The 144179-nt window shown below is 41.7% G+C and overlaps 1 protein-coding gene across 1 annotated transcript; it reads right to left on the bottom strand.

The window, feature by feature from the left end:
- Window positions 1-61492: 61492 nt before the first annotated feature.
- Window positions 61493-137341, bottom strand: LOC144507480 (mucin-19-like). Its single transcript, XM_078234605.1, has 33 exons — window positions 137293-137341; window positions 136333-136362; window positions 131545-131694; window positions 126614-126679; window positions 126269-126494; window positions 124455-124572; window positions 119224-119308; window positions 118977-119062; window positions 117936-118140; window positions 111687-111807; window positions 111451-111589; window positions 111246-111338; window positions 111079-111151; window positions 110858-110995; window positions 102904-103059; window positions 101536-101630; window positions 95274-95400; window positions 93369-93615; window positions 93229-93287; window positions 93049-93137; window positions 90676-90824; window positions 90437-90575; window positions 86703-86804; window positions 84731-84892; window positions 84504-84641; window positions 81455-81502; window positions 81126-81365; window positions 80847-81003; window positions 76419-76547; window positions 70380-70521; window positions 63199-63263; window positions 62373-62432; window positions 61493-61875 (listed from the first exon to the last, which is right to left on the bottom strand). Exons 1-33 carry the CDS (start codon window positions 137339-137341, stop codon window positions 61493-61495), a joined length of 4266 nt encoding a protein of 1421 aa, XP_078090731.1.
- Window positions 137342-144179: the final 6838 nt, after the last annotated feature.

The raw sequence follows: 144179 nt of genomic DNA, 5'->3' as shown, positions 1-144179 counted from the left end.
CAGATTTTTATCTCATTCCTCTACTCTGTCTCGTCATTGTTTGAGATCCGACCCACTACAGTGGTTTCATCAGCAAACTTGAAAATCGAATTGGAGGGGAATTTGGCCACATAGTCATAGGTGTATGAGGAGTATAATAGGGGGCTGAGAACACAGCCTTGTGGGGCACCAGTGTTGAGGATGATCATGGAGGAGGGGTTGTTGCCCATCCCTACTGATTGTGGTCTGCAATAATGCACCAACAACATGTCCTTTAGCTGGGTCACCTTGACAGCGCAAACATCGTATGACACTGAGAATATATTCAATCATTGTTAATCCCAGATTCGGGAACAATCGGAGTGACTGGTGTCCAATGTAACCGCAGACATATGGAAGAGTTAAAAATCACAAAGAGCAGAAGATTAACAGCATTTTATAGCATGAAGAAGCTCTGCTCACCAGTAATTCTGCTCTCAGAAACAGGAAGTGTACCTGTCACAGTCATTGCCATTGGCCCTAGGGAGCAGAGATAAGATGAAACAAGATTACTCCACGAAGCAGACAAATTAATTTGATGTGGCAAGTACAACAAAACCAAAACTCACCACTGACGGTGGTCTCTGAAGTTGTTGGTCTTCCAGTTCCTGCAGTTGTTGTTGGCCCTAAACAGCACAGAAATTTGGACAGAGTATTTATTCACTACTACTGTAATTCATTTCCAAGGAAATGTTTAGTTATAAGCATCATTATCTCAGTCAAATTCTTAACAAGGAATTGCTTGCATCTGAGTAAAAAATAAACAAGATCCATAACCAATCTAGAATATCAGCAACAATTCCCTCACATAAAATTCTGATGAGTCCCTTCAGAGCAGTTCCTCAGACATGTTCCCTGCAGGAATAACAATATAATTGACCTGTTGTCAGTAAACACAAGTCAGTTTCTCGACAAGTTTGAGATGTTGTTTGCTGATGATAGCTCATTGTTAAAGGCTAAAAAAAAATTATTCTTCAAAACAATTAAATGTGTTTTTAAATTCTCACCAATAAAAATCGCATTTCAGAACAATAACATATAAATCTCCCGATAATCTGCACTTTCCTTTCATTTGTGTTGAAGGAATTATTTGGTCTGTATTTCAGTAATGAAATTTCATATTTAAGGATGATAATATTCCAGTATCAAAACAAAAGACTACATTGACCGCTGTATTCTACAAATTGGATACTTTTGAGCCTGACCCTTCACTCTCAGAATGAACAAACATTATTGTGCTCCTTAAAGCAGCAGTTGCCTTACCCATCATCATCCATGCAAATAAATGGATATAGCTTCCAAACTGAATGGTAGCAATTTCCTAAGTCTTCAAAATTCAAATGCATGATTCAAATTATTTACTTTAAATTTCAATAAACGCTTCCAAAACACAAATTCAGAACGTCAACACTAGGATTTTCCATTGCTCATTACAGGTTGGACAGTTTTGCTCATTACTATTCATTTGAATACAAATATGCTGCCATTCATATTCACAAGATGGCAACAGGGACAAGGCGGGCAGCTGGCATTATAATCAATAATCTTATTCAATAACACTGTCCTCTTCTAAAATGTTTCATTGGATGATGTCAAACATCTATTTTATCAGCAAACATTTAATCTTCCTGTTTCTGTTCGATGAAAATCTCTTTCAATCTCAACATAAATATGCATCATTTCGCAGTTTTGTAAGTAAAACACCAATATGATTGTGCTCACAGCTTTTGAACTGAGAAGTAAAAGTCTACAAAATAACTGAAGGAAAGCATTCACCAATTCCTATCTGTTGACCATATTACCATCAGTACAAAGCAGAAAAGACACATTCAAACAAGAAGATGCTTACCAAAAGCAATATGGAACAATTCAACTGGTACACATTCAAACCCTTCCATCTGAATGGACTGAAAATACAGTGAACTGCAATGACGCACCAACAACATGTCCCTTGGCCGGGACACCTTGGCAGCACAAACATCGTTTGACACTGAGAATACATTCAATCATTGTTAATCACAGTTTTGGAAACTATCTTGAGTGTCTGCCTTGCTACCTGATACAGGAACAAAGGTTCTGCTCAGGGACTATGAACAGGTAGGAGTTAAACTGAAAAGCAGAACCAAAAAGGTAATAATCTCTGGATTACTACCTGAGCCATGAGCTAATTGGCACAGGGTCAATAAGATTAAAAAGGTAAATGCATGGCTCAAAGATTGATGTGGGAGGAATGGGTTTGAATTCATGGGACATTGGCACCAGTATTGGGGAAGAGGGGACCTGTTCCAATGGGACGGTCTTCATCTGAATCATGCTGGGACCAGAGTCCTGGCGAATCGTATACCTAGGGCTCTAGATAACTCCTTAAACTAAATAGTGGGGGGGAGGGTTCAGTTGTATAGAGAATTAGAAAATCAAAAGTTAAAGGAGAGGATAGAAGTGCAGGTTAATGATGAGGACTTTCAACTAGTTAAAGGAGCCACGGGCTCAGGCGAGCTTCATAAAGTTTCAAGACCATGTAATAGAGCAGAGAGTATAGAAGGTGGCAGGAATCTAACCTTAGGCAGAGCAAAAAAGATGACAAGTATGAGACGGGAGGTGGTCAATGCAGGACTGAGGGAGTTGTACCTAAATGTACGCAGTATACGGAACAAGGTAAATGACCGTCCATTGGAACAGGTCCCCTCTTCCCCAATACTGGTGCCAATGTCCCATGAATTCAACCTGATTCCTCCCACACCAATCTTTGAGCCGCGCATTTACCTCTTGCTGCGCACATTGAAGTTGGCCAGTAAGATGCTATGGATATCACAGAGAACGTGGCTGCAAGGGGATCAGGGCTGGGATCTAAATATCCAAGCATATGAGTCCCATCGAAAGGACAGGCAGAATACACCCCAGGGTTCTAAAAGAGATAGCTGAGGAAATTGCAGAGGCATTGGTGGTGATCTTTCAGCAACCACTGGAGGCAGGGAGGGTCCCAGAGGATTGGAAAGTAGCTAACGTAAGACCGCTTGTTTAAGAAGGGAGGGAGGCAGCAGACGGCAAATTATAGGCCGGTTAGCCTGACTTCAGTCAATGGCGGGATTTTAGAGTTCATTATTAAAGATGAGATCGCGGAGTACTTGGAAGTGCATGATAAAATAGGACTGAGTCAGCACGGCTTCGTCAAGGGGAGGCCAAATCTGTTACAGTTCTTTGAGGAGGTAACAAGGAAGTTAGGTGCAGGAGAACCAGTGGATGTGATTTATTTAGATTTCCAAAAGGCTTTTGACAAGGTGCGCATAGGAGGCTGTTAAATAAGTTACGAGCCCATGGTGTTAATGGTAAGATCCTGGCATGGGTAGAGGATTGGCTGACTGGCAGAAGGCAGAGAGCAGGGAGAAAGGGGTCTTTTTCACGATGGTAGCCAGTCACTTGTGGTGTGTCTCAGGCGTCGGTGCTGGAAACACAACTTTTCAGAATATACATTAACAATCTGGAGGAAGGAACTGAAGGCACTGTTGCTAACTTTGCAGATGATACAAAGATATGTGGAGGGACAGGTAGTATTGAGGAAGCAGGGGGCTGCAGAAGGGTTTGGACAGGTTAGGAGAGTGGGCAAAAAAGTGGCAGATGGAATACAATGTGGAAAAGTGTGAGGTTATGCACTTTGGAAGGAGAAATGGAGGCATGGACTACTTTCTAAATGGGGAAATGGTTAGGAAATCAGAAACACAAAGGGACTTGGGAGTCCTTGTCCAAGATTCTCTTCAGGTTAACATGCAGGTTCAGTCAGCAGTTAGGAAGGCAAATGCAATGTTAGCATCCATGGCGAGAAGGCTGGAATACAAGAGCAGGAATGTACTTCTGAGGCTTTATAAGACTCTGGTCAGACCTCATTTGGAGTATTGTGAGCAGTTTTGGGCTCCGTATCTAAGGAAGGATGGACTGGCCTTGGAAAGGTCCAGAGGAGGTTCACAAGAATGATCCCTGGAATGAAGAGCTTGTAGTATGAGGAACGGTTGACGACTCTGGATCTGTACTCGGAGTTCAGAAGGATGAGGGGGGGGATCTTATTGAAACGTACAGGATACTGTGAGGCCTGGATAGAGTGGATGTGGAAAGGATGTTTCCAGTAGTGGGAAAAACTAGAACCAGAGGGCACAAGCTCAGGCTAAAGAGACGATCCTTTAAAACAGAGATGAGGAGGAATTTCTTCAGCCAGTGTGGTGAATCTGTGGAACTCGTTGCCGCAGAAGGCTGTGGAGGCCAGATCATTGAGTGTCTTTAAGGCAGAGATAGATAGGTTCTAGATTAATAAGGGGATCAGGGGTTATAGGAAAAGGCAGCAGAACTGGGATGAGAAAAATATCAGCCATGATTGAATGGCGGAGCAGATTCGATGAGCCAAGTGGCCTAATTCTGCCCCTATGTCTTATGGTCTTATGGTGCAGTTGCAACGTGACAGCAGAACTATGGTAGAGTTAAAAATCACAAATAGCACAAAACTAACAGCAGCTTATAACATGAAAGAAGCTCTGCTCACCAGTAATTCTGCTCTCAGAAACTGGAAGTGTACCTGTCACAGTCATTGCCATTGGCCCTAGGGAGCAGAGATAATATGAAACAATACCAATTCACGAAGCGTGAATATCAATACCAATTCATGTGGCGAGTACAATAAACTGAAACTCACCACTGATGGTGGTCTCTGAAGTTGTTGGTCCTCCAGTTCCTGCAGTTGTTGTTGACCCTAAACAGCACAGAAATTGGTACAGAGTATTTATTCACTACTACTGCAATTCATTTCCAAGGAAATGTTTAGTTACAAGCATCATTATCTTAGTCAAATTGTTAACCAGGAATTCCTTGCATCTCAGTAAGGATCAAACATGACCCATAAACTATCTCGCAGATCAGCAATAATTCCCTCACTCAAATTCTGAGGTTTCCCTTCAGAACAGTTCCTCAGCCACGTTGCCTGAAGGAATAACAATATCATTGACCTGCTCTCAGCAACACAATGTTAAATTTCACAAGTTTCAAATGTTGTTTCCTTGTGAAAGCTAATTATTAAAGGTTCTGAAATATTATTGTGACAATGTAAATGAATACACCCATCATTACTCCTCGTTCCAGAAACAACGGGAGTTACTATCATCCGATTTGTTGCTGGTCCAAGGTAACAGAAAAAATCATAGAATCATAGAATCATAGAATCCTACAGTGCAGAAAGAGGCCATTCGGCCCATCGAGTCTGCACCAACCACAATCCCACCCAGGTCCTATCCACATGTCTCTACATATTTACCCACTAACCCCTCTAACCTATGCATCCCGGGATACTAAGGGGCAATTTAGAATGGACAATCAGCCTAGCCCGCACATCTTTGGACTGTGGAAGGAAACTGGAGCACCCAGAGGAAACCCACGCAGACACAGGGAGAATGTGCAAACTCCACACAGACAGCGACCCGAGCCGGGATTCGAACCCAGGTCCCTGGAGCTGTGAAGCAGCAGTGCTAACCTGCTGCAGAGTATTAAATTACAAATAGCTCAACATTAATATCAGGTTATAATGTGTAAGGAGATCTACTCACCGGTAATTGCTGTCTCGGGAACAGTTGGTACACCTGATGGAGTCATTCCTGTTGGCCCTATGTAGTGGAGCAAATTTGAAACAATATTAATATACCCTTCAAATAAATTAATTTCAGGTGACGAGGATGCTAAAAACAACACTCACCACTGACGGTAGTCTCTGAAGTTGTAGGTCTTCCAGTTCCTGTGATTGGTGTCGGCCCTAAAGAAAAGCGGAATTTGTACAGAATATTTATTCATTACTGCTGCAATCGTTTCCCAAGATTTTTTGTTCATCTTAGCATCATTATGTCAGTCAAGGCCTCAAGTGGCAAATGGTTCCACCTTGGAAAGGAAAAAGGAAAATATCCATATGCAAACTATACAATTAATCATTCCCGTCCACAACTGCAGCGCTTACCATTCAGAACAGTTCCTCGACAAAGTTGCCTTCAAACACCAGCCACTTTTCAGGCTATTACAAAATATTCAACATGGAGTCCGCAAATATGGCATTAAATTTTCTCAAAATGATTTGGACGCTTTGCCAGTAAAAGTTAAATTTTAAACCTGACCAAATAATTTATTTCCCAAAGAGTAAAGTGTGTCATTCAAAAATCCCATTGAACAAGTGGAATCTCCGATCAGGAATTCATTATGATATTGAAATTTACTGCTTTGAATTTATTCTGTTGGAAGGAATAATTATGTCTGTCTGTCTGCATATAAATTTCACCAGCAAGGTCTATCATACTGTCGAACCAAAATAAAACACTCTGTCAATTCTGCAAGTCTACAAATGAGGTGCTTTCCAGTAGCCTTTGTCCACAGACAAACCATGTGTTGTTGTACATCTCAAATCTCCTGTTGCCTTACCTATCATCATTCATGCGAATAAATGCATTTAATGATCTAAAATCAATGGCACCAAAATCCAAGCTCTTCAAAATGCAAATGCAAATATGTCAAATTCCAAAACAGCAATGCAGAATGTCAAAATCAGGATCTTCCAGTGCTCATTTAAGTTTGGACAGTCTGCCTTATTACTATCTTTTTAAATTTAGAAATGCTGCCATTCATGGTCTCAAGCTGACTTCAGGGACACGGCGCACAACCTGCATTATGATCCATAATCATATGCAATAACACTGTCCTTTTCTGAACGTTATAATTGATAATGCAAGAGATCTACTGTATCAGGTTGCATTTACTATTCCAATTTCTGTTCAATGAAAAGCTCCTTCATGAAGATGAATATGCATCAATTAGCAGTGAGGCAAGTAAACAACAACATGCATGTGTTTACGGTTCCCGCACTGAGATGGAAATGTGGACAGAAATTGAAATAAAACAATCACTAATTCCTATCTGTTGACCATTTTCCCATCAGAACCTATGATCAGTACAAAACAAAAACAAACACACTCAACCAATAAGATGCTTCCTAAAGCAATGTGGAACAGCTAAATGGGTACACATTTATACCCTTCCATCTGCATGGAATGAAAATACAGTGAACTGCAATGATGCATCAACAACATGTCCCTTAGCTGGGTCACCTTGGCAGTGCAAACATCGTATGACACTAAGAATACATTCACTCATTGTGAATCCCAGATTCGGAAACAAGCTGAGTGACTGTCCTCCAGCTGGTGTAGGTCCAATGTAACTGCACACATATGGAAGAGTTAAAAATCACAAATAGCAGTAGATTAACAGCATCTTCTAGCATGAAGAAGCTCTGCTCACCAGTAATTCCGCTCTCAGAAACAGGAAGTGTACCTGTCACAGTCATTGCCATTGGCCCTAGGGAGCAGAGATAAGATGAAACAAGATTACTCCACGAAGCATACAGATTAATTTAATATGGTGAGTACAATAAAACCAAAACTCACCACTGACGGTGGTCTCTGAAGTTGTTGGTCCTCCAGTTCCTGCAGTTGTTGTTGGCCCTAAACAGCATGGAAATTTGGACAGAGTATTTATTCACTGCTACTGCAATTCATTTCCAAGGAAATGTTTCGTTATAAGCATCAACATGTTAATCAAATTCTTAACAAGGAATTCCTTGTACCTTAGAAAGAAACAAACAAGATCCATAACCAATCTAGAATATCAGCAATAATTCCCTCACATAAAATTCTGAGGAGTCCCTTCAGAGCAGCTCCTCAGACATGTTGCCTGCAGGAATAACAATATAATTGACCTGCTGTCAGCAAACACATTATGTTCCTCCACAAGTTTGGGATGTTGTTTGCTGATGATAGCTCAGCTTTGAAGTGAAAAAAAAGATTCATCTTCGAAACAATTAAATGTGTTTTTATATTACTAAAAAAAAAATCGCATTTCAGAATAATATCATATAAATCTCCCGATATTCTGCACTTTGCTTTCATTTGTGTGGAAGGAATTATTTGGTCAGTATTTACGAAATAAATTTCATATTTAAGGATGATAATAGTCCAGTGTCAAAACAAAAGACTACATTTATTGCTGCATTCTACAAATTGGATACTTTTGAGCCTGACTCTTCATTCTCAGAATGAACAAGCATTATTGTACTCCTCAGAGCGCCAGTTGCCTTACCCATCATCATCCATGCAAATAAATGGATAAAGGGGGTGATTTTACCATTGCGTTGTGCCCGATTTCAGGTGAGAAAATGTGGGAAAGTCGGGCGAATAGCGCGATCCGAGCCCGCATCCGCGCAGATCCCCACTTCACCAAGGCCCGAAAATGGCAATTGGAACCGTACCCAAAACGGGCGTGATGTCAATTTAAATGTATTTGCATGCATTTAAATTGACTTAATGAGCTGGACGCCCAATCTTACCTGCATTTGCCCCTTTACCATTGCGTTCGCCCATCCAGATTCAGCACAAAACAGACATGCTTGGCAAAGATCTGTTTTAGGCACTCCAGCTTCTGAAGAAGTAAGTTCAGAGCTTACAATGGCTCTCTGACTCAGATCGGTGGTGGGGAGGGGGGAAGGAGGCGGGCCAGATCATTCTCTGGTGGGGGGGATGGAGGGGGAGGTGGGTCAGGTGTATCTCTGTTGGGGGGGGGGGCAGAGGGAGGGCCAGATTGTTCTCTGGTGGGCGGGAAGGATGGGACGAGGAGGGCCAGATCGCTCTCTGGTCGGGGGGGGGGGAGGAGGGTGGCCTGCTCATTCTTTGGTAGTCGGTGGGGTGGGGGGGGGGGGGGTGGGTGGTCAGATGGTTCTCTGGTTGGAGGGAGGGGGGGAGGATGGAGGGCCAGACCATTCTTTGGTGGGGGGGGAAGAGGGAGGCCCGATCATTTCCTGGTGGGGGGAGGAAGAGGACCAGACTGCTCCCTGGTGGCGGCGGGGGGAGAGGAGGGAGGCCCGATCATTCTCTGGTTGGGGGGCTTGGGAGGCCAGAAGGTTCTCGGGTTGTTGGGGGGAGGAGGGAGGGCCAGATCATTCTCTGGTTGGGGAGGAGGAAGAGGAAGGCCCGATCATTCTCTAGTAGGGGGGGGAGGGAGGCCAGAAAGTTCTCTGGTGCTGGGGGGGGAGGAGGGAGGCCTGATCATTCTCTGGCGATGAGGGGAGGGAGGGCCAGATCGTTCTCTGGTGGAGGGGAAGGAGGAGAAGGCCAGATCATTCTCTGGTAGGGGGGGAGGACGGCAGGGGGGGCAGGAGTAGGGGTGTCCGCTGCCACTCTACGGGCGCTCGGTGGGGGGGAATGGGGGCAGGGGATTGCAATCAGTCTGGGTAGTGGGTGGGGGGGGGCGGTGGGTGGATAAGGGGGACAGTTCTGCTGTGGGAGTGGGGCAATATCTGTGGGGGCGATCGTTCCCGGGCCACTTACTCCGCATTTTGCGGCCCAGGAGTGTTGTGACAGGGGAGCGTTTCTCAAATTTCTTTTTACTGCGAATGCACAGTTGAAGACTCTGATCGGAGCAGCAGCGTTTCGAGCGCATTAAGCCACGCGCACAGCGCAAATCAGATTCGCGATTTTTTTCAGGCTAAGTGCGTATCGGGGCGCCTGAGAACAGGTTTCCAAGTTGGATCTGAATTGCCCCCACATTCAGCATTTAGAATCAAAATGGTAAAATTGCCCCCATAGTTTCCAAACTGAACAACAGCAATTTCTTAGGTCTTCAAAATTCAAATGCATGATTCAAATAGACAGACTTTAAATTTCAATATTCGCTTCCAAAACACAAATTCAGAATGTCAATACCAGGATTTTCCATTGCTCATTACAGGTTGAACAGTTTTGCTTATTACTATCCATTTGAACACAAATATGCTGCCATTCATATTCACAAGATCGCAATAGGGACACATCGGGCAGATGGCATTATAATCAATAATCGTATTCAATACACTGTCCTCTTCTAAAAAGCTTCAATTGATAATGTCAGACATGTATTTTATCAGAAAGCAATTAATCTTCCTGTTTCTGTTCGATGAACAGCTCCTTCAGTCTCAACATAAATATGCACCAATTAGCAGTTATATAAGTAAAACACCAACATGATTGTGCTCACAGTTTTTGAACTGAGAAGTAAAAGTCCACAAAATAACTGAAATAAAGCATTCACTAATTCCTACCTGTTGACCATTTTACCATCAGGACAAAGCAAAAACAGGCACATTCAAACAAGAAGATGCTGACCAAAAGCAATATGGAACAACTCAACTGGTACACATTCAAACCCTTCCATCTGAATGGACTGAAAACACAGTGAACTGCAATGACGCACCAACAGCATGTCCCTTGTCTGGGACACCCTGGCAGCACAAACATCATATGACACTGAGAATACATTCACTCATTGTTAATTTCAGTTTCGGGAACTATCTGAGTGACTGCCCTGCTACCTGGTGCAGGTCCAATGTAACTGGAGACCTATGGTAGAGTTAAAAGTCACAAATAGCACAAAACTAACAGCAGGTTATAACATGAAAGAAGCTCTGCTCACCAGTAATTCTGCTCTCAGAAACAGGAAGTGTACCTGTCACAGTCATTGACATTGGCCCTAGGGAGCAGAGATAATATGAAACAACATTAGCCCACGAAGCACACAAATTAGTTTCATGTGGCAAGTACAATAAAACCAAAACTCACCACTGACAGTGGAAGTTGTTGGTCCTCCAGTTCCTGCAGTTGTTGTTGGCCCTAAACAGCACAGAAATTTGGACACAGTATTTATTCACTACTACTGCAATTCATTTCCAAGGAAATGTTTAGATATAAGCACCATTATGTTAGTCAAATTCTTAACAAGGAATTGCTTGCACCTCAGTAAGAAACAAACAAGATCCATAATCAACCTGGAATATCAGCAACAATTCCCTCGCATAAAATTCTGAGGATTCCCTTCAGAGCAGTTCCTCAGACATGTTGCATGCAGGAATAACACTTGAAGTTTCTCCGCAAGTTTGAGATGTTGTTAGCTGATGATAGCTCAATTTTAAAGATTAAAAAAAAGATTATTCTTTGAAACAATTAAATGTGTTTTTAAATTCTCACTAAAAAAATCGCATTTCAGAACAATAACATATAAATCTCCCGTGAATCTGCACTTTCCTTTCATTTGTGTCGAAGGAATTATTTGGTCTGTATTTCTGTAAAGAAATTTCATGTTAAAGGATGATAATATTCCAGTATCAAAACAAAAGACTACATTGATTTCCGCATTCTACAAATTGGATACTTTTGAGCCTGACTCTTCACTTTCAGAATGAACAAGCATGATTGTGCTCCTCAAAGCACCAGTTGCCTTACCCATCATCATCCATGCAAATAAATGGACATAGCTTCCAAACTGAATGGCAGCTATTTCCTAGGTCTTCAAAATTCAAATGCATGATTCAAATGGACAGACTTTCAATTTCAATATACGCTTCCAAAACACAAATTTAGAACGTCAACACCAGGATTTTCCATTGCTCATTACAGGTTGGACAGTTTTGCTCATTACTATCCATTTGAATACAAACATGCTGCCATTCATATTCACAAGTTGGCAACAGGGACACGTCAGGCAACTGGCATTATAATCAATAATCTTATTCAATAACACTGTCCTCTTCTAAAAAGCTTCAATTGATAATGTCAGACATGTATTTTATCAGGAAGCAATTAACCTTCCTGTTTCTGTTCAATGAAAATCTCTATCAGTCTCAACATAAATATGCTTTATTTAGCAGTTTTGTAAGTAAAACACCAACATGATTGTGCTCACAGTTTTTGGATTGAGAAGTAAAAGTCTACAAAATAACAGAAATAAAGCATTCACTAATTCCTATCTGTTGACCATTTTATCATCGGTACAAAGCAGAAAAGGCACATTCAAAAAAGATGTTTACCAAAAGCAATACGGAACAACTCAACTGGTGCACATTCAGACCCTTCCATTTCAATGGACTGAAAATACAGTGAACTGTAATGACGCACCAACAACATGTCCCTTGTCTGGGACACCTTGGCAGCACAAACATCGTATGTCACTGAGCATATATTCATTCATTGTTAATCACAGTTTCGGAAACTATCTCAGTAACTGCCCTGCTTCCTGGTGCAGGTCCAACGTAACTGTAGACCTATGATCGAGATAAAAATCACAAATAGCACAAAACTAACAGCAGCTTATAACATGAAAGAAGCTCTGCTCACCAGTAATTCTGCTCTCAGAAACAGGCAGTGTACCTGTCACAGTCATTGCCATTGGCCCGAGGGAGCAGAGATAATATAAAACAAGATTAGTCCACGAAGCACACAGTTTAATTTGATGTGGCAAGTACGATAAAACCGAAACTCACCACTGACGGTGGTCTCTGAAGTTGTTGGTCCTCCAGTTCCTGCAGCTGTTGTTGGCCCTAAACAACACAGAAATTTGGACAGTGTGTTGATTCACTACTGCTGCAATTCATTTTCAAGGAAATGTTTAATTATAAACATCATTATCTTAGTCAAATTCTTAACTCGGCTTGCATCTTAGTAAGGAACAAACAAGATTCATAACCTATCTAGAATATAAGCAATAATTCTCTGATGACTTCAGCCAGGCTAATGAGGTTGGCTTGCTGGAGTATGAACTATCTGAAGAATCCTAATCGATGGTTAAATCAGGGAGCCTCATGCTCCATATTTAAAGCAGGTGTGTCAGACTCCCAGTCTGCATTCAGCAGGGAACAACTGCAGAGCTGGCTGTGTACAGATGTATGGTGTAAATAAAGTAACTTGGTGATGGGACTTCTGCCTCCATGGAGTTATTAAAGTGGCGATGAGGAAAAAGGAGTGACCTGAAGGAACTTGCTGAACCACCGCACATACTGAGAGTAAGCCATTGTTGAGAAAACATGCCGCTGTTTGGAAAGATGGACTCTTTTGATCCCGCGGTGGAGGACTGGGCCCTATATGTGGAAAGGATGAAGTATTTCTTCAGGGAAAATGACATAACCTCAGATAAGAAGCAAAGGGTTATCCTGCTGACTGCGTGTGGACCAGCAGCTTTTGCGATTATGCGCAGTTTAACTTTCCCGGAGGCACCGGACACAAAGTCCTTCCAAGAGTTGTCAAACTTAGTTCAAGAATATGATGACCCCAAGAAGGAATTGGTACTCACCTGTGATGCGTCCCACATGGAATGGGCACAGCCCTGGCACACAGGTGGCAGAACGGACAAGAGCGGCCAATAGCGTATACCTCCAGGACCCTGGCAATGGCAGAGCGAAGATATGCCCAGATTCAAAAGGAAGAACTGGCGGTAATCTTCGCAGTCAAAAAGTTTCACCAGTATTTATATGGGCAAAAATTTATGACCATGACAGATCATAAACCCTTGCTGGGCCTACTGAAGGAAGACAAAGCAGTGCTGCCGATAGCGTCAGCCTGGATCCAGCGTTGGGCATTATTGCTGGCGGCATATCAGTATCGATTGGAGCACCAACAAGGGACTAGAGTGGCAAATGCCGATGTGTTAAGCTGGCTACCGTTACCGGACACCCCACCATTGGTACCCAGAATGGAGGAGACCGTGATGACGTTAAACTTTATGGATATCCTCCCGGTGGATGCAGATAATATAGGCCAGTGGACGCAGAAAGACCTTGCATTGGCGAAGGTAAAGCACCTGGTGCAACAGGGCAGCTGGAAAGACCGGACCATCCACAGTTCCACCCATACTGGAGCAGGAGGGAGCAGATCACGGTGGAAGACGGGATCCTATTGTGGGGAGCATAGGTCATCGTACTAAGGCAGGGCCGTCGGGCCATACTGGCCAAACGACACCACAGGCACCCAGGAGTATCAAAAATGAAGATGCTGGCCAGGATCTACGTCTGGTGGCCTGGTCTGGACGCAGACATAGTGAAACTGGTAGGACAGTGTCAGAAGTGCCAACAGGGGCAGAAGGCACCACCGGCAGCCCCGCTGCACCCGTGGGAATGGCCAGGCAGACCATGGTCACGACTCCATGTCGATTTTGCAGGCCCGTTTATGGGGTCCATGTTTCTGGTGATAATAGATGTCCATTCCAAGTGGTTAGACGTCTAAAAGCTAAACTCGGCAAACACGACGGCAACCGTTGAGAAACTGCGCATCTCAGTCGCAACGCACGGGATCCCAGAGGATTAGTTTCCGATAATGGTTCAATGTTCACCAGCCTAGAGTTCACAAAATTTATGAAATCAAATGGGAATCAGCACATCAAGACGGCACCTTATCACCCGGCATCAAATGGGCCAGCGGAGAGAGCAGTCCAGACGTTAAAGGCCGGGTTGAAAAAACAGCCAGCGGCCTCATGAGAGACGAAACTCTCAAGGTGGTTATTTGACTATAGGACCACTCCACACGCCACCACGGGAACTGTGCCAGCAGAGTTACTGATGGGCAGACGGCCCCGCACCAGACTGAGCCTGTTGTTGCCAAACCTGGCAGGAAAGATGGAAAGACACCAGGAAGCACAATGCCAGGGCCATAACAACACTCGCCAAGAGAGGCACTTTGAAGTGGGGGAGAGAGTTTGGGTCAGAAATTATGCAAATGGACCCATCTCGGTAACAGGAACAGGTGTGTCCAGGACCGGACCGGTATCCTACCGAGTACACGTAGGCGACGCAGTGATAAGGAAACACCCGGACCAGGTCCGGGCCTCAGGCTCTCCACCCGTTCCGGTGCCGATTCCACCCTATAGCCCTAGGGATGAGCAGAGTTCCCCTCGACAAGCCAGTACTGCCTCTCCTGCACCCTTGATGAGGATCTCAGGGTCCAAAATGGACACAGGGACAAAGCTACAGCGATTCCCCTACCATCTGAAGTGGACAAGGAACCAGACCTCCGGCGTTCGCTGCGGAAGAGATGGGCGCCCAACCGTTACACACCGCTGACATCAGAGGCAGAGTTGGAGGATCGTGACCCGGCGCTCAAGCAGAGGAAAAGGCCCCTGAGGGAAGCAAACCGAGGGGATTCCTCGGACTTTGGGAGGGGAGGAGTGTGATGACTTCAACCAGGCTAATGAAGTTGGCTCGATACAGTATGAACTATCTGAAGAGTCCTAATTGATGGTTCCATCAGGGAGCATCATGCTCCCTATTTAAAGCAGGTGTGTCAGACTCCCAGCCTGTATTCAGCAGGGAGCAACTGGTGAGCTGGTGTAAATAGAGTAATTTGGTGACAGGATTTCGGCCTCCGTGGAGTTATTACAAATTCCCTCACTCAAATTCTGAGGTTTCCCTTCAGAACAGTTCCTCAGCCATGTTGCCGGAAGGAACAACAATATCATTGACCTGCTCTCAGTAAACAGAACGATAAATTTCACAAGTTTCAAATGTTGTTTGCTTGTGAAAGCTAATTATTAGAGGTTCTGAAATATTATTGTGACAATGCGAATGAATACACCCATCATTACTCCCAGTTTCAGAAACAATGGGAGTTACTATCATCCGAGTTGTTGCTGGTCCAAGGTAACAGAAAAAATGCTGCAGAGTATTAAATTACAAATTGCTCAACATTAGTATCAGGTTACAATGTGTAAGGAGATCTACTCACCAGTAATTGCTGTCTCGGGAACAGTTGGTACACCTGATGGAGTCATTGCTGTTGGCCCTATGTAGTGGAGCAAATTGGAAACAATATTAATCTATCAATCAAATAAATTAATTTCAGGTGACGAGGATGCGAAAACCAATACTCACCACTGACGGTAGTCTCTGAAGTTGTCGGTCTTCCAGTTCCTGTGATTGGTGTCGGCCCTAAAGAAAAGTGAAATTTATACAGAATATTTATTCATTACTGCTGCAATTGTTTCCCAAGATTTTCTGTTTATCTTAGCATCATTATATGAGTCAACGCCTCAAGTGGCAAATGGTTCCACATTGGGAAGGAAAAAGGAAAATATCCATATGCAAACTACCATTCAGAACATGTCCTCAACCAAGTTGCCTGCAAAAACCAGCTATTTTTCAGGCAATTACAAAAAATTCAGCATGGGGTCAGCAAATGTGGCATTAGATTTTCTCAAAATGATTTGGATGTTATTTGCCAGTAGAAGTTAAATTTTAAAGCTGACTAAATCATTTATTTTCCAAAGAATAAAATATGTCATCCAAAAATCCCACTGAACAAATGGCATTTATGGTCAAGAATTCATTATGATATAGAAATTTACTGCTTTGAATTTACTCTGTTGGAAGGAATATGCTGTCTGTCTGCATATAAATTTCACCAACAAGGTCTATTATAGTGCTGAATCAAAATACAAAACTCTGTCGTTCTGCAAGTCTACAAATGAGATGCTTTCCAGTAAGCCTTTCGGTCACAGACAAACAATGCATTATTGTACATCTGAAATCGCCTGTTGCCTTACCAATCATCATTCATGCGATTACATGCATTTAGCGGTCTAAAATCAATAGCACCAAAATCCTGGCTCTTCAAAATGCAAATATGTCAAATTTTAAATTTCAATATACGCTTCCAAAACAGCAATGCAGAATGCCAAAACCAGGATCTTCCAGTGCTCATTAAAGTTTGGAGACTTTTCCTTTTTACTATCTTTTTCAATTCAGAAATGCTGCCATTCATAATCTCAAGCTGACTTCAGGGACATGTCGCACAACCTACGTTATGATTAATAATCATATTCAATAACACTGTCCTCTTCTGAACGTTATAATTGATAATGCAAGACATCTACTGTATCAGGTTGCATTTACTATTCCAATATCTGTTCAATGAAAAACTCTTTCAATCTGAACATGAATATGCATCAATTAGCAGTGAGGCAAGTAAAACACCAACATGCATGTGTTTACAGTTTCTGCACTGAGAAGGAAATGTGGACAAAAACTGAAATAAAGCATTCATTTATTCCTATCTGTTGACCATTTTACCATCAGGACAAAGCAAAAACAGGCACATTCAAACAAGAAGATGCTTACCAAAAGCAATATGGAACAACTCAACTGGTACACATTCAAACCTTCCATCTGAATGGACTGAAAATGCAGTGAACTGCAATGACGCAAAAACAACATGTCCCTTGCCTGGGACACCTTGGCAGCACAAACATCGTATGTCACTGAGCATATATTCATTCATTGTTAATCACAGTTTCGGAAACTATCTCAGTAACTGCCCTGCTTCCTGGTGCACGTCCAACGTAACTGTAGACCTATGATCGAGATAAAAATCACAAATAGCACAAAACTAACAGCAGCTTATAACATGAAAGAAGCTCTGCTCACCAGTAATTCTGCTCTCAGAAACAGGAAGTGTACCTGTCACAGTCATTGCCATTGGCCCTAGGGAGCAGAGGTAATGTGAAACAAGATTATTCCACGAAGCACACAAATTAATTTCATGTGGTGAATGCGATAATACCGAATCTCACCACTGACGGTGGTCTCTGAAGTTGTTGGTCCTCCAGTTCCTGCAGTTGTTGGCCCTAAACAGCACAGAAATTTGGATAGAGTATTTATTCACTACTACTGCAATTCATTTACAAGGATATGTTTAGTTATAAGTATCATTATGTGAGTCAAATTCTTAACCAGGAATTGCTTGCACCTGAGTAAGAAACAAAACAAGATCCATAATCAATCTAGAATATCAGCAATAATTCCCACACATAAAATTCTGAGGAGTCATTCAGAGCAGTTCCTCAAACATGTTGCCTGCAGAAATAACACGTTAAATTTCTCCACAACTTTGAGATGTTGTTTGCTGATGATAGCTCAATTTTAAAGGTTAAAAAAAATGATTATTCTTCGAAAGAATGAAATGTGTTTTTAAATTCTCATTTTAGAAAATCGCATTTCAGAACAATAACATATAAATCTCCCGAGAATCTGCACTTTCCTTTCATGTGTCGAAGGAATTATTTGGTCTGTATTTCCGGAAAGAAATTTTATATTTAAGGATGATAATATTCCAGTGTCAAAACAAAAGACTACATTGATTGCTGCATTCTACAAATTGGATACTTTTGAGCCTGACTCTTCACTCTCAGAATGAACAAGCATTATTGTGCTCCTCAAAGCACCAGTTGCCTGACCCATCATCATCCATGCAAATAAATGGATATAGCTTCCAAACAGAATGGTAGCAATTTCCTAGGTCTTCACAATTCAAATGCATGATTTAAATAGACAAACTGTAAATTTCAATATACGCTTCCAAAACACAGATTCAGAACGTCAACACTAGGATTTTCCATTGCTCATTACAGGTTGGACAGTTTTGCTTATTACGATCCATTTGAATACAAATATGCTGCCATTCATATTCACAAGATGGCAACAGGGACACGTCGGGCAGCTGGCATTATAATCAATAATCTTATTCAATAACACTGTCCTCTTCTAAAAAGTTTTAATTGATAATATCAGACATTTATTTTATCAGGAAGCATTTTATCTTCCTGTTTCTGTTCAATGAAAGTCTCTTTCAATCTCAACATAAATATGCATCATTTAACAGTTTTGTAAGTAAAACACCAACATGATTGTGCTCACAGTTTTTGAACTGAGAAGTAGAAAAAGTCTATAAAATAACTGAAATAAAGCATTCACTAATTCCTATCTGTTGACCATTTTACCATCAGTACAAAGCAGGAAAGGCACATTCAAACCAAAAGATGCTGACCAAAAGCAATATGGAACAACTCAACTGGTACACATTCAAACCCTTCCATCTGAATGGACTGAAAATACAGAGAACTGCAGTCATGAACCAACAACATGTCCCTTGCCTGGGACACCTTGGCAGCGCAAACATCGTATGACACTGAGAATACATTCAATCATTGTTAATCACATTTTTGGAAACTATCTGAGTGACTGCCCTGTTGCCTGGTACAGGAACGAAGGTTCTGCTCAGGGAGCATGAACAGCTCGGAGATAAACTAAAAAGCAGAACCAAAAAGGTAATAATCTCTGAATTACTACCTGAGCCCTGAGCTAATTGGCACAGGGTCAATAAGATTAAAGAGGTAAATGTGTGGCTCAAAGATTGGTGTGGGAGGAATGGGTTTGAATTCATGGGACATTGGCACCAGTATTGGGGAAGAGGGGATCTGTTCCGATGGGTCAGTCTTTATCTGAATCATGCTGGGACCAGGGTCCTGGCGAATCATATAACTAGGACTGTAGATAGGTCTTTAAACTAAATAGTGGGAGGGAAGGTTCAGTTGTATGGAGAATTAGAAAATCAAAGTTAAAGGAGAGGGTAGAAGTGCAGGTTAATAATGAGGACTTTCAACTAGTTAAAGGGCTCAGGAGAGGTTCGTAAAGTTTCAAGACCACGTGATAGAGCAGAGAGCATAGAAGGTGGCAGGAATCTAACCTCAGGCAGAGCAAAAAAGGTGACAAGTATGAGATGGGAGGTGGTCAATGCAGGACTGAGGGTGTTGTACCTAAATGCGTGCAGTATACGAAACAAGGTAAATGAGCTTGTTGTGCACATTGAAATTGGCCGGTACGATGTTGTGGGTATTACAGAGACGTGGCTACAAGGGGATCAGGGCTGGGATCTAAATATCCAAGCATATGTGTCCTATCGAAAAGACAGGCAGATGGGCGAAGGAGGCGGGGTTGCATTGAGGAATGAAGTTAAATCAATAGCAAGAAGTGATATAGGATCAGAAAGCATAGAATCTCTGTGGGTAGAGTTGAGGAATCGCAAGGGTAAAAAGACCCTGATAGGAGTTGTGTACAGGTCCCCTAGCAGTAGTCAGGATGTGGGGCAGAAAATCAGGAGGTAGAAAAGGCATAAAAAAAAGGCAATATTACAATAATCATGGGGGACTTCAATATGCAGGTTGACTGGGAAAATCAGGTAGGTAGTGGATCCCAAGAAAAGGAATTTGTAGAATGTCTATGAGATGGTTTTTTTGGAGCAGCTTGTGACAGAGCCTACTAGTGAACAGGTAATTCTGGATGATTTCTAATGAGGCAGACTTGATTAGGGAATTGAGGGTGAAGGAACCCTTAGGGAACAGTGAACACAATATGATAGAATTTACCCTGCAGTTTGAGAGGGAGAAGCTGGAATCAGATGTAACGGTATTACAATTTCATAAAGATAACAACAAAGACATGAGGGAGGAGCTGGCCAGAGTTGAATGGCATGGGAGCCTAGCAGGGAAGACAGTGGAACAGCAATGGCAGGAGTATTTGGGGGTTACTCGGGAGGCACAACAGAAATTCAACCCAAGGAGGAGGAAACATGCTAAGGGGAGGACAAGACATCCATGGCTGATGAGCAAAGTCAAGGACAGCATAAAACCAAAAGAAAAAGCAGACAAAGTGGCGAGGATTAATGGGAAGCCAGAGGATTGGGAAGCCTTTAAAAGCAATAGAGGACAAGTAAAAAAGCAATAAGGGGGGAGAAGATGAAATATGAGTGTAAGCTAACTAATAATATAAATGAAGATAGGAAGAGTTTTTTTTCAATATATACAAGGTAAGAGAGAGGCAAAAATAGCCATTGGACCACTGGAAAATGAGGCTGGAGAAGTAATAATAGGAAACAAAGAAATGGCAGAGGAACTGAATAGTTATTTTGCAGTAGTCTTCACTGTGGAAGACACCAGTGGGATGACAGAACTCCAGGAGAATCAGGGGGCACAGGAAAGTGTATTGGCCATCACTAAGGGGAAGGTTCTGAGGAAACTGAACAGTCTGAAGGTGGATAAGTCACCTCGACAAGATGGAATACACCCCAGGGTTCTGAAAGAGATAGCTGAGGAAATTGCAGAGGCATTGGTGGTGATCTTTCAGCAATCACTGGAGGCAGGGAGGGTCCCAGAGGATTGGAAAGTAGCTAATGTAACACCGCTGCATCGATGGAGGGAGGCAGCATCCGGCAAATTATAGGCCGCTTAGCCTGACTTCAGTCATTGGCAGAATTTTAGAGTTAATTATTAAAGATGAGGTCGCGGAGTACTTGGAAGCGCATGATGAAATAGGACTGAGTCAGCATGGCTTCCTCAAGGGGAGGCCACGTCTGACAAATCTGTTACAGTTCTTTAAGGAGGTAACAAGGAAGTTAGATGCAGGAGAACCAGTGGATGTGATTTATTTAGATTTCCAAAAGGCCTTTGACAAGGTGCTGCAAAGGAGATTGTTAAATAAGTTAAGAACCCATGGTGTTAATGGTAAGATCTTGGCATGGGTAGAGGATTGGCTGACTGGCAGAAGGCAGAGAGTGGGGAGAAAGGAGTCTTTTTCAGGATGGCAGCCGGTGACTAGTGGTGTGCCTCAGGAGTTGGTGCTGGGACCACAACTTTTCAGAATATACATTAACAATCTGGAGGAAGGAACTGAAGGCACTGTTGATAACTTTGCAGATGATACAAGTATATGTGGAGGGACAGGCAGTATTGAGGATGCGGGGGAGGGGGGGGCGGCTGCAGAAGGACTTGGACAGGTTAGGAGAGTGGGCAAAAAAATGGCAGATGGAATACAATGTGGAAAAGTGTAAGGTTATGCACTTTGGAAGGAGAAATGGAGGCGTGGACTATTTTCTAAATGGGGAAATGGTTAGGAAATCAGAAACACAAAGGGCTTTGGGAGTCCTTGTTCAAGACTCTCTTCAGGTTAACGTGCAGATTCAGTCAGCAGTTAGGAAGGCAAATGCAATGTTAGCATTCATGGCGAGAGGGCTAGAATACAAGAGCAGGGATGTGCTTCTGAGGCCGTGTAAGGCTCTGGTCAAACCTCATTTGGAGGATTGTGAGCAGTTTTGAGCTCTGTATCTAAGGCAGGATGGACTGGCCTTAGAAAGGGTCCAGAGGGGGTTCACAAGAATGATCCCGAGAATGAAAAGTTTGTAGTATGAGGAACAGTTGAGGACTCTGAATCTGTACTCGTTGGAGTTCAGAAGGATGAAGGGGGGATCTTATTGAAACGTACAGGATACTGTGAGGCCTGGATAGATTGGACGTGGAAAGGATGATTCCACTAGTGGGAAAAACTAGAACCAGAGAGCACAAGCTCAGGCTAAAGAGACGATCTTTTAAAACAGAGATGAGGAGGAATTTCTTCAGCCACAGAGTGGTGAATCTGTGGAACTCGTTGCCGCAGAAGGCTGTGGAAGCCAGATCATTGAGTGTCTTTAAGACAGAGATAGATAGGTTCTTGATTAATAAGGGAATCAGGGGTTATGGGAAAAGGCAGCAGAACTGGGATGAGAAATGGATATATCAGCTATAACTTAATGGCGGAGCAGACTCGATCGACCGAGTGGCATAATTCTGCTCCTATGTCTTTTGGTCTTGTGGTGTAGGTGCAACGTAACGGCAGACCTATGATAGAGTTAAAAATCACAAATAGCACAAAACTAACAGCAGCTTATTACAAGAAAGAAGCTCTGCTCACCAGTAATTCTGCTCTCAGAAACAGGAAGTGCACCTGTTACAGTCATTGCCGTTGGCCCTTGGGAGCAGAGATAATATGAAACAATTAGTCCATGAAGCACACAAATTAATTTGATGTGGTGAGTACAATAAAACCAAAACTCACCACTGATGGTAGTCTCTGTAGTTGTTGGTCCTCCAGTTCCTGCAGTTGTTGTTGGCCCTAATCAGCATAGAAATTTGGACAGAGTATTTATTCACTACAACTGCAATTCATTTCCAAGGAAATGTTTAGTTATAAGCATCATTATCTTAGTCAAATATTTAACCAGGGATTGCTTGCATCTCAGTAAGGATCAAACATGACCCATAAACTACCTCGCGGATCAGCAATAATTCCCTCACTCAAATTCTGAGGTTTCCCTTCAGAACAGTTCCTCAGCCATGTTGCCGGAAGGAACAACAATATCATTGTCCTGCTCTCAGCAACACAACGTTAAATTTCACAAGTTTCAAATGTTGTTTGCTTGTGAAAGCTAATTATTCAAGGTTCTGAAATATTATTGTGACAATGTGAATAAATACTCCTCGTTTCAGAAACAATGGGAGTTACTATCATCCGAGTTGTTGCTGGTCCAAGGTAACAGAGAAAATGCTGCAGAGTATTAAATTACAAATTGCTCAACATTAATATCAGGTTATAATGTGTAAGGAGATTTTCTCACCAGTAATTGCTGTCTTGGGAACAGTTGGTACACCTGATGGAGTCATTGCTGTTGGCCCTATGTAGTCGAGCAAATTTTAAACAATATTAATCTATCAATAAAATCAATTAATTTCAGGTGACGAGGATGCTAAAAACAATACTCACCACTGACGGTAGTCTCTGAAGTTGTAGGTCTTCCAGTTCCTGTGAATGGTGTCGGCCCTAAAGAAAAGCGGAATTTGTACAGAATATTTATTCATTACTACTGAAATTATTTCCCAAGATTTTTTGTTCATCTTAGCATCATTATATCAGTCAAAGCCTCAAGTGGCAAATGGTTCCACATTGCGAAGGAAAAAGGAAAATATCCATATGCAAACTATAAAATTAATCATTCCCTTCCACAAACACAGCGCTTACCATTCAGAACAGTTCCTCCACCAAGTTGCCTGCAAAAACCAGCTACATTTCAGGCAATGACAAAAAATTAAACATGGGGTCAGCAAATGTGGCATTAAATTTTCTCAAAATGATTTGGATGTTATTTGCCAGTAAAAGACCAATTTTAAATCAATAAATGACTAAACCATTTATTTTCCAAAGGATAAAGTGTGTCATTCAAAAATCCCAATGAACAAGTGGCATTTCCGATCAGGAATCCATTATGATATTGAAATTTACTGCTTTGAATTTATTCTGTTGGAAGGAATAATTATGTCTGTCTGTCTGCATATAAATTTCACCAGCAAGGTCTATCACACTGCCGAACCAAAATAAAAGACTCTGTTATTCTGCAAGTCTACAAACAAGGTGCTTTCCAGGAGGCCTTTCGGTCACAGACAAACCATGTGTTATTGTACATCTTAAATCTCCTGTTGCCTTCCCTATCATCATTCATGCAAATAAATGGATTTAGCGATCTAAAATCAATAGCACCAAAATCAAAGCTCTTCAAAATGCAAATGCAAATATGTCAAATTTTAAATTTCAATATACGCTTCCAAAACAGAAATGCAGAATGTCAAAACCAGGATCATGCAGTGCTCATTAAAGTTTCGACAGTCTTCCTTATTACTATCTTTTTAAATTCAGAAATGCTGCCATTCATGGTCTCAAGCGGACTTCAGGGACATGTCGCACAACTCACATTATGATCAATTATCATATTCAATAACACTGTCCTCTTCTGAACATTATAATTGATAATGCAAGACATCTACTGTATCAGGTTGCATTTATGATTCCGATTTCTGTTCACTGTAAAGTTCTTTCAGTCTCAAAATGAATATACATCAGTTAGCAGTGAGGCAAGTAAAATACCAACATGCATGTGTTTACAGTTTCTGTACTGAGAAGTAAATGTGTACAAAAACTGAAATAAAGCAATCACTAAATCCTATCTGTTGACCATTTTCCCATCAGAAACTATCAGTACAAAGTAGAAACAAGCGCATTCAACCAGTAAGGTGCTTACCTAAAGCAATGTGGAACAATTCAACTGCTACACATTAATACCCTTCTATCTGAATTGACTGAAAATACAGTGAACTGCAATATTGCAACAACAACATGTCCCTTGCCTGGGACACCTTGGCAGCGCAAACATCATATGACACTGAGAATACATTCAATCATTGTTAATCCCAGTTTCAGAAACAATCTGAGTGACTGTCCTGCAGCTGGTATTGGTCCAATGTAACCGCAGACATATGGAAGAGTTAAAAATCACAAATAGCAGAAAATTAACAGCATTTTATAGCATGAAGAAGCTGTGCTCACCAGTAATTCTGCTCTCAGAAACAGGAAGTGTACCTGTCACAGTCATTGCCATTGGCCCTAGGGAACAGAGATAAGATGAAACAAGATTAGTCCACGAAGCATACAGATTAATTTGAAGTGGTGAGTACGATAAAACCGAAACTCACCACGGACAGTGGTCTCTGAAGTTGTTGGTCCTCCAGTTCCTGCAGTTGTTGTTGGTCCTAAACAGCACATAAATTTGGACAGAGTATTTATTCACTACTGCTGCAATTAAATTCCAAGGAAATGTTTAGTTATAAGAACCATTATGTTAGTCAAATTCTTAACAAAGAATTGCTTGCATTTGGGTCAGAAACAAACAAGATCCATGATCAATCTAGAATGTCAACAATAATTCCCACACATAAAATTCTGAGGAGTCATTCAGAGCAGTTCCTCAGACATGTTGCCTGCAGGAATAACATGTCAAGTTTCTGCACAAGTTTGAAATGTTGTTTGCTGATGATAGCTCATTTTTAAAGGTAAAAAAAAGATTATTCTTCAAAACAATTAAATGTGTTTTTAACTTCTCACAAAAAAATCGCATTTCAGAACAATAACATACAACTCTCCCGATAATCTGCACTTTGTTTTCACTTGTGTCGAAGGAATTATTTGGTCTGTAGTTTCGTGTAGAAATTTTATTTTTAAGGATGATAATATTCCAGTATCAAAACAAAAGACGACATTGATTTCCGCATTCTACAAGTTGGATACTTTTGAGCCTGGCTCTTCACTCTCAGAATGAACAAGCATTATTGTGCTCCTCAAAGCACCAGTTGCCTTACCCATCATCATCCATGCAAATAAATGGATATCGCTTCCAAACTGAATGGCAGCAATTTCCTAGGTCTTCAAAATTCAAATGCATGCATCAAATGGACAGACTTTAAATTTCAATATACGCTTCCAAAACACAAATTCAGAATGTCAACACCAGGATTTTCCATTGCTCATTACAGGTTGGACAGTTTTGCTCATTACGAGACATTTGAAGAAAAATATATTGCCATTCATATTCACAAGTTGGCAACAGGGACACGTCAGGCAGCCGGCCTTATAATCAATAATCTTATTCAATAACACTGTCCTCTTCTAAAATGTTTTAATTGATAATGGCAGGCATTTATTTTATCAGCAAGCATTTAATTCTCCTGTTTCTGTTCGATGAAAATCTCTTTCAGTCTCAACATAAATATGCTTCATTTAGCAGTTTTGAGAGTAAAACACCAACATGATTGTGCTCACAGTTTTTGAACTGAGAAGTAGAAAAAGTCTATAAAATAACTGAAATAAAGCAATCACTAATTCCTATCTGTTGATCATTTTACCGTCAGTACAAAGCAGAAAAGGAGCATTCCAACAAGAAGATGCTTACCAAAAGCAATATAGAACAACTGAACTGGTACACATTCAAACCCTTCCATCTCAATGGACTGAAAATACAGTGAACTGCAATGACACACCAACAACATGTCCCTTGCCTGGGACACCTTGGCAGCACAAACATCGTATGACTCTGAGAATACATTCAATCATTGTTAATCACAGTTTCGGAAACTATCTGACTGACTGCCCTGCTACCTGGTGCAGGTCCAACGTAACTGTAGACCTATGGTAGAGTTAAAAATCACAAATAGCACAAAACTAACAGCAGCTTATAACATGAAAGAAGCACACCAGTAATTCTGCTCTCAGAAACAGGAAGTGTACCTGTCACAGTCATTGCCATTGGCCCTAGAGAGCAGAGGTAATATGAAAAATACCAGTATACGAAGCACATAAATTAATTTGATGTGGCAAGTACGATAAACCGAAACTCACCACTGACGGTGGTCTCTGAAGTTGTTGGTCCTCCAGTTCCTGCAGTTGTTGTTGGTCCTAAACAGCATGGAAATTAGTAAAGAGTATTTATTCACAACTACTGCAATTCATTTCCAAAGAAATGTTTAGTTATAAGCATCATTAACTTTGTCAAATTCTTAACTGGGAATTGCTTGCACCTCAGTAAGGAACAAACATGACCCATAAACTATCTTGCAGTTCAGCAATAATGCCCTCACTCAAATTCTGAGGTTTCCCTTCAGAACAGTTCCCCAGCCATGTTGCTGGAAGGAATAACAATATTATTGACCTGCTCTCATTAACACAACGTTAAATTTCACAAGTTTCAAATGTTGTTTGCTTGTGAAAGCTAATTATTAAAGGTTCTGAAATATTATTGTGACAATGTGAAAATATCCCCATCATTACTCTTTGTTTCAGAAACAATGGGAGTTACTATCATCCGAGTTGGTGCTGGTCCAAGGTAACAGAAAAAATGCTGCATAGTATTAAATTACAAATTGCTCAACATTAATATCAGGTTACAATGTGTAAGGAGATCTACTCACCAGTAATTGCTGTCACGGGAACAGTTGGTAAACCTGATGGAGTCTTTGCTGTTGGCCCTATGTAGTCGAGCAAATTTGAAACAATATTAATCTACCAATCAAATAAATTAATTTCAGGTAAAAAGGATGTTAAAAACAACACTCACCACTGACGGTAGTCTCTGAAGTTGGAGGTCTTCCAGTTCCTGTGATTGGTGTCGACCCTAAAGAAAAGCGGAATTTGTACAGAATATTTATTCATTACAGCTGCAATTGTTTCCCAAGATTTTTTATTCATCTTAGCATCATTATGTCAGTCAAAGCCACAAGTGGCAAATGGTTCCACATTGGGAAGGAAAAAGGAAAATATCCATACGCAAACTCCAAAATTAATCATTCCATTCCACAAATGCAGCATTTACCATTCAGAACAGTTACTTGCAAAAACCAGCTACTTTTCAGGCAATAACAAAAAATTCAACCTGGGGTTTGCAAATGTGTCACTAAATTTTCTCAAAATGATTTGGATGTTATTTGCCGGTAAAAGATCAATTTTAAAGGTGACAAAACATTTGTTTTCCAAAGAATAAAGTGTGTCATTCAAAAATCTCACTGAACAAGTGGCATTTCCGATCAGGAATTCATTATGATATTGAAATTTACAGCTTTGAATGTATTCTGTTGGAAGGAATAATTATGTCTGTCTGTCTGCATATAAATTTCACCAGCAAGGTCTATCACACTGCCGAACCAAAATAATACACTCTGTTTTTCTGCAAATCTACAAATGAGGTGCTTTCCAGTAGGCCTAGCGGTCACAGACAAACCATGCATTTTTGTCCATCTCAAATCTCCTGATGCCTTACCTATCATCATTCATGCCAATAAATGCATTTAGCAAAATAAAATCAATAGCACCAAAACCCTAGCTCTTCAAAATGCAAATGCAAATATGTCAAATTTTAAATTTCAATATATGCTTCCAAAACAGCAATGCAGAATGTCAAAATCAGGATCTACCAGTGCTCATTAAAGTTTGGATAGTCTTTCTTATTACTATCTTTTTAAATTCAGAAATGTTGCCATTCACAGTCTCAAGCTGAGTTCAGAGGCACGTCGCACAACCTGCATTATGATCAATAGTCATATTCAATAACACTGTCCTCTTCTGAACATTATAATTGATAATGCAAGACATCTACTGTATCTGGTAGCATTTATTATTTCAATTTCTGTTCAATGAAAAGCTCTTTCAGTCTCAACATACATATGCATCAATTAGCAGTGAGACAAGTAAACACCAACATGCATGTGTTTACAGTTTCTGCACTGAGAAGGAAATGTGTACAACAACAGAAATAAAGCAGTCACTCATTCCTATCCATTGACCATTTTACCATCAGGACAAAGAAAAACAAGCACATTCAAACAAGAAGATGCTTACCGAAAGCAATATGAAACGACTCAACTGGTACACATTCAAACCCTTCCATCTGAATGGACTGAAAATACAGTGAACTGCAATGACGCACCAGACCACATGTCCCTGAGCTGGGTCAACTTGGCAGCGCCAACATCGTATGACATGAAGAATACATTCACTCATTGTTAATCCCAGTTTCGGAAACCATCTGAGTGACTGTCCTGCTAGCTGGTGTATGTCCCATGTAACCGCAGATATATGGAAGAGTTAAAAATCACAAATAGCAGAAGATTAACAGCAGCTTATAGCATGACGAAGCTCTGCTCACCAGTAATTCTGCTCTCAGAAACAGGAGGTGTACCTGTCACAGTCATTGCCATTGGCCCTAGAGAGCAGAAATAATATGAAACAAGATTAGTTCACGAAGCACACAGATTAATTTGATGTGGCAAGTACGATAAAACCAAAACTCACCAGTGACGGTGGTCTCTGAAGTTGTTGGTCCTCCAGTTCCTGCAGTGATCGTTGGCCCTAAACAGCACAGAAATTTGGACAGAGTATTTATTCACTACTATGGCAATTCATCTCCAAGTAAATGTTTAGTTATAAGCATCATCACGTTAGTCATATTCTTGATAAGGAATTCCTTGCACCTCAGTAAGAAACAAACAAGATCCATAACCAATCCAGAACATCAGCAATAATTCCCTCACATAAAATTCTGAGGAGTCCCTTCAGAGCAGTTCCTCAGACATGTTGCCTGCAGGAATAACAATATAATTGACCTGCTATCAGCAAACACGTTAGGTTTCTCCACAAGTTTGTGATGTTGTTTGCTGATGATAGCTCAGTTTTAATGGTAAAAGAAAAGATTCGTCTTCAAAACAATCAAATGTGTTTTTAAATTCTCACCAAAAAAAATCGCATTTCAGAACAATAACATATAAATCTCCCGAATACCTGCACTTTGCTTTCACTTGTGTGGAAGGAATTATTTGGTCTGTATTTCCGTAAATAAATGTTATTTTTAAGGATGATAATATTCCAATGTCAAAACAAAAGACGACATTGTTTGCTGCATTCTACAAATTGGATACTTTTGAGCCTGACTCTTCACTCTCAGAATGAACAAGCATTATTGCTCCTCAAAGTACCAGTTGCCTTACCCATCATCATCCATGCAAATAAATGGATATAGCTTCCAAACAGAATGGCAGCTATTTCCTAGGTCTTCAAAATTCAAATGCATGATTCAAATGGACAGACTCTAAATTTCAATATACGCTTCCAAAACACAAATTCAGAAGGTCAACACCAGGATTTTCCATTGCTCCTACAGGTTGGACAGTTTTGCTCATTACTATCCATTTGAATACAAATATTTTGCCATTCATATTCACAAGATCACGTCAGCCGGCATTATGATCAATAAACATATTCAAAGCAATGTCCTCTTCTAAACGTTATAATTGATCATTCAAGATGTCTACTTTATCAGGTAGCATTTACGATTCCAATTTCTGTTCAATGAAAAGCTCTTTCACTCTCAACATGAATATGTATCACTTAGCAGTGAGCCAAGTGAAACACCAACATGCATGTGTATACAGTTTCTGCACTGAGAAGGAAATGTGTACAAAAACTAAAATAAAGGAATCATTCCTTCCTATCTGTTGATCATTTTCCCATCAGAAATTATTATCAGTACAAAGCAGAAACAAGCACATTCAACCAATAAGATGTTTACCTAAAGCAATATGGAACAACTCAACTGGTACACATTCATACTCTTCTGTCTGAATGGACTGAAAATACAGTGAACTGCAATCGTGCACCAACAACATGTCCCTTAGCTGGGTCACCTTGGCAGCACAAACATCGTATGACATGAAGAATACATTCACTCATTGTTAATCCCAGTTTCGGAAACAATCTGAGTGACTGTCCTGCAGCTGGTGTAGGTCCAATGTAACCGCAGACATATGGAAGAGTTAAAAATCACAAGTAGCAGAAGATTAACTGCATTGCCAAGCATGAAGAAGCTCTGCTCACCAGTAATCCTGCTCTCAGAAACAGGAAGTGTACCTGTCACTGTCATTGCTGTTGGCCCTAGGGAGCAGAGATAAGATGAAACAAGATTACTCCACGAAGCACACAAATTAATTTGATGTGGCAAGTACGATAAAACCAAAACTCACCACTGACGGTGGTCTCTGAAGTTGTTGGTCCTCCAGTTCCTGCAGTTGTTGTTGGCCCTAAACAGCACAGAAATTTGGACAGAGTATTTATTCACTACTATGGCAATTCATTTCCAAGGAAATGCTTAGTTATAAGCATCATCATGTTAGTCAAATTCTAAACAGGAATTGCTTGTATCTCTGTAAGGAACAAGCAAGATCTATAACCAATCTAGAATATCAGCAATAATTCCCTCACATAAAATTCCGAGGAGTTCCTTCAGAGCAGTTCCTCAGACATGTTGCCTGCAGGAATAACAATATAATTGACCTGCTGTCAGCAAACACGTTAAGCTTCTCCACAAATTTGAGATGTTGTTTGCTGATGATAACTCGTTTTTAAAGGTTAAAAAAAAGATTCGCCTTTGAAACAATTACATGTGTTTTTAAATTCTCACTAAAAAAAAATCGCTTTTCAGAACAATAACATAAAAAGCTCCCAAATATCTGCACTTTCCTTTCATTTGTGCTGAATGAATTATTTGGTCTGTATTTCCGTTTAAAAAATTCATATTTAAGGATGATAATATTCCAGTAGGAAAACAAAAGACTACATTGACCACTGCATTTGGATGCTTTTGAGCCTGACTCTTCACTCTCAGAATGAACAAGCATTATTGTGCTCCTCAAAGCACCAGTTGCCTTACCCATCATCATCCATGCAAATAAATGGATCTGGCTTCCAAACTGAATGGCAGCAATTTCCTAGGTCTTCAAAATTCAAATGCATGATTCAAATAGACAGACATTATACTTCATGTGTGGCAGGGTAGCACAGTGGTTAGCACTGCTGCTTCACAGCAGGGACCTGGGTTTGATTCCTGGTTCAAGAATATTATGACCTAAGCCACCTCTGATCCTGCGAACATACCATTTTTACTCCACATTTAAAGAAGAGGGGGAGTCAATCACCAGTTTCCTAACAAAGCGATGACATCTGGTGAAAGCTTGCAAATTCGGGGGGGACACTAAATGAGATGATCCGAGACCGATTGGTGTGCGGAATTAACAATACGACTATACAGAAACGCCTGTTGGTGGAGGCCCAGCTGGATTGTAAACATGCATTACAGCTGGCCTTGTTGTTAGAAAAAGTGGCAAGCGGCATGGATGAGCTCCAAGGTATCCCAATGGCGGTAGAGGCCAACACCAGGGAGACTGGGTTAGGGGACTACCACTACTGGGCAGGCCACTATATAGCGGCCCTCCGGAAGGATTCGGATGCGAGGGAGCCCAAGTCTGCCTATAGAACCACACCTAGACAAGGTCAGATTAGGCCCAGAGTGACAGCAGTTCCTGTAGAGCTCCGCCCGACATGACATTGCTATGGTTGCCAGTGTCAGGATGTACAGAGGAAAAGCAAGTCCCTAAACCAACGTGGCTGAAAATAACATGTCGGCCGAGGGACAGGAGAATGCACAACCTGGAAGCTCCCCCTACCTCTGACGAGGAACAGCTACTGTGTGAAGCGATGACAAAATCAGAATCCATCAAATTGTCAGTGAGTCTGAATGGACGTCCAATTTTAATGGAGGTCGACACAGGTGCAACCAAATCGGTCATAGGGAAGATAGTGTTTAACAAGATACGCACTGGACTCCAACCCTTAGTCCTGACCAAAACTTCAGCAAGGCTGAGGACCTATACGGGGGAACAACTGAAAGTGATGGGTACAACCCATGTGCCAATTGCTTATGGGAAACAATTAGTTAGGCTCCCATTAATGGTAGTGGAAGGTTCGGGACCGAGCCTATTCGGGCGAAATTGGCTAAAAGAGATCCAGGTAGATTGGACAAATATCTTCCAGCTGGAAAATGGTCACCTGAGTGAAGCCCTGAGCAAATATCCGGAGGTTTGTGCGGAAGGCCTAGGAACAATCAAAGGAGTCAAGGCAAAATTGCACTTCGACCCGGAGGCTGTCCCAAAGTTTGGCAAAGCCCAGTCAGCACCATTTGCGTTAAGGGAAAAGGCCGATGCTGAAATCAAAAGATTACTGCACGAAGGAATAATAAAACAGGTCCAGTTCGCGGAATGGGCAGCACCCATGGTTCCTATCTTAAAGCCAGATGGCACGGTGCGTCTTTGCGGCAATTTCAAACAGACGATAAATTGTTACTCTCAGCTAGACAAATACCCAATTCCCAGGATTGAGGACCTGTACGCAAAGTTGGCAGGAGGACTCCTATTCACAAAACTGGACATGAGCCACGCATACCGGCAACTACGGCTGGATGAGGATTCGCAAAAATTCACCACAATAAATACGCTGAAAGGCCTCTTCCAGTATAAAAGATTGCCTTTCGGGGTTTGGTCAGCTTGTGCCATATTCCAAAGGACCATGGAGAGCATCCAACAGGGGTTACCACAGGTTGCAATTTACCGAGATGATGTCCTCATTACGGGTAAAACAATCCGCAGAACCTGGAGGAAGTTCTCAGGAGATTTGCAGCTGCGGGAGTGCATTTGAAAAGGGAGAAGTGTGTCTTTTTAGCACCACAAGTAACCTACCTCGGGTACAAAGTGGATAAGTCGGGCTTACATCCTCTGGAGGATCGGGTGCGAGCAATAAAAGACTCCCACAACCATCCAGGAGCTACAGTCGTTTTTAGGACTGGTAATATACTATGGGAAATTCATACAGAATAGGGCCTCCATTCTGGATCCCCTCCACCAGTTGCTAAAAAAGGGACAAACTTGGGAATGGTCGGCACACCAGGACAGGGCCTTCAAGAAAATTAAACAGCAATTCTCATCCGAAAATGTATTGGTTCATTATGACCCCAAGATGGAATTGGTGCTCAACTGTGATGCAACCCCATATGGAGTGGGCGGAGTCCTCGCACAGGTGGAAGAACGGACAAGAGTGGCCAATAGCGTATGCCTCCAGGACCCTGGCAATTGAGAGCGAAGATATGCCCAGATTGAAAAGGAAGGACTGGCGGTAATCTTCGCAGTCAAAAAATTTCACCAGTATTTATATGGACAAAAATTTATGATCGTAACAGATCATAAACCCTTGCTGGGCCTATTGAAGGAAGACAAAGCAGTGCCACCAATAGCGTCAGCCCGGATCCAGCGTTGGGCATTATTGCTGGCGGCATATCAGTATCGATTGGAGCACCGACAAGGGACTAGACTGGCAAATGCCGGCTACCGTTACCGGACTCCCCACCATTGGTACCCAGAATGGAGGACTCCGTGATGACGTTAAACTTTATGGATACTCTCCGATGGATGCACACAATATACGCCAGTGGACGCAGAAAGACCCTGCATTGGTGAAGGTAAAGCACCTGGTGTTAACTGGGCAGCTGGAAAGACCAGCCCATCCAAAGTTCCACCCATACTGGAGCAGGAGGGAGCAGATCACGGTGGAAGACAGGATACTACTGTGGGGAGCACGGGTCATCGTCCCAAGGCAGGGCCGTCGGGACATACTGGCCGAACTACACCATGGGCACCCTGGAGTATCAAAAATGAAGATGCTGGCCAGGAGCTACATCTGGTGGCCTGGTCTGGACGCAGACATGGCAAAACTGGTCGGACAGTGTCAGAAGTGCCAACAGAGGCAGAAGGCACCACCAGCAGCCCTGCTGCACCCGTGGGAATGGCCAGGCAGAGCATGGTCACGACTCCATGTTGATTTTGCAGGCCCATTCATGGGGTCCACGTTTCTGGTGATAATAGATGTCCATCCCAAGTGGTTAGACTTCTATAAACTAAACTCGGCAAACGTGATGGCAACCGTTGAGAAACTGCGCACCTCTTACGCAACGCATGCGATCCCACAGGTATTAATTTCCGATAATGGTTCAGTGTTCACCAACCTAGAGTTTGGTGAACGGCACCTTACCACCCAACATCAAATGGGCTAGCGGAGAGAGCAATCCAGACGTTAAAGGCAAGGTTGAAAAAACAGCCAGCGGCCTCATTAGAGACGTGTGATGACTTCAGCTCGGCTAATGAAGTTGGCTTGCGAGAGTATGAACTACCTGATGAGTCCTTTTATTTGGTTGGTGTGAAAAGACATACCTGATGAGTCCTAATTGATCGTCTAATCAGGGAGTCTCATGCTCCCTATTTAAAGCAGGTGTGTCAGTCTTCCAGCCTACATTCAGCAGGGAGCAACTGGAGAGCTAGCTGTGGACAGATGTATGGTGTAAATAAAGTAACTTGGTGACGGGACATTCACCTCCGTAGAGTTATGACAATTATCTTAATCAAATTCTTAACGAGGAATTGCTTGCACCTCAGTAATGAACAAACAAGATCCATAAACTATCTAGAATATCAGCAATAATTCCCTCACTCAAATTCTGAGGTTGCCCTTCAGGACAGTTCCTCAGCGATGTTGTCTGAAGGAATAACAATATCATTAACATGCTCTCACCAAACAACTTCAAATTTCACAAGATTAAAATTTGTTTGCTCGTCAAGGTTCTGAAATATTATTGTGACAAATTCTTGACAAGAAATTCCTTGCACCTTAGTAAGAAACAAACAAGATCCATAACCAATCTAGAATATCAGCAATAATTCCCTCACATAAAATTCTGAGACGCTCCTTCAGAGCAGTTCCTCAGACATGTTGCCTGCAGGAATAACAATATAATTGACCTGCTGTCAGCAAACACAATACGTTTCTCCACACTTTGAGATGTTGTTTGCTGACGATAGCTCAGTTTTAAAGGTTAAAAAAAAGATTATTCTTTGAAACAATTAAATGTGTTTTTAAATTCTCACTTTAAAAAAATCGCATTTCAGAACAATAACATATAAGTCTTCCGATAATCTGCACTTTGCTTTCACTTGTATTGAAGGAATTATTCGGTCTGTATTTCCGGAAAACATTTTCATATTTAAGGATGACAATATTCCAGTCGCAAAACAAAAGACGACATTGATTGCTGCATTCTACAAATTGGATACTTTCGAGCCTGACTCTTCACTCTCAGAATGAACAAGCATTATTGTGCTCCTCAAAGCACCAGTTGCCTTACCCATCATCATCCATGCAAATAAATGGATATAGCTTCCAAACTGAATGGCAGCAATCTCCTAGGTCTTCAAAATTCAAATGCATGATTCAAATAGACAGACTTTATACTTCATGGGTGGCAGGGTAGCACAGTGGTTAGCAGTGCTGCTTCACAGCGCCAGGATCCCAGGTTTGATTCCCAGCTTGGATCACTGTCTGTGTGGAGTTCGCACATTCTGCCCATATCTGCGTGGGTTTCCTCCGGGTGCTCCGGTTTCCACCCACATTCTGAAAGGCGTGGTGGTCAGGTGCATTGTCCATGCTAAATTCTCCCTCAGTGTACACGAACAGACACCAGACTGTGGTGACGAGGGGAATTACACAGTAACTTCATTGCACTGTTAAGGTAAGTCTACTTGTGACCAATAAATAAACTTTACTTTACCTTTTAAATTTCAATATATGCTTCCAAAACACACATTCAGAACGTCAACACCAGGATTTTCCATTGCTCATTACAGGTTGGACAGTTTTGCTTATTACGATCTATTTGAATACAAATATGCTGCCATTCATATTCACAAGATGGTAACAGGGACACGGCGGGCAGCCGGCATTATAATCAATAATCTTATTCAATAACACTGTCCTCTTCTAAAAGGATTTAATTGAGAATGTCAGACATTTATTTTATCAGCAAGCATTTAATCGTCCTGTTTCTGTTCGATGAACAGCTCTTTCAGTCTCAACATAAATATGCATCATTTTGCAGTTTTGTAAATAAAACACCAACATGAATGTGCTCACAGTTTTTCAACTGAGAAGTAAAAGTCTGCAAAATAACTGAAATAAAGAATTCACCAATTCCTATCTGTTGACCATTTTACCATCATTACAAACCAGAAAAGGCACATTCAAGCAACAAAATGCTTACCAAAGGCAATATGGAACAACTCAACTGGTACACATTCAAACCCTTCCATCTGAATGGACTGAAAATACAGTGAACTGCAAAGACGCACCAACAACATGACCCTTGCCTGGGACACGTTGGCAACACAAACATCGTATGACACTGAGAATACATTCAATCATTGTTAATCACTGTTTCAGAAACTATCTGAGTGACTGCCCTGCTACCTGGCGCAGGTCCAACGTCTCTGCAGACCTATGGTAGAGTTAAAAATCACAAATAGCACAAAACTAACAGCAGCTTATAACATGAAAGAAGCTCTGCTCACCAGTAATTCTGCTCTCAGAAACAGGAAGTGTACCTGTCACAGTCATTGCCATTGGCCCTAGGGAGCAGAGATAAGATGAAACAACATTAGTCCACGAAGCACACAGATTAATTTCATGTGGTGAATACGATAAAACCGAATCTCACCACTGATGGTGGTCTCTGAAGTGGTTGGTCCTCCAGTTCCTGCAGTTGTTGTTGGCCCTAAACAGCACAGAAATTTGGACACAGTATTTATTCACTACTACTGCAATTCATTTCCAAGGAAATGTTCAGTTATAAGCATCATTATCTTCGTCAAATTCTTAACCAGGAATTGCTTGCACCTCAGTAAAGATCAAATGTGACCTATAAACTATCTCGCTGATCAGCAATAATTCCCTCACTCAAATTCTGAGGTTTCCCTTCAGAACAGTTCCTCAGCCATGTTGCCTGAAGGAACAACAATATCATTGACCTGCTCTCAGCAACACAACGTTTAATTTCACAAGTTTCAAATGTTGTTTGCTTGTGAAAGCTAATTATTAAAGGTTCTGAAATATTATTGTGACAATGTGAATGAATGCACCCATCATTACTCCTCGTTTCAGAAACAATGGGGGTTACTATCATCTGAATTGGTGTTGGTCCAAGGTAACAGAAAAAATGCTGCAGAGTATTAAAATATGAATTGGTCAACATGAATATCTGGTTATAATGTGTAAGGAGATCTACTCACCAGTAATTGCTGTCTCGGGAACAGTTGGTACACCTGATGGAGTCATTGCTGTTGGCCCTGTGTAGTCGAGCAAATTTGAAACAATATTAATCTACCAATCAAATAAATTAAGTTCAGGTGACGAAGATGCCAAAAACAACACTCACCACTGACGGTAGTCTCTGAAGTTGTAGGTCTTCCAGTTCCTGTGATTGGTGTCGGCCCTAAAGAAAAGCGGAATTTGTACAGAGTATTTATTCATTACTGCTGCAATCGTTTCCCAAGACTTATTGTTCATCTTAGCATCATTATGCCTGTCAAAGCTTCAAGTGGCAAATGGTTCCACATTAGCAAGGAATAAGGAAAATATCGATACGCAAACTACAAAATTAATCATTCCCTTCCACAAAATGCAGCACTTGCCATTCAGAACAGTTCCTTGATCACGTTGCCTGCAAAAACCAGCTACTTTCCGGGCAATTACAAAAAATTCAACAGCAAATGTGGCACTAGATTTTTTCAAAATGATTTGGATGTTATTTGCCAGTAAAAGATCAATTTTATACCTGACAAATCATTTATTTCCCAAAGAATAAAATGCATCATTCAAAAATCTCACTGAACAAGTGGCATTTCCAATCAGGAATTCATTATGATACCGAGATTTACTGCTTTGAATTTATTCTGTTCGAAGGAATAATTATGTCTGTCTGGCTGCATATAAATTTCAACAGAAAGGTCAATCACACTGCCGAACCAAAATAAAAGACTCTGTCGTTCTGCAAGTCCACAAATGAGGTGCTTTCCAGTAGGCATTTCGGATACAGACAAACCATGCATTATTGTACATCTCAAATCTCCTGTTGCCTTCCCTGTCATCATCCATGCCAATAAATGCATTTAGCAATCAAAAATCAATAGCACCAAAATCCTAGCTCTTCAAAATGCAAATGAAAATATGTCAAATTTTAAATTTCAATACACGCTTCCAAAACAGAAATGCACAATGTCAAAACCAGGATCTACCACTGCTCATTAAAGTTTGGACATTCTTCCTGATTACTATCTTCTTAAATTCAGAAATGCTGCCATTCATAGTCTCAAGTTAACTGCAGGGACACGTTGCACAACTCGCATTATGATCAATAATCACATTCAATAACACTGTCCTCTTCTGAACGTTATAATTGATAATGCAAGACATCTTCTATATCAGGCAGTATTTACTATTCCCATTTCTGTTCAATAGAAAGCTCTTTCAGTCTCAACATGAATATGCGTCAATTGGCAGTGAGGCAAGTAAAACACCAACATGCATGTGTTTACAGTTTCTGCACTGAGAAGGGAATGTGGACAAAAACTGAAATAACGCAATCACTCAATCCTATCTGTTGACCATTTTACCATGATGTGGAGATGCCGGCGTTGGACTGGGGTAAACACAGTAAGAAGTTTAACAACAAAGTCCAACAGGCTTATTTGGTAGCAAAAGCCACACAAGCTTTCGGAGCTCTAAGCCCCTTCTTCAGGGGCCCCTTCTTCCTGAAGAAGGGGCTTAGAGCTCCGAAAGCTTGTGTGGCTTTTGCTACCAAATAAACCTGTTGGACTTTAACCTGGTGTTGTTAAACTTCTGACCATTTTACCATCAGGACAGAGCAAAAACAAGCACATTCAAACAAGAAGATGCTTACCAAAAGCAATATGGAACAACTCAACTGGTACACATTCAAACCCTTCCATCTGAATGGACTGAAAATACAGTGAACTGCAATTATGCACCAACAACATGTCCATTGCCTGGGACACCTTGGCATCGCAAACATCGTATGACACTGAGAATACATTCAATCATTCTTCATCACTGTTTCGGAACCTATCTCAGTGAAAGACCTGCTACCTGATGCAGGTCCATCGGAACTGCAGACCTATGGTAGAGTTAAAAATCACAAATAGCACAAACCTAACAGCAGCTTATAACATTAAAGAAGCTCTGCTCACCAGTATTTCTGCTCTCAGAAACAGGAATTTTACCTGTCACAGTCATTGCCATTGGCCCGAGGGAGCAGAGATAATATGAAACAACATTAGTCCACGAAGCACACAAATTAATTTCATGTGGTGAATGCAATAAAGCCAAATCTCACCACTGACGGTGGTCTCTGAAGTTGTTGGTCCTCCAGTTCCTGCAGTTGTTGTTGGCCCTAAACAGCACAGAAATTTGGACACAGTATTTATTCACTACAACTGCAATTCATTTCCAAGGAAATGTTTAGTTGTAAGCATCATTATCTCAGACAAATTCTTAACCAGGAATTGCTTGCACCTCAGTAAGGGTCAAACATGACCCAATTAACTATCTCGCAGATCAGCAATAATTCCCTCACTCAAATTCTGAGGTTTCCCTTCAGAACAGTTCCTCAGCCACGTTGCCTGAAGGAACAACAATATCATTGACCTGCTCTCAGCAACACAACGTTAAATTTCACAAGTTTCAAATGTTGTTTGCTTGTGAAAGCTAATTATTAAAGGTTCTGAAATATTATTGTGACAATGTGAATGAATACCCCCATCATTATTCCTCGTTTCAGAAACAATGGGTGTTACTATCATCCGAGTTGGTGCTGGTCCAAGGTAACAGAAAAAATGCTGCAGAGTATTAAATTACAAATTGCTCAATATTAATATCAGGTTATAATGTGTAAGGAGATCTACTCACCAGTAATTGCTGTCTCGGGAACAGCTGGTACACCTGATGGAGTCATTGCTGTTGGCCCGATGTAGTGGAGCAAATTTTAAACAATATTAATCTACTGATCAAGTAAATTAAGTTCAGGTGACGAAGATGCCAAAAACAACACTCACCACTGACGGTAGTCTCTGAAGTTGTCGGTCTTCCAGTTCCTGTGATTGGTGTCGGCCCTAAAGAAAAGTGGAATTTGTACAGAATATTTATTCGTTACTGCTGCAATTGTTTCCCAAGATTTTTTGTTTATCTTAGCATCATTATGTCAGTCAAAGCCTCAAGTGGCAAATGGTTCCACAGTGGGAAGGAAAAAAGAAAATATCCATACGCCAACTACAAAATTAATCATTCCCTTCCACAAATGCAGCACTTGTCATTCAGAACAGTTCCTCAACCAAGTTGCTTACAAAAACCAGCTACTTTTCAGGCAACTACAAAAAATTCAACATGGGGTCAGCAAATGTGGCACTAAACTTTCATAGAGTCCGACAGTGCAGAAAGAGGCCATTCAGCCCATCGAGTCTGCACCGACAACAATCCCACACAGGCCCTATCCACATATCCCTACACATTTTACCCACTTGCCCCTCTAACCTATGCATCCCGGGACACTAAGGGGCAATTTAGAATGGCCAATCAACCTAGCCCGCACATCTTTGGACTGTGGGACAAAAGCGGAGCACCCGGAGGAAACCCACGCAGACACAGGGAGAATGTGCGAACTCCACACAGACAGCGACCCGAGCAGGATTCGAACCCAGGTCCCTGGAGCTGTGAAGCAGCAGTGCTAACCACTATGCTACTGTGCCGCCCTCAAAATGATTTGGATGTTATTTGCCAGTAAACGTTAAATTTTAAAGTTGACTAAATCATTTATTTCCCAAAGAATAAAGAGTGTTATCCAAAAATCTCACTGAACAAGTGGCATTTCCAATCAGGAATTCATCATGATATTGAAATGTACTGCTTTGAATTTATTCTGTTGGTAAGAATAATTATGTCTGTCTGTCTGCATACAAATTTCACCAGCAAGATCTATCATACGGCACGGTAGCACAGTGGTTAGCACTGCTGCTTCACAGCTCCAGGGACCTGGGTTCGATTCCCGGCTTGGGTCACTGTCTGTGTGGAGTTTGCACATTCTCCTCGTGTCTGCGTGGGTTTCCTCTGGGTGCTCCGGTTTCCTCCCACAGTCCAAAGATGTGCGGGTTAGGTTGATTGGCCATGCTAAAATTGCCCCTTAGTGTCCTGGGATGCGTAGATTAGAGGGATTAGCGGGTAAAATATGTAGGGATATGGGGGTAGGGCCTGGGTGGGATTGTGGTTGGTGCAGACTCGATGGGCCGAATGGCCTCTTTCTGTACTGTAGGGTTTCTATGATCTATGATTACTGCTGAATCAAAATAAAAGACTGTCATTCTGCATGTCTACAAATGAGGTGCTTTCCAGTAGGCCTTTCAGTCACAGAAAACCATGCATTATTGTACATCTCAAATCTCCTGATGCCTTACCAATCATTATTCATGCAAATAAATGCATTTCGCGATCGAAAATCAATAGCACCAAAACCCTAGCTCTTCAAAATGCAAAGGCAAATATGTCAAATTTTGAATTTCAATATTTGCTTCCAAAACAGAAATGCAGAAGGTCAAAATCAGGATCTACCAGTGCTTATTAAAGTTTGGACAGTCTTTCTTATTACTATCTTTTTAAATTCAGAAATGCTGCCATTCATGGCCTCAAGCTGACTTCAGGGACACGGCGCACAGCCTGTGTTATGATCAATTATTATATTAAATAACACTGTCCTCTTCTGAACGTTATAATTGATAATGCAAGACATCTACTGTATCAGGTTGCATTTACGATTCCAATTTCTATTCAATGAAAAGCTCTTTCAGTCTCAACATGAATATTCATCAATTAGCAGTGAGACAAGTAAACGCCAACATGCATGTCTTTACAGTTTCAGCACTGAGAAGCAAATATGGACAAAACTGAAATAAAGCAGTCACTAATTCCTATCTGTTGACCATTTTACCATCAGGACAAAGCAAAAACAAGCACATTCAAACCAGAAGGTGCTTACCAAAAGCAATATGGGACAACTCAACTGGTACACATTCAAACCCTTCCATCTGAATGTTCTGAAAATACAGTGGACTGCAATGACGCACAAACAACACGTCCCTTAGCTGGGACACCTTGGCAGCACAAACATCATATGGCATTGAGCATACATCCAATCATTGTTAATCACTGTTTCGGAAACTATCTGAGTGACTGCCCTGCTACCTGATGCAGGTCCAATGTAACTGCAGACCTATGGTAGAGTTAAAAATCACAAATAGCACAAAACTAACAGCAGCTTATAACATTAAAGAAGCTCTGCTCACCAGTAATTCTGCTCTCAGAAACAGGAACTGTACCTGTCACAGTCATTGCCATTGACCCTAGGGTACAAAGATATGATGAAATAAGATTAGTCCACGAAGCACACAAATTAATTTCATGTGGTGAGTACGATCAAACCGAAACTCACCAGTGGCGGTGGTCTCTGAAGTGGTTAATCCTCCAGTTCCTGCAGTTGGTGTTGGCCCTAAACAGCACAGAAATTTGGACAGAGCATTTATTCACTGCTACTGTAATTCATTTACAAGGAAATATTTAGTCATAAGCATCATTATCTTCGTCAAATTCTTAACCAGGAATTGCTTGCACCTCAGTAAGGATCAAACATGACCCATAAACCATCTCGCAGATCAGCAATAATTCCCTCACTCAAATTCTGAGGTTTCCCTTCAGAACAGTTCCTCAGCCATGTTGCCTGAAGGAATAACAATATGATTGGCCTGCTCTCAGCTAACACAACGATAAATTTCACAAGTTTCGAATGTTGTTTGCTTGCGAATGCAAATTATTCAAGGTTCTGAAATACTATTATGACAATGTGAATGAATACACCCATCATTATTCCTCTTTTCAGAAACAATGGGAGTTACTATCATCTGAGTTGGTGCTGGTCCAAGGTAACAGAAAAAATGCTGCAGAGTATTAAATTACAAATTACTCAACATGAATATCTGGTTATAATGTGTAAGGAAATCTACTCACCAGTAATTGCTGTCTCGGGAACAGTTGGTACACCTGATGGAGCCATTGCTGTTGGCCCTAAGTAGTCGAGCAAATTTGAAACAATATTAATCTACCAATCAAATAAATTAATTTCAGGTGATGAGGATGCTAAAAACAACACTCACCACTGACGGTAGTCTCTGAAGTTGTCGGTCTTCCAGTTCCTGTGATTGGTGTCGGCCCTAAAGAAAAGCAGAATTTGTACAGAATATTTATTCATTACTGCTGCAATTGCTTCTCAAGATTTTCTGTTCATCTTAGCATCATTATGTCAGTCAAAGCCTCAAGTGGCAAATGATTCCACAGTGGGAAGGAAAAAGGAAAATATCTATATGCAAACTATAAAATTAATCATTCCCTTCCACAAATGCAGCACTTGTCATTCAGAACAGTTCCTCAACCAAGTTGCTTACAAAAACCAGCTACTTTTCAGGCAACTACAAAATATTCAACATGGGGTCAGCAAATGTGGCACCAAACTTTCTCAAAATGACTGGGATGTTATTTGCCAGTAATAGTTAAATTTTAAAGCTGTCTAAATCATTTATTTCCCAAAGAATAAAGAGTGTTATTCAAAAATCCCACTGAACAAGTGGCATTTCCGATCAGGAATTCATTATGATATTGAAATTTACTGCTTTGAATTTATTCTGTTGGAGGGAATAATTATGTCTGTCTGTCTGCATAGAAATTTCACCAGCAAGGTCTATCACACTGCCAAATCAAAATAAAAGACTGTCATTCTACACGTCTACAAATGAGGTGCTTTCTAGTAAGCCTTGCGGTCACAGACAAGCCATGCATTATTGTACATCTCAAATTTCCTGTTGCCTTAACTATCATCATTCATGCGAATAAATGCATTTAGCGATCTGAAATCAACAGCACCAAAATCCTAGCTCTTCAAAATGCAAATGCAAATATGTCAATATACACTTCCAAAACAGAAATGGAGATTGTCAAAATCAGGATCTACCAGTGCTCATTAAAGTTTGGACACTCTTCCTTATTATCTTTTAAAATTCAGAAATGCTGTCATTCATAGTCTCAAGCTGACTTCAGGGGCACCTCACAGAGCTTGCATTATAATCAATAATCATATTCAATAACACCACTGTCTTCTAAAAAGTTATAATTGATAATGTCAGACAACAGTGAAGCAAGTAAAACATCAACATGCATTTGTTTACAGTTTCTGCACTGAGAAGTAAATTATAAAAAACTGAAATAAAGCAATTACTAATTCCTATCCCTTGACCATTTTTCCATCAAAAAATATTATCAGTGGAAAGGAGAAAGAAGCACATTCAACCAAGATGTTGCTTACCACAAGCAATGTGGAGCAACTCAACTGGGTACACATTTATACCCTTCCATCTGAATGGACTGAAAATATAGTGAACTGCAATGATGCACCAACATGTCCCTCAGCTGGGACACCTTGGCAGCGCAAACATCGTATGACACTGAGAATTCATTCAAACATTGTTAATCACAGTTTCAGAAACAGTCTGAGTGACTGTCCTGCTTGCTGGTGTACGTCCAATGTAACGACAAACATATGAAAGAGCTAAAAATCACAAATAGCACAGAACTAACAGCAGCTTATAATATGAAAGAAGCTCTGCTCACCAGTAATTCTGCTCTCAGAAACAGGAAGTGTACCTGTCACAGTCATTGCTGTTGGCCCTCGGGAGCAGAGATAATATAAAAGACTACTAGTGCATGAAGCACACAATTTAATTTGATGTGGCATGTACGATAAAACCAAAATTCACCACTGACGGTGGTCTCTGAAGTTGTTGGTCCTTCAGTTCCTGCAGTTGTTGTTAGCCCTAAACAGCACAGAAATTTGGACAGAGTATTTATTCATTACTACTGCGATTCATTTTCAAGGAAATGTTTAGATGTAAGCACCATTGCATGAGTCAAATTATCAAGAAGGAATTGCTTGCACATAAGCAAGGAACAAACAAGATCCATAACCAATCTAGAATATCAGCAATAATTCCCTCACTCAAATTCTGAGGTTTCCCTTCAGAACTGTTCCTCAGCCATGTTGCCTGAAGGAATAACAATATCATTGACCTGCTGTCAGTAAACACTACGCCAAATTTCATAACAAGTTTGAAATGTTGTTTGCTTGTGAAAACTAATCATCAAAGATTCTGGAAAATTATGAATCTTTGAAACAAAAAAATGTGTTTTTTGAAACTCTCACTGAAGAGCCTCCAATTCTGATCAATAATATATCAATTTCTCCATAATCTGCACGTTGCTTTCATCAATTTTGATGGAATTATTTTGTCTGTCTTTCCGTAAAGGAATTTCATGTTTAAGGATGATAATATTCCAGAATCAGAAGACTACACTGATTTCTGCATTCTACAATTAAGATACTTTCCAGCCTGACCCTTCACTCTCAGAATTCTTGTGCTCCTCAAAGCGTCAGATGCTTTACCCATCATCATTCATGCAAATAAAGGGATGTAGCTTCTAAAATGAATTTCTTAGGACTTCAAAATGCAAACACAAGATTCAAATAAACAGACTTTAAAGTTCAATATGCGCTTCCAAAACTTATATACAGCATTCAAATCCCTCCTTCTCCATTGCTCAATAGATTTCAGCCTGACTTTCCTATCTGCATCTTACTTTAATTTAATGATTTTGCCAATAATTCTCTCACAACAGGCAACAGCGACACATAAGGCAGTGTCCATTATAATCAACAAAATTATTCAATAGCACCGTTCTTATCTGAACATTCAATTGATAATGCCAGATACCTACTATCTCAGCTAATATTCACTTTTCCAGTACCTCTTCAATGTAAAACTCTATCAATCTCAACATAAATACGCCTCAATGCACAGTGAGGCAATTGAAACACCAACATGTTTGTGCTCAAGGGTATATCTTTACACAAACTACAAAATTAATAATTCCCTTCCATGCAGCAGTACCATTCAGACCAGTTCTTCAAACCAGTTGCCTGCAAAAACCAGCTATGTTTCAGGCAATAACAATATAAATGATCTTTTGTCAGTAAATAAATCATTAGCTTTTCCAGGCAAGATTGAGATGTTATTTGCCAGTTAAAGTTAAATTTTAAGGTTACTAAATGATTTGTCCTCCAAAGAATTAAGGGTGTAATTCAAGAAACTCACTGCATATGTGGTGTTTCTGATCAATAATTCACCAATTTCTCAGTAATGATTTATTTGCTTTATTCTGCTTTGAAGGAATAATTTTGTCTGTCTTCCCAACTACAAACAGCATATGTCCTGAACATCAACACAAAAGACTCATTCGATTTCAGAATTCTACAAATAAGATGCTTTGAAGTACATCCTTTTGGTCTCAAGAAAAATAAGCATCACAGTAGTCCTCAAAGGTTCTGTTGCCTTACCTGTCATCATTTATGTGAATAAGTGGATTTAGCTTTCTAACATTAAAGATAGCAATCTCCACAGTCTTCAAAACGCTAAAGTTAAATCCAAATATATTTGAGTATATTTGATTCCAAAACACAGGTACAGACTGTTGGTCCCTGGATTCTCCATTGCTGAAGAATGTTTGAACAGTCTACCCTATTAGTTTGATATCTCTATTTAATTCAAACATGTTCGCATTAATGCTCTCAAACCGGCAACAGGCACACATTGGGCAAGAACAGTTTTTAAGTTTACAGCTTGGAAACAGGCCCTTCGGCCCAACTTGTCCGTGCCACCCAGTTTTTACGAAGCTAGTCCCAATTTCCTGCATTTGGCCTATACTCCTCTGTACCCATCTTACCCATATAACTGTCTAAATGCTTTATAAAAGACAAAATTGTACCTGCCTCTACTACTGCCTCTGGCAGCTCGTTCCAGACACTCACCACCCTCTGAGTGAAAAAAATGCCCCTTTGCTTCCTTTTGTATTTCTCCCCTCTCACCTAAAACAATGCCCTCTAGTTTTAGACTCCTCTACCTTTGAGAAAAGCTGTTGATATCTACCTTATCTATGCCCCTCATTAATTTATAGACCTCTATAAGGTCATCCCTAAGCCTCCTACAATACAGAGAAAAAAGTCCCAGTCTATCCAGCCTCTCCTTACAACTCAAACCACCAAGTTGCGGTAGCATCCTAGTAAATCTTTTCTGCAGTCTTTCTAGTTTAATAATATCCTTTCTATAATAGGATGACCAGAACTGAACACAGTATTCCAAGTGTGGCCTTACCAATGTCTTGTGCAACTTCAACAAGATGTCCCAACTCCTGATTTCAATGTTCTGACTAATGAAACAAAGTATGCTGAATGCCTTCATCACCAGTCTGTCCATCTGTGACTCCACTTTCAAGGAGCTATGAACTACTCCTAGATCTCTTTGTACTATAGCTCTCTCCAAAGCCCTACCATTAACTGAGTCGGTCCTGCCCCGATTCGATCTACCAGAATGCATCACCTCACAATAATCTAAATTAAACTCCATTTGCCATTCATCGGCGCACTGGCCCAATTGATCAAGATCTCGTTGCAATCCTCAATAACCTTCTTCACTGTGCACTATGCCACCAATCTTGGTGTCATCTGGAAACTTCCTGACCATGCCTCCTAAATTCTCATCCAAATCATTAAGATAAATAACAAATAATCAACAAACTTCTTCAATAGCACTGTCATCTTCCAAAAGTTATAATTCATAATCCCAGACATCCACTCTATCAGATAACATTCACTTTTCCAATTTCTGGTCAATGAAAAGCTCTTTCAGTTGCAACATAAATGTGTGTCAATAGCAATGAGGCAAGTAAAACATGCTTGTGCTCACAGTTTCTAATGCAGAGAACTAAATTTGTTCAAAAGCAGAAATAAAGCATTCGCTAATTGCAATCTGTTGACCATTTTCCCATCAGAAACTACTATCAGTACAAAGGAGAAAGAAGAACATTCAACCAAGACAATACTTACCAAAAGAAATATGGAACAACTCAACTGGTACACATTTATACCCTTCCATCTGAATGGACTGAAAATACAGTGAACTGCAATGATGTGCCAACAACACATCCCTTGGCTGGGACACCTTGGCAGAACAAACTACACATGACAATGAGAATACATTCATTCACCAAAATAATCATAGTTTCAGAAATGGTAGAAGTGACTATCTCTGTGGTTGATGCTGCTCCTATTGAAAATTATTGAATCACAAATAGCTCTAAATTAACATTAACAGGTTCTAATGTGAAAAAATCTCTCCTCACCTGAAATCTCAGGCTCAGTAGAAAGAGGTATAATTGGTTCAGAAGATATTGCTGACAGGAGTGGAAATGTGAAACAATATTAATTCATTGATCCCTGAAATTAAGGTAATGTGATATACAAAATAGAAACAATACCCACTCGGGAAGATGTGAAGTGAACTTCTTGGCCTGGCAGTTATTTGTTCTGTTGGTTCTAAATAACAGAGGAAATGGTGCACTTGGTGTAATTAATTTCCAAGATATTGTTTACATATTAGCATCATTAAGTTATGGTGCATTTGTATTGTCACTCAACTCATAATTCAAAGAGCTAGAATAATGGTCTCGCAACCCAGATTCGAATCATACCAAGGGAAGTGATGATATTTTAATTTGGTACAAATCTGGAACCAAAAGTCTTATGATGACCATCTAACCATTGCTGAGTGTTGTAAAAATCCATCAGGTTCACTCATGCCCTTTTGAGAAAGAAATCTATCATCCTTGCCTGGACTGGCCTGCATGGGTCTCCAGACCCACAGCAATGTGGTTGACTTTTGACTGCTTCTATGAAGGACTGGAAAGCCACTCAGTTCAGGGACAATTAGGAATGGGCAATAAATGTTGACCCAGCTAGCGATGCCCACATCCCATGAATGAAAGAGGTCAGTTGAAGGAGCAAGTTAGAAATACTACTACAATGGCAAATGTTATAGTTGATCCCTTTAAGGGGCATTCACCCAATTGGGTCATGTGACCCAATCACCCAATGTGGAACAAGCAAATGATCTTGGTGCAGAGTACAGGCTTTTACAGCCAGAGTAGCTCCTAAAGCTGAACATGTCATCATTGTGAAAGCACTTTGCATATTTATCTGCTTGTAAATAAACCATCATAGTCCATTATATGATAACTAGTGGTTGCCAATCGTTTCAATTACTACTGAGGTAAAACAGAGCAACTCTGTTCGTGGAGAGGAATTCAAAGAGAATGTTGTTGCAAGAAACTGAAGAGTGAATCAGATCAATTCAAAGCCTGAAAAAGAGGGAGCAGGTATGCCTCCCTTTGGGAAGCTAGAAGGCTTTCACGCAACCATTGACAATTGGGTACAGTATATGCGAGGTTGGATAAATTTTTTTTAGGGCTAATGGAATAGAGGGGAGGATAAGAAGAAAGTCATTTTACTTATTGCATGTGGGATCCAGATGTATAACTTGATCTGAAGTTTAACATCCCCAGATGCTCCTGACACAAATATACTTGAAGAGCTTATTGAACTACCAAAGGGACATTACTACCCCAAAACCTTGATAACCCTGCAAAGTTTAACTCAAAGGTGAAGGTCCCAGGGGAGGCCATTGCAGCATTCATAGCAAGAATAAAGTGTATTGCAGAGCACTGTGGCTTGAGGTCAGCATAAAATGGCATGTTAAGAGATCGATTGGCATGAGGTGTAAATAATGCTGCTCTACAAAGGAAAGTGTTGGGCTGAGTCTTTGACTTTTAAGAAGGCGCTAAAAATAACCTTAGCGATCAAGTGGTGAGAAGGGAGCCCAGGAGTTACAAAGCGAGGAAAGCATCAAGGTCCTGTTAGGTGGCAAATCATGAATGGTAATCAAGGACGCCTGATCAAGCTTAAGAGTGAGTTGAATGCAGAAGCGTGATGAATCACTAATGTTAGGAATGGGTTAATAGACCTTCCATTTGATGTTCGTTATTCAATAGAAGTCACTGTCATATAAAGGGGGTACAGGTGACACTGGATGTTGGTGAAGAATTGTATGTGGAGTTGGATCAATGAAATAAAGGTAGTTCATGAAGAAGTAGAACTCGTGTCTCCTTTACTGAATTGCAACTGACAAGCTCAAACAGTTGTAGCAGAGAATGGTTGTAGGTTCCAAGTAAAGGGCTGCAAGTTACAACTTTTTCAAAGAAAAAAAGACTTTACTGAAATTCTAAATCAACAAAGGGGTGAGTAGGAGAGAACAAAATGGCTGAAGCTTGAGTAAAAGTTTCAGGATATATCTACCATTATTCTCAGACACTGAACCTTATGACCAATGGAGAAGTGAAGTCATGTAGACTATGGTAATTGCTTTGGGGAAAAGGAAACAAGGTCTAGCCTTGGCTCTTTCTTTACCATATGGATGTAAAATCAGACGCAAAGTATTTTCTGAATTGGAGTTGGAACATTTGAACTCAGAGGAAGGTTTGGATAATTTATTCAACTTTATGGATTAGATTTATCAAAAAGATGACTTATTAAGTGCATATGAAGCCTGGTTAGAATTTTATAGATTTCGGAAATCAGAGGATATTTTGATTGAAGTGTGTGTGATGGAATTTGATTTGATTTATTATTGTCACATGTATTAACATACAGTGAAAGTATTGTTTCTTGCGCACTATATCGACAAAACACACTGTTCATAGGGAAGGAAATGAGAGAGTGCTGAATGTAGTGTTACAGTCATAGCTAGGGTGTAGAGAAGGATCAACTTAATACAAGGCAAGTCCATTCAAAAGTCTGACAGCAGCAGGGAAGAAGTTGTTCTTGAGGCGGTTGGTACGTGACCTCAGACTTTTGTATCTTTGTCCTGAAGATGAAAGAGAGAATGTCCAGGGTGCGTGGCGTCCTTAAATGTGCTGGCTGCTTTGCCGAGGCAGCGGGAAGTGTAGACAGTCAATGGATGGGAGGCTGGTTTGCGTGATGGATTGGGCTACATTCATGACCTTTTGTTGTTCCTTGCGGTCTTGGGCAAAGCAGGAGCAATACCAAGCTGTGATACAACCAGAAAGAATGCTTTCTATGGTGCATCTGTAAAAGTTGGTGAGTTGTAGCTGACATGCCAAATTTAGTAGATTGTATAAAAGGCTGCAAAAACACCACCTGGAATTTCCACAGTCCATGTTGGCATTTAGGTTACTGGACTGTGCTAAAGTTACAAATATGGAGAGATTCCTTTTTTTAACAGGAGTTAGGTTTGCGAATAAAAATTCCTTATTCGATCAAATGTCAGAGGCCTTAAAATAAAATTTAGGGAAACATTCTATCCCCACAGCTTTTATGACACAAATGGGTTAGTCGATGATAAAACAGAATGTGGAAGATACACTGTTAACAGGATGGCAAGATCGTACAGGCACAAGCCAGCTACGAGTATATGGCAGTAGATTGGGACCCAGAAATTACAAGGACAGAATTCCCTTTAATATCTGTAACACAAGGAAGGACATGGAGAATGGTAACAGGAAAATGAACTGAAGAAATGCCCAGGGTATGATAAATTGGTGTTTTCGGTGTGGCTCTAAATTTCATGATGTTTTCAACTGTCCGATACAATCTAATGGTGTTTGAAACCACACATGACACAGAAGAATCGAAAGAGGAAAAAGATAGTGACCAGAAAGAAGGCATTGTCTTAATAACAGGAAGTTTACTCCTGTAATGAAAGTTTTGGTTGCAGAGTCCTTAATTGTGCTGTTTTGCAACACCAGGTTAAAGTCCAACAGGTTTATTTGGTAGCACGAGCTTTCGGAGCTTTGCCCCTCCATCTGGTGTTGTGAGACTACTTACTGTGCTTACCCCAGTCCAACACCGGCAACTCCACATGTGCTGTTTTGGATAGTGACTGCACGTCTACCATGTGTGGTATTGACTAGTTAAAATGTTACCTGGTCTCTTTAAATGCTGAAAATCGAAACAAGGTTAAGGAATTTAAAAGTTCCACAAGTTTCAGGTTTGGGGATGATAATCCCCTAAAGTCACTGAAAAGAGTGGTGATCCTTTGCAATATTGCCGGAGCAAATCATTTCATTAGCACAGATGTTGTATCAAATGGGATACCTTTGCTTCTGAATAGACCATCGATGAAGAAAGCACACATGAAAATGGATATGGAAAATGATAAGGCAACAATTTTTGGAAAAGTGGTGTACTTACAATTTACGCAGTCGGGACACTACTGTATTCCGTTAATGACAAATAATTTTTTGGGTAAAGAGGTTAAGGAAGTGTTTTTAGAAATCGGCATTGGGAATTTAGCAGATAAAAAGCTCATTGTGTTGAAGTTGCATCGGCAATTTGCGCACCTATCTTCTCAGAGGCTGCAAATTTCATTAAAGGATGCAGGTGTAAGAGATGAGGATGATACCAAGCTTATAGAACAGGTCAGTGATCGGTGTGAGGTTTGTAGGAAGTACAGAAGTACAGCATCACGACCGATAGCAACTCTACCTTTGGCCAGAGATTTTAATAACACTGTGACTATGAACCTTAAGATCTGGGATAAAGTAAACAATATATTCATTTTACACTTTGACTAAATCTGGTTGCTAAATCTACAATCGACAGTTGTCCGTAGTAAAGAAAAGAGAAAAATGAATTGGGCCACTGGCAAAGTTCCTTACAGACAATGGCCGGTGGGGGGAGAGAGATTTGCGAACAATGAATTTAGAGATATGTGTGAAAACATGAAAATATCTTATGAATACGGCCGCGGAAAGCCCGTTTAATAATGTGGTCTGTGAGGAACCATGGTGTAATAGATGACATGCTCCAGAAAATGTTGGCAGATAGGCCAGATTGCAGGTTAAATTCAGCCTTAGCATGGGCAGTACTTGCAAATAATTTGTTGTAGATGGTTGGGGGGCTATAGTCCGTATCAATTAGTATTTGGTAGAAATCCTAAAATTTCATCCATTTTGAATGACCAGCCTCCAGCTTGATAAGGGATTACAATTAGCTCTGCCTTTGCTGAGCATTTAAATGCATTGTATATAAGTAGAACAGCTTTTTGGAAGCAGAAGTCTCTGAAAGAATTTGCAGAGCTTTAAGATACAATGTATGGCCATCAAACACCGTTTTTCAGCAAGGAGACATAGTACATTATAAGAGAGACAATTTTAATGAATGGAAAGGCCTAAGGAAGGTTATTGCCATAGATGGCAAAACGATTGCTTTGCAACATGGGAATCAGACTGTCAGGGTACTTTCATCAAGGATAATGCGTACAAATTACAAACCTGCGAATTTAGAAAGTGCAGATGAGCATGGTGAGGAACAAGGGTCATCTGAAAGTCACGTGTTACAGAAATGTGAGGACCAGTTAGCTGAAATAAACAGGGTATCTGTAGAGGAACACAATATTTCTGATGAACTAGAACAGGCCATTTTTTCTAAAGGACAACTTCCAAAAGTTGGAACAAAAATGACTTACATGCCTGAAGAGTCTAGTCAATGGAAGGATGCAACTGTCATTAGTCAAGCAGGGAAAACCAGTGGAAAGCATAAACACTGGTTGAATGTGCAGAATACAGGGGAGGATGTCAGGGCCATGGATCGGGAACACAAAGTTCAAAAATGGAGGGCACAGAAACGTAGTGTCAGTTCAGACAGTAAATCCGATAGTGAACGTGTTCATAGCAAGAGATTGAGAGTTATTGGAAGAACATCCCACAACAGGAGGGAAAGATCAAGCAGTGATAGGACAGAAGGTGATATCAGGCGGGATAGGGGGTGTAGCTTGACAAGGTCTCGGAATATGGATAAGACTATGAATGCTACTAGGAGTAGAAGCCCACATGCCCATGAGATTTTGGTGGCTTCAAATAAATTAGATGAAAAAGTAATAAAAAATGCCAAACAGCAGAGCTGCATAATTGGAGTGAATTAGAGTATATACAGAGGTACCAGATAGAGAACAAAGTGCTCTAAATCACAGATGGATTTGCACGATAAAAGTGCTTCCTGATGGAACTCATAAGGCAAAGGCCAAGCTTTGTGGCAAGGGAATTTGAAGAAAATTTAGAAGACCAGGATTTAAGTGTGGATTCACCTATGGCAGGAAAGGTTATTTTAAAGATCATCTTGGCTCTGTTAGCTACAAAGGCATGGGATGCAAATCTATAGATATTAAAGCTGCCTTTTTGCAGGGCTATCAGTTTCAGAGAGACATTTTTCTCCGTCCTCCTAAAGAGGCAGCTAACACAGTAGGGGTACACTGCAGGTTAAATAAATGTGTGTATGGGCTAAAAGACGCATCTAGAGTTTGGTACTTTTTGGTTTTAAAGTTAGGTTGTTGTCAGTTGAAAGCAGATCCTGCCATGTTTTACTGACACTATGAAGGAAATCTTTATGATGCATGTCAATGATTTTTTGTGGGGTGGTAGTAGTGATTTTGAAGCTATTGGAATTTCTGGGCTGAGGAAGGCATTCAGGCTTTTTCAAATATATTGGGCTGGAAATTGGACTGAGTCAGGTGTTGCTTCACATCAGTAATCTTATTTTGGAGGGTATCAGCCCAATAACAATTAGTCATGGTAGGGCTTCACAAAAGGACGCAGTAGTTTCTAAGACAAAAGAACAACTTTGAAGTTTGATTGGGCATCTGAATTGGCTAGGCAGACAACAAATATTCCAAGAGCAACTTGGACAGATTAAAGGATTGCAAACTAGGATTCATGTTAATCTGGAAGCCAGGCCTAGAATTTGAGCAAAACCTGTGCCTAAGGTATTAGTAGAAAAAGTGGAGACAGACTGGGAGACTTGGGCATCATCAGGTCCATATAATTTGCAGGGCGGGCAGCACCCACTGTACCAGTAATTAAACCAGACAAGATTATCTGACCCTGCGGGGATTACAAGCTGATAGTAAATCAAGCTGCAGAACTGGATAGGTACCCCATACCAAAATAGAGGATCTATATGTGGCACAAAAGCAGAAAATCCTGAAAAACCTCAGTAGGTCTGACAGCATCTGTAGAGAGAGAATAGAGCTAATGTTTCAAGTCTGAATGACTCCTTTGCACGCTTGAGAATGACCAGGATGGCCATGGACAAGAATTCACATAGATTATGTTAGCCCATTTATGGGTTTGATGTTCCTTTTGCTTGTGGACACCTATTTGAAATGGATGGAGGTATTCAAAATGAATCCACAACTTCATACACCACACTTAAGAAACTGCACCAATGTTTTGCCACCCACGGCACACCAGAAGCACTTGCCTTGGTCAATGGAACGGCACTCACAAGTGCTGAATTCCAGAAGTTCAATGGATTAAAACATATCCATATGGTACTTTCCCCTGCCCGGTCAAATGATCAGTGCAAACATTCAAGGTCAGTATGAAGAAGCAAACACTTGCTTCATTTGAAATTAAAGTAACATGATTTCTGCCAGTTTATGGAACCAACCTGCAATATTACTGGAGTAGCTCCAGCCAAGCTGCTAATGGATTGACACTTAAGGACCAGGTTGAGCATGGTAGTTCTAAATTTAGCAGGGAGGGTGGAGACAAGGCAGAGTTGCCAGAAAAGGACCCATAATTCATCAAAAGTAGCAAGAGCATAAGAGATAATCCGAATTTTGGAAGTAGACTAAATTGGGTCGCAGGAGTTGTGATGGCCAGGAAGACCACTGTCCTGTGAAGTGAAAGTGCAAATTAATGAAGAAATACATAGACGGCACAGTGGCAATGGTTAGCATTGCTGCGTCACAGTGCCAGGGACCCAGGTTCGATTCCTGGCTTGGGTCACTGTCTGTGCGGAGTCTGTGCATTCTCCCTGCCCCTGTGCGTGGGTTTCCTCCCGGTGCTCCGGTTTCCTCCCACAGTCTGAAAGGCATGTTGGTTCGGTGCACTGGCCATGCTAAATTTTTTGTCAGTATACCGAACAGGTGCCAGAGTGTGGCGATTAGGGGATTTTCATAGTAACTTCATTGTTGTGTTAATGTAAGCCTACTTTTAACACAAATAAATAAATCATTGGTTGTTGGGATGGCTCCCACTTCCACAAATGTTATTGCCTGATCCAATTGTGCCAGCAAGTAGTGTTGTTTATCCAAGGGATGAAGTGGTTGATCAGTTAATGGTAGACCAAGTACTGCACCCAATGAAACAGAGGAAAGTGAGACACAGATTCCAGAGAGTCCTCATGAGAGAAGTTCAAACAAAATTACTTCTACAATCCTTCAACCAGTTGAGCTATGTCGCTCCCAGAGAAAGAGAGTCCCCTGACAGACTGTTAAGTGTTTCTCAGTACTAATATTTGAAAATTGTGTAAACTAATCATGCATTTATTTAAAGGGAAGGGATGTAGTAGCAGGCCCCTTTAAGGGGTGTACACTGGGAGGGTCATGTGACCTGATTGCCAAAATACTCATTCCCCATTGGGCAGAGTGCAGGCTTTTGCGGCCAGAATAGATTTTAGAGCTACTAACCAATGGTCATCAATCCTTCCAATTACTCCAGTAAGGAACAGAACAATATCTATCTAGACACAAAATAACCTATCAATAATTTCCTCCCACAAATGCAGTAGTGACCTGTCAGGCCAGTTCCACAACCAAGTTGACTGCAAAAGCCAGTTACATTTCAAGGAATAACAACCTAACTGATCTGGTTTCAAAAATCACTTTGTTTTATTTTCTTGACAAGATTGTTGCTTGTTGAACCAATGTTTTATACAAGATTAACAAAAACCTCCTTGCTTTTCTACTCTATGCCCCTTGATATATCTAGAATGTAGTATGTTCTACTAAGCATTCTCTCAACCTATCGAGCCACTATCAATGTGTGATGTACATATCCCACCGGTCCCCCTGTGCCTTTACCCCCTTTAAAATTGTATATCTCATTTTATATTGTCCACCCACATTTTTTTCTGCCAAAATGAATCACATTACATTTCCATGCATGAAATGTCATCAGTCACATAACCATTCATTTCCTTTCTATCCTCCTCACAGTTCACAATACTTCCAAGATTTAATCTTATCCCATTGCAGCTAGGAACATTTTTAGAAGACTTCACATTTTAGAGCAGCTTCATGTACAAGTATAACCAATTTTGTCTGTTTATCATGATATATTGGTGATTATTTCAATCCAAGATGAGTTGTGACAAAGCATGAGGCAAATCCAACTTCATGCAAACTAATTCTGCATACAAGTCCTGGAAAATCCGCAAAGGATACAGCTCATTATCCACTGCCTTGTTGATTATGAATTTGTAGTCCTCACATAATCCTTCGGTTTTGTCTGAATTGGGTACTACGACAGTTGGGGTTGCCTAATCACTATTATCAGTTTCACTCGCACACCATTTCTCTCTATCTTCTTTAGTTCCTCTTCAACCTGGACTATGAAAATATATGTAACTGGCTTACCTGTCTTGCTTTAGGTCTGATCCAGATGTGTGCTTCCTGACTGAAAATGCCTTCATTGCTGCCCTTGAAAATGTTGCTTTATTCATAGTACAGGAGGAGGACATTCAGCCTATTGAGTCTGTACTGAACACAGTCCCACCCAGGCCCTATTCCCATAACCCCACACATTTACCCTGCAAGCCCCCTCACACTAGGATCAATTTTAGCAAGGCTAATCAACCTGACCCACACAGCTTTGGACTGTGGGAGGAAACGGAGCACCCGGAGGAAATCCACGCAGACTATTATTCAATAGCTGAGCAAACTTTTTGGTCACCTCAACTTGGGAAAGTTCTGGTGTAACTTCAACTTGCAAAACCAGTCTTTATCCATTCATGTTCCCTTGTTGACATATCTTGCCACAACAATGGACTATTTGAGGGATTTTCCCATATATTGGACATTGCATTCTATTTGTCTAGGGCCAGGATTTTTCAGCCCCATCATGGCTGGACCTGCTGCAAGAGATTCGACAGCCCAGCCAGAAGTCCATTGATTTTCAATGTGACTGGACCATCCCGATTAAAGTTTATTTATTGGTGTCACAAGTAAGCTTACATTAACACTGCAGTGAAGTTACTGTGAAAATCCCCTAGTCACCATACTCAGGTACATAGTTCAGGTACACAGGTAGAATTTAGCATGGCCAATACACCTAACCAGCACATCTTTGGACTGGTGGGTGGGGCTGGAAAATCCTGCCCTACATGTTTCGAAGACCTCACCAGAGCAGAATTTGTACTGAACTGTGCTCTCAGTTAGAGATACAGTTTACTGAGTTGGATGATCAACCATGGTCATAATGAATGGCAGAGCAGGCTCAATGGGCCAGTTAGTCTACTTCAGATCCCATTTTCTATGTTTCGATTTATTGATGTACTGCTGTTTGACGAATACCTTTGTACAAGAGTCACTGTCATTTGAGTGTTAGTGGCATAAATGCTGTGTGGTCCTTGCTGCTCTCCTTTTCGGCACTCTGGATTCACTTCAAGATTGTAAAATCCAACCTTGTGACATCGTTGCTTTCCATTGCTGCTGGAATGATTTTCCTTTCCTGCTTTGGCCTTTATTCTGCAAGATGTTGCAATATACCCTTTCTTTGGCAATTGAAGCATTTGACACTTCTGTATACATTCCTAGGTTATATGGTTGCCAATACAACACTAACAAGTCACTAAACTGCAATCAGCAATGATCTTCTGCTCAGGTTTCTACACTTTTTAAGCTTGGTATAAGTCTTCTGACTGTGGCATTTGATTAGGACGAAATCCCTGAGTTCTTCATTGCTATGTTTATGGAAAGAGTAATCTTACACTTTACCTCAAATTTTGTGATCTTATGTAAGATTGCAATCCACCAACCCACATACAAGGACACAATCTAAGAATGTGCCAATGTTGGAAAGAAGTGATAAATGTTTCAGTTCCACAATGCACTACCAATTGTTTCATGAACTTTCTCAATTCTGGTTCTAAATTTGTGGCTTTCCACTTAACTGTAGTGGCTTTTGGGTTGAAACATTTTTTCAATCATGGTGATGATGATTGTTTTGAATGGCATATATTTCACCTCGTAGGAAGCCAGAAGACTTCCTAGCGTGCGGTATGCTTCCTGTTAAACGTCTGTCAGCAAAAATACTCTCTTGAGCTCAAGTTACTTTGAGTCAAGAGTCTTGACCTCTTCACTTTTGCCTTCAAGTCATAAAAAATTATTTGTTCTGGAAACAATATCCATTCTTTCAATACACAAACTGAGTGTTTTTTGAGCCCTCTCATTTGTTCTGAAACTCTTGACGGAGTCCATGGGTATAGCCATGTTTAGCCGTTTCCAAATTCAACAGTGACACAGTGAACACTTCACTCTGGCTATCCATAACAGTGAAACAAAGTTTCATGCATAGCAGTTGAGTTTCAACACCTTGTTTGTAATAAAACATCACAATGTCATTTTAGGCAAAACAAATTAAGAAGACCCTGCCAATAACCAACAACTGGTGTTCAAGACTCCCAAATCAGCAACATCTTCCTATTTTCTAGCTGTGCAGAATCCAAACGTCTCTGATCCAAGCATTGTAACCTTTCAGCCCTTCACAGGCCAGATCTATGTTACATTCTAAAAGTGTTCACTGCCCTCAATAAATCTAGTTATGTTTACTCATCAATTATCTGTCTGAATTGTTGCTCTAATCTGTGTACCTATAAATACCCAAATCACATATGCAAATATAATTGATGGAAAATAAGTCAATCTTTTATCATGTGGAAACATTGTCACAGCAGAGTAATTTAATGCATTGCATTTGCTGTGTACTCGTGTGGCGCAGAATTCTCCCATCTGGAACTCAGTCCCACGACGAGGACAGCGGAAAACCACACCATATCATCTGGCCCCAACCTCATTAATGATGCACCCAGGGGTCTAAAGCTGCATTTCATGGTGCGCCAGCATGATGTCATCATGTTTGGGTGCCATATTGAAAAAACACCCAACATCACTGACCGACTGTTAAAGAAAGAAAATAAACCTCCTGAGAAAGAACATGATCCTCCAAGAACACTGAGGCTGGAAAATGGACATTCTGAAAAAAAAATGGATCACCCGGAACACTCTGAAGCTGGAAGATCCACCTGATGGGTGTTCCTCCCACCTGCCAAAGTGGTGTTAGGAGTCCAGAGTTGAAGGTAGCCCATACCCAAAATTCAGGAAGCAGACATAGGAATTGTTGAGTCCTGACTTTTGCAGGCCATGTCCAGAACATATCTGAAACAACTAGCCTATTTTCCCACTGGCATTGCAGAGAATTGGGAGTGGGGGGACAATTCCAGTCAGGTCATCACATGCATTCCATAAGCAGGATGAAAATTAGTGTCATTCTGGCTTCCGGTGGGTTTCCTGATCCACCATGGTGGGCACCAATAGGAGATCCCAGAGGAAATTCATGCTAGCATGTAATCATTTTGTGGACACCCAGCAATTTCTCCCCTGCCCATCATTGAATCTGCCAGTGGGGCCTTGGGAGAATTCCATCCATGGTTACGTGAAGAGATAGAATACAAATTAGTGCTACATTTGCCAAGTCAGTTGTTTCCCAATTTCTGTAAAGTCGCCATCTCTTTTTTCTGGTGATGGAAACCTATATTTTATCCACATTTCTTTATTTTCAATCCCCAGCTCGGGGAGTTTAGGTCTCCCCCTAAAGATTTTGTCTCTGCAACCTTACCTAGAATTTTCTCACATTGATCTTTGTGGGAGTGCAAAACACTCTGACATTGGTCTCAATTGGAAAAAGTGATTGCAAAACATCAACTTTTCATATATCAATTGCATATTTACCAGAAGTAATGGATTCAGTGGAGGTTGAAGTCAAATTGGCTGTTGATGGTATTGTTGTTGTTGTTTGTGATTCACAGCAAACTCGAATTTTGTAGTCATGACAAAACTTCTGTGAAGAACTTTTGGAGTGTTTACACACCAGTCCTAACCCTTTGCTACATAAGACACTGTCTGATGATTCACTTAGTGGCTTCTCAGGGTAATCGACAAATTGACATTGAATGTTTCCAATATGAGAAATGTAAGAACACAGTCTTTGGCTTATGGGGAACAGAGCTTCAATATCGTCTGGGTTGGAAATTGATGGTACATTTTGATTGAACCACGGAGACCATTCACCATGGCAGACCTCCTCTGTAACTGAGAAGAAGGACAATATATGGGGCTTTTGAGAAGCAAATATAAAACAAACATCATAAACAGGAAAATGGCAAGGCAACATTTATAAAATAACATAAAATAAAATAGAAATACTGCAAAAAAACAGTCAATGATAATGCATAAGCACAGGCTGAGACTCTTAATATCTAGGGGAGATGTATCATAAGAAGTGAGCAGCAAACTTGGATTCAGGTGAAGTGGACATCCAACCCGTTTTTACCTTTGGTGTCCCGTGGGAACCTATCCAGATCCACTACCAGGCCAGTGGGAGAGTAGCCACTCAAGGATGCAGTTGGGGACATTTGGCCACAGTGCTCAAGGATCAGTAATGGAACTTGATCTCAGAACCTTCCGCAGTGAGAATGCAACCCGTGAGCTCAAGCCAAGTGAATTTTCATGGAGTAGGAGCTTAAGCTATAACTACATTCTTGTGTTAAATTACTTGATAATACTTAATGAAAGAGAAAATCACTTACCAGTTGTGGAAGGGACAGCAGAAGTAATTGTGGTGGTTGTCTCTGTTATTGTTGTTGTTTCTTTGGAAGTAAAACAAATGCATTCATAAACAATTCACCCAACTTAATTTAGGACAGTATGTGTTTCAACATCAGTTAATAAGACACACAAAGTAAAATTACACTAATTTGTTTAGATGCAACTTCCATATATTCTAAGATACTGTCCACATATTATGGGATACGCAATCCATTACGTGATTTAATTGCACTTTACATGATCTATTAATTAAGACAGGATAGGCTGATTTTAATGTTCTTAGTTTGGGGAAGAAGAGTATTTTAATTTTGCTTTTGAAATAAATCCTAATGAGCTTGTTTCATTATTTAGGCTTTTCAGCACTTCCTTCCAGCTAATAGACTAATTCACTGGAAGAGCAAGGGAAAGGAATTTCATTGACAAAGAGCTAAAGTTGTGAGTACAGCATTTGTATCTTAGGCTTTGCTATTATATACTGCAGGATATCATCATTCACCAGTTGCAGAGCCAGTTGTGGTAGCACTGTTCCAATTGTTCATCGTGAATAATGTTAATAACATTCAAAATGTCAACCTCCAATTCAATTTCTAAACGAGTCTTTCAGGATTTCACCAGAAGGCAATGTGACACATGTTGAGCAAGAAATATTATATATTAAAAAAACAGAATTATTTGACATTCTTCCCAAGCATTAATGGATCAAGATCTGATGATATGGTAATAATGGGTTTGTACTGAGCAGAAGCTCCCTGTGTACACTTCTATTAAATGATTTGCTAATGCACGTTGAAAAAGCGCAACGCTCACCAGGTGTTGTGGTTGGCACTGTTGTTGTCACTATTTCTTCTGAAGAAAAACAAAAGCATGCAGAACTGAATTGAGAGAGTATTGAGTTTTTATCATAATTCAACATGTACAGAAAAGTATTTTAAATCTATTACAAAAAAACACTCAATCACACTGTAACCAGTCATGATACTTAAGAACGTAAATAGGAGTAGACTATTAAGCCACTTGAGCTTGATCTGTCTTTTAATAAGATTATGGTTAATCTGATGGGTGGCACGGTAGCACAGTGGTTAGCACTGCTGCTTCACAGCTCCAGGGTCCCGGGTTCGATTCCTGGCTTGGGTCACTGTCTGTGTGGAGTTTGCACATTCTCCTCGTGTTTGCGTGGGTTTCCTCCGGGTGCTCCGGTTTCCTCCCACAGTCCAAAGATGTGCGGGTTAGGTTGATTGGCCAGGTTAAAATTGCCCCTGAGATGCGTAAATTAGAGGGATTAGCGGGTAAATATGTGGGGGGTAGGGCCTGGGTGGGATTGTGGTCGGTGCAGACTCGATGGGCCGAATGGCCTCCTTCTGCACTGTAGGGTTTCTATGATTTCTATGATTGAGGTTTTAACTCCACTTTCCTGGCTGATTTCCCCCCATGACCGCAACTCTTTTTTACATCATAAATATGCCTACCTCAGCTTGAATATATTCGATGACCTAGCCTCCGCAGCTCTCTTGGGTAGAGAATTCCAAAAATCAACGACCCACTGAGAAATTCCTCCTCAAGTGCATTTTGATTGGGAGGCACCTTGTTTTGAAATTGCGTCCCTTTCTAATTTCCCCCAGGAGGGGAAATATCCTCTCAGCAAATCCCCCTCAAAATCATGAATAAACTCAGCAGGTCTGGCAGGACTTGTGGTGAAAGAAACAGAGTTAATGTTTTGAGTCCTTATGACCCTTCTACAGAACTCTGCACAGATGCTGCCAAACTTGATAAGTTTATCCAGCATTTTCTGTGGGTAAACTGATCTGGAGTTCCAGCTTCTGCAGTATTTTGCTTTTATAGCCCTCAATCCAATCAGCTTCAATAAGATCAACTGTTATTCTTCTAAAATCAAATTGTTAGTCCAACCGATTCAAACTTTCCTCTTAAGCCAATTCCTTCATTCCAGGAATTAACCATAGTGAATGTTCTCTGAACTGGTTGCAATGCAAGCATATTCCACCTTAAATAAAGAGACTAAAACCCTGTGTAGTACTCTGGGTTTCATCATACCAGTGTCCCACAGATTCTAGCAAATACTTCCCTATTTTTAAACAACATCCCATTGCAGAAAAGATCAGCATTCAATTTGCCTTCCTAATTACTGGCATGCTAACATTTTGTGATTCATGTACAAGGACTGCCAAATCCCTTTGTATCACAACATCCTAGAGACAGGATCTATTGAAATGATATTTTGCTTTCTTATTTTTCCTTCAAAAGTGGACATTTTCTGACATTATACTCCAACTTCAAAAATGTTGCCTATTCACTTAACATATCTAGATACCTTTGCAGACTGGGTGGAATCTTATGTTCTGGAGACTAAGCTCAGTGGCGGGAGCAGAAGTCAAAAGTGACTTCTGTTGGAAAGTAGATGGCTGAAAATACAAGATCTTGTGCTGTTCAGCGCATTAATTATGCATCTGCCAGGAGCTTGTCAGATCCTGTGATTGGTTGAGCAGGAAGTGCCCACCCTGACTGTCATTTATCTGATAGACTCCAACATCCAGGCACCATATTTAAATAGCAGCTGGACACTTTTCACTCTTCCACTCTACTCCTGGAGTCCTCTCCCACAGTCCAGAGTTGTTCCTTGGTCTCACCCCTCTCCTGTACCATGTCTTAGCACAGCTTGTGCTATAGGCAGTTGCTATCTCTGTGGCAGAGTAAAAGGAAGGTGACCTCAGAGTCCAGGTGAAATAGTCAGGTCCATGCCACATATGTATACTCATGAAAATGAATGATCTAAATTCCTGCTGACGGGGTGCTTAATTTGGATAAGGCAACAAGATTCAAGTGTATTGGTCATTTACTGACAATTCATGAAGTTCCCAACATAGTTCCATGTGACACTTGGCCCATCTTTAAGCCATTATGAAGACCGGGAGAACAAGATTGAAAACGAATTTCCTGCCGTAGAAAAACTGACTTTTGGCCTCCTGGCAAATCTTGCTCCCCTGCCTACCACGATTCCCACTATGAGCGAGAGCAGAGAGTTCCTCCTTTGCGTCTACTCGCTACTTGCTTTCCTACCTATCTTTGTGTCACCAACAAAATTCGACTGCAAAACACTTGGTCCCTTTATTCAAGTTATTAATGAAGATCACAAACACTTGAGATGAGGCACTGAACCCGTGGCATACCAGGAGGGTGAATAGTTTTGGAACTAAGCAGTAAAATGGTATCACATGGTTTTAACTCCTGATCCAACCCTTTTCAGCCAGGCAGGAGTTAAAATCCCTAAATGTGTCTGCAAAATGACCAAGGATACCAAAGTGTATATATCTTTTTGAGGTTGTCTTTGCAATTTGCGTATCGTGGTTAAGAATACCCAGCAAAGCAAACATCTCTCATGGTCATGAATCTGAACTGAAAAAGAGTTATGAGGCTATTCTTTCTTCATGATTACTTGATCTGCAATTACGCTGGATCAAATCGTGATCAATGAAAAGTGCAGGACTAAATGTTATAACTAACTAATAATGTGGTTAAAGCAAAATTGATGTATTCTGAACCGAAACAGGTGTTAATGGTATGTTGTGTTGCTTAGTGTCATTGTATTCAAATTGACAATGAATATTTCAAAAGACTACGTTCTAGTTAGATATGAAGCTTGAATGTAGAACCATGAAGAACACTTCTGCCATTCCTGAATCCATGTTCAGGTAAATATATATTAAATTCTTGTCAGTTGAGACCTGCAGTTGTCCCTTTAAAGATTGCCTGTTAAACCGCATGTAGGTCTGGTTTTCCTGAGCACAGCTGGTCAATAGCATTCCTGTTCCTTACCAGTTAGAATGATAGAAGGACTAACAGTGCTACTCTTTATCATAGAAACTATTACTTACCACAGGTAGTGGTTCCATTATGGCATGTGCTGTAAGATATAAAATTAAAATATTTTGGTATTTTATTCATTTTGGGGAAAACAATAGCAAGATGGTCTTCATTTTAATTACAATTTGTGCTTTTGTTAGTTGAATAAATTTGCTTGTTTTGGTAGTTTGAACAAATTATTTTTTTTAATTGATTTACAGGACGTAGCCGTCACTAGCTAGGCCAGCATTCATTGCCCATGCCTAATTGCCCTTGAGAAGGCAATGATGAGCTGCTTTCTTGAACCACTGCAGTCCATATCGTGTAGGCACACCCACAGTGTTGCTAAGGAGGGAATCCCAGGATTTTGACCCAGTGACAGTGAAAGAATGGCGATATATTTCCAAGTGAGGGACTTGCTGTCATGAACAGCACAAGGGTGTGGATTTAGCCTTGGAGGCACTGAAAATGCACTGAATTAGAGCTCATTTTTAGTCCCTTTTTAAGCACTGTAGCAATTCCACATAGCTTTATTCCATTTGTGTTCTGTATTATTAGAAGAATTACAAGTAAGGCATAGGAAACAATCAGATATATCTGCAATACTGCTGGGCAATTTGTTGAATTCTTAATCATCTGAACAGGGAACATGTATGAGCTCTTGACAATCTTTACCACATTGTATGCATGTCTTGAGTACATTTTCTACTGATTGTATGTATAAAATACCAGAACAGGCCAATAATGTTAAGTATGAAATGTGCCCAAATAAACTATGCTAAGAGTGAGAAGAGCCTAAGTAAAGAGTGACAAGTATTATCCCATCCTACTGACAATCAGTACAATGGCCAGGATTTTGCACTCATGTTTGCCACAGGGGCAAATGGCAACATGGACGTAAAATCCACAAGTCAGAAAACGAGAATCTTGCCGGTAAAATTCTGCGTAGCTCCATCAAAAGCCATCTTTAAAAATCTGAAAGATAGATGAATTAATATTTCATCCGTTTCAGGTGAATGGGATGATAAGTAGGCATTGAGAGCTTGGTAAAATGTTGTGAGATTATTTCCATGATCATTACAGTCAGACAGGAGTTAATGAGCAGAACAAACTCCCACTGGTGCTGTGAAGCAGGACTGTGTACATGCATGCCCAGAACTTAAATTCAAACTTGCACTCACGCATGCACCACCCTCCTCCACCTGCCACCTCCACCACACTACCAGCAGAGCCTCGTAATTGCAGAATTTGAGTTTTAGTCTATTTCTTTCATACCTGAATTATTTAATGGTTAGCTTCAGAACATTTGGCAAGGTTCCACATTTGTGATCAATGGTTTATGTAGCAAATAATGAAACAAAAGGTGTGATCTTACCAGCCGTTCACACCACCACATTCCCACCGCAACAAAGTCAGAGAATCTGGCGCCCAGCCAAATCTCCTTTTACTGCAGCGGGATGGGAAAATCCTGCCAGCGTGAATGGTCGTAACATTCCAGCCAAAAGGTTTAAAACCAAGAATCAGAGGGCTGGCATCAATGGGGAACTTCACAAGTTGCTAGGAGATTAGTTGTGACACTCTCTATTTTCCATCCATATTAATGGCACGGCCAAAGAAAAGGAAGGTGTTCAAAATTTGCAGAGGACACCAGAAATAGAAGGAAGGACAAATAGTAATATTGTAACCTGATTAGAAAGGTTTAGCTATTTTAGGCAACTGGAACAACAGGTGGCAGATTCAATTCCAGAGGCATAAAGTTGATTGTGTTTAAAACATTAATTATGGAATGTGGGCATTGTTGGCTGAGCCAGCATGTGTTGCCCATCCCTAATTGCCCTTGAATTGAGTGGCATTTCAGAGTCAACCATATTGCTATGGATCTGGAGCCACGTGTAGGCCTGATCAGGTAAGGGTGGCAGATTTCCTTCCCTAAAGGACATTAGTGAACTAAATGGGTTTTTACAACAATCAGTAGTCTCGTGGTCATCATTAGACTTTTAATTCTAAATTTTTTATTGAATTTCAAATTTCACCAATGCCATGGTGGAATTTGAACCTGGGTCCCCACAGCATTACCCTGATTCTCTGGATGTGAAATGGGTATAATATAATAGTGGACAAATGGGGTGGGGGGGGGGGTGGGGAGCTGTACTAATTCACAGAATGAGGGCATCACTGGCAAAGCCAGCATATGTTGCCCATTTCTAGTCAGCATTGAAAAGTGATAATGAACATCTTTGTGAACAACTGCAGTCCATATGGTGCAGGTACTCCCAGCGCTAGCAAATAGGGAGTTCCACAATTTTGACCCAATGTCAAACAAACAGTTCTTTGTGCAATTCGTCAAGCCTGGATATGGTTATACAGAGAAAGAGAAAATAAACTGACAGACACAGCTGAAATCATTGAATCAGACATAGAAATTGGTGTTATCTCTTGCATATCTCCAAGGCATAAAATACATGAAGCTTTTTGTAGATGTTATCATGAAAGCAAATAATGTAAATGGATTCAACAGCAAAATAAATATAGTCTTCAAGGATGACATTAAGAATATATTGAGGGCATTGGAATGTTTGAAAACCTCTGTAAAAGGAATAGATTTCTTGGGTATATTAGCTTTTCCTGGTTACGAAAAGTTGTATTTATGATTATTTTGCTTCAACTTGCAAAGGATTGGAGAGCAGCTAACATTGATCCTCTGTTTAAGAAGGGCAGAAGAGACAATCTGGGAAATTACAGGCCTGTGAGCCTTACATCAGTGATGGGGAAATTATTGGAGAAGATTCTTAGGGACAGGATGTACTCACATCTGGAAGAGAATAGGCTTATTAACGATAGGCAGCATGGTTTTGTGAAGGGGCGGTCGTGTCTCACAAACTTGATTGAGTTCTTTGAGGAAGTGACAAGAAAAATTGACCAGGGCAGTGGTTGTTGTATACCCATGGACTTTAGTAAAGCTTTTGATAAGGTTCTTCATGACAGGCTGATACAGAAGGTGAAGTCATATGGAATCTGAGATGAGCTGGTAAAATGGATACAAAACTGTCTTGGGCATAGAAAGCAGAGAGTAGCAGTGGAAAGGTACTTTTCTAACTGGAGGTCTGTGACAAGGAGTGTCCCACAAGGATCAGTGCTGGGGCCTCGGATTTGGAGGAAAATGTAGGTGGCCTGATTAGTAAATTTCAGATGATACAAAAATTGGGGGAGTAGCGGATAATGAGGAACATTGTCAAAGGTTACAACAGGATATAATTTGGCTAGAAACATGGGCCAAAAGATGGCAGATGGAATTTAACCCAGACGAATGTGAGGTGATGCGATTTGGAAGGTCTACTGCAGAAGGAAATTATACAGTAAATGGTAGAGCCCTTAGAAATATTAGCATACAGAGAGATCTAGGCGTGCAGATCCACAGTTACCCGAAGGTGGCAAACCAGGTGGTCAAGAAGGCATATGGTATGCCGGCCTTCATTGGTCGTAACATTGAGTCTAGAAATTGGAAATCATGTTGCAGCTGCATAAGACTTTGGTTAGGCGACATTTGGAGTACTGTGTACAATTCTGGTCGCCACACTACTGGAAGGATGTTAATGCATTGGAAAGGATGCACAAGAGATTTACCAGGATGTTGCCTTGTTTGGAGGATATGGACCATGAAGAAAAGTTGAACAAACTTGGATTGTTTTCATTGGAGCGTCGGAAGATTGGGGCGGACCTGATAGAGGTTTACAAGATTATGACAGGCTTGGATAGAGTGGATAGTCAGAGATTTTTTCCCAAGGTCAAAGGGTCAATTACGCAGGGGCATCAGTTGAAAAGAGGGGGAAAGTTTAAAAGAGATGTAAGGGGCAAGTTTTTCACACAGTGGTGAATGCCTGAAACATGCTGCCAAAGGAGGTGATGGGAGCAGATTCTATAACAATGTTGAAGAGGCATCCGGATAGATAAATGAATAGGCAGGGAATAGAGGGATATGGACCAGGTAGAGGCAAGAAAAAATTAGATTAGAGAGGCACAGACTTGCTGGGCCAAAGGGCCTGTCCTTGTGCTGTACTATTCTTTGTTCAGTATGTTTAAAGATGAACAATCAAACACATAATTTAGAAATGGATAATGAAGTGATACTTTACCATTTTCCACAGCTTGTAATTTTCACTTCATTTGGTTGCATTAATTGTCCATTATAGTAACAAGTACATTCAGATAAGGGAACACATTTCATTACATTTTCATCCAGATAAGGAGCACTGTTAGGGCATTTCACATAGCAACCTGCGCATTAAAATAAAATAGTAAAATTAGTCTGAGGCACTAAGCCTAAATAAGCGACTGATGCGGAGACACATCAGCATTCAGAGTATTATTTGCTGAAAAGCTCATCACTATTTTTCTAATTTTACCTACACATTGACACAAAACCTTTTCATGAGCGACTGTATTTTAAGGGCCACAGTTTAAGCCACTCACTTTGTGCAGATTGGTAGACTGCGCTGTATTCAAGATCTACCCCTTTGTACTTGATAATGCCAAATAGTATCCTCTAATTTTCAAAATTAAGCAGCCTACTACCTAGAACATGAAGCCCTGTGGCTTGTCCCATTTGCCAGATCAAATGGGCATGGGGTAATATGGCCAATTTGCCCCTCCCCAACTTGCAATTGCCTGCCACCTGTTTATCAGGTAGCAAAACTGGCAGCCAGCAGTCGATAATCACCTCCATTCCATTCATGATATATAGATTGTGAAGAGTATTGTAACATTTAAGCTGCTTAACAAGGAAGGCCTTACTTTGCACTGTGGAAAGGAGGCAAATATAGACTGGAAAATGTGAGAAGCCACCAAATCATACGAATTGATGAGCTGCAGCACAGTAGCCACATGTCATCCACTGTTGGCCATCAGCATTTAACCATGGCCTATGCTTCCAAATGGAACAGATCTCATACCAGCAACCAAAGGTAAGTGGCGGACAGGTCTGCCAGTTATCCACCTCAAGTTAAAATTGGTCCTCCCGATTCACCTTAAGAAATGAACTGGTGGGAAAATTCCATCCAGTCACTACATAGGCAAATTATAAATGCATTAAGAATACATTTCACAATACATTGGAAATCTTTCCCTATCCAGATGAGTCAATTAAACATGTCCGAGGTTGTGATATACAAGTTAAGTCTGCACACTGCTGATGTACATGATTAGAAATGATACTAGGAGCGGGTCCACCTGGCAGGAAATAGTTCCATGATAAGAAAAAAAAACAAATGAAACCTAGCTCAGTCTTCAAGTAAAAGTTAGTAAGCTGAGGGAAGGCAAAGTCAACTCCCTCAGCAGGTGTTAGCTGCAGGAGAGCAACATAGAATCAATGACATATTTCAACGCAGAAGCACATGGCTAGTTCAACTACTTCGAAAATTCAGTGAGACCTTCAGGGGTCACTGATGCGACATCCAGATCCTATTAAAGCCATCTTTTCAATGTAAATGTATGTTCTTGTATCTTGCAGTTCTGTTCTTTAGATTCTATGGGTGGATTTTACAGCCTCACTCGTCCCGGAACTGTAAAATCCAGCGCGAGGTCAATAGACCTTTCCATGTTCTGCCCAATGCCTGCTCCAATTCCCATGGCAGGCAGGACGGTAAAATTCCGGCCCACATGCCACTTTAGAAAGGGTATCTGACAGCAACAATATAGCACATTTAGAGTCAGAGGTTTACAGCATGGAAACAGGCCCTTCAGCCCAACTCATCCATGCCGCCCTTTTTTTTAAACCCCTAAGCTAGTCCCAATTGCCTGCATTTGGCCCAAATCCCTCTATACCCATGGAACTATCTAAACGCTTTTTAAAGGACAAAATTGTACCCACCTCTACTACTACCTCTGGCAGCTTGTTCCAGACACTCACCACCCTCTATGTGAAAAAATTGCCCCTCTGGACACTTTTGTATCTCTCCCCTCTCACCTGAAACCGATGCCCTCTAGTTTTAGACTCCCCTACCTTTGGGAAAGGATATCGACTATCTCGCTGATCTATGCCCTTCATTATTTTATAGGCCTTTATAAGATCACCCCTCAACTGCCTACGCTCCAGAGAAAAAAGCCCAGTCTAGAACATAGAACATTACAGCGCAGTACAGGCCCTTCGGCCCTCGATGTTGCACCGACCAGTGAAACCAATCTAAAGCCCATCTAACCTACACTATTCCAATATCATCCATATGTTTATCCAATGACCATTTAAATGCCCTTAATGTTGGCGAGTCTATCCAGCCTCTCCTTATAACTCAAACCATCAAGTCCTGGTAGCATCCTAGTAAATCCTTTCTGCACTCTTTCTAGTTTAATAATGTCCTTTCTATAACAGGGTGACCAGAACTATACACAGTATTGCAAGTGTGGCCTTACCAATATCTTGTACAATTTCAACAAGACGTCCCAACTCCTGTATTCAATGTTCTGACCAATGAAACCAAGCATGCCGAATGCCTTCTTCACTGCTCTGTCCATCTGTGACTCCACTTTCAAGGAGCTATGAACCTGTACCCCTAGATCTCTTTGTTCTGTAACTCTCTCCTTATTTAATGTAATAAAGCACTTCACAGGAGAACTATAAAAGCAAGTTAATCGACACATCTGGATTGGGGAATATTTCCAATGTATTCTTAATGCATTTATTATTTCTCTACATAGTGATGGATGGAATTTTCCCAAGTCACATGAAGAGACATTAGGCCAGGTGGCCAAAAGCTTGGTCAAAGAGGTAAGTTTTAAGGAGTGTTGTAAAGGGGGAAAGTGAGATAGAGAGGCAGAGAGGTGTAGGGAGTGTATTCCAGAGATTGGGCAACTGCAGGCACGATCACTATTGATGGAGTGATTCAAGTCAGCGATGCACAAGATTGAGACCAGCATTAGAGGAGTGTATCTATCTTGAAGTGTTCTGGGACTGGAGGAGATTACAGAGATAGGTAGAGGTGAGGTCATGGGGGAATTTGAAAGCAAAGGTGAGAATTTCAGAATCAAGATGTTGCTTGGCCAGGAGCCAATGAGGGCACAGTGAGCACAGGTTGTTAGTTAAAAATGATCTGATGCAAGTTAAAGCAACAGAGTTTTAGATGACCTCAGGTTTACAGAGTTCAGAATGTGGAAGCCCAGCCAGGAATAGTCACGTGAGAGGAAAGAAAGCATGAATGAGGGTTTCCGGCACAGATGGGCTGACCTTCAAGATGATGACCTCTGAATGGCCAGCTAAGAGATGTGGCTGCAAGCCCTGCCTGCACCAAACTTTAATTGGTGGCTTCCAAAAGCAGCAGCTGCCAAGCAAGTACAACACAGCTGGAATTGTGATACACTGAGGAAGCCATCATTACATTCAGAGGAAACACAAATTCTGAATCCAAGCACAAGAAACAAACTTCTCTTCCCTTACCTAGGAAACTGCTGGCTCTTCAATATATGGCTATTCCTTTCCTGCTGCTACTTAACAACTGTCACAAGAAAAACAAACCCCTCCCTGCACTTCCCCATCAAATGTTAGCTTTCCTCCTGATTCCCATCTTAAAACAGCCTGAGATTCTTTTCTCTTGAAAAAGGAATGCTGGAGGATAACTGTTTTACGTTGTATGTTCTGTTCAGTAGATCTCATGAAGATATTCAGATGCTTTTAAATTTGAACGTTAACTGTTTATTGGTAATGCATACCTATGTATAGGTTACAGCCCAAACTAAGAGCTAACTCCATGCTTACTTGTACACAGGTTGCTGTCCAGTGCACAACTGACTCATGTCATGTGGCTATTTACATCATACTACAGATGGTTAATGGTTTTCAGTCGCACATTAGGAATATAGGAACAGGAGTAGGCCATTCAGCCCCTCAAGCCCACTCCACCATTCAATACAACAGGGCTGATCTGTGGCCTAACTCCATGTACCTGCCCTAGGCTGCTATCCCTTGATATCCCTTTTCAGTAAATATTTGCCCATCTCAGACTTAAACCGAACAATTGAACTAACAGCCATTGCTCTTTGAGGAAGAGTTCCAAGCCTTGCTAGGCCAGACACCATTATACTGCAGTGGTCTGGTCGAGGTCTTTAATGGAAGGCTCCAATTTTCTACATTGGGGGAGAACACAAAACCATGGGCCAAAAATAAATCTAACCACTAATAAATACAAAAGAAAAATCAGCAGAAACTTATTTACACAGTGGTTATAATGTAGAACTCACTATCACAAGGAGTTGTTGAGGTGCATAGATTTGACTCATTCAAGGGAAAGCTTGGTTAACACATGAGGGGAAAAGGAAAGGAAGATTTATAGTGATAGCGTTAGATGAAGATAGTCGACAAGAGGCTCATGTCGAGCAGAAATATTGGCATGGACCAGAAGAGTCAAAGGAACGGGGTTGGGGATGTTGAAGAGGGTGGTGTGGAACGAGCATTGCTAGGATGGGGGGGGCATGAACATTGCTCAGTATGCTGTGTTTGTTCTTGTGCTATGTGCTATGACAATCCAGCTGATTGACTTAGAGTTACATTGCTCAGCATACCTTACACCTACTATGAAAAGGCTCTAAGTAAATGTTGGTTAAAAACCAGGGTCGGTATGGAAAAAACCACCCACGTTTCTGTGGTTCTGATGATCTGATCCTACTTTGGCCAGAGTAAAAGCAGCAGTCAAAAGTTTGAACTTCCTGCATAAATTCAATGTTGTGCACACACCAGGACCTTCTTAGGGTCCTGATGCGCATTAGCAATGCAAATTGAGTCGGAGGCCTCCCTCCATATCAGAAGCTTTGGCCCAATATTTTGTATCGTTTAAGACAAAGAAGCAATGCTCCTTTTCTGAAGCAAAGAGAAATAAAAGCAATCCTTTACATTGGTTATTTGGTGGACTCCTTGAGCCCCTTACATGTCACTCCTGGGTTGTCACCTGTTCAGTATCCTTTTGTTCCTCTACCCTGCTTTCACTCTTTCTAATGCCCCCAATTAACAAAATATACCAAGACCCTCCCATTGATTCAAACTTCCTAAAGTTTTGCATGCATTTGATAGCAAAAGGATAATTTACTCCATTCAATTACAATTTCAGATTCTAGAGATAATTTTCAGTATAAATTTGAAACAATGGCCGTGATTCTCCCAAAAGTGCTGAATTGGTGGGGAAACTGTTCTAAATCCCGACTGTTCTGTCAGTTCAGCTTCTCACCTGAATCTCCGCACTCTGTGCACTGCAGAGGTCCCAGTCATGAATCTCATTAAAAACCCAGGAGTGGGGGGGGGCCTATTCACGCCAGAGTCTGACCGTTCTGGAACTCTGTGCGTGTGCAGTGGCCCCGATCTGTAAGATTCCCCGATCGCTGGCCAGTCCAGGACCCCCACAGTGCTGCCCCTCCAGCAGCCCCCCAGCCTGATCGCGGCCCCTAGAACAATTCCTGGGCCAGCCCTGATCTCTCCCGCCCCCCCCCCCCCCCCCCCCCCCCCCCCCCCACCTCCATCCCAGACCGATCCTGTCTGCAGAGTGGCAGTGGAACCCCCCCCCCCCACACCCCCTCAGCACTGCCCAGTGGGCAGTGCCAAGGTGCCCCTGAGCATGTGCACCTTGCCCCTTGGGCAGTGCCAGGGTGCCCATGCCCAGGGGGCACCACCCCACTGCCCGACCCCCTGGGGGGCCCCAATTGCCCCCCTTCATTCCGGCAGGGTCTCCCGTTAGTTCCCTGAATGTGGGGAGCTAGTGTAAACTCCACCGGAATGAAGTACTCCTGGTGCAGTGGGAGATTCAATCGGGACCCTTCGGGTCCCGGTAATTAGATTTAAAACATATTTAAAATACATTTTTAAAATATTCAAATTACTTACCTGCCTTCCCGTCGGTTTCCAACATGGTCTGACCGGCAACTTTCTGCCGGCTCTGGGAGGTGCGCATGTGTTCCCGGCGCATGCGCAAATCCCGGTACAAGGCCAGCAACGCTCATCTCCCACTGCGACCTGCCAGAAAAGTTGCGGGTCGCGATGGGAGAATCGTGTCCAATGTTTGCGAAATCATTACTATAAAGCCACTACGTATATACTCAAATGAACTTAGTCTTATTAACATTGAAACATATTTTAAAAAGCTAATTCTGCTTCATATCACATAACTAAACCATACACTAATGGAAAAAAAAATTTAAACCTTCAAGAACTGTGGAGAACTTTTTGCTAATAGGGTGGTTATTGCACGTCTTTGGAATCGGTGTTGATCCACATGGTCTATAGTGCCACTTGCATTCATCACCATGATTATAATAGTCACAATATATAGCTGCAACACAAAATATAAATCATGCATATTTATTTAACATTACTAGTAAAACTGCTGTTAAAATATTCTAATCACGTGTGTGCTAAGAAGTCAAATGAAATATTTGCCTTGCAAAACAAAAACACAAGTTGAGATTACAAGGTGCCAAGCTATGGGCACTACCTAGAGCTGGATTCGAGGCAACAAAGGAGAGAGCTGATTGTTAGGAGATTGAAAACAGAGTGTGCAGTGAGAAATATGATGCTAGCTTGGAGCTCCTGAAGTGACACCAGGATTCAAAAATGAAGCCGGGCAAGTGGACGAGAATGGTCGGTTAAATATTTACTATTTTTATCACCTATAGTTTATAAGGTCTTTATTTTATGTTTTATAATTTGTAAGGGCAATATTCTGCAGTAATGAGGACTAGGGAAGAAGGGCCCTAGAATTATTGATATCATCTGATTTTAAGGATCTTCCAAAAGGTTTAAAAGGATAAGTCATGGCAGCAGAGCTCCAAGCCGTGGAGTGCTCATCCTGCTGTGTCTGGAAAGCAAGAACATTTCCAGTGCTCATGCAGGCATGTGAGCAGGAAGTGTCTCAAGCTGCAGCTCCTGGAAGCCCTGAGTTCAGAGCTGGAATAGCAACTGGGGACATAATGGAGCATCCGTAAAACAGAGAATATTGCAGGATATACAGAGGTGGTCACACCTATTATGGTTCAGGTCAGAAATTCCAAAGTGTTTTATGGAGCCCATCCAAATCATAAGTTTTGCATCTTGAATTTGGCTAGGATAAGCATGATATGTTTCACTTCAGTATGATTCAAATGATCCACCAGGGAGCTTTTATCAAACAAAGTTTATTTAAGAACATAGTTAACATATATAGTAAGAAAATTAGCAAGAACTTTTATCAATTACAAACAAGAAACAAAACAACCACTATAATGTATAACCCTTAACAAACATATCTAATGTGTCCCAATTAAACCGATCCCATAGACAAAGACCCTTTTCACAGATTTAAAACAGAAAAGACAAATGCTCAAGTGATATTGGACTTGAGCCCTTTCGATGAGTGCTGCAGTTCTCTTGATAGACTCAGAACAGCTTCCCAGAACCCCAGGGAGTGACTCTGGTCAAGCCACCAAAGTGGATTCTCCCCTTCAGAAAGGCATGACCTTGTTTTCAGATAACCAGCAGAATTTCCAAGTAAAACAGGGAGAGAGAAACACCCTTATTGTCCCTTCTAAAAACCAAACTCAAACCTGCAGCTCAGAACTGAAAATGAAAGAGCTCCTTTCACTTGGCCTGCCAACCAGTTTTTCTCCGAACAATGCAGATTCATAAACATTCCAGTAAAAATAAACAAACCCCTGTTTAAGCAGCAATAAAAAGACTCCTCCAGACGAACCAGCGCCATAATGAGAAAACAACTGAAGCCAAAAAGGCATGTTTACAACTGCAGAAAACATGATTTGGATAACAACATCTCTTAAAGACACACTAATGTCACACACCACAGGCTAAGATTCCACAGGCAGGAAGGGAATGGGTGATTATCAGGCAGAGCGAGAGGACTAAACAGGCCATGCAGGGATCTCCTGTGGCCATTCCCCTGCAAAATAGATATACCACTTTGAATACTGTTGGGGGAATGACCTCAGAGAAAAGCAGCAGCAGCAAATTTTGTTGCACCACGGTTGGCTCTGCTGCACAGGGGAGGAGTAAAATGTGTGGGAATAGGTATATACAATGTGGTAGAGGATTCAATTATCAAGGGGAATAGATAGGCATTTCTGTGACCACAAATAAGAGTCCAGGATGGGCATGTTGCTTCCCTGGTGCAAGGGTTATTGATGTCTCAGGACAGCTACTAGACATTCTGGAAGGGGGTGGTCAACACCCAGTGATTATGGTGCACATTGGTGACATTGTATTGCATAATAACATCACAAATCTATCAAATCCGCACTCTTGAAGAATAAAAGACAATTAGACATACACAATCTCCCATGCAGAAACTCAATTGTTTGGGGCATACCAATGCATCTCACCCTAGCTCGTACATACACTGATGTTCCAAAAAACTTCCATCGGCACATTGACGAATCGCCAATGAAGATATTTCTATGTTCGAACATATTATAATAAGCAGACAATATTAATACATCAATGAGGCTCAAGGGCTAAAAATATCCTGGTGTAATCTTGAGAAGAATACAGGAGCTGAATATTATTTAAATGGAGAAAGACTGCAGAAAGCTGCAGCTCAGAGGGATTTGCGGCTCATCGTGCATCAATCACAAAGTTAGCACGCAAGTTCAGCAGGTAATAGAGAAGATAAATTGAATGTTGGCCTTTACTTCAAAGGGACCGGAGCATAAAAATAGAGAACTCTTGCTAAAACTATGCAAGCCACTAGATAGATCACACGGAATACTGTGAACAGTTTTGGTCTCCTTTTATAAGGAGTTTGGAAGCAGTCCAGCAAAGATTCACCAGGCTGATGCTGGGTATGGAGGGGTTTTCTTATGAGGAGAGGTTGGGTAGGTTGAGCCTGTATTCATTGGAGTTTAGAAGATATAGGATTCTCAGGAGGCTTGACAGGGATAGATGCTGAGAGGTTGTTTCATCTTGTGGGAGAGTCTAAGACCAGAGGGCATAATCTAAGAGGAAGGGGTTGCCATTTAAAACAGATGAAGAGGAATTTATTTTCTCAGAGGGTAGTGAAACTGTAGAGCTCTTTATAGCAGAGGTCTGTCGAGGTTGGGTTATTAAAGATGTTCAAGTTTGAGTTGGGCAAATTTTTAATCAGTAAGGGAATCACAGGTTATGGGAATAAGGTGGGAGAGTGGAGTTTAGGATCATCATATCAGATCAGTCATGATCTCATTGAATGGTGGAGCAGACTTGATGGGACAAATAATCGACTTCTGCTCCTAATGTGTCAAGGTCTTATGGTCTGATGGACTTGTTCCTGTAATGCTATATATCTGCCAAAAGCCTGGCACACTGCGAAAGGAGTTGCAAGAAGCATCATGGTAATGATAGTTACTAAAAATTGTGGGTTTTTTTAGTTTTTTTATTTTTTCCTTGGACATGGGCATGGTTGCCAACGCCAGCATTTTTTGCCCATCCCTAACTGTCCTTGAACTAAGTGACATGTTAGGCCATTTCAGAGAGCAACCCCACATTACTGTAGGGCTGGAGTCACATGTAGGCCTGACCAGCTAAGGCTGGCAGATTTCCTTCTCTAAAGGACACTGGTGAACCAGACAGGCTTTTACAACAACAGATGGCTTCATGGTCACTATTACTGAGATTAGCTTTATATTCCAGTTTTTTTGTTAAGTGCTGAATTTAAATTCTGCCAGTTGCCATTTAAAGAGCGTTTAGACTATGTTGATTTAAGTCCATTACAGTGAAAGTTTTGAAATGTGAAATTCTGTCCTTCAGATATTTCTGTTGGTTGCTGGGAAATTAATCTCTTTTAACAAGTATCATTCCCGACAGGGATCACAACAATAGTATGAGATCCTGCCAAAGCTTTGGTGATCATAGAATCCCTACAGTATAGAAGGAGGCCATTCGGCCCATCAAGTCTGCACTGACCACAATCCCACCCAGGCCCTATGTCTACGAAAATAAGGTAATTTAGTAAAGTTGTGAAAGGCAAGAAGTTTTCTTTTATGAAGTAAATAATATATATAAACAAAATTCTAAGAAGGAGAAATGTTTTGAAATAGTGGCAGCTCATAAAGACTGCATCACAGGGTCCAAATTTGCCAGGACTCGCACCTCATTTTTAAAGGGAGGACTACGTTCAGGCCTCTTCAAGAACCAGAGAGCGAAATAGAGCTGGGGAGGAAATATCATCATTGCAATGGCAGAACAGAACAGCACTGGGACAAAATATCACCAAGGTTAGAACTGAAGTAAAATATGATGAGATTATTTGCATGAAGAGTGTGTACAACTTCACTGCTCTGTGTGTGTGTATACACCACTGCTGCAGCAAGTACTGAAGCTCTGTCATCTGATCAGCATCCAGGTTCAGAAGAGTGAGAATGTAAATTGCTTCTTACAGAACTGTTCACTGATCAGGTTGGCAAGAAAATGGCTGCCTGTCAACTCCAGAAAAAGAATTGTGGTCCTTGATTGGAGGGGAAATACACTTGCATTTTAAACATTTCCTGAAATGGAGGAATTTCTTTAAGATGATATTCATAATAAGTCTTATTGAGCAATTAAAAGTACATTTATATTTCCTTAAAATGGTTCTTGATTATTGTGCATGATAAAAATCGTTACTTACGACATGATTCTGGGGTTCTCCAATCTATACAAATACCAGCTTTACTACAAGCTTCCGCATACACTGCCACAGCGGTACAAAAACCCAGAAATCTTCCTTCCATGTCACAGGCACATGCTTCCTCAACACAAGCACTGTAGTATGGCTCTGGGTCAATCTGATGGGTGTGTTAGACAAAAATGTCAGAGCAAATAGACTTTTTCTCAGAAATCTCATCTCTTATTTTAAAGCTTTGTTGATACAGCCCCTTATAGAGACGTATTCCTTATTAATCCTTACCATCTTGTGGCATTCTTTAAAACTGCGTCCTGTAATGATGGTGCATTTCCTTGCAGCCCATGAGTAACAATATGGATTTCTTTCACAAGGGGAAATTTGTGTAACCAGTGAACAGCATGGCTTGGGAGATTGCCAGCTTCTTGCAAATTCTTTAACACTGGTCACGAGCGATTTTGACTTTGTCATTTGATCATCTTCAGTACGGAAATTGTAATTTCCACAGAGGCCAACTACGTTGTTCTATAACACATTTTTAAAATAATGTAAGAATGAATCACTGAGGACAGTAACATTTTTATTGAACAAAGATTCTCCTTAAGATAAAATACCTTTCTCAGCATGTCCAACCATGTCATAGGTTTCAACAAATTATGCAACTACAATAATCAAAATTAAAATATTAAAATAACTTGCAGCATTTACATCAAATGAAAAAACTTTACAGTTATTTTGTTTCCCATTTTATATGATCGAATGATTCATTTGTCTCCAAAAAATTACTTCCAACATCAAAATAAACCTTGGAACTCTCCACTCAATTTTAATCACCCTTCCTCCCACCTCACCAAATAAATAGTAACTAAATAAAATATATAGAGCTAAAATTACTTTGTATATAAAAATCTCTTGTTCGTCTTTGGTTTGTATTGTCTGGATGCTGATAGCATCCTGGTGCAACAGCAAATATATGCAGTAAAATTTTGTAATTAAAGTACTATTTCAAAAGATTCCTGAGGAAATGCAACAAACTGAATGAAAAAAATCAACAGCCAAGATTTAAAAGTTGCAGCAACCAAATTGTATGCCAATTAAATAAAGATAATGGCCCAATTTTAACTTAATCAAAACCTACCCATTTGCACAGGGCTTAAATTGGGTCCAATATATTACAATTGATTCACAAGTTGTAGAAGTTTCGTTTCACGTATTGTTCACAATCAAAAGAAAAATTAGGAAAGTTGAAGCACTTCAGGCTTAATGGAGCATTTTATCAGTGACGAACTGTTTGATCTGCCCTGGGGCTGTCAGTCTGAAAAGCTGTTAGCAACGAATGGATCATCAGTTCCTTGTGTAAACAAACCTCAGCTAATCCCCTCTTTTAATCTGCTCTGGAGCTATCAATCAAAGCAGTTCTAAGAGGTTTCCAAGCTGCCGGGCCTCATTCAAGCTAAAAAGGGGATCTTCCCAGTGAAGTTGAATGCTCCTGTCCATCAAAGCATTTCAGACAGGTTTCAGAGCAGTTTGTGCAAGAATTCCATTACATTCCCTTCCCTCTCCACTGTGCCAAGCAAACACAGTGAGCAGTGAAGCTCATGCAGAAGAGCAGGAATCCTCCAGGTAAATATTATTGATGCTAATCATTAAAGACTCCAAGATAGCAATCCCATTCAATTTAGTTTACAGAAAAATCTGTATTTCTGATCATGTGAAGTTAGTCTTGTATGTAATTGCCAGCGCCCAGGAAACTGTTATGAATCATTTAAACATTAACAATTAATAATACCTGCAGAAGCCACTCAGGTTAGATAATCTGAAAATAGAGATACCCACCTAGCTCCAGCTCATGACAATTCCTTGGCATCCAAACTATTATTACAGACAGATGAAATCAGAAAGTTGGTTACACTTAAATTGTTAGACAACAGGAAATGAGTATGTTAATGGCCTGTTTCAATAGGTCCCTGGGATCCCTGCAATTCAGATCAGCAAATGTCTTCTAGGAGAAATGAACCAAGAATTGCCTTACATGTGTCCTCACGAGTGGATGCTGGGAAAGGAAAAAGCTAATGATGAACTGTAAAAGCTTACACAAGCAAAGCATTTTTTGTCAAGGGTAGAAGACAAGATGTAAAAACCTAAAAGATGATTTATGAAGAAAGATGTATCAATGACTTTTTCTTTGTACCTGTGTGAAACTCTTCATCAGGAAAGACTGAAAAGCTAAAGAGTATATGAGTGATCCAGCGTGTCTTAGTTTTCATGCTTCAAAGATTTTGAGGTCATTAAGGTTTATGTGAAGGGTTGACACCAGAAGAGCTCAAAACTCTATCACATATATCACTGATATCAGGTAATAAAACTAAAAATGGTTGTTTCGGTATTCTAAATATATAAGATGGGGTTTTACTAAATTCTTCTTAGCACAAACTATAGGAATTATTAGCCAGATACAAATATGTCTCTATAATATCATAAACTGCATCTCTGAAAACAGAAAGCAAGGTTATAGAAGTTAAGATTGAACAGTTATACCAGACAGTTACAAAGAACAAAGAACAAAGAACAGTACAGCACAGGAAACAGGCCCTTCGGCCCTCCAAGCCTGTGCCGCTCCTTGGTCCAACTAGACCAATCGTTTGTATCCCTCCATTCCCAGGCTGCTCATGTGATTATCCAGGTAAGTCTTAAACGATGTCAGTGTGTCTGCCTCCACCACCTTACTTGGCAGCGCATTCCAGGCCCCCACCACCCTCTGTGTAAAAAACATCCCTCTAATATCTGAGTTATACTTCGCCCCTCTCACCTTGAGCCCGTGACCCCACGTGATCGTCACTTCTGATCTGGGAAAAAGCTTCCCACTGTTCACCCTATCTATCCCCTTCATAATCTTGTACACCTCTATTAGATCTCCCCTCATTCTCAGTCTTTCCAGGGAGAACAAGCCCAGTTTACCCAATCTCTCCTCATAGCTAAGGCCCTCCATACCAGGCAACATCCTGGTAAACCTTCTCTGCACTCTCTCTAAACGCCTCCACGTCCTTCTGGTAGTGCGACGACCAGATCTGGATGCAGTACTCCAAATGTGGCCTTACCAGCGTTCTATACAGCTGCATCATCAGACTCCAGCTTTTATACTCTATACCCACAGATAGATACAACTTTGTCAGCAAGATGTATTTTCCTGAAATCCATTGACTGAGATTGAAGCCAAGTAATCTAGATACACCTACCAACTTGAAGATTCGGCAGGCAAGGTCCATGGATCTAATGTACTAAAAGGTTAAGACCATCCTGTGAGAACAAGGCCAGTAAGCGATTCAGTTAGCCAGTTCATTAGGACGTGTTTGTAGAAGTTTTGAGAAATTTGTCAACTGCCAGCTTGCAGATTAATCTATTCAATGGATGTATTACCTGATGCCGTTAAATTGTCAACTCTCCATCTAACCAATTATTACAATCTCAGACAATTCTCAACTGTAAATTTATCAAAAAGAAATTAATGCTGAATAGCTGTAATAGAACTGAACTGCCGATGCCAATTTCTTTGTCAATTGACTCTCGCTACTCATTATTTACTCAATTAACAATCATTTCAGTTAAGTTGCTGTCAGCAGCTCTTTTTATTATTAACGTATTCCTGTTAGTGCAGCTCCTGACTGGCATAGCATTCAGCTTCACTGTAGTATCAGGAGACATTCCATAGTTGGAATTTGTTTTGTTGAATTCTACGTTATTTTGTGATGAAACATTTTTGTGAAATATTGCAATTTCTGAAAACCAGTTAAGGCCTTCATTCTGTTTATGGGGTTAATTCCGAGTTAGTAATACTGACACACATTAAAAAATTGAAGTGCACTTACTTGCCAATTTGGAGTCAGTGTTACCGAAAATCTGGTGTGTTTATCCCATATCACAGTCATCCCATTGGAAAATTCAAGAATTAAGTAAAATCCAACAATGTGCATTGAATATAGATCTTCACTGCATTGCACTTCATTAGAAAATGAATTTTGTACTTTCCCATCAAGTAGCCTTATTTCCACATCCTATCAGAATATATTGAAAGAAGAAAATAAATTATGTTTAAACCAACTGTGCTATAAATTCATCTCCTTCATTTTTGAACATGGGAGGTCGCAATTCGCATTCTGGTCAAATTTGTTCCAATGAAGGTCGGCAGCCCTTTTCAGGATCATAGCCTGAGGCTGAGTCGATTCCACATTGCCAAGCACGTCTGCACTTAGCAAGGAGCCTATTAGCATTGTGTTGCTAGCATGTGATGCGGTCAGTCAGCTCTTCCTAAAGGTGTTCTATCCTTCTTAAAGCAAAGCTGCACTGAATTAAGTTTATGAAATTTAAAATAGAGAGAAAATGGAACTCCAGGGCAGAGGATGGTTGGAGACTCACAGATGCACAGTTACATTGGTAGTGACTAAGAGAAGAATCACAGTGGGCTGAATTTAATGCAGCCCATCACAGTGGGAAATGTGAGAGCCAGGCTTATTCAATTGTGGGAAAGGCCATGCATTAGTCTCCCAGTAAAGGGTTAATATCAAGTTGGGGGCCACTGGGGAAACTTACCCACTCGTAATACAGCTTTCCTCTACTTCCCAAAAGGCTGCCCAGCAAACCTGTCGGGTTTGCCCCAAGTCATTTAGGCGAAGCTCCTCTCTCAAAGCCCTGGGTATCTGATTGAGGGACACGGGATGGGGAAGTAAGGTAGCTGCTGCATGGCACCCTAATGCCCTTGCCTCTGACACCAGTGCCCTCTCCCACGATCCCCTCCCTGCGATACCCATCCTGTCCTCATTCACCTAAGACCAGGGAGCCACTGAAAATCCCGAGTGAAGTTCCTAGAACATTGCCAGCAGCAACTACTGCTCCCTGGTGGCAATGCCTGCAATGAAAGCAGCAGGTCTCTGACCGTCCCATTGTCTACCCCTCACCCGCTCCGATTCCCATGTCAGGCAGGCGGTAGAATTCCAGTGAACGGCTCTCAGTGTCATGGGGCTGGTTGCTTCAGAGCCTGTAGCATCTGGAATCACTGAGAACATTGATTGTAGTACTCTGCTGTTTTATTCCCTTTCTTAACACTCACCTCACCCTCCTCTTACACGATGAGCAAGCTACTGATGGTGTGACATGAACCTCTTCTTTCTTGTCTAACCCCTTCAATCACACCAATTTTCCCCTTCTGATTTCCTGCTTTTAGACATCTGAGAACTAATGCCGGTCCAGCCACCACAAGAGAGAGACCAACAGAATAGAAATAACGAAGATCTGGCACTCTCAGCCACCAGCTCAGGTATTTGCACTGCACACACCTTGGAGGCCAGTATAGCCTTGGGATCAGCATGTGCTGATTGAGCTGCAGCCTGGCCAGGGATAAAGAATGGTCCGGTTGTCAGCTCTCTTGAATGCAAGGTTGCAGACAGCGTCCGTTGCAGAGGACTCGGATGTGGGTGTCAGTGGGAAGGCAGACAAGGGAATTGTCTATTGGACATGCGCACTGAGATTAGCCTGTCAGAGAGCCTTGTGGTACTATCAAGAAGCATGTGAGAGTATAACTCCAATTTGACAAAGGGAATCAAGCAGAGCTTACACTTGCCAAATTAGGTCTCTTGGCATTGCACCAGCCAATTGGGCTATGATATCAAAATACCGCTCCTTCACTGGCTTCCAGCACACACTAGAGATGCCATGGATGTGCCCTTCTCAAGACTATGCACCTCATTGGCTGGTAGTGAAGGTACAGAGATTAAATTAATTCATATTCATACTTTCAAAGCATACATTAAGGTGTTTAAATCAAATGTTAACAGCAGCTGCTTAATAATTACAAATCAAAGCACATACCTCAAGGAAAATTCTGATCGCTCTTGAACAAGTCACACCATTTTCACAGCAAGGCAAATTCTCGATTAATACTTGGAATGCACCAGGTCCTTCAAAAGAACTCTAGAAATGAAAAGATAGATTAAAATATAAAGTGGATTTTCTGGTCCTTTCTGCTGGTTAGATCTTCTGGTCCGGCTGATGGTGGCCCTCCTCCCTGTGGTGGGCTCCCTAGTGGCATGGCGGACAAGCAACGCAAATGGCCATTGACTTCAGAGGGGCCAGAAGATCCTGCCGGCAATCAATGGTGAGCCACCTTCCATGCCAAGAAACCCGATCTGGGGTTGGGGGGGGGGAAATCCCCGCCATGGTCTGAGACGACTCACCTAGTTGTATAATAAAAGCAGAAAATGCTGAAAATCCTCAGCATGTCCTTTTAGATTTTACATTGCTGCCCTTTCATCAGATCTGGAAAAGTCCACTCGCGCATTTTACACAAGTACAGAGGCAGGGAAAGGGGTGAGGGAAGGAAAGAATGAAAGGAAGGCCTATGATAGGATGGAAGGCGGATGCAATTAAATGGCTAAAAAGATGATAATGCAAGGCAAAAAGGAAACGGTAATGTGACAATAGGTCATACTTTTCAATATTTTCCCAGTATCAATATGGCAGACTGTAAGACAGACATGTGTGTGTGTGGATGAGTGTGACTGATTTAAATAAACTGAAGACAGACTGCAAGGTTATAACATTAAAAAAGAATTAGGTGTGAAGGCAAGTATTTTGAGTCAGAGATGAACAGGACCAAAAAGGGAAACAAGTGAACAGCGTGAATTGAAATTAGCATTCGAAAGATAAAGAGGTGACTGAAGGTTAATTATTGTATTTCAAAAGAAAAATATACAATTGGCTAAGATTGTAAATTAATAAAACAAAACATGAAGTTAATTGTTACCCAGAAGTACTAGCCATAAAATAACATGAAAGATCTGTGTATTCTGACAAAGGGAACTTCCAAATGGATGTAGATTTAAAGATGAAAGGGGGAAATCATATTTAAAGAAAGATTGAAGGCTGCATAGGGAGGTGTGACCGTGGGATCCTGAAGAGCATGTATGCTGAATCAGACCTGTGAAGAAAGCAGCCTACAACCAACTTCAGAAAAGTGTTGTTTCTGCAAGGTTTTGATACAAGTGTTGGTTTTCCAGCATCAAGTGAAAGAGGGAGAAACCTGTGAAATATTTCTGTAAGTTTCAGGGCAATCCTCCATATTTTAAAAGGACTCAGGAGAAAACCTGACAGTTTAAAAGTGGTAAGAAGTTTAACAACACCAGGTTAAAGTCCAACAGGTTTATTTGGTAGCAAAAGCCACACAAGCTTTCGAGGCTCTGAGCCCCTTCTTCAGGTGAGTGGGAATTCTGTTCACAAACAGAACTTATAAGACACAGACTCAATTTACATGAATAATGGTTGGAATGCGAATACTTACAACTAATCCAGTCTTTAAGAAACAAAACAATGGGAGTGGAGAGAGCATCAAGACAGGCTAAAAAGATGTGTATTGTCTCCAGACAAGACAGCCAGTGAAACTCTGCAGGTCCACGCAACTGTGGGAGTTACAAATAGTGTGACATAAATTCTGATTCTAGGATCGCATGATAAAGACTCAGGAGGAAAAAAGCAGAAATATTTATGTGAAATAGTGTGACATAAACCCAATATCCCGGTTGAGGCCGTCCTTGTGTGTGCGGAACCTGGCTATCAGTTTCTGCTCCGCGACTCTGCGCTGTCGTGTGTCGCGAAGGCCGCCTTGGAGAACGCTTACCCGAATATCAGAGGCCGAATGCCCGTGACCGCTGAAGTGCTCCCCAACAGGAAGAGAACAGTCTTGCCTGGTGATTGTCGAGCGGTGTTCATTCATCCGTTGTCGCAGCGTCTGCATAGTTTCCCCAATGTACCATGCCTCGGGACATCCTTTCTTGCAGCGTATCAGGTAGACAACGTTGGCCGAGTTGCAAGAGTATGTACCGTGTACCTGGTGGATGGTGTTCTCACGTGAGATGATGGCATCTGTGTCGATGATCCGGCACGTCTTGCAGAGGTTGCTGTGGCAGGGTTGTGTGGTGTCTTGGTCACTGTTCTCCTGAAGGCTGGGTAGTTTGCTGCGGACAATGGTCTGTTTGAGGTTGTGCGGTTGTTTGAAGGCAAGAAGTGGGGGTGTGGGGATGGCCTTGGCGAGATGTTCGTCTTCATCAATGACATGTTGAAGGCTCCGGAGGAGATGCCGTTTAAAAGTGACCAACTCTGGCTGCTGGCTGATAAAAACCTCCCAGAAGGCTCGGCAGGACAAACATAACCTGCCTGTGGACTGTGCTAAGAAAACGTTGTGAGCCCCCTGAATATGCAAGTGGCCAGAAAGGCAGACACACCAGTGATCTAATCATCAGAAGGACAAAGGACAGTAAACAGACCAACAGGGAGTCAATGGCCACAGAAATCGGCCCATCCACAGAAGACAAGAAGACCCATCCCACTAATGGGATACCGTTCAGGAAGCTCCGGAGGAGCATTAAGAAGACATTGAAATAACGACCCCCGGGGGTCAAGGCAGTTCCAGCCTTTTGTGTTTGGACTTGACTAAATTAAACTGAGACTGCCGGTGATCGGAAGCCCCTTTGTCCTTGAAAATCACCTACAGGGGCAGAGAAGTTGGTTTTGTTAAATTGGGCTGAAGTTAAGACAAGCTGAGAGTCAGACAAGCAGAGAAGCAGGACGGTGCTCTCTTCCAGAATCGCAAGCTGATGTGCAGAGGTGAAGTCCAACAGCAGCCCAGTTTCGACCCTGCACTAAGACATTCGAGCCCACCACAAAGGAACCCTTTTAGAATTGTCAGTATCCCAGCCAACCTTGTGAATCTCCCAAGGATAGGATAGAGGTTGAGGCAAAGGGAGGGGTGATGTATTGTAATTTTAAAGTTCAGTAATCTTGTTTTGAACTGTGTAAAGTAAGATTTTACATTGTACCCGTTAGCATTTCTCCCACAGTGATAGTATAAAGTATAAGTTTTATTCATGTGTGGCGGGGTATTGGAAAGGTTGATTGTATTGTTAAATAAATCACTGTAAGTTTTGAAACACGTTTGGAGTCCATCTTGCCTCTTGTTCTCTCATCAGCGCACTCTGACGAGGTCACAGTTTCAATATCCCTTACCATAAATCCAGAGTCTAGAACCGAGTGTGATCTGAGCGATTCGAACCCGCTCACTCAAGGGAGACTGCTGGTCAGGAGATAAAAGGACAGAGTCACTCTGTTCTCTCTCTTGGAGACCTACTCAAGTGGAGTGGGTGCAGGGTGGCCGTTGTCCCACCGATAAGGGAGAGAACCACTCAGGCCTTGGTGGCGGTTTTGGGATGACTGTGTGATATAAGTATCAGGTTACCAGTCAGGTATAAACGGTGAGCCTGGTTCAGCGCTCTCTCCTGCAGAGTTGCTCCAGTGCAGCATTCCCCGGCCTTTGAAATTTCAAGGCCTGTAAGAGAGAGACACTCACAGCTATCGGCAGACCCCCAAATACAAGCCTGTAAGTGGAGTAAAGAGAAAGATCCCGCTACACTTCCCCTGCAGCAACAATGGGCATCTTATGGTAATCTTGGTTGAATTTCTATAGGAAAGATCTGCGAGGATTGTTGGGTGTTTTGCTCTGGTTTAAAATCCCACCCATTAACATTTTAACATTTTTCCCCATTAATTCTCACCTGAACAAAAATGGATTCACAATTGGTATCAAAGAACCACCTTTGTCCATCAAAGGTTACATAATTGCCATCTCCATAAACTAGACAAGACTTTGTACATTCCTTCTGAGTACAATTCCATGATCCACCTTCACACGTGCTTTAATAGAAAGAATGCAATGCCAAAACATTTTATAATGTCAGGTGGATATTGGTGCATTATTTATTTTATTTATTATTTGTTTTAAGTTTCATCTTACCACATGTTGCAGTCCAGGTAGATCATAGCTCCAGGGTCAAAATAGTTATCACTGTATAAACAAGGACATTGTTCGCGTGGAATGCAGTTACCAGATTGATCTTCTACTTCGTTGTTGGGGCAGATACAGCCAGGAACACACACACTTGGCTTCAAAAAGATAAATGGTAATACTTATTTTAATAATCATCTGCAAGTAAACTCTCTCAAAACCATCAAGGCCATGTCAGATTTTGGATTTTGCCAGTTTTCCTGCCAAGCACTTCAGGCAGAGGGTGGTTTGGGCCAATCAGGGTCAGCTGGGGTCAAAGGTTTGAGGCAATGGAGAGTCAATGCATCATTTGTGCATGGGGGAAGATTTTGGAGCACAGTATCGTAAGGTTGAGGTTAGCTGTGGGCGGCATGGTGGCAGAGGGCGGCACAGTAGCACAGTGGTTAGCATTGCTGCCTCACAGCTCCAGGGACCTGGGTTCAATTCCCAATTTGGGTCACTGTCTGTGTGGAGTTTGCATGTTCTCCCGTTTCTGCGTGGGTTTCCTCCAGGTGCTCCGGTTTCCTCCCACAGTCCAAAGATGTGCAGATTAGGTTGATTGGCCACGCTAATTTGCCCCTTAGTGTCCCAGGATGCGTAGGTTAGAGGGGTTAGCGGGGTAAATATATGAAGTTATGGAGATGGGGCCTGGATGGGATTGTTGTCGGTGCATACTCAAAGGGCCGAATGGCCTTCTGCACTGTAGGATTCTATGATTCTACGAAATACATGAAGCAATTTGAAGTGAAAAAAATAAATTGGGGGAGGGCCAATTTCAATTAAGTAAGAACAGATCTGGCCCTGGTAAATTGGAATCAGATTGGTAGGTGATATTGTAACAGAAAAATGTGTGCCTTTAGAGAGGAGATAGTTTGTGTATGGCAGAAATACTTTCCCCATACAGAGGGAAAGGTGAGACAAACAAAGTCAAGCTCACTGGATGATGAGAGTAAGGTGAAACAGAAGATTCCCGGTGACCCAGAGATGCAAAATGTCCACAGATCATGGTCAGCCCTCAAGGCCTCCACAATCAGCACCAGCAAAGAAGTGCTTGCTCTTTCAACCAGGAAACGCCAAGACTGTTTCAATGAGAATGACCAGGAGATCCAGGAGCTGATAAGCCTCAAGCACAAGGCTTTTCTGAACCTGAAACAGCAACTTAATTCAAGAGCCAGAAAGCAGCTCTACAGATGGCTGAAAGCTAAGGTCCAGCAAAAAACATACACCCAAAAGAACAAATGGTGGGTGGAGAAAGCTCAGAAGCTCCAGCAATTTACCTGGCAGCAAAGAGTCAATGATCAGGCAGGTTGATCTCCCATACTAGGGTAGAGCTAATGATCAGGATAGCTGAGGTGTCACCTCATACAATATTTCAAAGCCATCTCGGCCTTTTGGCTAGGATGGAGCGTTGGATTGGGCCTGGGATGGGGTGCAGTGCCTCATCTTGTCAGCTTGCATCTTGTTTGTCTTCCTTGTGGGGACCATGAATTGGAATTTGGATTGAATAAAAATTTGAAAGGAAAGCAGCTAATAGGTTTTTAAATGGATGTTAAATATCTAAAAGTTTAAGTTAAAGGGGTGAACAGGTGTTGCAAATTGATTTTTCAATTATACTCTGATGTGTATATAAAAACAAGTTAGCCACTACTGAATGCAAGGATGTTAGAGTAGATTAGTAGGCTCTACGTACTGAAGCATTTTAGTCTCAGCATCTTCTTCATAGCCTGGGCTTGGGAGTTTTCTCTGACTAAGGATTGCTTGGAGTGTGGGAAAGACAGAGTGAAAGTAGCAAAGGAAATAAGATGTCTGGTGCCATGCTAGTGCCTAGCTGAATTGTCCAGACATATTAATTTTAATTGAATAAAATATTTTAAAAAGCATGATGCATTCTAAAAATGCATTTGGACAATTCTGGTTTTCAGACAATTGATTTTGAATCTGCCTGTATTAGTATAATTTCCAGACAATATTAAAATCCCCTGCACAATGGTCACTAAAGATTCTAGGGAACTATAGGATGCCAGAAATTTGGATACTGGCATCTAATAAACCCATAAATCCATAATGTGAACATTTGAGTGGTCCTAATATTTAAATGAGAAGACACTGATTATCTCCGGGTTTATATATTGTACAAAAGTCAACTATTTTTACGAATTAGAAGCAACTGGATTAGATTCGTACAAGCAACCAAAGGGGTCCCTGAAAAGCTAAATATGCCACTAGAATGAGAAGAGCATTTAATTTTTACCCTAAATCTCAAGTTAATTTTTAAACATATTTAATTACCCTTTGGTGTAAAATGGAAGTTACAAATATGTGTAATATTTGAATATCACTTACACAAGGCACATTTAAATTTTGGCATGACTTGGCACACTGATTTTGATTTTCAGAGTCAACACAACTCAAAAATATTTTTCCAGCACAATCTAAAGGAGAAAAAGAGACCATTAAGTTGCAGCGAAAGTTTAATTTTTATGTACCAATGGCTTTGAATGTAACAAACAGAAAATAGATTACCTTGTTTGAAATCGTCAGATATTGTGTTGGAACAGCTGAGAGTTCCACTTCTGCAAAAGCTGCACAATGGAAAATGTCATTTAATTTTATACTGCTCATTATTTATGCTTAATGTGTTTGCGTGTAAGGAAACTACTTACCAAATGGCACCTTGAATAGCTGCATTATGTCCATGTTCGATTATGGTATCAGCAATATAACATGAACATTTTATCTTGTCAACACATTTTCCATAGTGATCCAAGTATGTTCCTTCAGGGCAGCCACAACCACTGACTTGGACATCATCAACATCACAGGTAAAATCATGCTGCATTAATGATCTACAGGTCTGGTTGCAGGCCCTCATATCATATCGAAACACTTTGGTATCAGGACAATTCACTCCTATAAACAAATGGCACATGCATCACTCGTAGAATTGTAATAAAAATCCACCATAAATTTAATCTTAATGAACACAGGAAAATACGACATTGATACAGAATTGTGCTTGAATGAGGAATGCATTAATCCATACTTTCTTGCACATGAATAATTGAACTTACTGGAGCTTGAACTAATTTGATCAATTCTAAAATATTCAAACATGAACTGATTCCTCCAAAAATGTTATGCATTTTAGATACTATTGAGATTTTAACTCATTTAAAACCCACCCACTTGCACAATGTTAAAATCTGTTATTACCATATTTCATAACTTAATCCAAGTTTCCTCTGTTGTTAACATCTGATGTGAAATCTTGTCAGCAATTCTTTTGAAAATACAAGTGCATAACAGATGCAGTTAAAGTTGTCTGCACTGAAAGCGAGCAGTTAAAGTCACTTTGTCACCAAGATCCAGTTCTCTTTGCAGAGTTTCTGATTTTACTCAGGTCTTCTGATCAGGCACATAGGACATTGAGAAGAAGGCAATCTTCGGCAGGGTCCCACTGATATTTTAAACAGAGGTCTGTGTGCAGGTGCCATTATGGCTTCCCTGCTGGGTCAAGCGAGTGGATGGAGGTGTCAGTACCAGAAAAGGGCCCAAAAAGGTAATTTTTCAACCTTTCTTTGCTTTCCATGGGTGCCTCGAGGAGAAAAATTGTTCCTTTGGACCCCACCTTGCTCCTCCAAACAACGCAAAGGAAATGCTAAAAGTTTAGACCTTCACTGTTAATGTCTTGTTAACATTTGCTAATGTCATGGCAATTACATTAAGATGAAGAGAAACAACTGATGGATATTAATTATGTTTGAGCACATTAAATAGGTGACAGCTGGGACATTGGGTTGTGCGGAAGGAGAGCTGTGGGATTAAAAAGTCAATAAACACTCAATAAAGTAAAGCTCTGTGTCTTAGTTCCAGCCTCACCAACCTGAAGTCGATTGGATCCGATTAAAATTCACTACCCCACACCTCTTTCCCTGAATTGTGGTCCCCCTCCAGGTGCCTTACCCAACAGCCAGACTTCTCTGCTGCATGTGTTATTCAACTCCTCATGCTTCAATAATTGCCAGTGGAAGACAATGGGCCTTTGCAAATTATGCCTGGGAGTTAGATTTTCTAAGTCCTCATGCTTGCTTAGTCAGGGTGGTCTGCAACTCAGCCTAGGCCCTAATTGCCTCGAATGAATCTAGTTTTCTGGTTATATACAATCATAACATCATAGAATCCCTACAGGGTAGAAGGAGGCCAGTCGGCCCATCAAGACAACAATCCCACCCAGGCCCTTACCCCGTAACCCTACGTATTTACCCTGCTAGTCCCCCTGACACTAAGGGGCAATTTAGCATGGCCAATCTACCTAACCCGCACATCTTTTAGTTTGGGAGGAGACCGGAGCACCGGAGGAAACCCACGCAGAACGTGCAAACTCCACACAGTCACCCGAGGCTGGAATTGAATCTGGGTCTCTTGCACTGTGAGGCAGCAGTGCTAGCCACCGTGCTGCTGTATATAATTGGTAAACATTTTACTCTTTTGGTTGCAATTTCTATATAACATTGTTGATATGCTGATGCTACAATACCATTTCTCTCATAGTAAACGTGATAACTTACTGCATATATCTTTTCTCCAGCCAAACACAGAAATGCCTCTTGAAGCACACTCATGAGCATACGCTTCAAATGATGAGCAGATACAGTCATCAATGTTCAAGCAGATGCACGAGGCAGCCAAGCACATCTGAGGAAATGGGCAAATTTACAGGAGTTATTTCTTTCTGAAGTTTTTATAAACTCTGAAATCTCAGCTCTTTTCTTTAAATTCAAATACACATTATGGCACACAAGACAGAGCATCCAGCAGAGACTTTCTCCGAAGGTAAATAGTGATGGATTGGTTTCTGTGGTTGAGGAATTGGTAATGAGGAACATAAACTCAGGAGTGTAGTTAAGAAAATGCAGGAAGAAAGGCAGTTTTTTTTCAGAGGGTCCAGTATTAGGAAATGGAATGCTTGATTACAAACAGTCATTGGGCCAAGGACCTTTGAAGGAATTGACCAAGAGTATATGGGACGAAACGGCATATCACAAAGCTTCCTTGCCGAGCATAATGGTGAGTGGCCATTGCTCTTTCAGAACCTCGTACCTGGAGAGAGACAGAGAAATATGGGGCAAAATTACAGTGGTCACCATTTCTACTACAATAATAGATGAATAATAGCCAATTTGGAAAATCTGATAAATGTAATTTGTAAAATGAGTAGCGTGTTTGAGAGATCTGATAACGATCTCAGGCATTGTGTTAAGCTATGGTATATAGGAGAATGAAAATTGTGCAGTGTACTCTGAAGGCACAATGTTTGGTTCGATATATTGAGTCAACAAAACGTTTGTAAGAAGCTGCTGTCAAAATATTATCTTCCAACTGCATACTCAGCTGCCTCATTCTTTAATTCTTGCCGTTATTTCAGAACATGGAGACAGGATGGACTTTTCAGTTCCATTTGATTAAATCATGGCGGAATTTCATTTAACCACCTTTGCTCCATATTTCTGATAGCCTTACCAACTAAAAAATTTAGAATCTGATTCTTAATATTTTTTAATTGACTCAGCTTCCTTCTTGGGTGACAGAGTTCCAGATATCCTTTGCCCCTTGTCTGAACAAGCGCTCCCTCCGTTTGTTCCTTTGCATGACGTAATTCCAATTTTGCTTCACTTTCCACCTTGGGTATCTATAACCTTCCTAAATGCAAACTGTGTCTGTCTTCTCGGGTGAATATAAAGAATTAATTTATGCTGTTTAGAACAGCAGGGCTGTCTTCCTCATGACCTGGGCAACATTTATCATGATGTGGAGATGCCGGCATTGGACTGGGGTAAACACAGTAAGACGTTTTACAACACCAGGTTAAAGTCCAACAGGTTTATTTGGTAGCAAAAGCCACACAAGCTTTCGGAGCTCCAAGCCCCTTCTTCAGGTGAGTGGGAATTCTGTTCACAAACAGGGCACATAAAGACACAGACTCAATTTACATGAATAATGGTTGGAATGCGAATACTTACAGCTAATCAAGTCTTTAAGATACAAACAACGTGAGTGGAGAGAGCATCACGACAGGCTAAAAAGATGTGTACTGTCTCCAGACAGGACAGCTAGTGAAACTCTGCAGGTCCAGGCAGGCTGTGGGGATTACAAATAATGTGACATGAACCCAATATCCCAGTTGAGGCCGTCCTCATGTGTGCGGAACTTGGCTATCAGTTTCTGCTCAGCGACTCTGTGCCATCGTGTGTCGTGCAAGCTGCCTTGGAGAGCGCTTACCCGAATATCAGAGGCCGAATGCCTGTGACCGCTGAAGTGCTCCCCAACAGGAAGAGAACAGTCTTGCCTGCTGATTGTCGAGCGGTGTGCATTCATCCGTTGTCGCAGCGTCTGCATGGTTTCCCCAATGTACCATGCCTCAGGACATCCTTTCCTGCAGCGTATCAGGTGGACAACGTTGGCCGAGTTGCAAGAGTATGTACCGTGTACCTGGTGGATGGTGTTCTCACGTGAGATGATGGCATCTGTGTTGATGATCCGGCACGTCTTGCAGAGGTTGCTGTGGCAGGGTTGTGTGGTGTCGTGGTCACTGTTCTCCTGAAGGCTGGGTAGTTTGCTGCGGACAATGGTCTGTTTGAGGTTGTGCAGTTGTTTGAAGGCAAGAAGTGGGGGTGTGGGGATGGCCTTGGCGAGATGTTCGTCTTCATCAATGACATGTTGAAGGCTCTGGAGGAGATGCCGTAGCTTCTCCACTCCGGGGAAGTACTGGACGACGAAGGGTACTCTGTCCACCGTGTCCCGTGTTTGTCTTCTGAGGAGGTCGGTGCGGTTTTTCGCTGTGGTGCGTCAGAACTGTTGATCGATGAGTCGAGCGCTATATCCTGTTCTTATGAGGGCATCTTTCAGAGTCTGGAGGTGTCTGTTGCAATCCTCCTCATCTGAGCAGATCCTGTGTATACGGAGGGCTTGTCCGTAGGGGATGGCTTCTTTAACGTGTTTAGGGTGGAAGCTGGAGAAGTGGAGCATCATGAGGTTATCCGTGGGCTTGCGGTACAGTGAGGTGCTGAGGTGACCGTCCTTAATGGAGATGCGTGTGTCCAAGAATGCAACCGATTCCGGAGAGTAGTCCATGGTGAGTCTGATGGTGGGATGGAACTTGTTGATGTCATCATATAGTTGTTTCAGTGATTGTTCACCATGAGTCCAAAGGAAGAAAATGTCATCGATGTATCTAGTGTATAGCATCGGTTGAAGGTCCCGTGCGGTGAAGAAGTCTTGTTCGAACCTGTGCATGAAGATGTTGGCATATTGAGGTGCGAATTTGGTCCCCATGGCTGTTCCATGTGTCTGGATGAAAAACTGGTTGCTGAAGGTGAAGATATTGTGGTCCAGGATGAAGCGGATGAGTTGTAAAATTGCATCTGGAAACTGGCAGTTGTCGACACAGATGCCATCATCTCACGTGAGAACACCATCCACCAGGTACACGGTACATACTCTTGCAACTCGGCCAACGTTGTCTACCTGATACGCTGCAGGAAAGGATGTCCCGAGGCATGGTACATTGGGGAAACCATGCAGACGCTGCGACAACGGATGAATGAACACCGCTCGACAATCAGCAGGCAAGACTGTTCTCTTCCTGTTGGGGAGCACTTCAGCGGTCACGGGCATTCGGCCTCTGATATTCGGGTAAGCGTTCTCCAAGGCGGCCTGCACGACACACGACGGCGCAGAGTCGCTGAGCAGAAACTGATAGCCAAGTTCCGCACACATGAGGACAGCCTCAACCGGGATATTGGGTTCATGTCACATTATTTGTAATCCCCACAGCCTGCCTGGACCTGCAGAGTTTCACTAGCTGTCCTGTCTGGAGACAGTACACATCTTTTTAGCCTGTCGTGATGCTCTCTCCACTCACGTTGTTTGTATCTTAAAGACTTGATTAGCTGTAAGTATTCGCATTCCAACCATTATTCATGTAAATTGAGTCTGTGTCTTTATGTGCCCTGTTTGTGAACAGAATTCCCACTCACCTGAAGAAGGGGCTTGGAGCTCCGAAAGCTTGTGTGGCTTTTGCTACCAAATAAACCTGTTGGACTTTAACCTGGTGTTGTTAAACCTCTTACAACATTTATCACTCAACCAACACTTCGAAAACAATTTATCTGGGTGCTATTACAATGCTGTCTGAGACACTGCTGAGCACAATTTGGCTGCTTCCTTTTCTATATAACAAATAACTACAATTCAAAGAAACATATTTCATTGCCAGTCATATCCTATAATAAATCTCGAGGTGGGAAAGTTGCCATTTTATCCCAAGTCTTTCTATCTTTGCAAGTCTCTCTATAGCACAACATTGTCAAGGATGCGCATTGCCACCGTGTCTACAAATCTACTTGACGTAAACACCAAACACCCTTCAAATGACTCAGAAACAGAATCAAACAGTTAACATACTCAGTGCGGTCTATAATGATCAATATGAACAGGAGAAGCCCATTCACCTTTAAATCCTGTAAAAGCTTTCAGTGAGGTCCTCGTTGATTTTGACCCCAACTCCATCCACCTGCATTGGCTCCATATTCTTCAATAGCCTTGACTAGCCAAATCTATCAATCTCCGATTTTAATTATGAATCTACTGCTTTTTGTGGGAGAGAGTTCTTGCTACCCTTGCTGTGAAAAAGAATTTCCAAATTTCTCTCTGGAATGGTGGCATGGCAATGGAAAACTGTGACCAAATGAAAGCTACCCACAGCTTCACCAACTAGCCACAGGCATATTGAACTGTTTTTAATAGGATACAAGTAACGACATTGGCCAAAGCTGGATACCAACAGTCACTTAATGTCTGGTATTGTTTGTGACCACTTTTCTAGAAAAGTCTACACTGCAGACCTGCTCAGAGATATTGCACGGAATTCCACGGCCCACATCAAACAGAGATAATTGAAAAGCAGGCATTAAAAATGCAAGGTGCTGGACTTTTAACTCACTGCAATTCTGTGGAGAAAATGGGAACTGCTACCCAGCCAATTACATAGGAACATAGAAACAGAAGGAATCCATTAAGCCTGTTGAGCCTGATCTGCCACCATTCAAGTAAATCATGTCTGATCATCTACCTCAACACCATTACCCCATGCTATCCCCATTTGCGTTGATGTCATGAGTCACCAGAAATCTATTGATTTCTGTTTCGAATGTGCTCAATGATAGAGCTTCCACAGCCCTCCTGGACAGAGAATTCTAAAGATTCATCATGCTCATTCTCATTCTCAATGGCCCGCCCCCGCCCCCCCACCCCCAATCCATCCTGAAACGCTGTCCCCGAGTTTTAGACCCACCAGCCAGGGGAAACATCTTATTTATGTCCACCCTGTCAAGTTCTGTATGAATTTTATAAGTTTGCATTTTTGGGCAAGACGCGGTCGTAAAATACCGCCCTTAACTGCCCTTTCAAGAGGAATTAGGGGTGGGCAATACAAGCTGGCCCAGCCAGTGATGCCCACATCCCATGAACAAATTAAAAAGTAAGATTTGGCATAAGATAGGATATGAGCAGGTTTATTTGCAGTCAGCCACCAGTGATGTTTGTATATCGAAATGAGATTAATGCAATGACTTCAGTAGATTTCTGCAGGTGTATATGGATGCACAATTTAGGAACAGGAGTAGGCCTTTTGGCCCCTTGAATCTGCTCAGCCATTCGATAAGATCATAGCTGATCTTATTGTGGCCTCAACCTCACATTCTGCTTGTCCCCAGTCACCTGTTTTGTCTGAACAAACTTTGTAAGAAGTCTCACAACACCAGGTTAAAGTCCAACAGGTTTACTGTGAACAGAACTCCCACTCACCTGACGAAGGAGCAGTGCTCCGAAAGCTCGTGCTGCCAAATAAACCTGTTGGACTTTAACCTGGTGTTGTGAGACTTCTTACTGTGCTTACCCCAGTCCAACGCTGGCATCTCCACATCATGAACAAACTTTGACAGCTATTCTACTTCCAATCCTAATATGTTTGTTACACATCCCACCTTGAAATCATAAATGATTACAGAATTTAGGCACATTCTTAGCGTGTATGGATTTTTTGTTTGCTTTGATTTTTACTTTATATTCCATACATATGATCTCTTTGACCTAGCATTTGGTTATTTTTTGTCTCATTATGATATGAAGTGCCTTGGGATATCTTAACTTGTTAAAAACACCGCATAAATACAAACTGTTGTTATTATACTGCTTGGAATTATACAAGTCAATACATCCCCTCTGATAACAGTATGCTGGTCGAGCACCAGCATAATGAAATGCCAAACTGAAATTGAGAAACCATGGGCTATAAATCCATCCTCAAAGACATTAACTGCTTGGTAGTGCTTGTTATCAACAGTTCATATGGCAGTCAGATACAGTAAGAAGTTTAACAACACCAGGTTAAAGTCCAACAGGTTTATTTGGTAGCAAAAGCCACAGTCAGATACAGCCCATTGGAGCTGGAGAACAAGACACAAAGTTTAATATTCACTCTCTATATAATTGAAATATTTCTCAAAATGTAAACCACAACCACAAGAGGTGACAAAGAGAAAAGGATGTTTGTCTGAAGGACTCAGGAGTGAAGAAATGCGCTACCTGGTGGCTACAACACAGAACTGCAGAGTTACAGATTATAGTCTGTCACAACATTACAAACCTCAACTCATTCAGTGTAACCTTCACTGAATGAAGGTCCCAGGTGACTTTTCAATCGAATGTGGGAAGAAATAGCAAATTTAACAATAATATCTGCACTTGAAAAGGCATAGGCAGAATTCTCACCTCATAGTATTTCCTGTAATTCACCGTGGAATGACACACTGCAAAATCGCCATTGGGTTTTTGTAATCGGGAGCAATACTGTTTGGCATAGTTTTCTATAAGATAAATTTCAGATATGATTAGAATTTCTTTCACAGATCAAAAAATAATTCAACAATGTTATAGTTGTTTTTTTTAAATTGTAATTGGTGATCTTACAACACTACCAGCATTCACCTCAGGGAGATTGAAGCTATGATAAGTTTATGAACTGTTGTACAGTGCAACAAAGTCATTTAATATAATGATGGATATACATAGCCCTCATCATTGGAGACATGTTCAAATCAGAAAGAGTGAAATTATAGCAAACACATTCAAAAGCTGCTTTTCAATCTGTGTTTTTTGCAGCATCAACTCCTGTCATATGGGTCTTGTGCAGCAAGTGCCAACTCCAAAGTAAGCTTGTCAGATTTTCCAAGACCCTAGCATCCTATTACATCGAGCTTCACACCATCTAAATAGATGACTTGACACTGGGATTTCAGAATAAGGTGAGCCGGTTGCAGCGTTTTCTACGCTAAAGATGATACATACATACAGGCAAGATGTGGCTGACATTGTCTGAAATAGATAGAGAAGATTAATAGATAAAAAGATCAGAAGAACTTCAGAGGTCCAAAGGGCTTCTGCTAATCTCCTGCCATAAATTCAGTCGAAAACTGGCAGAATCCAGCAGAAAATGGCAGATCTGAGTTAAGTGAGACCCTAACACTTCCTACAATTTTACAATGTTCTTTGATAGGAAAGGAACCTCTTACTGCTTATTAAAAGGCAAGCATTGTCAGAGCCTGGGACAGGGGCTTCAAATGCCAGGAAGCTCTGCTTTCCCAGACCATTTGAGACTCTACCAGAATTCAGTAATATAAAAAACAATGAGCATGTGGGAAGATGAGGCACCAATGTGGTGCAAGGTGAGGAGGATACTGTTCAGGCAAAGGGAGCAGCTGGGTCTCGAAGAAAGGAATGTTTTAAAGAATGCAAAATCATAATGTCTGCAGCAAACCTCACCCACACCCATCCCCAGAGGGAATGGAAGCTGACTTGATCAGGAAAATGGGAACACAATGTCACACCTTCAGGAACTGAAAGATCATACATCTAACCTAAATCCACTTCAGTACAAAGTTCATTAGCCCTTTAGCATCTCTCATCCTGCAAATCACAACCCATACTTTTTATAACACCTGTGAAATAGCAAACTAACAGAGTCATTGGAGTCAGGTATTCTCCATAAATACTATTAAACTACATCGTGTTAACAAACATAAAACTCTCATTACAAAAATGCACAAGAGAACAAAAAAGGATTTTGAGACAAAGTGTTACCATTTTCTGAACTGAGACATGGAGGGGGTGCAGTTATTTCATAAATACACCGTGCGGCCTTCCAAGAATGAGCGAACGCAGTTGCCAGTGGTTCCACAATATTTTCTGATGATAGAAAATCGTCATCCATTTTGTCATTGAAGTTGCCACATAACCCTGGAAAAGAGAAAAGTGTTCAACATTAGAATGTATAAATCTCCCCCACTGCACCATCCCAAGTGCAGTCATTGATCTTTAGGACTGCATGGACATCAGACTGTAACATTTACAAGATGTCAGTGCAATTCAGGGAAGTCAGAGAGATGCTACAGACTAGAAACTGGGAATGAAACAAAATAAAATCGTTTTAAAATAAACAAATTCAAGTGGAAATTTACAGGATGCATTCCAATTTATGAAGGTGTCAATAGGGTAGATAGGGAGTAACTGTGAATTCTGGCAGGATGTTTTTAACCAGAGGACATAGATTTAAAATAATTGCCAAAAATGCCATGGGAAGTTTGGGATTCTGTTTAACTCAGAGATACGATGATTTTGAATGCACCATCTGAAAAGGTGGGTGAAAAGAGGATGATTTAGGAGATACTTTCAAAAAGCAATTAGATAGATACTTAATAAAATCAAGGGCAAGAAGTAAAGAGCAGGGGAGTGGGACTAATTGGCAAGTACTTTGAGAAAGTTGCCACAGGCACGGTAGATCAAATAGCCTCCCGTGCTACATGATTCTAAGTCACAAAAAAGGATTACAAAGAACAAAACAAGAAATACTTAGCAAACTGGTATTTGACCTCTATGATGTGAGTTTAAAATGAACTAATACCCTCCCTGTTAACTGTATGAGTTCCCCATTAAATAAGCTTAGAATTGACTTAACTAGTGGGTACAAATTCAAAGATAAATTAACACTTTCACTCAGGTTTTCTCTTTATTCTTTCAGGGGAATTGAACATCACTAGCAAGACCAGCAGTTGTTCCCCATCCCCAATTGCCTTGGATTTAGTCATCCTTGCTCATTCAGCCATTTCAGAGGGCAGTTACGAGTCCACCCATTGCTGTGGGTCACATGTAGACTTAACTGGGTAAGAACAGTAAATTTATTTCTCTAAAGGGCATTCATGGACCAGATGGGCTATTTACAATAATTGATGATGTTGTACTGAGGCAAGCTTTAAATGACAGACATACAAATTGAATTTAATTCCAACCAGCTACCACAGTGGGATTTTAACCCATTCTTTAAGGAACCTGAAGTGGCAGATGGACTTCAACCTGGATAAATGTGTAGTGGTCCATTTTGAGAGGTCAAATGGGATGAAGGAGTATAATATCAAGGGTAAGACTCTTAGCAGTGTAGAGGATCAGAAGGACCTTGGGGTCCGGGTCCGTAGGACTCTTAAACCGGCCTTGCAGGTAGAAGAGGTGGTTAAGACGGCGTATGGTGTGCTGGCCTTCATCAATCGAGGGATTGAGTTTAGGAGTCGGGAGATAATGATGCAGCTTTATAAGACCCTCGTCAGACACCACTTAGAGTACTGTGCTCAGTTCTGGTCGCCTCATTACAGGAAGGATGTAGAAATTATTGAAAGGGTGCAGAGAAGATTTACAAGGATGTTGCCTGGATTGGGTGGCATGCCTTATGAGCATAGATTGAGGGAGCTCAGTCTTTTCTCCTTGGAGAGACGAAGGATGAGAGGTCACCTGATAGAGGTGTACAAGATGTTGAGAGATATAGATCGGGTGGATTCTCAGAGGCTTTTTCCCAGGGCTGAAATGGCTGCTACGAGAGGACACAGGTTTAAGGTGCTAGGGAGTAGGTACAGAGGAGGAGGGGTAGGTTTTTCACACAGAGGGTGGTGGGTGAGTGGAATCGTCAATGGTGGTGGAGGCAAACTCGATAGGGTCTTTTAAGAGACTTCTGGATGAGTACATGGGACTTAATAGGATTGAGGGTTATAGGTAAGCCTATATATAGGCCTAGGTCGGTAGGGACATGACCGGCGCAACTTGTGGGCCAAAGGGCCTGTTTGTGCTGCAGTTTTTCTATGTTCTATGTTCTAACCTCTGAATTACTGATCTAGTGACATTACCACAACACCACCATCTTCCTGCGTGCAATGAGCAATGCTATTCTGAGGTTACAATGCTATTCTAAGATTGGCTTTTCTATTCTTTTGTGCTTCATGACGGACAAACTTTTGTTTTTCGCACTCCTGAATTTGGATTGACCAAAACTGAAGAGCACAATTGCATTGGCCGCGAGGGATTTTAAACCCAAGACATCAAAGAAAATTTGAAGATAAGCTGGCACCTACCTTTACTTTAAACTACACTGCCTGGAGTTATAGACACCAATATCCAATATATTGGATAGACATCCAATATATTGCAACTTCTCTTGAGGTATGTGTGACCCAAAGAATTTTGAATGTATTTAAATATTCCTCCCATTCCCTCACCTTGCCAATTATATCAGCCACTACGACTCTCACCTCACTGCCCAAGGTTCCAAAGATTTCCCATGCTTATTTCAAAGTAATCAACAATTATATTCTTTCGCTAATTTTTGCAGCTAAATTGTAATGCAGAAGATAAACTTTGTGTGATAGCATAAAGTAGATGATGGTGAATCAACAGCCCGATTTACATCTCTCCCAATTTCATTGATTTCAGTGATGTAAAACTTATTACCACCCATTTTACATTATCGCACTGATGCGCGACAATCAAGCACGAGGTACAAGGCTTCAGCTATTGAAGGCTTTTATTAGCAAACAATGGAACTAACTAACACGAGTACACCAATTCAGACTGGAGGGGTCCCGCCTGAGCAGAGGGTCTTATACCTCTCCCCAGGAGGCGGGGCCCGAACGGGATGTGCCATAACAACATCTACCACAGGTAAACACCCTAACCCAACAACATTATACAACCCCCATAGTGGCAACACCCTAACCCAACAGTAACATAGGAATAACCCTACAGTGGTAACCAACGATGGTTCACCACATTCACCCCTCCTTTAAAAACAAAGGCCGGCAGGGTGCGAAAACAGGTCACATATATACAAAATTCACAAGTCCAGACGGTCTGGAGGACCGCACCGTCGCTGTGATCTCCTCAACACCGGTTGCGACACCGGAGCAGGTGCTTGCGGTGGCGTTCTCTCCAAAACAGCGTCCGGCTGTCCCCTCGAGGACTCCCGGGCCGGTTGACCCTGGTGAGGCGATGGTGCAGGGGATCCTGGAACCTTCTGTGGTGGCGCCGATCTCCGAGTCTCAGGCAAGCTGTACATGGGAGTATAACTGTTATGCACTGGTCCCGGTGCTGACCGCGCCACGTCTGGGGAAGAAATAAGTGATAGGGGATTCGTGACAGGGGGTATGGGAGCGACAGGAGTTGCTACATCCCCTGCGGGCGCCAGGTCTCGAATCGAGACTGTGTCCTCTCACCCGTCAGGATATGCCACATAGGCATACTGAGGGTTGGCGTGGAGGAGTTGGACCGGTTCGACCAAGGGGTCGGACTTGCGGGCCCTCACATGTCGCCGCAGAAGGACGGGTCCTGGGTACGTCAACCAGGCTGGTAAGGAGATCCCCGAGGACGACTTCCGAGGGAATGAGAACATCCTCTCGTGGGGAGTAGCATTGGTTGCCGTACACAGGAGGGAGCGAATGGAATGAAGCGCATTTGGAAGGACCTCCTGCCAACGGGAGACTGGAAGGCCCCTGGATTTCAGCGCCAGTAGGACAGCCTTCCAGACTGTAGCATTCTCCCTCTCTACCTGTCCGTTACCCCTAGGGTTGTAGCTCGTGGTTCTACTAGAGGCAATCCCGTATGAGAGCAGGAATTGCCTCAAGTCGTTACTCATGAACGACGAGCCCCTGTCGCTATGTATGTAGCAGGGGTACCCGAACAGGGTAAAAAGATCACTGAATGCCTTAATCACAGTGGCAGTCGACGTGTCCGCACAGGGGACAACAAACGGGAACCGGGAGTATTCATCTATGATATTGAGAAAATACACATTCCGGTCCGTTGAGGGAAGGGGGCCCTTAAAATCCACACTCAGCCTCTCGAAGGGGCGAGTGGCCTTGACCAATTGTGCCCGGTCCGGTCGATAAAAGTGCGGTTTGCATTCCGCGCAAATCCGACAGCTTCTTGTTACTGACCTGACATCCTCCACCGAGTAGGGCAGGTTGCGGGCTTTTACGAAGTGGTAGAGTCGGGTGACTCCAGGATGGCACAGGTCATTGTGGAGGGCCTTCAAGCGGTCCTCCTGCATGATGGCGCATGTTCCGCGCGAGAGGGCATCCGAGGGCTCATTGAGCTTCCCTGGACGATACATAATATCGTAATTATAGGTGGAGAGCTCAATTCTCCACCGCAAGATCTTATCATTCTTGATCTTGCCCCTCTGCGTGTTACTGAACATAAACGCCACGGATCGTTGATCCGTGATCAGGGTGAACCGCGTCCCCGCCAGGTAATGGCGCCAGTGTCTGATGGCCTCCACAATGGCCTGAGCCTCCTTCTCCACTGCTGAGTGCCGAATTTCGGGACCTTGAAGGGTGCGGGAAAAAAACGCGACGGGCCTGCCTGCCTGGTTTAGTGTGGCGGCCAGGGCGAAATCAGATGCATCACTTTCCACCTGAAAAGGGATGGATTCATCCACCGCGTGCATCGTGGCTTTCGCAATGTCGCTTTTCAAAGCCTTGAAGGCCAATTGGGCCTCCGGCGTGAGTGGGAAGGTCGTGGACTTGATGAGCGGACGGGCTTTGTCCGCGTAGTTGGGGACCCACTGCGCATAATACGAAAAGAAGCCGAGACATCTCCTCAGTGCTTTTGTGCTAGCGGGCAAGGGAAGTTCAGTAAGGGGGCGCATACGGTCTGGATCAGGGCCGATGACCCCGTTTTCCACCACGTATCCAAGGATAGCTAACCGGCGCGTACGGAATACGCGCTTCTCCCTGTTATAGGTCAGATTCAGGCGAGATGCAGTGCGCAGAAAGTTTTGGAGATTCGTGTCATGGTCCTGCTGGTCATGGCCGCAGATGGTGACGTTATCCAGGTACGGGAAGGTAGCCCGCAACCCATTCTGGTCCACCATTCGGTCCATAGCACGCTGGAAGACCAAGACCCCATTGGTGACACCAAATGGAACCCTAAGAAACTGGTATAGACGACCATCCGCCTCAAAAGCCGTGTATTGTCGGTCCTCTGGGCGGATGGGGAGTTGATGATAGGCGGACTTAAGGTCTATGGTAGAGAACACCCGGTACTGCGCAATCTGATTGACCATATCAGATATGCGCGGGAGAGGATACGCATCCAGCTGCGTATAACGGTTAATGGTCTGACTGTAGTCGATGACCATCCGAGGTTTGTTCCCGCTTTTAACCACCACGACCTGCGCTCTCCACGGACTAGCACTGGCCTGTATGATCCCTTCTTTGAGGAGCCACTGAACCTCAGATCTGATAAAGATCCGGTCTTCAGCGCTGTAACGCCTACTCTTAGTAGCGATGGGCTTGCAGCCTGGTACCAGATTCTTAAATAAAGAAGGTGTGGTGATTTTTAGTGTGGAGAGATTGCATGCGGGGCGCTTTGGGCAATTTGGAGGCTGCGGCTGATTCCCTACTGCCAGTGAAGGGAGTGGCCCACCGTACTGTAGGATCACACTCTTCATGTGGACCATAAAGTTTAGTCCGAGGAGAATTGGCGCACAAAGGTGCGGTAACACAAGGAGCCTGTATCGCTCGTACATTGTGCCCTGCACCTCTAGGGTTACCATACAACGTCCTTGGATCGGTACAGACCGGGACCGTGATGCCATGGAAATTGTCTGTTTGGCAGGTAGAACCCGGAGTCCACACCTTTTTGCAGTGTCAGGGTGAATAAAACTCTCGGTGCTCCCACTGTCAAACAGACAATACACAGTACGACCATTTACCTTGATGTTCATCATGGAACTGTCAAGCCTGTGATGCTTTGTCTGGTCCAGAGAGATCGATGCCACCGTTGGCCCCTGGGCGTCACTGCATGCAGCCGAGGTTGATACTGAGGACCCCTGCTGGTCGCTCCTAGTCGTCGTTGACCATGATGGCCGCCCCCATGAATCGCACGTGGGTGAGGGCGCCAAGCGTAGCGACTCCTGGTGGTCTTCCTCCTCCTCCGTCAGCCACAATGGCGTCGTCCTGGGTTCGCACGTGGTCGGACCTCATGGGTACTGCGACGCCGAAGGAGATTGTCTCCGCTTTGGAGGGTCACAGGCTGCACTGCCGTTCTTGGGCTTCGACCTGCAAACTTTAGCATAGTGCCCCTTTTTACCACACTGACTGCAGATCGCCGTTTTTGCAGGACACTGTTGCCGTGGATGCTTGGCTCCGCCGCAAAAATAGCATCGCTGGCCGCCTGGAGCTGCCGCCGTCGTCGGATCGATATGGGAGCGCGAACCCGTGGGGCGAGGAGGGATTTGTGCTTGCTCCTGCCACGTTGTCTCCACGTGGTCTTCGGGGTACAGAGCCAAGCTTTTCGACGCTGCCTCCAGCATCTCAGCCATCTCCATCGCTTGGGTCAAGTTGAGGTTCCCTTTCTCTAATAGCTTAAGCCGGATGTACGAGGACCCTACCCCTGCTACGAACGCATCTCAGGCGAGGTCGTACATATATTGCTCTGCCGACACATCTTTGCAGTCGCAGCCCCTGGCAAGCTGCAAGAGCTCATTGGCGTAGTCCTCCATGGTTTCGCCCGACTGCCGACGTCGTGTAGCGAGGAGGTAACGAGCGTGGATCTCGTTGGGTCGTCTCGTGTATCGTTTCTTCAAGAGCTCGATGGCCCTCGGGTAAGTGGTGGCCGCACGAATCGCAAGATAGACCGTGTCGCTTACCCTCGCGTGGAGGACCTGGAGTTTGTCGTCGTCTGTAGTAACCGCTGCAGAGGCTGCCAGGTAGTCCTCGAAACACTTCCACCAGTGGTCGGAGGTGTTAGCGGCACCGACCGCACGTGGGTCCAGCGTCAGACGCTCTGGTTTTAGTATTTGTTCCATACTCCCTTTACTGTCGAGAGTTTTATGTTTGCTAATAAAATTGATGCGCGACAATCAAGCACGAGGTACAAGGCTTCAGCTATTGAAGGCTTTTATTAGCAAACAATGGAACTAACTAACACGAGTACACCAATTCAGACTGGAGGGGTCCCGCCTGAGCAGAGGGCCTTATACCTCTCCCCAGGAGGCGGGGCCCGACCAGGATGTGCCATAACAACATCTACCACAGGTAAACACCCTAACCCAACAACATTATACAACCCCCACAGTGGCAACACCCTAACCCAACAGTAACATAGGAATAACCCTACAGTGGTAACCAACGATGGTTCACCACACGCACAAAGTCAAAATCTACTTTTCAGTCATAGGAGCAGAGTTAGTTATCACTTTTTAGTGCTATAGTTGTATTGTTCATTCATTTATTTTTCATTGAATTGTATACACAGAGAAGTACGCATCTCAATGTTTTTTGTCAGCATCATCCTGGTCCAGTTATCCACTTAGTTGCTCCATCTTAAGTAACTATTATAATGCAAGATCATAAGAAATACAGACATGATTAGGTCATTTGGCCCTTCAGGCCTGCTCCACCATTCAGTAAGATCGTGGCTGATCTGACTGTCATCTAAACTCCACTTTCTTGCCTTTTCCCCCCAACCTTCGACTCCTTTGTTGATTTAAAACAATCAGCCTTGAATATATTCAATAAACCAGCCTTCTCTATTCTCTGGAAAAGGAATTCCAAAGACCAACAATCCTCTCAGGGAAGAAATTCCTTATTTCCATCTTAAATTGGAGACTCCTTATTTTTAAACTGCGCACCCCACTTCTAACTTCCCGCAAGAGGGTATACCTTCTCAGAATGAGTGAGGTTAACATTTTCAGTAAATTACATGTTAATTGTACCTTTCACGAGTCCTTTCACATTGTTAGGCAGTGAAATATAAAGCTGTACAATCTGAGTAATTTGTAGCTGCATTTTGAGCCCAATTTTCGTTGCTATTTGAATGTAACTCGGGGACTGATGAAAGATTTTAATGCCGTCTGCAGAAGTAAAAGTAAAACAAAGTTAAACTCAGGTTGAAAAATGTATTCCCTTATCTTAAAGTATAAAAAAGTTATCTTACTTTGCTTCAATGGGAGTTTAATTAGATTTCCATTAACCCTGACGAGGCCATTCTTTTTGATGAGATATTCCGTCTATAAAGGACAAATAAAGATTGTCTTGCATCATTTAAAAAAGAAAACTTATCTGTCAAGCAAGTTTGTAAATGAGCAATCTTAAAATACTTGCCTCAGCATGAGTGTATGAAACACTCTCCAAACAGATCTGTTTATGTCCTTCCAAACATGGATGCATCTCAATCTTGACTAACCACTCATCTGTCTAAATAGCAATTGAAAAAGCAAATCTCAAACATTGATTCAGCTGGCATTCTTATGTGCATGTTTTTAAGTAACTAGGGCTACAGCAGTCAAAGCAGGAAAAGATCACTTACAAAAGTAGCAATGTATGAACAGTCTCCCATCAACTGATATGTTTGGCCGTCAAAAGTTGTAACGTGGTTTCCTTCTTCAAATTTGCACATTCGAGGGCAACTAAGTGCAGAGCAATCCCATTCTCCACTTACACAGGTGCTGAAAGTACAAGAGAATGCATTTATAACCAATTTCTGTTGAAATGTTTTAAAATGTATTTGATGAACAGTACATGGCTTGAGTTGGCCGCCATTACCATATTTGGCAGAAGTCAACTTTCGTTTGTCCATGTGAGTAAACAGATTGATTGGATGTACAGGGACATTCTGTTTTCGTGATACATCTGTCTGTTTTACGTATGTCATCAAGAACGGTCCCTGAAGGATGAAATAATTATCTCAGTTAAAAATAACATAGCTGATTTAAAGATGTGGAGCACATTTCAACTTGCTGGAATACAAATAGAAAACAATGGAAATACTCGACAGGGCTTGCAGCATCTGCGACTAGTTTAATGCTGTCTTCAAAAAGTGATTCAATTTTCTTACAAAACGCCGAGTGATTTATTGTGTTTGTGAATTTAAATTTATTGGTTGATTAGTATGTAGTCTGTCAACAGCTGGAGCTAAGCCATGTTATAACCAAAAGTGAATTATGTAATAGTTCTGATAAATCCTGAACATTTGTTGATTAAAGGTGATTTTCGATTTCCAAGATGTTAGGTATTATGCCTCACTAGAACTCATTAACTTTACTTTTCCTTTCAGATCAACTTGCTGCATGCGCCCAACAAATGGTGAATGGTTGCTTGAAACTATATTTGATTTGAAAACATTTGCATTAAATTTGGTCTCACAACAGGTTGAGCGAGAAGCAAACCTCTTTCTGTCATAAAAACAGAAAATGCTGGAAAAACTCAGCATGCCTGGCAGAACATGTGGAGAGAGAAACAAAGTTCATGTTTCAAGAACATAAGAACTAAGAGCAAGAGTAGTTCATCTGGCCCCTCGAGCCTGCTTCGCCATTCAATAAGACTCAGCTCCACTTACCCGCCGCTCACCATAACACTTAATTCCTTTACCGTTCAAAAATATATCTATCCTTGCCTTTAAAAACATTCAATGAGGTAGCCTCAACTGCTTCACTGGGCAGGGAATTCCACAGATTCACAACCCTTTGTGTGAAGAAGTTCCTCCTCAACTCAATCCTAAATCTGCTCCCACTTATTTTGAGGCCATGCCAGTTCTAGTTTCACCCGCCAATGGAAATAACTTCCCTGCTTCTGATTTATCTACTCCCTTCATAATCTTATATGTTTCTATAAGATCTCCCCTCATTCTTCTGAATTCCAATGAGTATAGCCCCAGTTTGCTTAGCCTCTCCTCATAAGCCAACCTTCTAAACTCCAGAATCAACCTAGTGAATCTCCTAAGTACCCCCTCCAGTGCCAGTTTATCCTTTCTCAAGTAAGGAGACCAAAACTGTACACAGTACTCGAGGTGTGGCCTCACCAGCACCTTATACAGCTGCAACATATATTCAGATGTTTTGCTATTTCTTCCTTGATGATACGTTCAAGCATTTTCCCTGCTACAGAAGTTAAACTAACCGGCCTTTTGTCTATCTCCTTTTTTAAACAGTGGCGTCACATTTGCTGTTTTCCAATCTGCGAGACCCACCCCAGAGTCCAGCAAATTTTGGTAAATTACCACTAGTGCATTTGCTATTTCCCCCGCCATCTCTTTTAGTACCCTGGGATGCATTCCATCAGGGCCAGGAGACTTATCTACCTTTAGCCCCATTAGCTTGCCCAACACTACCTCTTTCGTGATAATGATAGTTTCTAGGTCCTCACCAGCCATAGCCTTCTTGTCATCAATTTTTGGCATATTATTTGTGTCTTCCAGACTGACACAAAATACCTATTCAATGCCTCAGCCATTTCCTCATTTCCAGTTATTACATCTCCCTTCTCATGTTTATTTTAGCCACGCTTTTTTGTTTTATATATTTGTAGAAACTTTTGCTATCTGTTTTTATATTCTGAGCTAATTTACTCTTGTAATCCATTTTACTTTTCTTCATAGCTTTTTTTGTGGCTTTCTGTTGATCTTTAAAGATTTCCCAATCCTCTAGTTTCGCACTAATCTTTGCCACTTTGTATGCATAGTTTTGAGTCCACATGACTATTCTTCAGAGCTCACACCGCCGTTGTTGATTTGAAAATCTGGCACTCCTTTATTAATTCATCAAAGAATCAGCATGAAATAGAACAGAGATGAAGGGCATTAGTATATTTTATTGGATAAGGAACGGAAGGTGGAATCATTGTCAGGCACGGACACCTAAAAATGTTAGTTTGTCACCAGTCTGTTACCATGTTGGTGACATGAACTGGAGGATAGTGACGTGGAGAGGAGGAATCAAGGCAGAGAGGTGAAAGTAGAAGTGAGGAGAGAGAAAGGACGATCGGAGAAAGCAAGCAAGGGGAAGTGGAATGGGAACATGGGGGAAGGCCAAGGTGAGGTGGAAAAGGGATGGTAAGGAGATGGTGGAGAAGGAAACAGAGAGATAATGAAAGGGGTGGGGGATATAGTATGGAAGAGCATTTGGCTGAGTCCCAAGACTCACTAATGAATTAATTCAACAGGGGTCTGTTTACACAGGTAAGAGGGGAGTTTATTTGTTTTGATTGACATCTTTGAGATTATAACAAGTTTTTCTTTTTTTGATCTTCCCTCCAATATCTGTATGTTTATTTGGACAAGATCAAGAGTAGTGAAGTGAGGCAAACCTTCTGTTATTGAAGATATGAATGGCTGTTCGATTGACTCTTTAATTAGGTTGTAAGAGCAGCAGTTATTTTTTGAAGGAGATTTTTGAATAGATCTTTAGGTGCATTTCAAGACTCACCATTGTTATTATATGGCTCTTTGGTTCTGTCCATTGTGCATATTGGGTTTTGTCATAGGGGTGGCATGGGAAGTGGGGTTTTGCGGGTGTGAACTACAGGACCCAACACCCTTTAATACAACTGTTACAAAGTCTCAGAGAATGAAGGTGGACTATCTAACCAGGCCACCTTGGCACCTGCTCGCCTTTGAGGCAGCGACACAACTGCTTATGAGATTGGTGGGCCGGACTGAATCCCACCCTCGCCTAGCCAGAGTGAAAGTAATGCGTTGGGGTCATTTATATGGAAACAGGTCTGCCGAATCGAACAATTTCTGAACTCCAGCTTCCCACCTCAATGCAAAAATTCAGCCCAAATACTTTCAAATTGCATTGTATGGGAGGGGAAGGCTACAAAGATTACGATATTTATGTGCAAATAAACTACCTTTGCAACATGTAATTATATATGTATATAGATGCATGCATGCATACAAAATAAAGGATTTTTTTTAACAACTGGGACTGGAGTTTACTTGAAGGCAAACTCGTGAAACAAACAATACTAGGAAAAGAGAGCCATCTGGTGGCCTAATTGTGTACTTGCACAAGCTGATAGGTTTATGAATGTGGAGACAGGAAATTATAAGGGTAAAATGTTAAAATAAAAAGCGCGGGTGAAACATGCCAACAGTAAGTCAAGTAATATGGAAGGGAAGATACAAGTCATGCAAGCATGAGAGTATGAGAATAATTAAGAGTGGTTAGGTGATCTGATTTTGTTTGTGTTATTTTTAGAAATTCTTATTGTGTTCAATTAATTTGTATCTGATTGCTTGTAACTTTTTTTTAAGCAATGATAGCTTATAGTAGAAATGCCCAGTTCCATCCCTGAAGGTGAAATGGGACATATGTCAGCAGTCTACAAGGGCCACAACTGAATTTCCATCGAGCACATATTCCAACAGCAGTACCAGATAGGTCTCCACAAGGTGGAGGGAATCATAGAATCCCTTAAGTACAGAAAGAGGCCATTTGGCCCATCGAGCCTGCGCCAACAACAATCCCACCTAGGCCCTATCCCCATAACCCCACATATTTACCCCGCTAATCCCCCTGACAAAAAGGGGCAATCTAGCATGGGCAATCAACCTAACCTACACATCTTTGCGCTGTGGGAGGAAACCAGAGCACCCGGAGGAAACCCACGCAGACACGGAGAGAATGTGCAAACTCCACAGAGACGATCACCTGAGGCCAGAGTTGAACCTGGGTCCATGGTGCTCTGAGGCAGCAATACTACCAACTGTCACCACGCTGCCTCTAAAGGGTAGGGTAGGAGAGGGAAGGGTAGAGTAAATTAGCAATGGAAGACAATCATTGAGATTGAAAGCAGGCAGATTTGAAGAGAATGGATGAAGAAGAAAATGTAATTGGTGTAGCACCTTTAGTGGTTTAAATTGCTTATGAAAAGAATTTGATACTAAGTCGTGTAAAAAGTTATTCGGCAAGAAGACCAAAAGCTTAGGCAAAGAGGTAGATTTTAACAAGCAGTTTAAAGGTGGAAAAAGTGGTAGAGAGGCAGAGAGATTTAGGGAGGAAACTCCATGTTTAAACCTATTGCAAAACACAAGGAATAGGTCAACTAGGACATAGGTTAATAGGTGAACAGGATTCCAACCAGGATAGTACATTGGCATCAGAGTTTTGATGAGTTGATGTTTATGGAATGTAAGACGGTAAACCAGACAAAAGAATATTGAGATAGTCAACTCTGGGATGGTGTCATGCCCAGTAAAGCATGTGCTTTTCATATCTTTCAAATCATGAACTGTACTCGGTTTGATATTCTAGAGCTGGCTTTTCTGTTAAAAATGCTCAATAAAATTCTGCATAAGACGGTTGCTGAGGATCAGTAGATTCAAAACCTTTATTGCAACCAACTGAGGACGGGAGATTGATTATAAGGAAATCCAGTTCACTCCTCCTCACCGAATTGTAACACAACCTAAAGGAGCACCTTAGAGAAATAAAGGTTTAGAGCAGGAATTCCAAAGCTCAGGGCCTATAGGGAGATATAGACATGGCTGCTAAAGATGGAATGTTTAAAATCAAAGAAGACCAAGATGGCAAAATGGCAGACTTCAGCGATCTTGGAGCATCCCCGGATTGGAGGAGGATACAGTCATAACGAGGGGTAAGGCTTTGGAAGAATTTCAAAGATGGCAGTTCAGATCTAAGATCAGGAGGAGATGGGGTGCAGGATGAGGGTTTCAGTATTCATAACATGTAAATTTAATACTTCGGGGGGAATTTTCCCATGCCGCCCGCAACAGGAATTGAAATGGGGGGTTGGGCGGGGGGGGGGGGGAGACACCATGCAAAGGTCTGTTGACCTCAGGGGGATTTTCCAGTTCTGGGGCAAACACGGCCGGAAAATCCTGCCCGTCATCTCTACAGCAGTCAGACATTGAAGATCAACGTCAAAGAGAAGCTGGAACAAAAAAAACGCTAAGCAAACAAACTTGGAGATAAAGAGTGTTGAATAGAAAGAGGGGGATGGTGATAGGCATGAGTAGGGGAGACTAGGAATGTAACAAAGTTCTGAATAAAGTAGAGCAAAAAGCAAGAGTTTACTCGATTTACATCAGATTCCGCTACCACTGCAAAATTAGGGTCCCAAAGTGCAAATGTTACTTTACTGGACTAGTAAACCAGAGTATGTGAGTTCAAATCCTATCATAGCAGTTGGAAATAAAAAAAGATGGTATCTGGAAAAATTACCATGGGGTGTCATAAAATCCAGATGGACCTATATCTGACTCTAGCCCCCAAAACGACCTCGGAAGCCACTCAGCTGAATCAAACCGCTTCAAAGCCGTGGTTCAAGAAGGTGGCTCACCACTGCCTTCTTAGGGCAACCAGAGAGAGATAATAAATGCCGGCCTTGTCCACATCCCAAAAATGATTTTAGAATAAAAACAGCTGTCATTTACATCGTTCCAACTTATCCCTGTTGCTCTGTGAGTTTAATATCTTGGATTTAGCTGCTAACTTCTCGTTCGCATATATTTAATGAAGCTGCAAATAGAATTGTCTGGTAGGTTGCAGGGAGGACACAGGCCTGATCAGATAAGGCACTGTTACCATTAGGTACCCTGTAGTTGATGAATAAAAATGGCACTACATTGACATAATGTTCCAGAAATACTAATAAAAAATAATGATGTATAGTAACGCATATATTTGCATGTGTTAAATGAAATAATATAAAACATAACCTCAAGCAAATTGAATTGTTACTAACAATATAATCTAATTACCATTTGGACAATTGCACGTATTGACACACTGTTGGCAATGATGTTCAGGATTTGGATTGGTACAGGTTGGAATACAGGCAGGGCCACACTCCTTGTATATCTGATTCCCTGGACAGATTTTCTGTGCTGAAAACGAGAAATTGGTAATTTTATCATTTGACCTAGGTAATGTTCTTGAACAGCAAAAATTTATAAAAATTGTTATGTGGCACGAGATTGAAAAGAAAATAAGTTACACTAATTTCTGAAAGAGTGTGGTTAAAGTTCTTGTCACTGCAGATAAAACTTACCACAATTGATGGATTTCCGCCAGTTTTGCCACTCTTCACCGTCTGCAGCTGCACACTGATGTGCTACTTCTTCAAAATGGGAACAAAGATGATTAACTTCTGTGTTTTCAAAACTGCAAGCATCCTTCTGACACAGCTCCAGGTAATTATTATTAGTGTCACGGTCCGTACAGCGCTTGAAAACATTTGAGATTTTTGAACAGTTCTGAACAGAAAAAAAGTATCACAAAAGTAATTAGATGAACACAAATCTAAATCAGAGTCTTTGGGTTGCATTAAATAAATAATTGAACAAAAAGCAGGAAGCTCGTCAATGCCCTGTGCAGCAAGGTTGCATAGCTTTAAATAGTTAATCTCAAGGAAGTCCCAAATACTCAGCTGTGTCCAATCTCTCTGAAGTATGCTCCTGTAAGAAATAACTGAGTGGTGGTGGTGATTTGGGGGGAGGGAGGGGGTGCGGGGGGGGGGGGGGGGGGGGTTGTGTCTTCCCAAAACAGCTGTAATATTGTCAGAAAGGCCACAACACACATTTCCTGCGATGTTGATAGGAGACTTGAAACATTTTGAGGGTTTGGGTCTCATTTGAATGCAGTCAGCTAGCTGTGACCATTTTGCATGTAGTGCATACTGTTGCCACTGTGCATTAGTGGTGGAGGGAATTAATGTTCAAGTTAGTGGATGGGGTGCCTATCAAACAAGTTGTTTTGTCCTGGACAATGTTGAGCTTCTAGAGCATTGCTGGAACCACACTCATCCAGACAAATGGAAAGTATTCCATCACACTCCCCACTTATGCCTTGTAGATGGTGCAGTGACTCACATCATGACTTGTAGATGGTGGACAGACTTTCGAAAAACATGAGGTGAGTTTCTCACCGCAGAATTCTAAAATTCAGACCTGTTTTTACAGCCACGGTATTTATATAACTGTCCAGATCAATTTCTGATGTTGATAGTGACCTAATTATTCAATCAATTCTATAAAACTTTCCTTATAGTATATTATATTGTCTTAAGTATTCTCCTGAGGAAGTAACTTACAAAAGCCAATCCGCATTCTGTTTTTTCTGAGATTGTAGTCACACAGGGATCATTTGGGTCACTCAGTTGAGATGAATAAATTAAACCTAAAACAAGCACAGTGCAATAAGAAAGTAATCTTAACTTTTCTCATCAATTCAATTCAATGTATTAATGTTTTTAAACAAGTGAAATATGTAACATTATTCAGTGTGTGTGACAGATTTCACTCATCTTTCATATGGTAACAAATCACAATTTTACTTACGTTCGACATTAAATGACTTTTCTGGAACATCAATATCCCCACAAAGGCCACATAAAGCCCCTAGGTATTGAGCATCAAGAATTACCTGACAACAAAAGCAATAAAGGTTTAAGATATAATTCACAGAACATTTTCACAGCTTTGTAAAGTTTTATGGAGATAATATGACTTCAAAGTACAAAAGAAGACATTTGTCAAAATTAAACCTTAATTATTTACTCTGAGGAAGTTATGGGCCTTTATAATATAAATGTTGTAATAATTTACAATAGAATACTCAAAGAAAAGGCACAGCAACAACAGAGTTAAAACAAACAGGCCTTCAGGATCGCATTAGCTCGAGCATTAAACCCTGAAGCCAACAAATACATTTCAGAATCCAATGAACATTGTGATGTGAATTGCAACTGTCTATATATCTATTTGCCAGCTCAAAATTAAAGACAGAAGTATCAGGCTGGTAAATTAATTTGATTATGTGCAACAGAGTTATCCTTGCCACATAATGTGGGTGCTTCAGTTTTTCTTTATGATTATACAAAGCTATATGGAAGGGGGCAATGTTTAAGATTACGCCAGCATATACATGTTTGAACAGTTAGAAACAACAGTGTTATGTGTATTATTTGTGAAAAAATTCTCATTGATACTCACTGCCGCGGCAGCTAATGGGATTTGGGGTGGGCTGGGGTGAGGTTGGTGAGGGGGCTGGGTGTTGTGGGGATGGGGGTGGGGCAATCTCCAATGGATTGCCACTCTTGATGGATTTAGCAGCATTGAAATTACATAGCCCCTGTCTTGCACAATCTTTGTCACTCAGGCTGGGTGAGACAGGGGCAGTGAAGCGTGCCCCTGCTGCATCGGCAAGGAGTAACTGGGGTGCAGAAGACAAAGGAATGCTCCCTTTTCATGGCACTCGCTGCTGTTGGGTCAGACAGCGGGGGAGGAGGAGGATGGCATCTGCTTGCGGGGGTGGTCATGTGTGCATGAGGCTCAGTCTGGGTTTTTTTAATAATTACTCTGGAGTTGAAGTGATTTCTTTTTCCTTCTAATTCCTCCAGAATAACTATCAGGGTAAAACTGGCAGACCATCCAAAGCAAGCGGTTTAAATTGCTTCTGCAGGAAGGTCCCAGCCCAGTGCAATTGTCCAGAGGAAGTTAGCACTTCTGGATAATTTACAAAGTAAACCTTTTTGTGGGAACTTCCTCGGAGAATTCCCCAGTGCCTCATTGGGGTACCATCCAAATACAACACTGGGGAACTAGGGTGTTACGGACAATTATGCTCTAACTTCACAGTTTGGTCACTGCAGTAGCAACTGCAATGGAACCCATCAAACAGATACTATAACACTCTTAATATCAGAAATCCTCCTGAACAAATATATGCCGAGGAAATGGGGAACATAACAATGATCTTTTGAGAAGCAATTTTGAAACCATTCATTGCATTGTATTCTTATTATTTCTTACTTCTCTCGCTAAATGTGTGCACTTATGGTGCCAAATGATTTGCCGTACAACGAACTAAAAGGAAGCAAAATTTACATGGCATTAATGAATTGCTTCAATAATGAAATATAATTCTTCACGTAAAACATAGGACCTCTCATTTGTATTTCTGCCTGTAGAATTAAGTTTCTAATTGTAGTTTCGGTGCAACACAACTGTCAAATAAACGCTGCTAAAACCTGCCAAAACACACATGGACCACAGCAATACCATCCAGCTAATGTTTTTTGGATTGGCCAAATCTGACTAATATGTTAGAAAATGTACATATGTAATTCTACCAGATTTGTAAAGCACTTTAATAGAAGGACACTATGTGGCTAAGCCACATATGCATTTACAAGCAATGCCTTAATAATCTTTCTCTATGTAACACACATATATCTTCATTCAAAGTGAGTTGTCTGTTTTAGGAGGGAGAAAACAGCAATACATCAACAGGGATGGAAAACTAGGAACCAATCTTCACCTTTCCAACAGCCAAAGCTAGGTCAGTATTAGGAAAAGGGATCATAATTGTCCTGGTGACCTCATGCCTGTTTCTAAGTCAATGATGAATATAATTATTTTTCTTTTCTTATCAGTTCTCAAAGGAAACAATTTACATTATTGATAATAAATGCCAACTATCAGTGCAAACAAGCCCCAGGCTCAGAGAAAAGAAATTTCTCCTCACCACAATCCTAAATGGTCAAAACCTTATCTACGACTATGTTTTAGATTTGTCACAGTAAGGAGTCTAACAACACCAGGTTAAAGTCCAACAGGTTTATTTGGTAGCAAATACCATTAGCTTTCGGAGCGCGGCTCCTTCATCAGATGGAGTGGAAATGTGCTCTCAAACAGGGCACAGAGACACAAAATCAAGTTACAGAATACTGATTAGAATGCAAATCCCTACAACCAACCAGATCTTAAAGATACAGACAATGTGGGTGGAGGGAGCATTAAGCACAGGTTAAAGACTTGTGTATTGTCTCCAGACAATATAGCCCGCAAGTCCAGGAGGCAAGCTGTGGGGGTTACTGATAATGTGACATAAATCCAACATCCCGGTTTAGGCCGTCCTCATGTGTCCACACTAGCAAAGCTGCTGCTTCACCACAATTGACTGGGCAGGGAGTAGGGATCTCACCAGCTGTATTGAGTACAGAAATACAATCAATCCCAGAGGTCCATGTATCCCTAACTACCGCAATGGTACAATAACTGTCAGCAAAGCAACAAATGCCATGGGAATTACAGTTTCCACACAAGGACCATTACAAAGGATTATGTATGCAAATGTCTTTTGTTCACAAGGTAAAGAGGAATGTTTGGGGTTTGAACTGTAGCTGGTCTGATTGACAATCTAGATTTCTGTACTCATATGAGAATGCCATGACGCTGCCTCTGGAGGCAGACTTCTGAAGGCTACTTGAATAAAACTTCTCTCATTGAGAATACACTGAAGTATTACAGCAGTCCTCATACATAAAACATCCACTAATGATGCCTCTGACCTCCCCTGAAGCACTAACATTCTGAGCACTCCCTGTCTGCACCTCACAGCCTCTGCTTCCTTCTTCTTCAAAACCTCCCAAACATGATCATTGTCCTCGCACCCCCCCACCCCACCCCCACTACTTGACAAGGCATGCAACACCTGCCATTCTCAACCATTTCCAATCCCACCGACCAGGACTCCAAATCCTCCCACTCTCCACTCTTGTTCTCCACTTCTGGTGTGTAGTCCCCTCACTACCCCTTCCCCACCCCAGCTTGAGACATCCAATACTTCCCACCCCTTCTCAATGCCCTCAAGATGCCTCTCAGGCCTTTGATTCTCCCCAAGGCCTCTGATCTCTTCCCTTTCCCGAAGCCCCTAGCCTCAGTCCCCAAAGCCTACCTGATTGACACTTCTACCCCTCCCAATCAGATCCCACGCACCACCCTCGCGAAGCGCCACTGACTGGCACACCAATCAACAGTATACTGTTTATGCACCTCTGATGGTGCTTGTAATATAGCAATCCAATTATTGTTGCAAACTATTAAAAATATGACTGGTTCATTTTGCGATGTGCTCATTAACAGAACTGTAATCCTTTTGTTATTTGTTTTGATCACAAATCTGTCTGTCTGTGGGAACATTTCAACTTCAATGTAAACTTTAATTTAATTCACATCAAATTCTTCAGTGACTAAGCAATGAAAATTCCCAAAACGTGACAGGCACATTTAATAATTTTGAAATAGAACAATCCTGTTCTAGATAGAATATTCTAAATAGAACAACACCTCCTGTTCCTGATCGTAAAGACTCTGCTTTAAAGGGCTGATTCATTAACTTCCCAGCTGTTGGAAACACGTGAATGGATCTAAATAATTTCATTTATTTGCTCAATCTATATGAGTGAATGCGCAAGCTGGTCACAGTTCTACTGTAATATTCAGTTATCCTGAATGATTGTGGATTTTATGACAAGTGAACATCTAAACTGATATAGAATCAAAGAAAGAGGAAAGGTCAGAAGCAGGTTCCTGATTTTCGAAGGTACACAGAGTTCACAAAACCCTGAACGGATACAGATTTAGTTAGTAGGCACATTTTCCCACACCCCAGTTTGGAATGCATGTGAAATAGATTCAACTCAAAAGTAGCATGTTTGAAACTATCTTACTGTGATGACTTCAGCCTGGCTAATGAGGTTGGCTTGCTCGAGTATGAACCCCTAAGTTAATTTGAGTAAGTTTATTTGGTTGGTATGAAAAGAAATACCTGATGAGTACTACACCTTCCACTACCGCGTCCTCGCCTGTCGCCCGGATACACCTTGGTGGGTCTCGTTGCCACCGGGCGGCGGAAGTCCCCAGTGGAGTCCCTCTACGGAAGGATCTCCCCCAACTATCTTGGGCACCTAGGGTGGAGAGTGCTGCATGCAGCAGTTCCGTACAACCGTAGGTTTTTTAGGTTCACGGGCTCCCAAGCTTGCCCCTTCTGTGGTCTTGTGGACTCTGTGGACCATTTCTATGCTTCACGTTATAGGTTGCACACCCTTTTCAGTTTCCTGAAAAACCTTTTATTAATGTTTTGTTTGCACTTCAGTCCCACGCTCCTGATTTACGAGCACCTGGTGTGGAGCAGGAAGGGGCGGGTCGGGAGGATGGCCGCCTCGTGAAACTGCTCCTGGGCCTGGCAAGGCATGCCATCAACAGGTCCAGGCAGCGGGTGATCGATGGGGCCGTCCATCCCGACTGTCTGCCCCTCTACCACGGCTATATTCACAGCCAGGTGTCCCTGGAGAGGGAGCACGAGGTGTCCACGGACGCAGTTGACGCCTTCCACGCCCGCTGGGCACCGCAGGGGCTGGGGTGTATTATAAACCCCCACAAACACATTTTGATTTAATGTTTTACATTTCCTTTCTATTATGATTTTTGGCCCGGGCTGTTCCCTCTCCTTTTGGGGAGCTGCCCCTTTTAATTTGTTTCTATTTTGAGTTCGTTTGTCCATATTTTGAGTTTGTTTATTTGTTTGGTATGAAAAGAAATACCTGATGAGTCCTAATCGATGGTTAAATCAGGGAGCCTCATGCTCCCTATTTAAAGCAGGTGTGTCAGTCTCCCAGCCTGCATTCAGCAGGGAGCAACTGGAGAGCTGGCTGTGTGCAGATGAATGGTGTAAATACAGTAACTTGGTGACGGGACTTTTGCCTTCGTGGAGTTCTCACACTTACCGACACTGCATCCTTTAAGTTCCAGAGTAGAGATATGGTGTGCTTCCTGTTTGAAAACTTTATGGAATTTCCATATGGCTGAACACTGATTACTTTGTCATCATATGGCACTGATATACTATGAAACAAAGATGGTGACAAAATAAATAAGTCTTGCTATCTGAACACTGAACATGTTTCGGAAAAGTTATTTCTATGACATATAAAAGAATTAACACTTAAAACAAAATTCACTTAGTAACAGCCTTACAGAAAATGGTAACGCGCTCACCTCTGAGTCAGAAGATTTTTGGTTCAAGTCCTATTCAAACACTTTAACACAAAATCTAAGTTAACGTTTCAATATCATGCCGAAGAAGTGGTGCACAGACTGAAGTGCCATCTTTCAGATGGGATGTTGAATTGAAGCCGCATTTGCCCCAAAGGTGGAGGTAAAAGAGTTTGGTCAAGCTTGGCAGGATAGTTAGTGCACAAGGCCTATCTGCTACCCCCATGGCTCATGATACCCAATCTGCACCCAAGAACTCCAGCTGGAAGTTGGTGCTCTGTTAAGCCAGGGGATCACTCAGGCAGTAATGGAGCAAGACACCAATGTGCTGAAGCAGAAACTCCGATATGTAGGAATGAGGAATTCCTTCAACAGTGAGCCCATTCATACTCCACAGTCATTTTTTTGCATGTTTTTGCACAAATCTGCCCTGCAATGGAGCCAAGATATCATGTCAGTGGCAGCTTAGGGGTAGTCGCCATCAGGGGAACAAGAGCCCAATGACGATGTACCAAAATTGACCAGGTCTCCTGGCACATGATTAGGCAGCTGGAATAACAGTGCCACCCAATGGCCACCTCCACATATACCATTGTGTTACTGTATCATTTCTATAATCATCAGAATGTTTACTGCTACTGAGCAGGACTGGATTCCCATTTCACATGGACCTCCTGAAGTCCATAAGTGCAGGAAAATAGAGTGTAGCACTGACACACCCACAGGTGAATATTGGAAAACCAAGGCTGGACTGTGCTGCAATCATGTGATGGGAGCCTCAGGTTGGTCACCCTCCAACCATCTCACCCAACCTTTAATTGATGTTATTACTGATAAGCAGGATGGCTGAATGAATGGCAGCTATCAAAAGCTAAAAGCCTTGAGAGATAGGAGCCGTCTTCCTGAATGCCAATTTCAGGAACCCGATGTGCTTCTGCAGGAGGCTGCTGCAGATGTTGTTGTGCCTATTGATTTTCTTGCAACACTGGTCAACTGTTCTATGAGCAAAAAAGGTAGTACTTAGTGGAAACTGAGAGCGCAGGAAACATTCTTTGGAGATATATTCCAATGGATGCTCAGCAGTAAGGCTTTCTTCTGTTTTACGTTATTGAAGACACTGTAAGTTCTTTTATGTCTCTTTACCATGCCTTCTCTAGCTGACTCTGCTAAAGCACTCCTATGCCAGGCATTCTTTAAAAATAGCACAATGAAACTTATGAGACATCAAGCCAAGTTGATTGACATCAATTCATGAAGCATTTTGCTTGCTGCTTTCCCTGCCTGGTGTTGCAACTGTTTTTTTTTTAAGTTGAACCTAATTTCCAAGCAACCCTGTAAATTAAGCTCATATTACATGGACTTTGCACCACTGACTTCTCCAATGGATATACAATTGAGCTAATTCATGAAACTCTGGGGCAAACAGCTCAACAAACAAGGGCTGGAGCAATTCATATCATTTTGTGTTGATCATGTGGAATTTCAGAACCATAATTTGACATTTGAAACCACATCTTAAGAAAAAAGTAATCAAAGCAAAACTTACACTTGATCCTTAATCCAAATTCTCCCATTTTCTACAATAACCTTGGTATTTTCTATTTGCATGAAAATATGCTGCAATTGGCCAGATGTTTTTCGGAGAACATTTATATTCAAGATGTTGGTGGCTTCACAAATGGAGGTCAAAGTGAAATAGCAAGTTGATGTAAAGTGGTAGAAATTATTGTTAAATGTCTTGAAAGCTCCCCTTCCCCATGTTGCACAGACACCTGAAAGAAAACAATTTAATGACTAGACAACGGAAATCTATTGTTCAGTGTGATATAGGATTACAAAAAGTGGACTAATATATTCAGACATTTGAATGAGAGAACAAATGTATACTCACCGAAACTGTTGTTCGACAGCGAAGCATTTACTATACTGTCCGGATTAGGTTTAGAGATCCACCATTCTAATACAAAATAATTAACTTAGGGTTAGCAACAATGGAAATTTCACATGTTTTAATATTAAAACTAATATTCATACTGATATTCTTTTAAACTGGCAGTCACATTATACTTTTTCCCCTTGTATTTTGTAGATTTGTATGTTAATCAAGATAAAGATTGGTTCTGAGCAACAATCTGTTCACCAAAAGTCACAGTATTTTGATTTGTTCTCCATCATTATGCTAATTCTACTGAGTAACTAATTTACCCACAGTTCCTTTCCTTGTACACCCAGCATCAAGATTACCCACTCAGAGATCTGTCTACCAAGTCTTTTGACCGGAAATTCACTGAGGAATTTTCCCACCCAGCCCACCATGGGAATAATAGTGGACGGGACACAGACAATCCAAAGGTCTATTGACCTTGGGCAGGATTTTCCTGGGTTGGGGCGCGCGCGGACAAAAAATATCGCCCTCCATATCCACCAACCCACCAGACACCCCTTACTGAGCAAATGAGACACATCTATTATCCATATCATCCATTCTTATACAGATTCTGGTTGTGTAGTCAGAATGTTTAAAAATCATGTGCTCTGGATTCTAAAATACCAACCATCTAAAGTTTTCTTACTAAGGGCCCTTTCATCCCATTGGTAAGGCAAAGGGGGTGAATTTCCACACAATAAATTAGGCTTATGAAAGTCAATTTGCACCCACTGACGGTCCAATGAGGTATTTGCACAAGGTTTCTGCAGTCTGCTCCATTGCAAACCCAGAGAAGTTACTGTTGTAAATCCTGTATAAAATTGGTGTAATTAGTTGGAGTGCCGGGAAATTGGAATGTAGTATTTGAAAAGGTAGTCCGAGCATAACTGTAAGAAGGTTAGCTCTTGATTCTCAGATGACCACACTGCACTGCACATTTCCTTTAATGATACTTTTCAACAGTACCTACAGTAGGACTCTCTAATAGTAACAAGGGAGTACAGTACGGCATCAGAGCACAGAAGAATGCAGCAATTTTCAGATTCTGACTTCCAAAATGGCACAGACTCCTTGGTGTCCAAATGAGCAAACATACTTGAAACATCTCTCATGCCACCTGGACGGAGTTGGCATTGGCACTGAATGCCAACTCTCTCACCCTTGCCTTTGCCTTTGCCACAAGAAATTCAATGGTGTCACCTGAGTGCAAAAGACAACATTCCACTTTACTTTCTTCTGCACACTTCACCTTCTTTAAATGGCACTTAATTCACTACTTTGCACTATGGCTACCCAATTTCCTGTATGGCAATTACTTATCGGCATAATCAAAATGATTTCCAACACTGTAAAAAGGCTCGAATTCCCACAATTCAGACTTCAGCACTACCTTGTCATTGGTCAACTATTAGCCCTTCCCTCATCTGTCCACTTAGAGGAGAAAATGCCAGGGCCAGGTCACGGGGTGGTGGGGGGTGGGGAGGGGGGGGAAGGTCACGGGGTGGTGGGGGGTGGGGAGGGGGGGGGGAGGTCACGGGGTGGTGGTGGGGGGGGGTGGCATGGTGCCCCACCACCTTTTAAAACAGGCACTCTACACAAGTAGCCATGGAATGCATATGATGCGAGGTGGCCAATGCTATGATGGATGGTGATGTTGGTGGAATAATGCTGGTGGCAGATTAGTGATTAAAAACTTGACTGTCGTCTGTTGTAGGGTGTTGGTCACAGCTCATTAGGTCATAACTAAATATTTGTAGTCTTAAGTATGTTAATACTAAAGCCGTGATTTTGTGCCTGTGTTTGCAAATGACAATGTGGGTGCAAAATCTCGTGAGACTTGGAAAACAAGAATATCGCCATCAAGACCTCATTTTCTGATTCTCCCTGCCCCGTTCCAGTGATGTAACGAAGTTCCTGCCCAGGAAGGTTAGGAATCTCATTTCAATAAAGTTTCATATGATTAGTGGGCTTCCCTGCCATATCGTCCCCCTACATTTTGATGATGTCGCACCAGCAATGTTTATAACTGCATTTGAAAAACGGGAACCAGATGAATGAGACCCACCAGGAGCACACAGTAAGTATAGCCTCCGTAGGGGGAGAGGGATATGTTTGGACAGTACCTTGGCACTGCCCCCCGGCAAAGTGACGGGAGCAGTACCAAAGGCCTCATGGGGAGTTCCATTTGTGGGGGTTTCCCCTTATCCATGGGATGGGTTGCCCTTTTCCATTTTGGAGAAGTTGCCCTTATCCATGTGGGATGGTTGCCCTTGTACTTGTTGGGGGGTGGGTGGGGCTGTGTTCCGCTTATCCAGGGTTGGAATGTGTACCTTTTTATTGCAGATTGGAGTGCCCTTTGACAGCATGTGCCATGCGGGAAGATATTTCTTCGAGATGGAGTGCTGCAAAAAGTGACGAGAAAAGCCAGTTTTCTCATGTCAACCAGGACTCTGTGCAAATAATGGAAAATTCCATCTGCACTGTAGAAACTCTATGATTCTATAGCCTTTACTAACTACAAGAAGTGTGTAGAAATATACCGCATGGGGAAATAAACAGCAAGGGTTCAAGCTAAGAGCTGTTTCCATGCTTGCTAGTACACATGGTTATGTCCAACACTAGACTAACCCCCAGGTGTGGGTCATGTGTTGTTTTATATCACTGTATGGACAGATCTGTACACAGTTCCACAGTGAAAGGGCAAATGATCACAAAAATTTAAAAATCTCTTAAGTTGCAAGCTGAATCACAGTCACACAGGGAAAGCCACGTGAAACTACAGGTCTTGATTAACGCAGACCCAAATAAGAGTCAAGGACCATTCAGTTGAACGATGTGCAGCTGCAGCTCATGTTTGTCCATTAGAACAAGGAACAATGGAAATGGCAGGTTGATTTACCATTGGTCAGACATATAGCTATCACTGCTTGATGATATTATAATTAAGAAGACGTGCACAAGTCGTAATTGGACAACTATACCTTATGTATCCATGATGTAAACCTAATCTATAGTGGTGAGTGGATATAGATATAATTTCTGTGCAAATGTAAATCTTTGATTGGTATATGTTAACTTCTTGTAACTGAATCTTAACTATAAATGACTTTAATTTCTGGATTGAGGCTCTCCCTAGTGAATCATTAGTTGGGGCACTGGGGTCAAGCTATACTATAGTCTATATTAAAGGCATTGTCTAAAACTCCAAGAGTCTTTATCTGGTTTTCTCGGGAGTGAAAGAGTGAAGTGCACTATTGCCAAATAGCTGTTAATGCTAAGAGTCTTTGTCTGGTTTTCTTGTGAGAAAATGAAGTATTTGGCTAACCATAGCCAAATAGCTATATTTTTCTCCATGACACATGTTAACACTATATGTGCCAGATCCTTATACTACACCTCCTCCAAATCTTTATCCACTGTATATCAAGAGATTATATTTTATCCCATATACTTACATTGCCAATATTACATTATCACTACCCCATCTCCCCCTTTCAAGTCCTTGAGTTCAAAGATTTAGGTGGCCTGGAGGTTTTTTAAACTTCCATATATCGTTCGCACTACTTTCGGAGGAGTAATAGGCTATGTCGCTGCTGGTAGTTTTGGATAATCTGAAGGTTGTTCAGGCATCTGATGATCTTTTCAATCTTTCCTGTGGGGTGACAAATATTGTGCTGCAACCTAGTTCCAACGTTCTCTATGGTTTTGGCATATTGGCTAGGAGTTGCAATATTTGCTCAATGATTGCAGTGTTATCCTCAGAGGTGGAGGTTGAGACACCTCTCGTTATTGACCACTCTCCTTTACATCCTCCACTAGAGATATCATGGTCACCCCCTGGATTGTTGGCTGGTGTAGCTAATGAGGGCTTTCTGGCACCTGAAATGAAAATGGACAAGCCTGCTCTGCAAAGGGAGAAGACAGTTCCGAACTGAAGCCCCAGTCTGAGATCTTTCTTTTTGTTTAAGCTTTCATGAATTTGCAGTATAATCAGTTACAGTGGTTATCTGAGTTCTCCTAGCTTTGTGAGGAGAATCAGGACTACAGACTAAAGGCTAGTTACAGATGATTACATCAGCTCAAAGATTTGTTCCCTACCATACTTTGGTGGTTCAAAAACCATGCAGATGACCTGGATTTCTCCAGGTCCATCAAGTGGTATGTCTGTTGTTTGAGGCCAGTGGTATTTCTGCCACAGTTCTTTTCCGACAGGACCATCGTACTGGCTCCTGTGTCTCATTAAAAATTTGTTAGATGGCCATTGACCAGAATGCCTGCATTTCAAAGTGAGAAACCAAGCTCTTTGACCTCACACAAGAAGCATGGCTGTTTGTCCTCCAAGTCTGCAGTCTTAACCCCATGGATAATCCTTGAGCCTTCTCTGCGCTTTGAAGATTTGGCCTTGCAGTTTGCCGAAGTGTCCAATTTTGTTACATTGAAAGCATTGGTTTGAAATTACAGGACATTCGTTGTTCTTGCCTCTGAGGGCATTTTGCTCCACAATGCTGGCAAAGTTGCTCTACTGGTCAGTTAGGGTATTGCTTCCTTTGGCCTGGAGTGTCCCTGTCTCGGTGTGACTTAATTAATTATACTGGGGCTTCTGCTGAACAAGTTTATTTTCTCCTCCTAAAATTGTCCTGTGCTGCTTTACAGAGTTCTGACTGCCTAACAATCTGGATACCTTTCTCCAGGGTTAGATCTTCCTCCACTTGCATCATGTTAGAGTGTGCATCACCTGCTATTCCTCCCACTATTCTGGCCCTGTTAAATTCAGATTTTAGATCACCGTATTCTCAACCATGTACCATCCTGTGAGATCATTGATGAGGAAGTCAACACATCCCCTGACTGCTGGATTTGCTTATTAAATGTAGTCCTTTTCAAGATTTTATTACTTTGTGGATTAAAATAACTGTCAAATAATTTTAATACTTCTTCAAATTTAACAGATGATTCATTGGTTCCTTGTCCAGCGATAATGTCATCTGCAATCAGGCCTACCAAATAAAGTAGTATGTTAACTTTCTCAGCTCCTTTCTTTTTATCTAGAAATGAAATTACAATGTATCTTAGGAATCAATTCCTTCAAACTCCACAATTATATCACAGATCTGGGCTTTGCCTAAGTCCATATTTATTTAAAAGTGTGGATTTCTGATCTATGTTCAAAGATGTAAAAGGATAGGTTCAGTTTTAAGAGGCTGCTGAAATTAAAATGCTGTGGCTATTCATTTGAAGACTAAAGATTTCTTCGTGTTTGGTAATTTTGATGGGTTCCCCAAATAATGGTCATGTGCTCCAGCCTGAAAGCAGTTTAAATAATGGCTGCTTGCAGACGTCTCCATTTGCTTTGCTTTAGGGTCACAAAATCATCGACATCTGGCCTTCAGTCGACTTAAGTCAGGGAAGGCGATTGTGTAGTGATATTGTCACTGGACCAGAGACCCAGGGAAATGCTCTGAGGACCCAGGTTCAAATCTCACAACTGCACATGGTGAAATTTGAATTCAATAAAATTATGACCATGAAACTGTTGTTGATTGTCATAAAATCCATCTGATTCAGTAATGTCCTTTAGTTCATCCCTGCTAGATCTGCTGACTTTTGAAGCTAGGCTTCAAGCGAAATCCTATGGAATCTTCTACTTCCGTAAGGAATTTAAAGTTTCTGCCGTCAGTTTCCAAGTACGTTTCTCTTACAATACTGTGTGGACGGTACTATACTCAGTCACACATTAACCACGTATGTGTCAAACCCTTATACTACATCACTGTGAAGCACCACATCAAAATCACCATCCATCTCCCACCTGCTTTGCCTCCGAATAAATCCTGTCCTCTTTTTTTGTAGGTTCACTACAAAGCTAGGGGAACACACAGGAATGAACACAAGATTTCCCGAGTTCTCAATTGAAAGCTCATAAGAGTAGCATTTGTATAAATTAGGTGTAAAATTGGTGTAAATAGTTGGAGCTCTAGGAAACTGAAGCACGGTCTTTACAAGGGCGGCACGGTAGCACAGTGGTTAGCACTGCTGCTTCACAGCTCCAGGGTCCTGGGTTCGATTCCCAGCTCGGGTCACTGTCTGTGTGGAGTTTGCACATTCTCCTCGTGTTTGCGTGGGTTTCCTCTGGGTGCTCCGGTTTCCTCCCACAGTCCAAAGATGTGCGGGTCAGGTTGATTGGCCAGGTTAAAATTGCCCCTGAGATGCGTAGGTTAGAGGGATTAGCGGGTAAATATGTGGGGGTAGGGCCTGGGTGGGATTGTGGTCGGTGCAGACTCGATGGGCCGAATGGCCTCCTTCTGCACTGTAGGGATTCTATGATAATATGGGTAAGAAGCAGTGCAGAACTCTTGTACTCAATTGTCAATCACTCAACTGCATGTTTTATCAATGAACATAAGGAGGTAGAAGGTCAAAGACTGAGCTATCACTGGCCCTCATTATGATAGAATTAAGGAGGATACTCAGGCCTCAGTGGGCAGATCACATGAAGGGCAAAAGGGAATTCAGAAAAGGGATTAAACGCCAGATTAAATGGGTGAAAATGTCATGTCAGATTATACTGGAATTACCTAAATCTACATTAGTAAGGTTTATTTAACTGTGTCAGTAATGCCATCCATTTTCTACTCCACTAAGAATGTTATCAAAACTTGACCTCATCACAGCAATGGCCCATAAATTGACGACTCACAAGACGGAATTTTCTAGCTGTTCCTGCCAGTGAGATATTCCAATCTCGCCAATTGTGGGTGCACCAAGGGGAGTTGTTGGAAACAACTTGCCCATAGAATCTTACAGCACAGAAGGCCACTCAACTGTCATGTCTGTGTCAACTCTTTGAAAGAGCTATACAATGTAGTCCCATAGTCCATCTTTTTCCCAGTAACGCTGCAAATTAGTTCACAGAATCACAGAATTGCTTTGGTGCAGAAGGAATCATTCAGCCCATTGTGTCTACACCAGAATGGTTCTATAGAACTCAGTCTAACTCCTTTCGGGTAGTGTGTATTAACTGTCTGAGGGAACATATATTTCTTTTTATATTTCTTATGTTTTGAATACACTGTGTAAAGAAACTTTTTTCATTTCATCTCATTATTTTGGCAATTTCTCAAAATCTGTGATCTATGGTTCCTGACCCACTTATCAGGAGAAATAGTTTCTCCGTTCTTGCTTTGCCAAACCACCTCATCATTCTGGACACCTTCATTAGGCCTCCTCATAACCTTTACTGTTCTATAAAGAACAATCCTATTTCTCCAATCACATTGGGCCATGGTAATATATTGCCTACCAACTGTTTTAAACAGCCATGGAAGGCATCCTAAGTGGAATTTCAATCTGGAAATTGAACTCCTGAATCCTTGGTATCATTCGTGTAAATAAATGCTGACCCTTTTAAAGGCATTCTTCCTAAAGTGTGGTGTCCACAATTGTATGTGATACTCCAGCTGAGGCATAAACAGAGATTTTAAGGATTTAGCATGGTTTCCAGTAGTAGGAATCTGCAACATTAAACTCACTATTTACGACCCTATCTAGTTTTTTATTGTCTGAAAGCTTTGAAATTGTGCTCTCTGTACCCAAGTCCAGTATTTATACTGTATATTGCAGCATGCAAGTCGACCTTTGAATTGAGGTCAAGTTATACTCCTGGTATAAAATGTGTCAAGCCAAGCAGCAACAAGGGATGCAAACACTTGGACTTGTCTCCATTAGGTGGCACTGAAAAACTATACACTGTTTACGTGGGAAGGCAGCAAAGCCAATCTACTCTTTTTGAGGAGGAGGAATACTTTCAATATTCTATTTAAAGAATCAGTTTGTTGCAGTGTTTTTCAACAGACATTCATACACAGAGATACACCAAACTTATATTAAACTCTATTGCAAATGACCAAGCTTTTTCTCCCCATCGTAATCTTCCAAGAGGAAATCAACATAAGAGACATTGATCTATATTTGACTAATTGTTGCACGTATAATTCCATAAAAACCCCATGCTCCTGCTTTCAAATCAATTGAAATCATGCACATTCAGTAAACATAAAACCTATTCATTTATGAAGACCACTCAGACACTTATTAGATGAACGCCAACTCCAGTTGGCTTTAAGGTGCTTTTACTGTCCACTAAAGTCCCCCTTCGAGTTTTAGCAAATAACAAGATCCCCACAAAATTACTGAAGGTTACAGCAGTCCCACAGCCAATATAATCAAATGTACACAAATATACCTTTCTTACACATGGAGCTTAGTTCACTTGATAGTTTTACAGATCACAAAATGGTAAGAAAAATGTCAATGACCAGGATGAAAAATTTAACATATTATTTATTGAAACCATGTTAAGAGCTTACAATAAAATATTTCTTTTTTCATGTAACTATAAAATTCTGTGCTGTTTCCCCATGGTATGATTGAAATCATCCTGCATTCCAGCATTTTAAAAAATTGTTGCTTTTGAAACTGGTATAATCTAGATAGACCAAGGAAATTTATTAGCAGAAGACTGGGGGGTGGGGGGGGCAAGGGAGGTAACAATTTATATATTGAGTAAAGGCCTGAACATGTTTTTTGGTGCCAAATAAAAAGGATTTTCTTTTACCCCGGGACAACTTCAATCTGCTTGAACAGCTAATCACTGGATGTGAGAATCATGGTTATCACAGTTCCTGGTTTATGCATAATGAGTGGATTTTAGGTTTGATCAGTGCAAAGAGTTGTCTCTGACCAAGTGTTGCAGACTGGCACATTCCAAAGCCCAGGACTACGTGCTGAGGGATGCACTAAAGTTGGTGGCTGCCACTGCAAAGGTGCAATGGGGGAAGGTCACTGTCTTAAGACCTTTTGGCCATAGTGAACTGAGGGGTGGAGAATTGTTTAGAACCTCCTAGGGTTATATGACATACATTTTTTGAATGCATACGGTGACTATTACATATATCATAATTATCTTGAAATGTTCCAGAGAGCAACTTGATCTATGGAGACAGCTTTAATACCTTTGTACCATTTGTAATGACAGTTTTGAAATGTTCCTTTGACTGTATTGAAACACCTCAGAGTGCAACATAATGTAGATAGAAAACCTGAATATTATTGCACTATGTGTGTTGGCCAGTTTGAAATGTTCTTCCAGATAGTTTACGAATAAAGTACATTTCTGCAATAAAAAGATTGTGGTTCAATCCCTTAATTCATTGTTCCTGATATCAATCATGCCATTAGATGTAAGCATTGAACAAATCAGGGGTCATTGGATTTGGGGGTTTGGGAGGTTGTGGGGACCCAAGATAAGAAAAATAAAATGTGAGTCACATTGGGCCATGGTAATATATTGCCTACCAACTGTTTTAAACAGCCATGGAAGGCATCCTGGGGGGGGGGGGGGGGGGGGGGGGGTGTCTCTGGAGTTGTGACCAACCTGTCCACCTGCTCCAAGCTTATATGTTTGAAATAAAGTCATACTGCTACCCATATTTACATTGCACCTTAAACATAAATCATTTCTAAAATATTTTAGGTAGAAAGGGAGGAAGATGAAAATAATAGATATGAAGAGTAAATTGGCAGATACCGAGGGGTTGCAAGTGGGAGATAAGAATTTCCACAATCTTGGAAAAGAATGAGTTTAAACCGAAGTTGGTGTCGTGTACCTTGACTTCTTAACTTACCAATTTCTTCACTTCTTCCTTCAGGCAAACCTGAAAAATGTAAAAAGAAGAAGAATCATAAAACATTTATAAAGATATTAGTAAACTAGTCTTAACAAAAGCACAATGATGCAATATAAAAGCGTGGGAATAAATAATGCTATTGTAAAAATCTTTTTGGCTTCCAACAATGAGGGCAGGTGACTATTGAGATCTTCATCCTCATTCTGCAAGCTCATCTTCTGAGTGAACCAGGTGGGCATACATTGCTAGTGGTCAACAAAGTGTCACTCGCTGGGGTGCCCAAGCTTTCTTGTCCCCCAAACTGACCTCTTTGACTTGTGCCAAGTTCTGTGATCTCTTCTCTTGCAACGAGAGAGGGCAACGAGGTGGAGCTTATAGAAAGGTTTGTGTTCAGAGGAATGAAGGACAACATTTATTTGCACTGGTGACTGTGAGGCATGGGTGAAAAAGTGCTGTTGGGCATGGGTCATTGTTGAATGTTGTCTGCTCAACTGGGAATGCGTAGTGCTGCAGAAGGAGGAACATGTGGAGTAGCAAGCTGTGTTGATTTGAAGCGTGCTGCGCAGGAGAATGTAGTGCAAGTCAAAGCATGGGGCTTGGCACCTGACACCATTCACCTGTTACTATAATTGCAAGACAGTGATAATGGTGGAGGCTATAAACTTAATTTTTAGCATACCTGGTGTTAAAATACAAAAATATTTTTATTTCACAAAATGGCAACAAAATTTTACAAGTTGGAAATTTGTACTATAAATTATCTTGTTTTTTCTCTGGTGTATGCAATCAATAGATGGAATTTGCAAGTTTTGAACATCTAAGCAAAATCTTGGCTTGATTTTACTTGTTCATGTTCATCGAATGAAACACACATTAATATGTTTTTAAATCTAATATATATTTCATATTATTTCTGTTTAAGTGTTTGACGCAATAAATATGGGAAAAATAACTTACCTCCAAAAAGGATCAAAGCCCAGAAAATGGAAAATCTGAAGTGTTTCATTGTCTCGGTTAAAGACTGAGCAGCAACATTGAGCCTTCTGTTAATAGATTCCTCATTGAAGTCTTTTATAGCTTAACTACTCCCAATCAGATTTGCATAGAATGAGAAAGTTAAATAAGATGTGATGAAATCAATGCATAAAATTATGCCGTGCATGGCAATATTACATACTTTGATACATTCTTGACAAAAGTTTTAAACTTTGATATGTGCATTTTATGCACCAGAAAAATTACTTTAACACAAAAATATTGGCATTTTCCATTTCTATAGCACCTTTCAATTAATATGATGTCCAAAGAGGCAATGACCGGACACCATGCAGTCCAGGGAGAAAGGTTTGGAGAGGCGATTCAACAAGCACTCAAAGAGATAGGTTTGAAGCAGCAAGTGGTGGTGGTGGGGGGAGGGGAGGGGGGGGGGTGGAGAATGACGATCTTGCAGCCATCATCTTGGGTAGAGCCCACAGATGGGCAGCCAGACTATCAGTCAAATTCATGCAATTTGCCCCTGGAAATATGCAAATCTATGATCTGTGACACACAAAGAACCATATCTGCAACTTTGAGCTATATACAGTCATCTGTGGCACACATTCCATCCATTTGCACCAGGCTCTGAACAATCTAATCAGTAAATGCCCGACAGTGGAGCACTGATAAATCATCCAGGATATGTTAACTTCTCCTTGGTAGGGTCAGGAGGAGCAGAACAGTGCAAATCCTAGAAATTAAAAAGTTATTGTGAAAACACATCAGGCTCAAAAATGTGGGTCTCCGTGTGAGTGTGTATTTGAAGGGGTGGGGGGGAGTATTTTTCTTAATGCGAAAGAAGATCAGGCAATTGGAAGGGTGAACCTTCCCACAGGGGTGGCCATTGCCCATGGGGGCAGGGACAGCGGAGAGGAGGTTCTCCATGGGTCATGGAAGGAAAGGTTTGCACCATATCCCTGCTCACCCACCGGTGGTCTACTTACACAGTAGGGCCCCATCCTAATGCCAGGGCAATGATGACCATGTGAAGAGTGGCTGTCAATTCGCAACTTAAAATAATTAGCTTTATACTTCCAGTCGGTCGGTGGCTGCATCACTGCCATAGAACATAGAACATAGAACAGTACAGCACAGAACAGGCCCTTCAGCCCACGATGTTGTGCCGAGCTTTATCTGAAACCAAGATCAAGCTATCCCACTCCCTATCATCCTGGTGAACTCCATGTGCCTATCCAATAACCGCTTAAATGTTCCTAAAGTGTCTGACTCCACTATCACTGCAGGCAGTCCATTCCACACCCCAACCACTCTCTGAGGAAAGATCTACCTCGGACATCCTTCCTATATCTCCCACCATGAACCCTATAGTTATGCCCCCTTGTAATAGCACCCGAGGAAATAGTCTTTGAACGTTCACTCTATCTATACCCTTCATCATTTTATAAACCTCTATCAAGTCTCCCCTCAACCTCCTCCGCTCCAGAGAGAACAGCCCCAGCTCCCTCAACCTTTCCTCATAAGACCTACCCTCCAAACCAGACAGCATCCTGGTAAATCTCCTTTGCACTCTTTCCAGCGCTTCCACATCCTTCTTATAGTGAGGTGACCAGAACTGCACACAATATTCCAAATGTGGTCTCACCAAGGTCCTGTACAGTTGCAGCATAACCCCACGGCTCTTAAACTCCAACCCCCTGTTAATAAAAGCTAACACACTATTGGCCTTCTTCACAGCTCTATCCACTTGAGTGGCAACCTTCAGAGATCTGTGGATATGGACCCCAAGATCTCTCTGTTCCTCCACAGTCTTCAGAACCCTATCTTTGACCCTGTATTCCACATTTAAATTTGTCCTACCAAAATGAATCACCTCACATTTATCAGGGTTAAACTCCATTTGCCATTTTTCAGCCCAGCTTTGCATCCTATCTATGTCTCTTTGCAGTCTACAACAGCCCTCCACCTCATCCACTACTCCACCAATCTTGGTGTCATCAGCAAATTTACTGATCCACCCTTCAGCCCCCTCCTCTAAGTAATTAATAAAAATCACAAATAGCAGAGGACCAAGCACTGATCCCTGTGGCACTCCGCTAGCAACCTGCCTCCAGTCTGAAAATTTTCCATCCACCACCACCCTCTGTCTTCGATCAGATAGCCAGTTACCTATCCAATCGGCCAACTTTCCCTCCATTCCACACCTCCTTACTTTCATCATAAGCCGACCATGGGGGACCTTATCAAATGCCTTACTAAAATCCATGTATCTGACATCAACTGACCTACCTTCATCAACACACTTAGTTACCTCCTCAAAAAATTCTATCAAATTTGTGAGGCACGACTTGCCCTTCACAAATCCGTGCTGACTATCCCGGATTAATCTGCATCTTTCTAAATGGTCGTAAATCCCATCCCTAAGGACCTTTTCCATCAACTTACCAACCACCGAAGTAAGACTAACCGGCCTATAATTACCAGGGTCATTTCTATTCCCTTTCTTAAACAGAAGAACAACATTCGCCACTCTCCAGTCCTCTGGCACCATCCCCGTGGACAGTGAGGACCCAAAGATCAAAGCCAAAGGCTCTGCAATCTCATCCCTTGCCTCCCAAAGAATCCTAGGATATATTTCATCAGGCCCAGGGAACTTATCGACCTTCAGTTTATTCAAAACTGCTAGTACATCCTCCCTCCAAACATCTTCTTCCTCCAGCCTATTAGCCTGTAACACCTTCTCTTCTTCGCGAGCGGGGCTCTCCTTGGTGAACACTGAAGAAAAGTATTCATTCATCACCTCTCCTATCTCTACTGACTCCATACACAAGTTCCCAGTACTGTCCTTGACCGGCCCTAATCTCACCCTGGTCATTCTTTTATTCCTCACATGAGACTAAAAAACCTCGGGGTTTTCCTTGATCCGACCCGCCAAGGACTTCTCATGCCCCCTCCTAGCTCTCCTAAGCCCCTTTTTCAGCTCAATCCTTGCTAATTTGTAATCCTCAATCGAGCCATCTGAACCTTGTTCCCTCATCCCTACATAAGCTTCCCTCTTCCTTTTTACAAGACATTCCACCTCTTTTGTGAACCATGGTTCCCTCACTCGGCCATTTCCTCCCTGCCTGACAGGGACATACCTATCAAGGACACACAGTATTTGTTCCTTGAAAAAGTTCCACTTTTCATGAGTGCCTTTCTCTGACAGTTTCTGTTCCCGTCTTATGCCCCCTAATTCTTGCCTAATCGCATCATAATTACCTCTCCCCCAATTGTAAACCTTGCCCTGCCGTACGGCCCTATCCCTCTCCATTGCAATAACAAAAAACACCGAATTGTGGTCACTATCTCCAAAGTGCTCTCCCACAACCAAATCCATCACTTGGCCCAGTTCATTTCCCAGTACCAAATCCAATGTGGCCCCAGCTCTTGTCGGCCTATCCACATATTGTGTCAGGAAACTCTCCTGCAAACACTGCACAAAAACTGCCCCATCCGAACTATTCGACCTACAAAGCTTCCAATCAATATTTGGAAAGTTAAAGTCCCCCATGACAACTACCCTGCGACCCCCACACCTATCCATTATCTGCTTAGCAATTTCTTCCTCCACATCTCTATTACTATTTGGGGGGCTACAGTAAACTCCTAACAACGTGACCGCTCCTTTCCTATTTCTAACTTCAGCCCATATTACCTCAGTATGCAGATCCCTCGAAGTGCCTTTCCGCAGTTGTTAAACTATCCTTGATTAATAATGCTATTCCTCCATCTCTTTTACCAGCTTCCCTACACTTACTGAAACATCTATACTCCGGAATGTCCAACAATCATTCCTGTCCTTGTTCTACCCATGTCTCTGTAATGGCCACAACATCATAGTCCCAAGTACCAATCCACGCCCCAAGTTCATCTACCTTGTTCCGGATGCTCCTTGCATTGAAGTAGACACACTTCAACCCACCTTCCCGTCTACCGGTACCCACCCTTGACCTTGATACCTTCCCCAATACCTCACTACCCTCAACACTGACTTCCGGACTACAACTCCTTTTCCCACCCCCCTGACAAATTAGTTTAAACCCCCCTGAAGAGCCGTGGCAAATTTCCCTCCCAGGATATTGGTGCCATTCCCGCTTCTGGGAATATTCTGTGGCAACAGAACATCTTGAGGCTTCCCTCCCAGTCCCTGATATTTTACCAGCTTTAGATATAATCACCAACATAAATGAATGCTGGCCTAGCCAGCAAAGCCCACATCTTTAGAATGAATAAAAATAAAATTCTAAAATGTGCATGGGAATGTTAGATCAGGTTTTGCCCGAGATCAGAGTTGGGTGATATTTTCTACAGTAAAACATTTTTAATAAACTCACTTCCAGTTATTAGACAATTTTGTTGGTCGAAACACAGGAACTGAAGTGGGTCATTTAATCCCATAGTCCTGTCCTACACTTCAAGCCTGTCCTTCCATTCAGTTCAATCATGGAAGATCTATATTTTAATTCCCATTGACTCTTTCTACACTTCCCGCTGCCTCAGAAAAGCAGCCAGCATAATTAAGGACCCCATGCACCCTGGAAATTCTCTCTTCCACCTTCTTCCATTGGGAACAGGATACAAAAGTCTGAGGTTACGTACCAACCGACTTAAGAACAGCTTTTCCCTACTGCTGTCAGATTTTTGAATGGGCCTATCTTGCATTAAGTTGATCTTTCTCTATACCCTAGTTATGACCGTAACACTACATTCTGCACTCTCTCGTTTCCTTCTCTATGAACGGTATGCTCTGTATAGCGCGCAAGAAACAATACTTTTCACTGTGTGCTAATACATGGGCGGCACGGTAGCTCTATGGTTGGCACTGCTCCTTCACAGCGCCAGGGACCCGGGTTTGATTCCTGGCTTGGATCACTGTCTGTATGGAGATTGCACGTTCTCCCAGTGTCTGCGTGGGTTTCCTCCGGGTGCTCTGGTTTCCTCCCACAGTCCAAAAATGTGCAGGTTAGGTTGATTGGCCATGCTAAATTGACCCTAGTGTCAGAGGAATAGCAGGGTAAATGTGTGGGAATGGGGCCGAGGTGGGATTGTGGTCGGTACAGACTTGATGAGCTGAATGGCCTCCTTCTGCACTGTGGGGATTCTATGATTCTATGTGACAATAATAAATCAAATCAAAATCAAATCAGAGCATCCCACCCACCCACCTCATCAAACACCACCTGCCAAACCTATGGCAGAGTGTGCGGCTCCAGAATGGGACTATTCAACCACTGCAGAACCCACATCCCCGGAATGGAAGCAAGTCATCCTCAACCCTGAGGGACTGCCAAAAGAAGATATTTTAATTCCATTTACCTGCTTTGATTCCATGTCTCTTTTATCAGGTAAGAACCCAACAATTTCAGTTTTCAAATGGGCAAGTTTTAGCATAATTCTGTTGTCCACTGACCCCAGTTCTACAACCATTGAACAACTTTGACCCCTTTGTATTCTCGCCTTGAGATGAAGACTAACATTAAAACTAAATGCAAAACAGCAAGACAACACAAAAAATGGAAGTCACTTTCAACTATATTTATACTAAATGATGTGCAGGTTAGGTTAATTGGACATGATAATTGCCCCTTAGTGTCAGGAGGACTAGCAGGGTAAATACAGTGGGTTGCGGAGATAGGGCCTGGGTGGGATTGTTGTCAGTGCAGGCTTGATGGGCAGATTGGCCTCCTTCTGCACTGGAGGAATTCTCTGATTCTATGATTTGCTGTCAAAGATTCATAAAAAGTTCTATTTAAGTAACTTGATTTTAACTGGGTTGAAACTTCTGCAATAGTGGTACAAAAGGACAGCATTTTGGACAGTGAGAAATGATTAATGACTCAGTTTCTAAGCAGAATTCCAGCAGGTCCTATAGGAAGATTCTTGTCTGAAGAATGATATTCCTTGAGCAATGAAAGCAGCATTCCTTTTCAGTGTATAGAGAAAAAAAACAACGGATCCTTTTCCTGATCTGCATCCGGTCCCCTCATGAAAGAAATGCATGTCCAATTTATCTACTTCAGTTATAAATACTTAAAAGAAATAATGCATTATAGTGCTATTACCAGATTCTGTATCTACACATTTGGTCCCAACCCACTCTTCACACTTTTTCAACTAACACTTGTCAAGGTTAACTGTTGAGCATATACCTGATTATTTGTGATCCAAGGGTTAACAGGTTTACTGGTGCTTTATCTCAGCCAACAAGAAATTTCAGAGCCACTCTACTACTAGGTGAATAGATGAACGCTGAGCTTCCAACAGCAAAACACTGGAGCCAAACATATTCATATAAATATAAAATCATAGAATTTTACAGCACAGAAGGAGGCCATTTGGCCCATCTTGGCTGCCCACCAGCTCCATAGCTACCCAGCTAGTCCCATTTTCCAGCCCTATCTCCGTAACCCTCTAAAATACAATACAGACACAGAAAACCTGCAAACTCCACACAGACAGTCCCCCAAGGCTGGAATCGAACCCAGGTCCCTGGCACTGTGAAGTAGCACGGCTAACCATCGTACCACCCTGCCACCCATTTACATCTTTAAATATATATCTGAAAATTACTATCATCTTGCACAGATATTCATTCAGTTCATTTCCATAAAATGGCTTCAATATTAAATGTAAGTCATAAAAAAGATTGTTGCCAACAGTGTAAAGGACATAATGTGAAGTAACATCTTGTCATGTTAGCATTTAATTAATTATTGTATGATAATAGGTGTGAGCATTGTTTGATAATAACTATTAGCTTTCTCATAGCAAGTTAATTACATTGCAACCGGATTATACACATTACA

The sequence above is a fragment of the Mustelus asterias genome, chromosome 19 (genome assembly GCF_964213995.1).
Source record: "Mustelus asterias chromosome 19, sMusAst1.hap1.1, whole genome shotgun sequence".
NCBI lineage: Eukaryota > Metazoa > Chordata > Chondrichthyes > Carcharhiniformes > Triakidae > Mustelus > Mustelus asterias.
Note: the sequence above shows the minus strand (reverse complement) of the source record. Positions and strands in the feature narration are given on the sequence as shown.

Bases quoted from the DNA above. Each gene is read 5' to 3' on its own strand.
- LOC144507480 (XM_078234605.1), bottom strand. From the start codon at position 137,341: ATGAAACACTTCAGATTTTCCATTTTCTGGGCTTTGATCCTTTTTGGA. The intron at 111,590-111,686 runs GTAATGGCGGCC...TTGTACTTTCAG, and splicing joins GTTGACTTCTGCCAAATATG to CACCTGTGTAAGTGGAGAAT. The intron at 86,805-90,436 runs GTGAGAATTAAT...TTTCATTTCTAG, and splicing joins GTGAATCCATTTTTGTTCAG to AGTTCTTTTGAAGGACCTGG.